The 134718-nt window shown below is 46.6% G+C and overlaps 21 protein-coding genes, 2 long non-coding RNA genes and 1 pseudogene across 36 annotated transcripts; 12 read left to right on the plus strand and 12 right to left on the minus strand.

Annotated features, from left to right (window-relative positions):
• The first annotated feature begins 3564 nt into the window (after positions 1-3564).
• On the plus strand, positions 3565-5325 carry LOC100838001 (premnaspirodiene oxygenase). Its single transcript, XM_010235621.3, has 2 exons — positions 3565-4519; positions 4616-5325. The coding sequence occupies exons 1-2, from the start codon at positions 3611-3613 to the stop codon at positions 5246-5248; spliced, it is 1542 nt and encodes a 513-aa protein (XP_010233923.1). The 5' UTR covers positions 3565-3610; the 3' UTR covers positions 5249-5325.
• A 6149-nt stretch (positions 5326-11474) lies between these two features.
• On the minus strand, positions 11475-13472 carry LOC100838300 (premnaspirodiene oxygenase). The gene is made up of 2 exons (XM_010235622.3): positions 12447-13472; positions 11475-12361 (listed from the first exon to the last, which is right to left on the minus strand). Exons 1-2 carry the CDS (start codon positions 13359-13361, stop codon positions 11726-11728), a joined length of 1551 nt encoding a protein of 516 aa, XP_010233924.1. The 5' UTR covers positions 13362-13472; the 3' UTR covers positions 11475-11725.
• A 1963-nt stretch (positions 13473-15435) lies between these two features.
• Positions 15436-17496, plus strand: LOC100841337 (premnaspirodiene oxygenase). Its single transcript, XM_003570854.4, has 2 exons — positions 15436-16484; positions 16567-17496. The coding sequence occupies exons 1-2, from the start codon at positions 15570-15572 to the stop codon at positions 17200-17202; spliced, it is 1551 nt and encodes a 516-aa protein (XP_003570902.2). The 5' UTR covers positions 15436-15569; the 3' UTR covers positions 17203-17496.
• A 4250-nt stretch (positions 17497-21746) lies between these two features.
• LOC100838596 (premnaspirodiene oxygenase) lies at positions 21747-24084 on the plus strand. The gene is made up of 2 exons (XM_010235623.3): positions 21747-23198; positions 23263-24084. Exons 1-2 carry the CDS (start codon positions 22266-22268, stop codon positions 23902-23904), a joined length of 1575 nt encoding a protein of 524 aa, XP_010233925.1. The 5' UTR covers positions 21747-22265; the 3' UTR covers positions 23905-24084.
• Positions 24085-24588: 504 nt separating this feature from the next.
• Positions 24589-27528, plus strand: LOC100838908 (kynurenine formamidase). Of its 2 annotated transcripts, none has more exons than XM_024461408.1 (6): positions 24589-25197; positions 25425-25469; positions 26078-26144; positions 26256-26353; positions 26535-26605; positions 26949-27528. In XM_024461408.1, the coding sequence occupies exons 1-6, from the start codon at positions 24756-24758 to the stop codon at positions 27072-27074; spliced, it is 849 nt and encodes a 282-aa protein (XP_024317176.1). In that variant the 5' UTR covers positions 24589-24755; the 3' UTR covers positions 27075-27528. The 2 variants fall into 2 exon arrangements, with proteins under 2 accessions (XP_024317176.1, XP_003571035.1); XM_003570987.4 differs by having other exon boundaries at positions 24591-25197; positions 26072-26144.
• Positions 27529-28081: 553 nt separating this feature from the next.
• On the minus strand, positions 28082-31395 carry LOC100839213 (EID1-like F-box protein 2). 2 transcript variants are annotated; one of them, XM_010235627.3, is made up of 2 exons: positions 30041-31395; positions 28082-28544 (listed from the first exon to the last, which is right to left on the minus strand). In XM_010235627.3, exon 1 carries the CDS (start codon positions 30805-30807, stop codon positions 30061-30063), a length of 747 nt encoding a protein of 248 aa, XP_010233929.1. In that variant the 5' UTR covers positions 30808-31395; the 3' UTR covers positions 28082-28544; positions 30041-30060. The 2 variants fall into 2 exon arrangements, with proteins under 2 accessions (XP_010233929.1, XP_010233928.1); XM_010235626.3 differs by having other exon boundaries at positions 28082-28410; positions 30041-31394.
• Positions 31396-33282: 1887 nt separating this feature from the next.
• LOC100824701 (dephospho-CoA kinase) lies at positions 33283-38208 on the plus strand. 2 transcript variants are annotated; one of them, XM_003570880.4, is made up of 4 exons: positions 33284-33749; positions 35095-35202; positions 36735-36880; positions 37315-38208. In XM_003570880.4, exons 2-4 carry the CDS (start codon positions 35095-35097, stop codon positions 37751-37753), a joined length of 693 nt encoding a protein of 230 aa, XP_003570928.1. In that variant the 5' UTR covers positions 33284-33749; the 3' UTR covers positions 37754-38208. The 2 variants fall into 2 exon arrangements, with proteins under 2 accessions (XP_024316764.1, XP_003570928.1); XM_024460996.1 differs by lacking the exon at positions 35095-35202 and having other exon boundaries at positions 33283-33749.
• Positions 38209-38484: 276 nt separating this feature from the next.
• On the plus strand, positions 38485-41444 carry LOC100829303 (kynurenine formamidase). The gene is made up of 6 exons (XM_003570893.3): positions 38485-39080; positions 39623-39667; positions 39994-40066; positions 40177-40274; positions 40503-40573; positions 40989-41444. The coding sequence occupies exons 1-6, from the start codon at positions 38648-38650 to the stop codon at positions 41112-41114; spliced, it is 846 nt and encodes a 281-aa protein (XP_003570941.1). The 5' UTR covers positions 38485-38647; the 3' UTR covers positions 41115-41444.
• Positions 41445-41826: 382 nt separating this feature from the next.
• On the minus strand, positions 41827-44984 carry LOC100831439 (probable glycosyltransferase At5g03795). Its single transcript, XM_003570898.4, has 5 exons — positions 44465-44984; positions 43599-43885; positions 43026-43258; positions 42735-42892; positions 41827-42412 (listed from the first exon to the last, which is right to left on the minus strand). Exons 1-5 carry the CDS (start codon positions 44900-44902, stop codon positions 42311-42313), a joined length of 1218 nt encoding a protein of 405 aa, XP_003570946.1. The 5' UTR covers positions 44903-44984; the 3' UTR covers positions 41827-42310.
• A 980-nt stretch (positions 44985-45964) lies between these two features.
• LOC100833279 lies at positions 45965-49337 on the minus strand. 4 transcript variants are annotated; one of them, XM_024461000.1, is made up of 10 exons: positions 49096-49337; positions 48409-48741; positions 47803-47875; positions 47537-47649; positions 47352-47436; positions 47147-47219; positions 46923-46978; positions 46755-46820; positions 46508-46573; positions 45965-46421 (listed from the first exon to the last, which is right to left on the minus strand). In XM_024461000.1, exons 1-10 carry the CDS (start codon positions 49215-49217, stop codon positions 46329-46331), a joined length of 1080 nt encoding a protein of 359 aa, XP_024316768.1. In that variant the 5' UTR covers positions 49218-49337; the 3' UTR covers positions 45965-46328. The 4 variants fall into 4 exon arrangements, with proteins under 4 accessions (XP_024316768.1, XP_024316767.1, XP_024316766.1 ...); XM_024460999.1 differs by having other exon boundaries at positions 45965-46441; XM_024460998.1 differs by having other exon boundaries at positions 45965-46441; positions 48409-48750.
• Positions 49338-49847: 510 nt separating this feature from the next.
• Positions 49848-55825, minus strand: LOC100827169 (glycerophosphodiester phosphodiesterase GDPDL7). 2 transcript variants are annotated; one of them, XM_010235630.3, is made up of 10 exons: positions 55762-55825; positions 55426-55543; positions 54096-54392; positions 52622-52731; positions 52030-52528; positions 51733-51777; positions 51358-51645; positions 51123-51262; positions 50558-51038; positions 49848-50390 (listed from the first exon to the last, which is right to left on the minus strand). In XM_010235630.3, exons 2-10 carry the CDS (start codon positions 55523-55525, stop codon positions 50098-50100), a joined length of 2253 nt encoding a protein of 750 aa, XP_010233932.1. In that variant the 5' UTR covers positions 55526-55543; positions 55762-55825; the 3' UTR covers positions 49848-50097. The 2 variants fall into 2 exon arrangements, with proteins under 2 accessions (XP_010233932.1, XP_003570935.1); XM_003570887.4 differs by lacking the exon at positions 55762-55825 and adding an exon at positions 55636-55697.
• A 3446-nt stretch (positions 55826-59271) lies between these two features.
• Positions 59272-61112, plus strand: LOC104583446. The gene is made up of 2 exons (XR_731180.3): positions 59272-59651; positions 60705-61112. It is a non-coding gene; the product is annotated as an uncharacterized LOC104583446 (long non-coding RNA).
• Positions 61113-61366: 254 nt separating this feature from the next.
• Positions 61367-63308, minus strand: LOC104583447. 6 transcript variants are annotated; one of them, XR_002964708.1, is made up of 5 exons: positions 62667-63308; positions 62053-62465; positions 61912-61993; positions 61806-61830; positions 61367-61724 (listed from the first exon to the last, which is right to left on the minus strand). XR_002964708.1 is itself a non-coding variant. In XM_024461005.1 (5 exons), the coding sequence occupies exons 2-4, from the start codon at positions 62458-62460 to the stop codon at positions 61825-61827; spliced, it is 480 nt and encodes a 159-aa protein (XP_024316773.1). In that variant the 5' UTR covers positions 62461-62465; positions 62667-63301; the 3' UTR covers positions 61367-61724; positions 61806-61824. The 6 variants fall into 6 exon arrangements, 5 of the variants coding, with proteins under 5 accessions (XP_024316773.1, XP_010233937.1, XP_024316770.1 ...); XM_024461005.1 differs by having other exon boundaries at positions 61912-61977; positions 62667-63301; XM_010235635.3 differs by lacking the exon at positions 61806-61830 and having other exon boundaries at positions 61912-61977; positions 62713-63302.
• Positions 63309-64531: 1223 nt separating this feature from the next.
• On the plus strand, positions 64532-68153 carry LOC100834806 (probable apyrase 3). The gene is made up of 9 exons (XM_003570904.4): positions 64532-64862; positions 65040-65168; positions 65307-65363; positions 65492-65584; positions 65689-65894; positions 66839-66930; positions 67071-67285; positions 67417-67606; positions 67784-68153. Exons 1-9 carry the CDS (start codon positions 64611-64613, stop codon positions 67912-67914), a joined length of 1365 nt encoding a protein of 454 aa, XP_003570952.1. The 5' UTR covers positions 64532-64610; the 3' UTR covers positions 67915-68153.
• Positions 68154-72458: 4305 nt separating this feature from the next.
• Positions 72459-74982, plus strand: LOC100839521 (annotated as a pseudogene).
• LOC100840125 (plastidial lipoyltransferase 2) lies at positions 74825-78373 on the minus strand. 2 transcript variants are annotated; one of them, XM_010235639.3, is made up of 5 exons: positions 77892-78373; positions 77233-77497; positions 76700-76850; positions 76242-76543; positions 74825-75508 (listed from the first exon to the last, which is right to left on the minus strand). In XM_010235639.3, the coding sequence occupies exons 1-4, from the start codon at positions 78080-78082 to the stop codon at positions 76251-76253; spliced, it is 900 nt and encodes a 299-aa protein (XP_010233941.1). In that variant the 5' UTR covers positions 78083-78373; the 3' UTR covers positions 74825-75508; positions 76242-76250. The 2 variants fall into 2 exon arrangements, with proteins under 2 accessions (XP_010233941.1, XP_003571039.1); XM_003570991.4 differs by having other exon boundaries at positions 74949-75511; positions 77892-78372.
• Positions 78374-86927: 8554 nt separating this feature from the next.
• Positions 86928-89280, minus strand: LOC100840430 (helicase protein MOM1-like). Its single transcript, XM_024461001.1, has 5 exons — positions 89226-89280; positions 89069-89157; positions 88020-88124; positions 87158-87920; positions 86928-87047 (listed from the first exon to the last, which is right to left on the minus strand). The coding sequence occupies exons 1-5, from the start codon at positions 89275-89277 to the stop codon at positions 87037-87039; spliced, it is 1020 nt and encodes a 339-aa protein (XP_024316769.1). The 5' UTR covers positions 89278-89280; the 3' UTR covers positions 86928-87036.
• Positions 89281-91065: 1785 nt separating this feature from the next.
• On the minus strand, positions 91066-97679 carry LOC100841039 (CHD3-type chromatin-remodeling factor PICKLE-like). The gene is made up of 13 exons (XM_024460997.1): positions 97643-97679; positions 97157-97374; positions 96686-96777; positions 96508-96565; positions 96233-96381; positions 95385-95557; positions 95176-95306; positions 94760-95047; positions 93082-93222; positions 92018-92263; positions 91714-91854; positions 91327-91642; positions 91066-91205 (listed from the first exon to the last, which is right to left on the minus strand). Exons 2-12 carry the CDS (start codon positions 97337-97339, stop codon positions 91370-91372), a joined length of 1875 nt encoding a protein of 624 aa, XP_024316765.1. The 5' UTR covers positions 97340-97374; positions 97643-97679; the 3' UTR covers positions 91066-91205; positions 91327-91369.
• Positions 97680-100489: 2810 nt separating this feature from the next.
• On the plus strand, positions 100490-104417 carry LOC100821506 (protein TIC 21, chloroplastic). Its single transcript, XM_003570935.4, has 4 exons — positions 100490-100841; positions 102668-102925; positions 103222-103425; positions 104006-104417. Exons 1-4 carry the CDS (start codon positions 100578-100580, stop codon positions 104105-104107), a joined length of 828 nt encoding a protein of 275 aa, XP_003570983.1. The 5' UTR covers positions 100490-100577; the 3' UTR covers positions 104108-104417.
• Positions 100848-102526, plus strand: LOC112271984. Its single transcript, XR_002965588.1, has 2 exons — positions 100848-101687; positions 101934-102526. It is a non-coding gene; the product is annotated as an uncharacterized LOC112271984 (long non-coding RNA).
• A 3098-nt stretch (positions 104418-107515) lies between the features above and the next one.
• Positions 107516-108922, plus strand: LOC100845496 (transcription factor MYB44-like). The gene has a single exon (XM_024462641.1). It carries the CDS (start codon positions 107684-107686, stop codon positions 108596-108598), a length of 915 nt encoding a protein of 304 aa, XP_024318409.1. The 5' UTR covers positions 107516-107683; the 3' UTR covers positions 108599-108922.
• Positions 108923-112617: 3695 nt separating this feature from the next.
• On the minus strand, positions 112618-116518 carry CAD5 (probable cinnamyl alcohol dehydrogenase). The gene is made up of 4 exons (XM_003570926.4): positions 116303-116518; positions 114670-114783; positions 114097-114324; positions 112618-113507 (listed from the first exon to the last, which is right to left on the minus strand). Exons 1-4 carry the CDS (start codon positions 116392-116394, stop codon positions 112859-112861), a joined length of 1083 nt encoding a protein of 360 aa, XP_003570974.1. The 5' UTR covers positions 116395-116518; the 3' UTR covers positions 112618-112858.
• Positions 116519-121255: 4737 nt separating this feature from the next.
• LOC100841338 (putative UDP-glucose glucosyltransferase) lies at positions 121256-123485 on the minus strand. Its single transcript, XM_003570994.4, has one exon. The coding sequence runs from the start codon at positions 123449-123451 to the stop codon at positions 121733-121735; it is 1719 nt and encodes a 572-aa protein (XP_003571042.4). The 5' UTR covers positions 123452-123485; the 3' UTR covers positions 121256-121732.
• Positions 123486-130092: 6607 nt separating this feature from the next.
• On the minus strand, positions 130093-132784 carry LOC100841643. The gene is made up of 5 exons (XM_010235642.3): positions 132493-132784; positions 132254-132353; positions 131538-131637; positions 130769-130848; positions 130093-130647 (listed from the first exon to the last, which is right to left on the minus strand). Exons 1-5 carry the CDS (start codon positions 132692-132694, stop codon positions 130317-130319), a joined length of 813 nt encoding a protein of 270 aa, XP_010233944.1. The 5' UTR covers positions 132695-132784; the 3' UTR covers positions 130093-130316.
• Between the last annotated feature and the right edge of the window lie 1934 nt (positions 132785-134718).

A 134718-nucleotide genomic window follows, 5' to 3' on the forward strand; every position in this document is an offset into this window, starting at 1 on the left:
TTCGGGAGCGGCGCGTGGCGCGTCCTTCTTGGTGATGTCCCCGTCTTCGCCCCGGGAGTATTCTTGCAAGATTCGATAAAGCTCTTCGGTCTTCTTCGGTGGGTTACGACTTAGGGCCCGATTCACTTCTCCTTGGAGAAGACCTTGCATGCATGCGTCGATCACGGTGGTCGACGGTGGGTTGGCAATTTGGCTTCGCACCTTCGCAAAGCGATGGAAGAAGCTTCGGAGGGATTCCCCCGGCTTTTGTTTCACGGCGTATAGCTCGTGAGCCTGCACGGGCTCCTTAAACTTTCCTTGAAAGTTGGCGATGAAGATCTCTTGGAGGCGTTCCCATGAGTGCACGGAGTTCCTCCGCAGATTGTAAAACCAAGTTTGCGCCATTCCGGTAAGCGCGAGCGGAAAGAGGTTGCACATCTCGACGGGACCTCCCTCGGCGGCCCGTATGGCGGTGGAGTAGACATCCAAGAATTGAATCGGATTTGACTCCCCGTCGTACGGCCGTATCGTGGGCGGCTTGAACCTTGGCGGAAAATGCGCGTCTTGGATCTCCCGAGTGAGCGGGTTGCAAGTCGGTCGATTCTTTTGGTTCCTTCGATGGCGAGGTCCTCCCTCGTCGCTTTTGTCGCTAGAGGGGTCGCTTGGAGAATGATCTCGATGTTTTCTTGGAGGGTCGGAGCATCGACGGGAATTCCTTTCACCATCGGCACGGGCTCCGGATTCTGCCACTTGCTCATTTCCATGCACGCTAGGGTCTTGTTCTCCGCGAGGCGCAGCTTGAGGTGGTACCTGGTGGACGCCTTATTCGACCCTGGCGGGGGGAGCAAGGGCTCTCGAGGCCATCGCAAAGCGAGGTTGATGTTGAGGGTGTGTGATTTGGAGAGCGCCTTGCGGCGGAAGCCCCCAATAAGGATGATACCAAGGAGCTCCTTGGGCGATCGCGGCGAGCACTAGTGGAGGTAATCCCGGGTTGGAGGGGTCGTAGGCCGGGACTCCTTGGTTTCTGGCGCGGATCCTCCTGACACCACATTGTTTCCTCTTGTAGGTTCCAAGGGCAGGGTTACCACCGGTCATTGGGAAGGTGGATCGAAGCCCATCGAGCGAGGCATGCCGAGTTCCGTATCCCCTGCGGGGGCGGCAACCGTAAGCAGCTCGCCGATCCTTGCCACTACGTTGGTGAGTGTCGAGGGAGCACCTATGAAAGTTTCGAGCACTTCGGTTCCTTCTGGGACGGCCAGTAGCGGAGGGGCGACCGCGACTTCCGTCGTGGCGACCATGCTTGCGGCGGCGTTCGGATTGGTGATGTTTCCTTCTTCCTCGGGAGCCCCCGAGGCACTTGCTTTCTTCGTTTCAACCGTGTAGACTTCGCGGCAAGTTGGGGACCCGATGAAGTAGGCTTCGTCGGGGCCATTATATCTTCAATTGCGGCGAGGGTTCCCCACGGTCGGCGCCACTGTTGTTGTTCTCGACAACAATTAGAGTAAGGGGTGCCAATGCTCGATGGCACAAGTGCGGGTATAAATGTAGGGCGTGTACGTCGGCCTTATAGCGAAGGTCGCCGTACACTTGGACAAGTTGACACGTCAATATTTTTTTAATAGATTCGGTCGACCCTGCGGGTGCGACTTAATCCTACGTTAGGAAAGGCTTCGAGGGGGTTGTTAGCCGAGGGCTTGGGCCGAGCGGATCTTCCCAAGACATCTTTTGGCGAGAGGTTCGTCGGGGCCGCCTCGTACTTGGACCGAACGCGTCATTCCAAGTATCGAGGTTAGGATACCCTCGGAACTGTAACCCAACCCCTTTCTCCTTCAAGTCCGGGCCAAATGCGTCTTCCCGGATCTCGAAACTAGAACTCTTTGCAAGAGGCTCTAGCTCGCTTCCCTTGAGTTTATTCAAGTTGAGAGTGAGTGATACATGCCCCCATGGGGGGTATTTATAGCCTAGGGGTCCATGACAAATGACCATGGCTACCCTTGAGGGAGAGAGAAAAGTAGGGGCAAAGTGGTAAAAGTAGCTCCTTTGGTCCATAGCTTTTGTGTGCACCATGTGAGAAAGGTAGGGCTTGGTCCATGGTCCACCATGGACTAAGGGCCCCCTACTCTCACCTTTCTTGCCCCCACTCAAGCTCATTTTACCCTTTGACCATGGCATGAGAGGCTTGATTCGTTGACTAGTCTTCCTTTGCCACGTAGGATTGACCGTGCCACGTAGGCGTCTTGACTTGAGCTTGCTACATGTTGACTTGGTCGTCGCCACGTAGGATTTACGGCCCGGCCCATATAAAGGTTTTATTTTACTACAACATGGACTAAAGGTCATCTTTTACCACTTTTCCCTTACTTTTTTCTCCCTCAAGGATAGTCATGGTCTTTGTCATGGAGCCCTATGCTATAAATACATCCATGGGGGCATGTATCATTCACTCTCAACTTGAATAAACTCAAGGAGAGAGGGTTAGAACCTCTTTGAGAAGCTCTAGTTTCGGAATTCCGAAAAGACTAGCTCGGTCCGGACTCGTACGAAGAGGGCTTGAGTTCGAGTCCGAAGGGTATCCTACCCTCACAACTTGGAAAGACCATCTCGGTCCAAGTTCGAGGCGGCCTCTTCAGGACTCGTGCTAGGCGACTTGGGTAGATCGAGTCGCCCAAGCGCTTCAGCTAACGTCTTCCTCGAAGTCTCTCCTAGCATATGACTAAGTCGTACTCGCAGGGTCAATTAAACATATTAAAAAAATATCGATGTGCCAACTTTGTTCAATTGTATTTGTACGGCGACCTTTGTTATAAAGCCGGCGTACACGCCCTTACTTTTATGCACTTGTGGAATCGAGTATTGGCACACCTTACTCTTGTTGTTGTCGAGAACAACAACAGTGTGCATTCTTTCGAGTTTATGTACTAGTAGTGTATTTTACTCATTATTAAAAATTCAATGTTCAACATGATCTAAATCATCTTATATACAAGGAAAGAAAACAGAAAAAAAGGCTATACAACACGCTCAAGGATTACATAACCGATTGCTAACAAGTTATCCATACTTGTTGAATAAATCACGTGACGTTATCTCCAATCGGTTGCACCCAATGCCCATAGAACATTTTAGGTCCGATCTATGTAGCGTGTGCCAAGTCTGAATAACCAGCCAAATATTGAAACAATTCATAATGTTAAAAACCAAGTCATTCCCATAGTTCTAGAGAGATCATATATTGCTGGACCAAAACTTACAGTTTCACACATCATTATATTATTTATATCCACATATTAAAATTCAGAAAGTTTGGAAAATGGAAGACAGAAACACTCGCAAGAAAGCATGTCTGCAAACACATTGCGCTCGCTCGCACTGTATCGGTGGAAATCAATGGAAAAGGAAAAGTGTCAATTGACTTCCCACAGAACAATCACTTCACGGTCGCTGAAAGAGAAAAATAATATAATTATGCACTGATTTGTCATAACTTAATGGACCTAATTCTATGTTTTAGTTTGACCGTTGACTTTGGAGGAGTTGCAAAGAAAGCATACACACTTCAGAAAAAAAAAGGAAAAGCATAAGCATTTTGTACAGAGAATTCGAGCAAGATCGACCCAGGCTGCCCGCTGCCATGGCCGCCGCCCTCCTGCTCTGCATGCTTCTCCTCGCCTTACCGCTCCTCTTCCTCAAGTCCAGGCTCTCATCGCCTCGTCGTGGCCCAGCCCCAGGCGGGACGGAGGCGCGGCTGCCCCCGGAGCCATGGGCGCTGCCGGTCATCGGCCACCTGCACCACCTCGCCGGCGCGCTCCCGCACCGCGCCATGCGAGACCTGGCACGTCGGCACGGCCCGCTCATGATGCTCCGCCTCGGCGAGCTCGACGCCGTGGTGGCCTCGTCCCCGGCCGCGGCCCGCCAGATCATGAAGACCCACGACGCCGCCTTCGCGTCCAGGCCGCTGACCTCGATGCAGCGGCTGGCCTACGGCGACAACGAGGGCCTCATCTTCGCGCCCTACGGCGCCGCGTGGCGGCAGCTCCGCAGGATCTGCACCGCGGAGCTCCTCAGCGCCCGCCGCGTCGCCTCCTTCCGCCCCGCCCGCGAGGAGGAGCTCGGCCGCCTCCTCCGCTCCGTCGCGGCCGTCGCCGCAGCGGCGGCGGCGGCCTCGCAGCCGGTGAACCTGAGCGAGCGCCTGTCGGCGTTCGTGGCGGACTCCACGGTGCGCGTCATCGTCGGCGGCCGGTTCAAGCGGCGGGACGCCTACCTGCGGATGCTGCAGGAAGGGCTGGAGCTCGTGCCCGGGATGACGCTCCCCGACATCTTCCCTTCCTCGCGCCTCGCGCGGCTCGTCAGCGGCGTCCCCCGCCGGATCATGCGCCATAGCCGAGACATGAAGCGGTTCATGGACACCATCATCCAGGAGCACCAGGAGAGCAGAGACTCCGGCGGCGAAGAAGACCTGCTCGACGTGCTCCTCAGACTCCAAAAGGAAGCCGACTCCCAGTACCCACTCACCACGGACAACATCAAGACCGTCATGCTGGTTGGTACCCCGTAGCCTCCCCTTTGTGATACATCCGCAAGACATCAATCCTTGATTAAACAGTTCTTCTGTTTCTTGATTTTTGGTCTTAATTAGGACATGTTCGGGGCGGGGAGTGAGTCGTCGGCGACGACGCTGCAGTGGGCGATGGCGGAGCTGATGCGGAACCCGCGAGTGATGCGCAAAGCGCAACACGAGGTCCGGCAACAACTCGCCGGCCACGGCAACAAGGTGACCGAGGCAGATCTAACAGAACTACGCTACCTGCGGCTGGTCGTCAAGGAGACGCTGAGGCTGCACCCGCCGGCGCCGCTGCTGCTGCCGCGGAGGTGCGGGAGCGCGTGCCGGATCCTGGGCCTGGACGTGCCGGAGGGCGCCATGGTGATCGTGAACGCGTGGGCCATCGGCAGGGACCCGGCCCACTGGGCCGAGCCCGAGGAGTTCGCGCCGGAGCGGTTTGAGGGCTCCGACGGGGGGAGGGATTTCAGGGGGGCGGACTTCGAGTTCCTGCCGTTCGGCGGCGGGCGGCGGATCTGCCCCGGCATGGCGTTCGGGCTGGCGCACGTCGAGCTCGCGCTGGCGGCGCTGCTCTTCCACTTCGACTGGGAGCTTCCCGACGGGGTGGCCGCCGAGGAGCTCGACATGGCGGAGGCGTTCGGGGTCACCGCGCGGCTGTGGTCCGACCTCATGGTGGTCGCCGTCCCCCGTGTCCCGGTTCCCACGGAGTAATTGAATATGCTTTATCTTTGTTCGTTGACTCCGAGCTGTTGAGTCGTGGTTGCAATCCCATGTCAGTACTTTCTCCGTGCAGGCGTGCAAAATTGGCAAAATTTAAGCCTAGTTTTTAGAGCGAAAGCAACGTGGAAGTCTAGCAACACAAGACAGGCACCGATTCTCCAAAACAAAAAACAAGTGCTACGTGCAGTTTTTGTTAGCATCAGTTGCTTCTTCCATCTCACCTCGTTCCGAACCAACTTTCCCCAACCTGCTATTGCTCCTCTTCTTCTATGAGATCTCAGTTCCTCTGCTTCAATCTCTCCTGTCCAGAACTTACTGCCCACGAGATCCCAATTATCCAGCCGGAGGTGAGGCATTTGGCCGCCGGATTCGCGCACGTGGACGACTGCCCACGAGATCCCAATTCCCCAGCCGGAGGTGAGACGTTTGGCCGCCGGACTCGCGCACGTGGACGACGAGGAGGCACTGTGCGCGACGGACAAAGATGCGACGTTGGCGCCCGGATCTGCGCGACGACGAGACGAGACGCGTGACGGACGGAGACGAAACCGCCGTCGGCCGGGAGATGCATTCCCGCGGAAGAAGACAGCCGAGTGTGGGACCGACAGAGTCAACGAGAGTTAGAGCCGGAGCTTCGACTTGATTTGATTCCAGTAAAATTGGTTCTTGACTAACGCTGTGGTTGCTCTTAGTTGCCGGATACTTCTTAATTGAACAAAAAATCACGGCAAGAATTATGGAACGGAGAACTACATTGATAATGTTCGGATCAGTCGGCATTTTGTCAGGTTTATAACAACACTATGTAGCAGGCTAAGCCCTTTAGCGGGGACTTGTCCACAAGCTGAGAAAAGATCTAAGCTGTTTCACGGTTTTGAGAAAATCATGAAACAAAAAAAAATCACCCAATCAAGCATCATAGTCACTTGGTCTCATATTTAGTGACTTCCTATTACATGTATCTAGTCATTTTTTACGCATAGATACATTCATATTTGGACAAATTTTAGTCACTTAACATGGGACGGAAGTATATATTACATATAGTATTACATATAGTGAAGCTATTGCAAAAAGGCTCACCGGCGGCACCTACTTCTCTAAGGGGAGAATATGAACATGGAATAAAGTCTAGGGTTCTCGTGGTGATTTTTGGAAGATAAAAGAGGGAATGGGGAATGGTTCGGGCGAATGATTTTTGGGTCCACGACGAAGATCTAGCACTAAACCATGTCCAATTTTAGTGCTATTTGCAATTTAGCTATGCTATTAGTTTTTTTTCCCATTTAGCGCTAAAGCATTGGATGCTGTAGCGGGACTACTCTGAAACCGCTATAGCATTCTATTTAAAATTTTGGTTTGCTAAGCTCTATTTGAAAATTTCTGGCAACAAGGTAAAGACCACATGTTTTGAAGAAAAAAAAATTAGATTTTTGTTTTGGCATATAGATTTGGAAGCTAGAGGACTTGTAATTACTCGGTGCATATTTGGAATGGTAGTTGATCTCACTTAAGAAGATTTAGAATCCAAGATACTCGTTGTTTGACACGAAGAATACTTTTAGGAATAAAAATATTTCTCTTGCGCGCCAGGGGAAATAAACAATGGGCGTGCCAGTGTACTAAGTACACAAATAAACAGGGAAGCTTGTATTTTATTAATCTCGACTCGGAGAAACAAAATTACATGATTCCTTTACATCAGCGCTTCGTGGCCTGCTAGCGCAGCCAAAACGACTTGGGCGATTGTGTATTCTTGGTTCACGGGGCCTCGGAAGGCTCCCGATTAATTACGTCCGTGGATCGAGTCCACGGACCACCTCCGATTAAGCTACTGCAATGGTCGTCGTCTTCAAGTCCCATCTTCCCCATGCACGGTGTAGACGATAGTGGATGATGAGGTAGTGGAAGGGTGGAGCGGTACGCGCATCGCTCCGACGATGCTTAGCCATATACCTTTGACTTGTCGATGTCCGATGATGAAGATGTCTGGCCTCATCGGCTCAGGCAGATGGGCGGCCTTCGCCTCGTCGATGCCAGGCCTGGCGGTGTCCTCCCTGTGGTGTCGGACGTGATGCATTGCCTTTGCCTCGTCGGTGCCCGACAATGTGGTGTGTGCTGCTTCATCGAAAGAAGACATGTCGTTGGAGTAGCTTCGTCTCGTCATCGCTTGGCCGATGTCGAGGATGTGTGGCGATGTAGATGTTGGAGTAGACGTGAGATTCGCCGCATGGCGACGTTGCTTGATGACGACGGTGTGGCGAGCTTGTCAATGTAGACCTCGTAGCGTCGGTGGCACACACGAGCTTGTCGAGACTCGATCAGGTTGGAGTTGTGTACTTCGACTTGAAGTAGATTGTTGGTGTAGACGTGTAGCGACGTGTCGATGTAGTCGATGTCATTGTTGGGCGAGGAGCCGATGAAGACCCAGCCGCATGTTGGTGTAGATGGCATCCTCGTCGAGTGAGAAGTTGATGTAGTCACCGTTGGCATCGTCTTGGACTGTAGCAACTCCATGGGTGACAACACGTCATAGCGTTGATGTAGACGGCAAGAGGGCCTTGGCGCCGGGCTTGATGGCGCGTATCCCAGGTCTTCGAATGTTGTCGAGTGACGATGTAGTCTTCGTTTTCGTGTGGATCTTGGTGTGTTGCATGCTATAAAAAAAAACAGATTAATCTTTAAATACCTTGGTTATTTTGGAACGCCATGTTCTCGTCGATGCCATGCATGGCTGATGTACTAAGCGCATGAGCATCATATGTGTGATGATGGCGGCACGTCGGCTTGTTAGCGGCCCATGGCGCATCCGCTTCAACTAGGTCGACGAGAAGCATCTCGGTGTTGGCGATGTCAGCCTTGACGAAGGGCGGCGCAGGCTTCTGACTCCTGCATGACGGCTTGCTTGGTGATGATGTCGTATTTGATGTAGAGGTGGCGGCTCGACGGACGTGATGAGGGGCGAGCCGATGGACGGCGCACGTCGAGCTCATGCATGTCGGTGTAGTGCTGCACGTATGCACGGGTGACCTCCGGCGGCGCCGTGTGTGTTGGTGTTGCCGTGCATGTTTGCACCGAAGAACGCACGTACGGCTGCCATGATAGGCCAGATCTCCATGGCCAGCAAAACCTGCTGAAGAGAAGAGAGAAAGAGAGAAAGAGAGAAAGGAAGAGGGAGAGAGAGAGTCACCCGTGGTCCTCCTCACTTAACATTGCAGAAGAACGTCATGGGTGCTAGCTTGTGGTTGATGGCGGGCGTCGAGCTCAGTCTTCTCCACGCCACCGCCTTGGGCGCGCCCAGCCCATCCGCGGCACGGCGTGCTGGCTCCTTGCATAGGACGCCACCGCGGCTCCGCACTCCTTCGCTTTGCAGCTCCTCGTCACCCTGGACGTGAGCGCACTGGTGACGTGCTGGCGTCCTCAGTCCTGGGTTTTGGCCTTCAGTCCCCCGATCTTGTGCTTGATCGAAGTGCCAATTCGCGGACGTGCGAATCGCCGGCTCGGCTTGCGTACGTTGCTGATCTCGTATGTCGCCACAACGGTGGCAGCGACTGACATGGGCTCCTTCTGATCATAGCCCGACGAATATGTTCTGATGTTGGCCTGGTAAGGTGAGCTTGTCGGCCGTGTGTCCGGCACCGTGCGAGTCGTTGCTGTCGACACGGGTGGCTTGCCGCTGCCGCCGCCTTGGGATGCTGGGCGCCCTGGACTCGCCTCTGATCTTGCGCAGCTTGTCGCCGCGGCGCTGGGCGCGTCCATCTTGCTGCCCTCCGTGCAGTTTCTCTGATCATAACCTGGAGAAACAAAAGATAGATAGATGTATGCATTATGTGACCCGGCAGATTCCATCGAGGGCGCCGCTGCACTCCTTGGCTTCTCTTCTTGTGTGGCATGCCGCCGCCGCCTTGGGCACGCTCTGCCCGCTGCTCATGCGTGCTGGCTCCTCGTCCAGGTGGCCGCCGCGCTCCTCCGCGACTTGTGCAGATCCTCGTCGCCCCGGACGTGGGCGCTCCTCCAGCGCCTCGTAGATGAGGCTGCCACGCCCTGCTCCTCGGTGTTGCCATCACCGTGCGCTTGCCGACGTTGGCGCACAGGTGATGTGCCGCCGTCTTCCCCTCTTTTCCTTTGTGATTGAGTTCTCCTTATATAGGCAGGCAGCTACGAGAGCTCTCCAAGATACGAGCTGTTAGCCTGTTCTTATCTACGGATTGAGATGTAGTTTGTTGCGTGCGCCTGCGCCGTCAGGAAGTTGTTTGGCCGCTGCTGATTTCACGGCTGCATTGGATGAGATAAGGATCGTGTACGTTAACCAGCCAGGGCGTACCATGCGTATACAGTTATACACGGCCCTGCAGTACAATACATAGCATGCATCAGCGTGTCGACGGAGTATATACGCTGCTCGCCGGAATAATAATTAATTAGAGGCTAATATATACAATCAGCTCTAGAAACGAGAGTTGTCTTGATACAAATGTACAAATCTATATGAGTTGTGTTTTGGAACGGAAAGAGTAGTAGGAGTTTACCATTAGAAACCTTTTAAAATGATAATAACAAAAATATCATTAGATTTTTTCTAACAAAATGTATATTTGTGTGAGGGACCTCTTTGGTTTGGAGGAAGGGTGGAGAAAAATTAGACCTCTTCTTTTTACGGGGATATATCTCAGGCATATGACTTTTAAGCAAAATGGTTAAATCTAAATTGATGGTATCATAGTAGTCGGATTAATATATGGACACCACTTGTACTCTCTCCTCTCCATCAATAGTCCGGAATCATAAAGAACGATCTAGATCCAACGGCTATCAGCTTATTCCGAACTAAAGATCAGACGTCTTATGTACAACAAAACCGTTTTCTATTCCTTTGCATGACAGAGAAGACAATTTTTTTATGACGCAGTACTAGTGGAATTTCTTTTATGTTCGGTTCGACTTAAGTTGACCATCTTTATTAAAATTCATGTGTTTTACTTATTCTTACGGTCAAGTGATCAAATCTACAAAAATTTCGTCCTTTTCAATCATTTGTTTTTCACATACTCTCCTATCATATTATTGTATTTTTCTATTCCCATGTTTTCAGAGCATTAGATCATTTTAAAAACCACTAGATATTTTACAGTCAGATCCGCCTATCGTCTCGCGACCTTGGACAAGGAGAACGCGGACCAGAGCTGCTCTAGTGCAAACCCAGATGGACATCGCCCTATCTGGAACGTAATTTGGAAAACCAATGTGCCACCTAAAGTCAGGGTCTTTGCTTGGAAACTTGCGACGAACTCCCTCGCAGTTCAGGTACTCCGCTCTAAACGCATCAAGAAGACTAGCCCGTTGTGTTCGATCTGTGGAACTGAACCTGAGACTGCATTTCATGCCATCATGTCCTGCCCCAAAGTTGTGGCTCCCCGGCAGCGCATGCGTTCTGACTGGGAGCTTCCAAGTGAAGTGGACCTTCGCTGCAGTGGAAAGGATTGGATGCTTGTCCTTCTGGATGCTGTCGATGCTCTGACGAGACAAAGATTACTCTTTCTGTGGTGGCGGGCATGGCACCTGAGAAACGATGCTGTCTTCAGCAAGGGCCTCGAGAGTGTGGAGGCCTCGGCTAGATTCATATCCAATTACTCAGTGCTATGGATCATTTGGGTCAGTCTGACGAGGCGCTTATCAGTTGTTTTGGTGATCATACTGAATCTATGGCAGCTGCTCCTCCCGGGGACTCTTCTGTGCCAAAGATACCTGACAATATTCGCACGACATGGAAACCCCCTGATCAGCTTTGGACTAAATTGAACACTGATGCCAGCTACATCTCGTCCACCGGTGAAGCCTGGTGGGGAGCTATCCTCAGATCGAGTGAGGGAGATGTCCTGTCAACCGCCTGGTGCTCAATCCCTCACTGCTCCCTCAGCCATTGAGGCTGAGTGTCTTGCCTGTGTGGAAGGATTGCGATCTCTGTGCTCTTCCGTTGACAGTAATCTAGTTGTGGAAAGCGACAGCAAGACCCTGACCAAGACGATTGCCACTGCTAATTCCGATCGCTCAGACATCTGTTTTAGCCTCCGCTCGATCGCGGCCTCCCTGTCCAGACTCAACAGCTCAAAGGTGAACTGGGTACCGCGGATTGAAAATGAGGCGGCTCACTGTTTAGCTAAGTTTGCTAGGGAAAAGTTTTCTTCAGGTTTTCTAGTTGGTTCGTGCACGTGTCTACTCAACAGACAATGGCTGTAATTCTATCTTTGCCAGTTAATATAGTTTTTCCCTTAAGAAAAAAATGATGACGCCAACAGCTTCGTCTTATACAGGTATGTGTACGCTAGTACATGATCGACACACTGCAAGGCAACAGGCACGTGAACCAGCCCATGCTTACTCGAACCAGCCCATGCTTACTACGCCAGAAAAGGACCAGAGAAGCAACACACAGCGGTACACCACCAGGCACAATACAATAGCCCTTACTTACTCGATCGGCACAGGAGCACGTGGCACCGCGACCAGCAATAGATCAGACCGGCGGCGCGTGGTGAGCCCACCCTCCTCGGTCATGTCCATCTCCTCCGGGACCATCGCCTCCGGCAGCTTCCAGTCAAAGTGGAACAGCAGCGCAGCGAGCGCAAGCTCGACGTGCGCGAGACCGAACGTCATGCCGGGGCATATCCTCCTGCCGGCGCCGAACGGCACGAACTCGAAGTCCGTCCCCTTGAAGTCCCTGCCGCCGCCGCTGCCTTGCTCCTCGAACCTCTCCGGGACGAACTCCTCCGGCGCGTCCCACTGCGCCGGGTCCCGGCCAATCGCCCACGCATTCACGAGCACCATCGCGCCCTGGGGCACGTCGAACCCGAGCACCTGGCACGGGCTGCGGCATTCCCGCGGCAGCAGGAGCGGCGCCGCCGGGTGCAGCCGGAGCGTCTCCTTGATGACGAGCCGTAGGTAGTGCAGGTTCTTCAGACCGTCCTCCGTCACCTTGTCGTGGCCGGCGAGCTCCCTCCGGACTTCCTCTTGCGCCCTTTGCATCACCTTCGGGTTCCGCATCAGCTTGGCCATTGCCCACTGCAGCATCGTCGACGAGGTCTCGCTGCCCGCGACAAACATGTCCTGCATTCAGAAACAGAGGAAGTCAAGGTGGTGACGGATGGCTTTTGATTCTTATGTGACCCTGGCAAGGGTAAACAGAGCTTACGAGGATGACGGCTCTGATGTTCATGGTGGTGAGGGGATACTGGGAGCCCATGTCCTTCTGGAGCCGCAAGAGCACGTCAAGCAAGTCCTCGTGTTCGTCCATGCCAGCGGCAGCGGCAGCGGCGGCTCTGTTCTCCTGGCGCTCCTGGATGGTAGCGTCAAGAAATGCTAGCATGCCGCGACGGCGCTCCTCGGTCTGGCCGGGCACGCGGCTGAGGCGCATGGCGAGTGGCCACGAAGGGAAAAGGTCCGGCAGGCTCATCCCTGGCACGACCTTGAGCCCCTCCTCCAGCAGCCTCAAGAACTCGTCGCGGTTTTTACCCCGGCAGCCGGAGATGGCGCGCACCGAGGAGTCCGCGACGAACGCCGCTATCAGCTCAGACAAGTTAACCGGCCCCGTCGCGGCGGCCGACCCGACGGAGCGGAGCAGCCGGCCGAGCTCCTCCTCGCGGACGGGGCGGAAGGAGCTGACGCGGCGGGCGCTGAGGAGCTCCACGGTGCAGATCTTGCGGAGCTGCCGCCACGCGTCGCCGTAGGGCGCGAAGACGACGCCCTCGGCGCCCTGGAGCACGCGCCGCAGCGTGGGCCCGATGGGCCGCGACGCGAAGGCGAGGTCGTGGGTCTTCATGATCTCCCGGGCCGCGTCGGCGGAGGAGGCGACCGCCACGGGCACCTCGCCGAACCGGAGAAGCATGAGCGGGCCGTGGCGCCGGGCCAGGTCGCGCATGGCCCGGTGAGGGAGCGCGCCGGCGAGGTGGTGCAGGTGGCCGATGACCGGCAGAGCCCATGGCCCCGGAGGCAGCCGCCGGCCGGAGTTGCACGGCCTCCCGCGTGACACCTTCAAGTAGAGGAGTGGTATCATAACTAGGAGAGCTAGGAGGAGGAGGTAAGACGGGAGCTCGGCCGCCATCGCCATGGCCAGTGCCACTGCCACAGCCCACAGTGGCTTAATTAGACTTCGAGCTCGGCTGGGTTTGTCGGGAAGTTGTTGGGAATGGACCAATTAATTAACACTAGTGAAGTGTGAATTGTGATCTGCATTAGGATGTTAGTGGCCTTTATATATACGGAGTACCATAGTTTCTCTTGCGCAGCACGCTGATCGACTTTTTTTTGCAGCGACTTCTGGGCAACTTCTCAAGATGATTGAGTAATTGAGGTGGGGGTGTTCTGTTCTGTTTCCCTTTGTTCTGCGCCGGCGCTCTTCGCTAACATTGATTGTGCGTGCGTCTTGCGCTCCACAGCGACACTCTTCAGAGTAGAATTGCTTTCCCTTAAAGCTCCAAACGATTTCTTTATATAGCAGCCGGCGGTAACCAGTAGACACCGTTGCTGGCCAGATTTTTTTATCGGTGACTCAGATACAATTATCCAAAATAATTTCTTTAAAGGAATGGTGATTTGAGATGATAAGCCATGATAATTAATCCAAAATAGGTCCCCTCTTTTTTGGTACTTCATTAGAGGATGGCATCACCCCTACATTTATGTATTTTTTCCTGGAACTTCAGAGGTGCAAAAAATGAAGAAATCTCTAGCTCAACCTGTAGTCTTTTGGCTTTTGGAATCCACAATGGTGCTTATTTCCTAAAATAAGAGTTAATTATGCACTAGTACAGGTAGATACCGTTGTTTCGTTTGTAGAAAATACAGTTAAGCTCTATTTTACATGATATAAGATGCCTTGGTATGTCACAGGCATTTCATCTTACTGGTTTTCGGGCGATGCCCAAGTCCTCATTATCTGATTTTGTAGCTGAATCTGTGTGGAGTATGTACGAACAATCAGCTCTTTGAAGCTTCTCGATCCAAATCAGTGTCAAAGGCGCCCCCAAATCTGAGACACCTCTGGCAGAAAGAGTTCACGCTGTTCCCACACCACTACTAAGTGACCGAAGGATCAACCACCAAATCTGTTTAGCAGACAACCATAATTGGTTATTGAAAATCATACTATCACAAAAAGTCCAAATGCTCCACATAAGTGCAGCACGAACATTATTTACTGCAGATAACATTTTATTAGCCACCCATAACCTAGCAATGGATTCAAAATTATCGCCTAAAGGCCTGGCAAGAAGAGAGAAATAGTACACCAGATGTTTATTTTTTGCTACAATACATTAAAAAAAATGATGTACATATTCAGCGTCAGAGCAAATGCCACAATTTAGTGGTTTGGAAATATGCCTTTTCAAGATTGTTTCTTGTCATGATTTTATTTTTGCTGATCAGCCAAAGAAAAATGTGTATTTTTGGTGGGACAACCAAATACCAAATAGTAGGAATAAAAACTGAAGTAATCCCTGTGAAATTGATACTCTTATAGAAATAACTAGTTGAATAAATGCTAGAGGAGTTGTATTTTCAGATAACAGCATCAGCATCATTAGATGAATATACCACTGTTCCACAAAGAGGGAAAATTAAACGTAATATTTTTCACAACCATTAACGACGTATTTGTTCGTGAATTGGTATAATGTAATTTTGTTACATCTTTAAGAGATGACGGTAAATCATGCTTCTTTTTTGATGGAAAGACGGTCGAAAACTCTACAACATAATTGTGAACACCAAGATTTAAACTCTGATGGATGAAGTAATGCACTCATAATTGCACCACCACATTAAGAAGTGTTTCTCTATGTGTTGTTTATACTGGACCTTAATCAGGGCAATTCTACTCCTGGATAGTGTCGTCGTGGAGTGCAAGCCAATAGCAAATAGAGCTTGCGCTCTAGTTTCATCAAAAATAAAAAATAAAGGAATAAAAAAAAGAGAACTGCCGCTGGGGAATGACTCAATCATCTTGACTCTTGAGAACTCGGCCAGAAGTTGCTGCAGAAAAGTCGACCAGCGTGCTGCGCAAGAGAACATAGATGTACACTGCAGAAAAGTCGGCCAGAAGATTTTTCTAAAAAAAAGTCGGCCAGAAGTTGCTGCAGAAAAGTCGACCGATGAGATTTCTTTCCGTCTATAAAGGCCACACAGCATCCTCAATTCCTTATGCAGATCACATTTCACAGTACACTGGTGATAAACTGATAATTGGTGCGTTCAGCAACTTCCCGTCAGGCGTCAAACCCACCAGCTGAGCTCGAAGTCAAGGCCATTGGGGCAGATGGCACAGGCAATGGCGATTCCGGCCGAGCTCTCGTGTTACCTGCTCCTCCTAGCTCTCCTAGCCATCGTACCGCTCCTCTACTTGAAAGTTTCCCGCGGGAGGTCCAACTCTGGCCGGCGGCTGCCCCCGGGGCCATGGGCTCTGCCGGTCATCGGCCACCTGCACCACCTCGCCGGCGCGCTCCCGCACCGGGCCATGCGCGACCTGGCCCGGCGCCACGGCCCGCTCATGCTGCTCCGGTTCGGCGAGGTGCCCGTGGTGATCGCCTCCTCCGCGGACGCGACCCGGGAGATCATGAAGACCCACGACCTGGCCTTCGCGTCGCGGCCCATCGGGCCCATGCTGCGCCGCGTGTTCCAGGGCGCCGAGGGCCTCCTCTTCGCGCCCTACGGCGACGCGTGGCGGCAGCTCCGCAAGATCTGCACCGTCGAGCTCCTCAGCGCCCGCCGCGTCAGCTCCTTCCGCCACATCCGGGAGGACGAGGTCGGCCGCCTCCTCCGCTGCGTCGTGTCCGCCGCGACGACGGGGCCGGTTAACCTGTCCGAGCGGATAGCGGCGTTCGTCGCGGACTCCTCCGTGCGGGCCATCTCCGGCTGCCGGGCCGAGAACCGCGACGAGTTCTTGAGGCTGCTGGAGGAGGGGATCAAGGTCGTGCCCGGGATGAGCCTGCCGGACATTTTCCCTTCGTCGCGACTCGCCATGCGCCTCAGCCGCGTGCCGGGCCAGATCGAGGAACGCCGCCGCCGCATGCTCGCCTTTCTGGATACTATCATCCAGGAGCGCCAGGAGAGCAAAGCAGCAGGCATCACAGGAGGCATCATCGAGGACTTGCTTGACGTGCTCTTGAGGCTCCAGAAGGACATGGACTCACAGTATCCCCTCACCACCTTGAACATCAAAGTCGTCATCCTCGTAAGCTCTCCATCTTTCCACATGGCATAAGCATCGCAACTCGCAAGAGACATAATGTTGACTTACTCTGTTTCTGTTGCAGGACTTGTTTGCCGCAGGCAGCGAGACCTCGTCGACGATGCTGCACTGGGCAATGGCCGAGCTGATGCGGAACCCGAAGGCGATGCAGAGGGCGCAAGAGGAGGTCCGGAGGGAGCTCGCCGGCCACGACAAGGTAACAGAGGACAGTCTGACAAACCTGCACTACCTACGGCTAGTCATCAAGGAGACGCTCCGGCTGCACCCGGCGGCGCCGCTCCTGCTGCCGCGGGAATGCGGCAGCCCGTGCCAGGTGCTCGGGTTCGACGTGCCACAAGGCGCGATGGTGCTCGTGAACGCGTGGGCGATCGGCAGGGACCCGGCGCAGTGGGACGCGCCGGAGGAGTTCGTCCCGGAGAGGTTCGAGGAGCAAGGCGGCGGCGGCGGCAGGGACTTCAAGGGGACGGACTTCGAGTTCGTGCCGTTCGGCGCCGGGAGGAGGGTATGCCCCGGCATGACGTTCGGTCTCGCGCACATCGAGCTTGCGCTCGCGGCGCTGCTGTTCCACTTTGACTGGAAGCTGCCGGAGGGGATGGCCCCTGAGAAGATGGACATGACGGAGCAGGCCGGGCTCACCACGCGCCGGCAGTCTGATCTATTGCTGGTCGCGATGCCACGTGCTCCTGTGCCGATCGAGTAAGTAAGGGCTATTGTATTGTGCCTGGTGGTGTACCGCTGTGTGTTGCTTCTCTGGTCCTTTTCTGGCGTAGTGGGTACATATACCTATTAGGCTATTACCTGTATAGTAAGACGTACAAAGTTGTTGGCGTCATTTGTTTTTACATGTATAATAAGACGTACAAAGTTGCTGGAGTATATGCTAGTAAAGTATTTACATAGTCGTAGATTTTGGTAGGAGAAATGTAATGATATTTTTTTGTACTGTATCATTTTATTACTGTATAGCAATTGTCAAATACTGTTACAAAAACTATGATCGGAGATCTTTTATCTGTTTATAAGAAAAGGAGGACCTTTCTTCTTCTTTTTTATCGGAAAAGGAAGACCTTTCATCTGTTAGCAGACGGTATTTTGTTTACCATCCATAACCGCATTTCTCACTCCCCTCTGGAATTGGTTTAACAATTTAACTTCATTGTTTTTTGAATTTAAGCTATAAATGAACAAAACCTCAACTTAGCAGGAACCGCTCTGCAGGAGCGGGCCTGGCTCGAGTCAAATTTATTCATCTGCAGGTTCTCGTTACCGGACCGTATTTTTGTTTACCGTCTTATAACCGCATTTCTCACTACCCTTGGGAAATGGGTTTAACTCGATTTTTTTTTAAATTTAAGCCATAAATGAACATGTGAAACTCAAGTTAGTATGGATCCCTCCGTCCGCTACATACTACTCTTTCCGTTCCATATTAAGTGATTCAAATTTGGTCAAATATGGATGTATCTATGTCTAAAAAGAAGAAAAATTACAGTATTTAAAACCACCACATTTGAGGCAACCTTCTAAGAAAACCACTTTTTTAAAAAAAATTTACAAATCATCACCGTTTTTTGGACGACGGTACTCCCGCGCACTGATCCGTCGTTTGATGGCGTTTTGATGGAAAAACTGACAGTCAGACCCACTTGTCAAGGCCAATGTGGCGCCAGGCTGGACTCCCAGTCCATCTTCACGCCTCTTTACTTCTCGAATACACGCCTCTTTCCTCCTCGAACACAAGGCCATCCACCGCCGCTGCTCCTGTCGCCGGCGCAACTCCTCGGCGGGGTCCTCATCCACGATGCCATCCCCGCAGCAGCAGAAGATGAACTGCCTTGCCATCTTTGGTACAGGTCGGCAGAAAGCAGCAAGGGAGGTCGGAGAAGATGGACGGCATGATTCAACTCCATGGTGGCCGGCGGCAGCCGAAGCGGAGCCTTGACGCGGGCAACGGCATGTTCTTCTCGGTTGACGGGGAAGACCGAGACTCTCCAGTGGAGGAGATCGGTGCGGCGGCGCGATCCCGTCGGACTCAATGTTACGAAATCCGGCAGATGCACGATCAAGAATGACACCGAGGCACGATATTTGTTAACGAGGTTCGGCCGAAGTCTACATTCCCGGGACAGGACTACGGGCGCTCCTCCCCCCATAATACCGCAACACCGGCCACCCTGGATGCCGGCACAAGCCGCCGGCTCCCCTTGCGAGCCTACTGCTATTATATTGTCATGGTTTCTTTGGACTACCCCGCGGTGCCTTTATATATTAGGCCCGGGTTACACGTGTCCGACTCAAACACCTAACCCTCCGCTAATCCAAGTCCAATTGTAACCCTACTCGTACACATATTCGACACATATCTCAACAAACTCCACCTTGGCGAATATGTCCCTCGCCACCTTGAAGCCGTCATGCACGAACCTCCGTGTACCTTGGATTTGAAACATCGATCAATCATGAGCTCCACTGCTATTTCCTTGACATCACATGACTCCACCTGCAACCGTAGTCCCTTCTTTTTCATTAACAGTCAATGCTCCCACGAAAAATAAGTTCCTCCACACTCTTGCCTTGTGTTCCTAACTTTCCGGAGTATCCGCTCAACGCCATCACACACCGATCATAAAGTCACCATATTCGACAACACCGGTGTATCGTCACCCTGGTTCCTCTTCCTTGATCTATGTGAAAATTGAACAACTCACATGCTAGGTGCCACATATAAGAGTTATCTGAACTCATCATCCTCGCCATCGTTGACTATCATCATGAAACTTGAAGGAATTTCACCGTCGCCCTTGAGTCACCTTGAGTCAATTTCACAGTTGTCTCATCCTTTTCGGATAGTCTTCTACATGTCCCACAGCCACAACACTCCGCCTCCTTCTGCATCCCGTCACCTGCACTTTGCCATGTGCATCGAACATCACAGAATATACAGCCATGTGCTCTCTAAGCATTTGACAATCCAGACTTTCCTAAAACACTTTCTCAGATTTCCCATGGTCGACTCTTGTCCATCACTTCAGACGTTCAGGCCATCCCGATAGACCCAGTCACCAACTTGAACCTGGTACTCGTCAACACTGCTTCAGCACCCCTGCACACATGTCAAACCACTATCTAACCGCATACACCCTGGTCTGTTACTGTGTCCCGTGCTTATCGCACACCTCGCCGCTATCACCGCATCGAGCATCCGCAATCTTGGCCAAGATCTACTGGGTAGCATACCCACACCATCTCAGGTCCCACTGCACCACGTGTTGCCACGCCACAGAATTCGGACACCATCAACCCTCACGCTCCTACATCGTTGTCGCTGATCTTCACCGTCTTCTGTTCCGACCGACATCCCCGTCAGACTGTTGTCTGACCCCAGCCGAACTTGTCCGACTACAACTTGCAACCGTGCTCCACCTTGCGCCGTGTCAGCCCAACACCAAGTGTATTGCTCGACGTCTTGTAGACACATGATCCTCACGACTCGCTCCATGCTACTCCAGCCTTATACGCGCGTCGTCTCTCGTCGCTTGAGACACGCTGTATGCACCCAACGTCCTCCCAAATCTCCTGACAAACCACACTAGCCTGTTTTTAGAGAAACTCATAAGATCCTTCACTTCCATATGCAATCACCTCTTTTTATTCTCGCAAAACACTGCCCTAAAAAAAATATGATCCGCAAAAAAAAGAACTTGATCTCTTGTCGTCTCTGGCCCGCAGCTTTCCGTGGTTTTCTTTGCTTTGCCTCGTCGGACGTTCCCTTGGATTAGCTTTATGAGTCCTGCTGTGAACCCGGCCTGCCGTACCCAAGTCCAACGCGTCTCCTTTTCCTTGTTGCCATCCGCGCAGAGCACTGCACCGAAGCTCCGTTCCTGTGCCTCTGCCTTTGCTCTGCCCCCGCTGCAACGTCACGCGCGCCTGCACACCTAGCCACTTTTTCATTTGGAGTCCGATTAGAACATGGTCTTCCTTTCTTCCTTCTAGCCAAGGACAACACCTCCTGACATCCACGTGAGCCTGCATGCACGTTTTCTTTTCTGTAGGAATCCGATTAGTACTAAGCCATGCAATTATTTTTCTCTTCCTTTTCCAATTCCAAATTGAAACCAAACGCGCATGAGCAGTACGGTACGCCCGTACCCTCACGTGGTTCCGTCCGTCGTGCAATTCTTCGCGTGCTGCGCCGCGCCCACGACGCCCTTGCTCATATTTCCAATCCACCGTCGGAGCCGATCTGTTTGAGATAACTCCGGTGTCTGTCACCTGCCGCGGATGCCGGCACTTTGTCAGAGCCGCACCCTTATGCAAATTACATGCACAAACCCATGTTGTACTCTGAACACCTGCATCGTCGACACAACTCGTCCACCGTATCTCATGCGGCCCTGTGCTACACCCGATCCACCGCTATACCACGATGCATCCCGCCCCGATCTATCCGGTCGTCCCTGCGTCTGGTCGCCGGTCTGATCGCGAGCTGAAGCCGTCGTCCGATCCGCGACGTCTTCCCGGCCACTGTGTCGGCCCGATCACCACGCCTGGTCGATCCTTGCCAACCGCAGCCCATCGAACGGTTCATGCCACCTACCTGAAGTGTCCGACTCCGCTGATCGGAATTCTGATCGCCGCCATGCTCCACCTTGCACCGCATTGGACGTTCCGCGGCACCCGTCGAGCATGATCATCACACCTCCCACAAGATCTTCCGCATCCCCTCCACCTTGCTCTGATACCATTTGTTACGAAATCCGGCAGATGCACGATCAAAAATGGTGGTGATTTGTAAAAGATTGAAAAAAAAGGTGGTTTTCTTAGAAGGTTGTCTCAAATGTGGTTGTTCTATGTAATTTTCTCCTCTAAAAAGCGTCTAGATGCATGTAATAGAAAGTCACTTAATATGGTACGGAGGGAGTATGTTTGCATTTACAATACATGATCATCCTAAAAAAATTGAATTCAATTTTGATTCAAAACAATCCGCCCGTAAATGGCAGGGATTTCAGTTCCGGCAAATCCCTGTCCCTCGAGAAAAAAAAAAGGATTCCAGATGCCAAAACCTTTGTTCATCAGTGATGGCAGATGAAAAGCAACGGCCGTTATCAGGCTTAGCATGCTCATGCAGTCATGCTCTGTTCCTCTGAAAATAGAAAACAGAGATGGTTTTACCAAAAAAAATGTATGTATATAATCATTTTAGGTACATGCTAGCACAATCGACTAACAAAAATAATACAGAAATCCAGTGATGAAAATGGCTTTTGATTCATTTGAACGATCCATGGAGGAGTAACAACTTTTGTGAACCTTTGTACCACGTACAAACTAGCACACTCCTCCGTGGCCGTGGACCTTTGTCGTCCTCTTCCTTGACGCTCACCGGTGTACCACAGCAGGATGCAGACCTGCTCATTGTGCTCAAGGCGATTCTCCCCTCCCCTGCAGACACATCTATTGTGAAAAAAAATACAAACAAAACAAAAAATAGCTAGCCATATAAATAATAAAAATGGATAAAAAATAAGATAATAAGGCCCACAGAATTAGAGAGAATTACGAGGATTCACCACAGTACCAAAAAAAAAAACATAGCGGCGAGCTGCGTGCCTGCATGGATCACGGAATGCACAGAAATCGTGTGACAAGCCGGACAGATCGTATAACAATGCTTCATACTGCTACGTTGCAGCCTGCATCTTTCAGACTTGCTACTCCTCCCGCGCCCCCACCACTGGAGCCATCTCCGAACCGTTGATCATGGCCGTCGACCTCCCACTGATATATCTACTGCTGGCACCTCTCCTCGTCCTCCTCCCCTTGCTGCTCTTCGCCTCCAGACGCTCTTCGTCCGGCGTTGCGCGGCCACCGCCGGGGCCGTGGGCGCTTCCGGTCATCGGCCACCTGCACCACCTGGCCGGCGGGCTCCCGCACCGGGCCCTGCGCGACCTGGCCCAGCGCCACGGCCCGCTGATGCTGCTCCGGTTCGGCGAGGTCCCCGTGGTGGTGGCCACCTCCCCGGCCGCGGCCCGCGAGGTGACCAAGACCCACGACCCGGCCTTCGCGTCGCGGCCCGTCGGGCCCATGTCGCGCCTCTGGTTCCAGGGCTCCGAGGGCCTCGTCTTCGCGCCCTACGGCGACGCCTGGCGCCAGCTCCGCCGGATCTGCACCCAGGAGCTCCTCTCCGCCCGCCGCGTCACCTCCTTCCGCCCCGTCCGCCGCCACGAGCTCCAACGCCTTCTCCGCTCCGTCGCGGCCGAATCTTCTTCTTCTTCTTCTCCACGTCCGGCAGTGAACCTGACGGAGCTGATCGCGGCGTACGTGGCGGACTCCACGGTGCGCGCCATCATCGGCAGCCGCCCGTTCCAGGGCCGCGACGCGTGCCTGAAGCTGTTCGAGGACCTGTTCCGGATGATGCCCGGGCTGAGCTTGCCGGACCTGTTCCCGTCCTCGCGCCTCGCGGTGCTCCTCAGCCGCGAGCCCGCCCGGATCAAGCGGTGCCGGCGCGAGATGCTAAGGATCATGGACGCCGTCATCCTGGAGCACAGGGAGCACAAAGCCGCCGCCGCCGCCAAAGCTGCCGGCGGGGACGGGAAAGAAGACGAAGACTTGCTCGACGTGCTCCTCGGGCTCCAGGATGAAGCCGGCTCCCAGCACCCGCTCACCACCGACAACATCAAATTCGTCATCATTGTAAGCTCTGCTCTGTTAATTAGCTGCAGGACAAGTTAATTAGCTGTTGCTCTGTTTCGTGCAGGACATGTTCGCGGCGGGGAGCGAGACGGCGACGACGGCGCTGCAGTGGGTGATGGCGGAGCTGATGCGGAACCCGAGGGTCCGTCACAAGGCGCAGGAGGAGGTCCGGCGAGCGCTGTCGGGCCACCGCGAGGTGAACGAGGACGCCCTGGGCAGCCTCCGGTACGCGCAGATGGTGATCAAGGAGACGCTGAGGCTGCACGTGCCAGGCCCGCTGCTGACGCTGCGGCAGTGCCGGACGCCGTGCCGGGTGCTCGGCTTCGACGTGCCCGTGGGCACCACGGTGCTGGTGAACGCGTGGGCCATCGCCAGGGACCCTGAGCACTGGGAGGACCCCGAGGAGTTCAAGCCGGAGAGGTTCGATCAGGAGAGCGGCGCCGGCGCCGGAGGGAGGGATTTTAAGGGGACGGACTTCGAGTTCGTGCCGTTCGGCGCCGGGAGGAGGATGTGCCCCGGGATGACGTTCGGGCTGGCGCACATCGAGCTCGCGCTCGCGGCGCTGCTGTTCCACTTCGACCTTGAGCTGCCTGCAGGCGTGGACGCGGCGGGGCTGGACATGGCGGAGGAGGCCGGGATAACTACCAGGAGGAGGGACGACCTCCTCGTCGTCGCCAACACTCGTGTTCCGGTGCCGGCAGAGTAGACTAGACCGGCCATTGCTGTGACTCAGCAATGCCGATATGTAAGCGACAAATCTGACGTATCCAGACTGAAATTGCCAAACCGGTGATCACTTTATATTTACAAGATATATATACATTGTAATGCAAGTGTAAACATATCGAAGAGGAATTGCCGATCTGCTAACAAAGAATTGCTGAAAGTACAGACTTGCGACACATAGCAAGCAACTTCTAACTAACAGAGCATAAATCAAGTGAATTGTGATCTTTTTGGTAAAAAGAACAGAAATCACAAAAGGTAATGTTATAAATTGTCTGCCGTCCAACTGAGGTATTGCAATTTCCAAATCTTCTGTGGAGGTAAGCAAAGTTTCCAGGCAAATTTCCAAACCTTATGTCTGAATCAGAATCATTATAGCCACAACACCTATTATCCTGGGAAGGTAGACCACTATCCTCTTGTGGTCAAATTCATGATTGTTCCGGAATGTTTTTGCAGAATTTGGTTCATGTTAATTTCATTGTTTCACATGTGGGTGTGGCACAACTATTCCGAACCTGAAGGTAGTAGACAATTGTTTGCTGCAAACTTGGCGTGTAAATTAGCATATATAAATGCACTGTGTCAACGTCGTGAATTATATTTTATTTTTGCAACTTTTAAATATTGTTTTTTTGACGAGATAATCGCCAGAGACTGTTCGGACACACAAGAAGTTGCGTGGTCTGCAGAGATTGAAAGTTGCACCGTCCATCTTCCACAAGCAGCCACCCAAGGCGAAACCATAATTTCTAGCAACCATCAGTGACAGTCCGCAGAATCCACAGACCCTAGAGCAAGAGCGCTCAGCACGGCAAGCCGGCAACGACCATGGCGGCGGCTGCTCTCTCCCTCTTCCTCCTCTTCCAGCTCCTCCTCCTCCCCGCGCGCCACGCTCTCGCCACGACGACCGCCGGCGACGCGCACCCGGGCTACGCGGGCGCGGAGGCCGAAACCTGCGGGCCGGAGCCCGGAAACGGCGGCCCCATGGGCCGGCGGCGTCACGGCCCGGCGCTGGAGGAGTACGGCGGCGGGCGCATCGTGGACATCACGCACCCTTACCGGGCCGACCTGCCGGCGTTTGCCACGGGCGCGACGATCGGCCCGCTGGTGCGGCTCAAGGACTCCATGCTGAACGGGTCCGAGTACAACTTGTCGGAGCTCCGGATGGAGTGCCACCTGGGCACCCACGTCGACGCGCCGGGCCACATGAACCAGGCCCACTTCGCCGCCGGCCTCGACGTCGACACGCTGGACCTCGCCACCCTCAACGGTGCGCATTATCCAAGCTACAGTAATGTCGTCTGATTCAGGACAGCTCTGAGCATGAGAAACAGATTAACAGAGTATACCCCTTTAAAATTGTTCCGAGTGCAGGCTTCTGTAAGACTGTAACGATCTAGCCGGATGATTTGCGTATATGAGACTTCATTAAAGTTATTAGCATGATGGAGTACGTGGAAATGATTTGACAATTGACCGATTCTTGTTCCTGGACAGGTCCTGCGTTGCTGGTTGATGTTCAGAGACACACGAATATAACAGGTAGGGTACACTGCTGTTTTTTCACAGACGATCATCTGCATTTTATTTCCTCTGATCCTAAAATTCTTGACTCAAATTTGCCCAAATATGGATGTATCTATCTATTCTTAAAAACGTATAGATATATTAATATTTCGACAACAATTTAGGATCGGAGGGAGTGAAGATAAGAAATGCTGAGTTGCTGAAATTCTTTTTTCACGAGAAGTGTTGACATTGCCAGTAAAAATATTCCATTTGCATGCACGGTGTCTAGTATTTGGTATACTACATGACGCCACGCACGTTGTTGTGAAAATTTTTAGTTAACATACGTGAGCCCACGTTGTTGAGAACATACATGAGTGGAAAGTAGCAACAAAAGAGTATCCAGTGAAAATGTATAATGGAATTGTATGATAGATTATAGATTTTTCACTTAGTGAAAATAGCTTGATGAAAAATAGCATGCATGCATGTGCAAAAAATATGAGTGTTCCACTAAATAGGTATGAACAAATTAATGGTGTGATGATGTGGCATGCTTGTATGTTGAGAGAAATCAAGTAGGGGGTTTCTTCTACTTAAATATAAAAGATAAGGCCACCTTTAACACTATGCAGCTGAAGCAATGGAATCCCTTAATATACCGAAAGGCGTTCGCCGCGTTCTCTTCAGGACATTGAACACAGACAAGTATGGCCTATTTTAAGGAGTTATTCAACTACATAATACAGTTTTCACCATGTCATCACTTGACCGTTTTATGGGGTTGTACTGAACCTGTATGCAAGCAAATATATGTAGGGGGCTCATGTGGAAGGCAGGAGGTGATATGAGTTTTGTTGGATTTACAAAGGATGGTGCGGATTGGTTAGTTGACAACACCGACATCAAGCTTGTCGGTAAGTAATTAGGAGCTACATTTGGTATTACAAGACATACCATGCGTATTAATATCCATTCTCTTATGATCTGGTGTAGTGCACATATTTGCCAGAACCCTACTAGTTATAATATGCATTTCCTTATCTTATGTAAATTTGTAAATTTAAAATTTAACATACTGATACGGCAATTCTGCAGGGCTTGATTATCTATCCGTTGCGTCATTTGAGCACTCAGTCCCTGCCCATGTGGTCTTTTTCAAAAATGCGGTAAGATGCTACCCTTCCCTGGTCCTAAAAAGAAGGGAAAATGGAAAGCCGGTCAACACCGTTGCCCTTCTCCTATGCTGCTTATTCCCTTGGTCTACTGCAGCAAATTACCTTCACAAGCTTTACTGACTAAACAGCAACATGAAAACATGTTATTACAGCATTGCATGTAATGACAAGTTGGCCAGTGTCTTGGTACAGCAATGTCCTTACTAATGTGATACTCCTCAACAGAAGATCACAGTTAATGTGTCAACCTGATCAAGATCAGAACGAACTCACCTTTCGAAAGATTGCATTATTAATTGAAACCATAAGTTGATTCCTTACTTTGGTCTGTCAGGATATCATCCTAGTGGAGGCTCTGAAACTAGACAACATCAAGGCTGGATTATACATGCTGCACTGCTTACCTCTAAGACTGGTTGGATCTGAGGGTTCACCAGTCAGGTGCATCCTTATCAAGTGATCACTTCCCTGATGCTCTTTCCGAAGCCTGCGGATGCATGGTGCCCACTGATGCTATATCCTGGCTAATGTCCTGATCCAGTCCATATCAGTAACAATAAAATGCCGTGTGTCATCATGTATATATATACTTATACTATCACCCAGATATTTTCAATCGGCGACCAAAATGTAGCTAGAATTATTACAGATAAGTCACTGGTGCAAGGCAAACTTACAGTAGTCATGGCACTCTGCTCGGTCTGCTGTTACCCTTGTAATCCCACACTGAACCACATGACTACATGAGTCAGAAATTTTCAAGTAGCTTTTGCTTTCACCTTGAAAGTTTCAAGCTATTTATGCAATATTTCAACTCTCCTGTTATGAAGCCGGCTAGTACTATTCTCAGTACTGCTACTTTGAACTCTTTGTAATGCTCTGCTGTCATGTAATATAAAATGGGTTGCATGCTCGTGACGATGGCTGCATATGGATGATACAGCAAGTGGTTTTCTTATTGATTTTTCATGATTAACATAGCAACTATCTTGATACTCGTATTTAAAAAGTTGTGTGCACCCCTAGTGGGTGCAAAGGCCAGCTCTTCTCTCCCAAAATTTTATAGCTAGACAGATATCTGACATCCACCGAAGTAAATGAAATGCAGTCCTAACTTAGGCTTCTGGAACTACTGGATTTCCAAAATGCTCAAACTGGGTACTGCGGAGAAAGTACATAAGAGGACTTCACATGATGCTGCAAATAGATGAACAATGCTGACAAAGTCCACCAAATCACAATAGGAGAATCATGGTGCGACTATTGGCATCTGCATCCCCAAGCTTTCCCCAGCAACTAAAAACAGGGACGATAACCTTGTATGAAACTAGACTAGCATTTAGTAACAGAAACTAGAGAACCATGTAGTCACGTCACCAAATGACATTGATATTTTACCAATACCAATTATGTAAGTTGGAGTATAAACCTGTATGTCCTAGCGGCATGACACAGATCAAGTCAGTATGAACGGAAATAATGCAATCACGAACATCACACAAATAATATGAGCACCAATTTTACACCTCGGTCTCATGATGCCTTCATACATGTCAGCACATGTAGGACAGGACGACAGGTTGTTGTGTCGATTACAATAACGAGAACAACAGGGAATCGACAAATAAAAAGGAGAACATGTAAAAACAACATTTTCATCCGATGCAAAGCACCAGGACGGAGACTGCACATTCTTGTCGCCCTGTAGTTTGGCTGCGCCCTTGCCTTCTCGCTGTTAAACACAACCAACATTCAGCAAAAGGCATTCACAAACCCTGGAATTCCATCTTGCGAACCTGTCACCAGTAAAGGCTATATTCAGAACATATTTCTTCACTTTTGAAGAAACAGATTTCAGTCCAAGATAGGGCCAAGGCCAATTATGGTCCCTGTGGCACAGCCTGCTATGGTTGAACGGCCTCTTGCAATTCTGTTCATTGTCAAAAGATAGATGTCCTGGTTATTTCTAAGTTGCTTTATCATCAAATAAATAAGTTTTACAGTCAGCTACCTTATTCTCTAACCGCCAGTTTACTTGCCAAAGTTTGTTTTATTAACTACAATACGAGTAAAAAAGTGCAATGAAACTCATCACACATTTAAAAAATTACAAAGCGAAACAAAACAAAATGAATAGGAATAACCGCATAAGTGGTGGAAAAACATATAAATAAACACTTGAGCAAAGGAAACACACTTCAGTAATAGTTTTGGCTTCACTTCTAATCTTTGAGGACCACAAACAAGAAATGCAACAGTCAAATTTGAATTTGTTTTACAAGTACTCTACCTTGCTCCAAAAACTTTTGCAGTGACATTCCCATTTCCCAACATGGATGGAGTTATTACTCCTTGATAGATTATTTAGGAATAGTAAAATAGTTCAAATCATGGCTGAACAATATAAACTTGAGCAAAGGAACTTATATCTGAAACTTCCCAGGCATGACAATTTCATGATACAAAATTGCACACTAATCATTCAATGACTATGTTCATTCAAACTGACAGCCCATGGAAATTGGACAGATTGAAGACTAGCTGACAGCATGACTGAACAATAAAAAATGCCTGAGTTTCAGTTTGCATCATCGGAAAGAAATATCAAACATGGGTGGAGTTATTACTCTTTGATAGATTATTAGGAATAGCAAAATAGTTCAAAACTTCAAATCATGGTTGAACAAAAAGGTAGGCAGGGGTTGCATTGTAATTCCCAAAATTGGTTACAGGGCATTATCCATGATTCAGACTTCATTTACGAAAGTAGTCGTAGCATACTAAGATTAGTAAATGATAGCTAGAATCCGTCCAGTGTGCTTTTCTGCTGATATAAACATAGCTGATGCTTGAAGAGTGTGCAGAAAACAATCATGTAAAATTGTGAACAAACAAAAGCAGTTTCAAATATTAACATCTCTGAAACATCTCGGACATGATTTTTTTGTTATGAAATCAAAAGCAGAATATTTCCATGATGTTCCAACAACTATTTGGCATTCGCTATATCTTCTGGAGATTCAGGATTTAAATATTGTGTATTGGACAAACCACAAGTATGCAATATTTAAATACAATGTAGTCAGCTATGTAGCACCTTGGTGCTCACGGTACACAATACAAAATTCCACACCAATCATTCTATGACTATATTCATTCAAACTGTCAGCCTATGGATTAGCATCTGCAAACATATTGAAGAATTAACTGCCAGCGTGACTAAACAATGAAAATTGCCTGCGTTTCAGTTTGCATCTTCGCAAAGAAAAAGTTGCAGTTTGTATAAAATATGGATATTTATCATACAGAAATCTATCTAATTATCTTCACAACTAGCTAATACAAAACTCAAGCTTTAAAATAAAGCTAGGTTGCACTTTGAAATTGAACTAATGAAAGCAATTAAGAGAACATAGTAATGATCACCTGATTCAAGTTCCTGAAGATCATTCCTCTGCTGCCCCATCAGAATCCGAGAGAGGTAGAAGCGTACCCAATCCAATAACATGTCCATTCAGGCATACGAAATACTCCACAGAATCATCGTAAGCACCCAGCCTGGCGGAAGCACTTGCCGGCATCATATCAGCCTGCAGCATGTTCCATAGCTTAGCCTTACAATAGGGGCACACCTCCCTTGGATGGAACCTAGCCCGCTTCTCAATCAAGATCTTCTTGACCCTTGAAGTGGCAAACGACTTGAAGATGCCACGGAAGAAACCCAAGTCGCCTTCTTCCCCCTGGTCAAGATGCTCACACGGATCCGAAACATACAAGACATCCATCCTACACTGCACAGGCAGAAAGCTCTTGCCCGCAGTCCTTGAAAAGCGTGTCCTAAACACAAAGTGTCCTGGGACATGAACGTTGCTGAACAGCCCCCCTTTTGTGCAGCCATTACAATAGATGAGCAGCTTCCCAAGCGCCTTCCAGTTCCCATCGACAATGTGGCTGCCATCTGAATGCAAATCCAGCATCATCTTCGGCGCCCTGGCATGGCAGAACTCCTTCCAAAGCACCTGTTTCGCAACCTCATCGAACCACTTGCATACGCAGGAGAGGATGGCGATTTGCCTGGGGTTCCAGTTCATGTGGCGGAAGACTAGGAACAGCGCATCCTCGCTGAGGTGGCCCTTGATGCAAGCGCAGCTCGCCGAGTGCGTGCAGCGGTGCTGCTTCACTACCAACACCATTTCCAGCAAGCAACGCCTACCTCCTCAGCACAGGTGGAGGATCCAGTAGGGCAAGGTAGGGCGGTCGCCCTACCTTGATTTTTGCCTCGCTTGCGAATTGGAGAAAATTAAGGAGATGAAAGGGGGAGCTAAAAGGCGGAATCGGTTCGTGGGGTGATGGGAGGAGAAACGGTCGGGAGCGAGAGAGTCGAAGGGGAGACCAACCGGCGGTGGCGGCGCTCGCGCGAGGAGGACGACGAGCGAGGGGAGGGGTGTAGGGTGCTCGCGCGAGGGGGCTGGGGCGGCGCTCGACAGCGGGATGCGCCAGAAGGAGGGAGGGCGGCGGCGCTCGCGCGAGGATGAAGAAGCGAGGGGATGGGTCTAGGGTGCTCGCGCGAGGAGGAAGACGAGCGAGTGAGCTGGGGCGGCGCTCGGCAGCGGGATGCGCCAGTAGGACGGAGGAGCGGCGGCGCTCCCGCGAGGAGGAAGACGAGCGAGGGTAGGGATCTAGGGCGCTTGGCAGCGAGATGGGCCAGAAGGAGAGAGGGGTGCGGAACAGGAAGGGAAAGAGGAAAAAGGGAGTGTAGGAATTCATCAAGCTTCAAGAAATTTTCGATCATTAGAATTTGTCTATGTTTTTTCATCCTTTTAAAGCTCTTCTGTACAACGTCGATCTCCACACATGTCCGGTCAACTTAGAAATAGCCGGTTGGTTATACTGTGGTGATGCACTCAAAGAATTTTATAGACGCAACTCTCGTTTAAATGTAGTCCTACATTCACATGAGTTCCCGTCCACACATATTGCATGGATATTGAATGCAAATTAATTATTAAATCATTCTGGACATTGCATGATATCGAATGCAAATCAATTATTAATTAATTTTAATGCCAACTCCATATTCTGTAACGGCTACTGTAGATTTCATGTGAATTATGTAAATTGCCAACCTCTCTCTCATTCTTATTTTAATTTTTATATAAAAAAGATTTGTGTTTTCTCTAACTTCTAGTTTTCATGTAAATTTACTTTTAAAATTTAGCTATTGCGGGTTCATGTGGAACATATGTACAAAAATCAATTTGAGAACTTTTCAACTCTTTGTTTGAATTCTATAAAATAATTATATTATTAATCTCTACTTCTATTTAGGACATAGAATTATTTACAAAAATATAAATTTATGAATTTTATATTGAGTTAAAACCAAACTGCTAATTAAATTCATTTTCCCCTGAAACTCATATATTCATTTTTTCCACATAGCATAATATATCGTATGGTAGTGTTGATCTTCAAGCATAACCATTTTTTTCAACTCCGGTTTTTCATCAAAATTGTTTTTTTTCTCCCTTAAATAATTGTAATCTTGATCATGCTTCTACATGTGAGTTGCATCTCACGTACATACGTGGTGCTAGAGTATGGATCCTTCACAAGAAAATTAAGGATTTGAACCCACATATTTTTTTTTAAAAAATCCCTTCGGAACACATGAAGTCCTCTTATGGATACCCATATATAGCATGTTTTAACTCACAAGAATTTTGAAAAAAGAAAATCTAACATGATCGTGGTGCTCGTGCACACAAAAAAATAATCAATGAGCGTTCCTTTGTTTGAAATTCCTGCGGGATACATGTGGAGCATGCAAGGGCCTCTTTGATTCGCAGGATGACAAAATCACATGATTGCCATGTCATGCCTATTTGAATCCAATAAGATTACGGTTGGACCTTAAAAAAAAGGTTGGAGTGGATACGAGATTTCCTACCAAATCTAGTGCAATGAAATCCGTAGAAGAACTCTCATAGATTCAACACTACAAATAGCAACCCATACCTGAAAAAAACATCTCAAGGAATTCAAATCCCGCAAAATCCCTACAGAAAATTCTTTGAATCAAAGAGGCCCGTGACCTTTTGCAAAATCCCTTCTTTTACCATACTCATATTGAACAGTCTTAGCCATTGGACATCTCCCCAGTAGTATGCTACTGTTGGCATGGGCACTTGAGATTCGGGGAGATACGTACGTGCCCACGCCACGACGACGGGTCGCTCTTGCGATTGACCATATGTGCTGCAGGAGTATATCTGCAGCCAAGTAGCCAAGTGAAGGGCGATCGAGGTGCCCACTTGGGCTCCCCAAGTGGCCAACTCGCGGCAGGATTCGGTCGACTTCGCTGCGTCACCATGTCCACTTGCACGAGACCGTCTAGGACGCGTTGGGTGGGTGGCAGCTTTGCGTTCCTGCTGCGGGAGAGCGCTGGACCCAGACAAGGCCGACAGAGTGCTCGGGCCTCCTCGTCGGGGCACAGGCCCAACGCGCGTGGGCTATCCTCCCAACCTAGGCCTGCAAGAAGGGCCGGCTCGGCCCACTAAACTGCTAAACCGCCCCTCGTTTTGGTACCGTTTGACCCGGACCTTTGGGCCCAGCAAATTCAATAGTGCAGTCCAAAAACCCCTTTGGACCCTGACGTCCGATAGGTTCGGCCCTCCTCTTGTTTCCAGTCCAGGAGAAACCGAGGCCGAGTCTCTCTCTTGTTCTCTCGACAGCTCCGCAGCGGGCAACGCCGCCGGCACGGCCGCCGCAGGTCACCCCGTCGTTCTCCGATGATCCGTTCATAACCTCCACAGGATCGTCCCGCTTCCGCCTCCATCTCGACCGTGCCGCCGGCCGTGACTCCGAGGCGCCGCCGCCCGCTCCTTCGCCGGCGGGGGAAAAGAAGTTGCTGGTGGTGAGGACGGGGGAGATTTTCCTGGGGCTTGTGGCGGTGTTCGTCCACGAGGTTAGGGGGGCGTCTCCGGTTTAGCACGTGGAGGCAGAGGCAGAGGGAGGTGGTGGCGACGGCGAGCCCTCGGTTCAGCTTCTTTGCCGCCGTTTTGGGCATCGTCGACGCCGTTGAGAGAGGAGCCTCGTCGCCTGCCGGTGCTTAAACTCCACCCCTCTCCCACCGGTTAGTATTCTGTTTCCTCTATTGATCTCTTCCCTCTCAGTTCAGTTATGTAATGTATTTATGTCTCATGTGTTGTTCCTGTTCCGGTTTTGTTTGGTGAGGAAACAAATCTTCTACTCCCTTTGATCCTAAATTGTTGTCGAAATATTACATCTATCTAGACGCTTTTTAAGAATAGATACATCCATATTTGGACAAATTTGAGACAAGTAATATGGGTCGGAGGGAGTAGCATATACCAGAGCATGAACAAATCTTCAAACAGTTTCAGTTAGCTGGATTCATTGTTAATGAGAATTAATATCTATGATACAGCCCAGGGTGTACCATAAAAAAGTATAGCACAGTACTTTCAGAGTGATTTTGATGAGAGCATATGCAGTGTATAGTCCTGTCATTTTGCAAACTGTGTGTTGAGCCATTTATGCCATACGCTCCCCAGCGCAAGGTAATTGTTTAACAAAATTCTGCGATGCAATTTATGCTTGGTAATTTTCTGCAATGTATGCTTGGAATGAGATGATGCTTGCAATGTATGTATGAACTGGATGCTTGGTGATACATTGGGTTGTCCGGGGTGGACTCACGCTGATGATTTGGGCCTTGGGTTTTGGGGGTTAGTAATTGGAGATTTGGGGTTGTCCGGTTGGGCCTCAGGATGCCGTTGGGAGGGTATGGCACCCGGCTGCTGCCCTCCCCATACCCATAGAATAAAATCCCTGTGTTTACCCTCCCCTGATTGCCCATTACCTACTTTTAGGCTAAATTAGTTTGGAAGCCTAGCAAAATTTGGGGGTCGGCTTCTTCAGGAAGCTGGGGGAGGACAGCTTCTGTGAGAAGCTCCCCAAAAGAACTGGGCCTAATTATGCTTGTGTATTAGATGGATAAAGCAAAAACGAAATGAGTAATTTGGGATGATATTCATGATGTGAGAGTGCCTTGGTAATTATCTTTGAATTTTAACATTCTGCTCCGCCACCAGCACTATAGCAGTCTCTGTACCTTCTCTGGCCTGTACTCGCTGGTGGGCGGGTGCCTCGGTGATGGGCTCATGCTGAGACAACAGGGGAAATATCACTGGTAACAGAGTTGACTGATCAGGGAATGATAGAAACTTCGGATGGCATATAAGCGAATCGAATGCGAGTGTTTGGCCGACCCATGACACGTCGTGTATTATGCCTATTCAGGCTGGCGCTGAGGAGGATTGTGGTGGAAATGCAGCCACGCGGTGGTTGCAGAGGAGTGGACTGCAGCCTGTGCTCTATGTTTGCTTACGATACCCCTACAGTAAAAGGGCTGATTTCTACACTTCCTAAACTGTCTTGCACAAATCAAATTTCAGATGAGGCTGGTTGGCTTGACTGGTGGGATTGCGTCGGGGAAGAGTACCATATCCAACCTCTTCAAATCCAATGGCATCCCTGTCATTGATGCCGATATAGTTGCTCGGGTAAGCAGCAGCCGTAATCGTCCTACATGATGTTCTATTCGTTATTTTGACCAGTTCATTGTTCTGTTTTAGAGGGCCTGTTTATGCTGCTTTCAATATATGGTGATCTTTTCTAAACAATATTGTTGTTCTTGATTCATCCCACCCAACAGCCTCAAGCTTTGCATCACAACAATTTTCTTGTTTTGATTGATTGCTTATATTTGGTAGATAATGTGCACTTCACTCCAAACAGAACATCTGCAACACAGTTATAAATTGGTTGGTTGTAAGCTGGTTTTCCAGTGACAAGGAAAGGCAACTGTTCAGTTTGTTTTGTCCTATTTAACCATAATTACCTGATGTGATCCAACCTCCTCTGAACCACGAACCCGATCGAGCGATCTAGATCAGGGTTTGAAATTGCTACGGATCACTCATATTTGGGATGTGATTCAGTCAATGCAAGGGGAACAAATACAATACTAAATCAAGAGAGAAATGAGAATAAAAACATGCCGGAATTGTCATTGTGTTACTGTAGTCGCCATCATGCCACTGCTCTCCACCACCGCACGTCACAGTCGTCGCTGTTGTGTGCATTTCTCTGCAGTCATGCCTGCCATCGTGTCTTCAAATTTAGGTGAGCTTGGCTGGGCCAACAGTTCACTGGTCAAATTTAGGATCTTCTACATTTGTTCGCTAATTCCAAAACCATACAATCCTACATTTTGACTTTATTTCCCTCCATGTTACGAACTGAAATATGAATTCATGTACCTAGTCTATAGATCCCATGACTCAATTCGTAGCGGCTGATGACTCATGAACCTCAAATCGAACGAATTTCAGATCTGGTAACTCTTACTTCGCTTAAGCTTCTATCTGGAATTTTATAACCAGTAAGCTAATGTGAAAAGTTTGGAGTCAGTAGGGATTCATGGTTACTGGCAGGCAGAGTAGCAGTAACTTACCTTTTCCCCTCTATAACTAGATCTATCAGTTGAGCCAAGCCTCTGATCTGAAATTTATAACCAGTAAGCTAGTGCGAAAAGTTTGGAGTCAGTAGGCATTCCTGGTTAGTGGCAGAGTAGATCTGCCAGTTGAGCCAACATTATTTTATGCATTAAAATACATTTTTGGTTGTCTTCATGAAAATTATAAATGTGTACGAACTACTGGATCCTACAAAATATAAATGATTCCACCACAATGCTTGGTATGAGGCAGTAATTTGTCAATACTCTGGGGCTTTGTACTTGTTAGGCATTTGGAATATTTTGGTGCTTGCAAACCACACTTGACAGCAGCTAGCATGTTTGTGTTTTGGTACTGATAAGCATTTGCATTACTTGCAGACCACAATTGGTAGTTGCTACTTGATAGTATTGTATGTACAAAGCATTTAAATTCTGTTGCGTTCTGAGACTGTGGAATCCAGAGCTTGACTTGCAAACTTAGTACTTGACTTTCAGATCTCAAAGTATGTTTAATACACTTTTGGACTTATGTGTTACGAACTTTGTGCTGATTGTATTTTCATGCATTTACAGAATGTAGTGCAGAAAGGCACCAGAGGTTGGAAGAAGATTATAAATGCTTTTGGGAATGATATCTTGTTGGAAAATGGAGAAATTGACAGAGCTCGCCTAGGCCAGATGGTTTTCTCTGACCCAGTGAAACGCCAAATTCTAAACCGGTACAATCTCTAAGAAAAAATGCATTTTGTTTTGTTTTGCTATAATTATAGATATTTGGTTCAATTTTTTTTAACATGATAACTGCTACATCCTCAACAGGGAATAATAATTCCACCTATTTCTGTTCTCACATCTCATGTTGTTGTGGTTCCCATGAAAATACAATTGTTTAGTTGGATATTTTGCTCATATTAGCAATCTTGGGCGTATTTTTTTTTGAGTAATCTCTTGTGTGTATTTCATACAGTGAAGATGTAATTTGACAAACCATTAATATCATAAATGCTACATTTAGTGTTTTGTAATTCTGATACTGATCTATACTTAGTGGCATGCACATTGTCATGATTAGTCCTTTAGATGTCAAGGATTATTTTTTTGGTGGCATTTTCTGATATGTTTTGTTCGTGATTACTTCTTGGTAACCTTTCAGTCTTCTGGCCCCACATATTTCATCGGGTATACTTTGGGAGATAATAAAACTGTGGATGAAGGGATGCAAGGTTATAATCCTTGACATTCCGCTGCTGTTCGAGACAAAAATGGACCGATGGACAAACCCAGTCATTGTTGTATGGGTGGATCCCCAAACACAGATTGAGAGGCTCATGTCGAGAGATGGATGCAGCCAGGAACAAGCGCAGAACAGGATCAATGCACAGCTTGCGCTGGACTGGAAGAAGTCGGAAGCTGACATAGTTATCAACAACTCTGGCCTTCTAGACGACACAAAAGAACAGTTCCGAGAAGTATTGAAGCAAGTGTCTGAGCCCTTGACATGGAAGGAGCGCATGATATCCCGGGATGGCCTTCTCTCCATTGTTCTGTGCACAGCAGTGGGAATTTTACTAGCTCAGAAGAATCTGCTATGACCTTTACATATTTAGGATTGAACGAAGAGGTTGAAAACTGCAAACTACCATTGCACTAGCACGCTTATGGTTCTGTGATGTTTTATACTCCTACGTCGACTGCCGAACTTTTAGTAACAAGATGGTCATGAACAAGCTGAATCTGGCAATCATTTGTTCGTAGCTACACCTGTGTTGTCTTATGAGCTTGTGGTATACGGAGTCCTATTTGGTTATCACTTCGGAATGGATTACTTGAGCAAGTCTAAAACTAGGATGCCAGGTTGATACACCAATGTTTTACAGAGATAATCATTCAATATCACCGCTTCAGGTGCTGTCTTGAAGCGGTGATTTTGATTACTTCGGAACTGAACGGAGTTCTCGAACGTGGATTAGTATTTACTTCAGGTTCAAACTTGAAATATTTGAAAACTCAAAGTTATGTTGAAGTGTAGCAAGGCGCCTTGAAATTTTGGTTTTGAGTGATCTCTCCTTTTCGAACTTATTTAGTAGTCATAATAAGTGTAGTGATGATTTAGTACAGTAGTACAACTTACTATGGCTCGGGGGGAGGGAGTACTGTGCTGTGACTGCTTTTTGTCTTTTTGGTTATTTCAAATATCGGATGGTTAAACCGAATTACCTAAGCTAACAGATGCTCGAAAAACAAAAGAAAAAGATGGCTACATGTTCCGTGGTTCCTGTGACCACACGTATTGTACTACTCCGTTCTTTATGGAACGGAGTGAGTACTGTCCATCTTCCCAAAGCATCTTCGCTTGCAACTCGGTCAACTCGGTGACACGATAGCCTGATAGGAGAGTTTCAGTTTCCAGTTAACATCACTCCCCAGAGTCCACAGCACCCCAGACCCCGAGCGAGAGCGCTCGGCACGGCAAGTCGGCGGCGATCATGGCGGCGGCTGTTCTCATCACCCTTCTCCTCCTCCTCCTTCTCCCGGCGCGCCACGCTCTCGCCACGGCGGCCGGCGACGCGCACCCGGGCTACGCGGGCGCGGAGGCCGACACCTGCGGGCCGGAGCTCGGAGACGGCGGCTCCGTGGGCCGGCGGAGTCACGGCCCGGCGCTGGAGGAGTACGGCGGGGGGCGCATCGTGGACATCACCCACGCGTACCGGCCCGACATGCCGGCGTTCGCGCCGGGCGCGACCGTGGGCCCCGTGGTGCGGCTCAAGGAGTCCATGGAGAACGGGTCCGAGTACAACCTGTCGGAGCTCCGGATCGAGTGCCACATGGGCACCCACGTCGACGCGCCGGGCCACATGAACCAGGCCCACTTCGCCGCCGGCCTCGACATCGACACGCTCGACCTCGACGTCCTCAACGGTGCGCGTCCAAAAGCTTTTCTCCTACCAAAAACTAACCAAGCTTCGATTATCTTGTTTATTCTGGAACCATGAAGCTTCGATTATTCTGTCATCTCCGGCTCGCCATATGCACATACACTACGATCATGTTGGTTAGATGATTATATGATGCACGGAATGAGGGGAATCAATTTGGAAACGAGATGACAAGAACCTAGAGACGAGGAGGAAGATGATGCGGGGAATTCTAGTTCTAGATACCAATTTATAACAAGCAACAGTCTAGACTAGGCTCTGTGTTCATTTTCTTCTAGCTGATGTCTTCAATTCAGAAGCTGTGAGCATGTGAAACAGAGTATCCATTAGAATTGCTTGAAGTGCATCTCAATTCCGCGTCTTGCTTCTGACCGAAATATTTGTGTGTGCTTCTTAAGCTTTCTAATAAAGCTGGGCCAAAAGTCTTTTCTCTACAATTTTGTTGTTGTTGCATGTGAGCCTTAATTAAATCTGCATTGTATTTGGGAATTATTTGACCATTGACTTACTATTGTACCTTTACAGGTCCTGCGTTACTGGTCGATGTTCCGAGACACACAAATATAACAGGTATCCCATGTGTGTTTTTTGCTTCCAGGAGCTCCAGCTCATCTGCCACTCCTTCAATTAATCACTTTGCTGTCGCAAGATTAATTTAACAAGAGATATACATATATCACTGGTATGCTGTTGTTGTATTTAGATATCTGTTTCTCCATCAAATTCATGTCTTCGGCGAGGGTTTGATAAGAATTAATTTCTCACAGACCAATGTCTGCATTTTTAAAAGATAAGAAGAACGCGAGAAGTGTTGACATTCTCAATAAAAATATACGATTTGTGTGCATGGTGGCTAGCATTATTTGGTACATGATGCTCCCATTAACTCTATGCAGCTGAAGCAATGGAATCCCTTAACATACCGAAAGGTGTCCGTCGTGTTCTCTTCAGGACATTGAACACAGACAGGTATGCCCTATTTTCAGGAGATATTCAACTAGAAATACATTTTTGACCATATTATTAGTTGATTATGTTATGGATTGTATTGAACATATATGTAACCAAATGATATGTAGGGGGCTCATGTGGAAGGCATCAGGCGATCTCAGTTATGTTGGTTTTACAAAGGATGGTGCACAATGGTTAGTTGACAACACCGACATCAAGCTTGTTGGTGAGTACTTAGGAGCTAGAGAATATTGGAATTACAAAACATGGCATTTGTCTTTATATCCATCTTCATGATGATCTGGTGTTGTGGACTTACACATATTTGTCAGAACCTTGTTAATTGTGAATTGTCTAGGCTCAGTTAGTTCTATAACCTTTTTGCTTGGGAGATCAATATATGCATATCCTTATCTTATGTAAAATTAACATAATGATATTGGCAATTCTGTAGGGGTTGACTATCTATCGGTTGCAGCATTTGATCACTTAATCTCTGCCCATGTGGTCTTTTTCAAAAATGCGGTAAGATGCTACCCTTTCCTGGGCCTAAAGAAGTGAAAAAGCAAAGCTACCAGATAACATTGTTGCCTTATACTAAATTACTAATCTCTAATCCTATTCTGCTTATTCCCTTAGTCTACCACAGAAAATTACCTTCACAAGTGTTTCCTGACTAAATAACCAACTCTGGAAACATTTTACTACAGCATTGCATGTGACAGGTTGACCAAAATATTAGTTCAGCATTGGCATTGCTAATTAACCTCTTCTCGAGGGACAATGCTTGCTTATTTACTACTCCTCTTAAGAAGATTACACTTCATCTGTTGGTGATCCAGAAAGAATAGAATGAACTCACCTTGCAATATCTCACCTTCCAAGCGATTGCATTATTGATTGAAACCATCAGTTGATGTGCTTACTTTGTTTCTGTCAGGATATCATCCTAGTCGAAGCTCTGAAACTAGACAATGTCAAGACTGGTTTATACATGCTGCACTGCTTACCTCTAAGACTGGTTGGATCTGAGGGTTCACCAATCAGGTGCATCCTTATCAAGTGATCACTTCGCTGCCGCTCTTGCCAGAGGCTGCAATGCATTGTGCCCACTGATGTTACATCCTGGCTAATGTCTTGGTGCACAGTCCATCCATGTAACAATAAATTCCATGTGTCATGTATTATATGTTTTTTTCCCTTGAAGAATGACGGGGGCAGAAGACCTCCCCACAGGATGTTATATATTGCTCGAAAGGGAGTGGGCAGTCCAACAAATATTGTCACAAATAGCGTCATGTAATATACTATGTTTGTACCGTCAAATATTTTCAATCAACAAGAATGTACCTTTACTACAGATAAGTCACTTGTGCAAGACAAATTTACCTGAGAATCACATGAGTCAGCAATTTTCAAGTACTTTTTGTTATTTTTTCAATATTTTGACTCCTATTGCGAAGCCTGCTGTCCCAGTACTGTTATTTTGAACTCTTTGAAATGATAGCCTGTCAAACTGCTATATCTGCAATTTTCGTTTCATGCAGCATAAAATGAGTCGCATGCTCCTGAAGATAACAACACTTGATGAAACAGGAAGAGATGCATGAGTTATCATTCTTTTGTGGCTGCATATGGATGATCCAACAAGTGCCTGACCAGTTTCCGTTTGATTTTTTCTAATTAACTGGGCAACTATTAAATTATAGAGTTCTGCCCTCTTCGAGGTTTATAGCATTGTACTAATCCTTAGAACAAATGTCATGACTCACGGTTCATTTCTTTTGTAATGCTAGCTTGTCAATCTGCTATATCTCTGGATCCTTACCAGTCTCATCAGTGATATCGTACATTACTATACAAGAGCAGGTGCAAAATTTATAGCATCAGAATACAAGCGGTCGCTCAGGCAGATCCGTTAAATTTGAGTATATCAAAGCAAACAAGAAAAACAAAGCTACAAGGAAAAACCAGCTAATCTTGAAAGAATGAAACAATAGATCCAACAACTAGAACTCCAGTTTGACGATATTGATGAGGGCCTGCTGCTTTCACCCAGATGCTTTCTGTTGCACCTTACATAGCTGCACCTTATGGATGATGGTCTGCTTCTTTCCCGCAGATCCTTTTGACCCATCCAGCTGCTAATTACAAGGCGAAGAGCATGGGTCCTATTCAGTATAGCTAAGCAGGTAGACTTCACAATATCACTCTGGTGGATCAGGTAGTTATGTTGGAGTCAGCCTGTGTGTAGCCTTGAACTTAGTATTTGATAACATGATGCCGCAACCAAAGTTCATACATAACCATGTGGAATGCATCATAGGGAATAGGAGGTGAATGCCACACAAAGTGTTTCTGTATCTGCAATGCCAACTTAACATGTTAGTTTAGTACTACACCAGAATTTAGGTTGGTATCAAGTTTTTGGTGCACTATAGAAAAACAATTGCCAGATCAAAGGATTCACTACCCAGTTCTTCCAATAAACTTTAGAGCAGGTGATATTCTAATGATAAGGCAGGTGACATGTTAGAATCCAACCAAAAAACACAGATGTTGCTTTACTTTCCATCCTGATCTTGTAGATTAATTTCTATAACAATTAGATTCAATTACATAACCATAGTCTAATACAGAAGGGAAGGTGAATGCAAACTGAAACTACCCACCAAGAGCTGCATACCTGAACTAGAGAGTTGTGCAATGCAACAAACTCTTCCTGTGATATAGATTTCAGGATACTCTTTAGTTCATATACATCACGCTCCTTAAGTACAATCGCAAACTTTTTCCAGTCAAGGACATCATTGAAAGGCAAGTCATAGTAGTCCGACAAAATAACTAAAAGAACAGAATAAAATGGATCAGAACATATAAATAACGAGAGTACTAAAAAGTGAATTCCCATGAAAGGGGAGTACAAACAAGAACGAGCGCTCATGGGTGGCATGCGTTTCATGTCAAAAATACTAACCAGGGACACAACCATAGTGTATTGAATCAGATATACGAGCACTGTTAACTTGAGAGCCACCAGGACAGATACAGAACTTAGTACGATAGAACTGCTTCTGATAAACTAGCTCTCCGATAGCTCTACTAATCCGATTATTACTGATAGCAAGCTCTGTATCATTCTCCCAGACTCGTGCTAAAATAACTCTTATTTTTGAGTTGCGGTGGCCAGCCCAAAATCCAAGATTTGTCCTGTTTTCATTCCAAAAGCAACAAATTAAGATTACAGATTTTGCAGGAGGGAAAAAGAATGTTAGATTAGCAAAGAGCTGAAGACCAGTGGTCATGAGGAACTTGCAATTTGCTATACCACAGTGCTTCTTTGCAGTAGAAGAAAGCATTGAACTTGGTGTAAAGCCATGTATACTTCTGAATTAATCATATGCAAAGACTATGAACTTTAAGGAATAAATAAGGAGAGTAACTGGGTAAATAAGCGCCTATATTTCACATAAATTCTGACATGAATCAGATTTTCACCTTGCGAGACATTATCAGGTTAGTCAGAACAAATAGAAAGTGCCATTCCAACCTGTTTTCAACATCATTTCCTCCTTTAGGTAGAGCAAATGGCTGCAATACTTGAGGAAGAGCAACATCCTTATGCGGTATAAAGTCAACATTATAGCTCGGTGAACAGACAACTCTAATAGAGTTCTTCACCATGAATGGAAGTCCTTCAAACGCCCTCACACCTACATCATGGCATGTCACAAAGAAGTGATCTGCTCCTAGTGTCCGGTTCCAATAAGGATACTTGTTTATCAAACCCTCGACATAATCCTTAACTATTATTGTCATATTCTCATATGAAGTACCCTGCAAGACTAAAAATGATGCATGTAAATAAAGTATAAGAAGAATCAAGTATGCAGAGTTGCAGGCATTGATGACACAAGAATAAGTGGCGTATCAATCGAAGCAACTTTGGGCCATACAACTGTTTCCATAATTTTTTAAAGGAAAGTTATATGATGTCTCCTATGAAACAGTTGGTTTGCAATTCGGTGAGCAAGCAAGTTGAGAAACCAAACATCTATTTGGATCTCTACAGTATCTTTTCTTCTACTTTTGCCGCAACAGTGACATGCACATATTAAACCATCATACATTACAAATTTGACAGACCAACCTATTTTAGCAAGAACTAAAACCTCGAGAATGCAGTGAACTTAAACCATCATACATTACAAAGTGACATACCCTATCTATTGTAGCAATTAGTAAACAAGATCACAATGCAGTGAACGAGCTATAACCTCGAGAAAGGAATCCTATATCACTCTGCACATTGACAATATTCGCATCCCCCAACCAAACAACACTAGTGAAGACAGCATTACAAAGTTATAATGCGACAAAACGAGCAGTATAGGGTTAAAAGAGATAGCTGGGGACCTTGCCGCGCATCTTGTGGGGCGAGATGGGGACGAAGAAGAGGTCGGCGCTGTCAGGGTCTTCGGTGCGGAAGCGGCTCTCGCGGATGTTCTGGAAGAAGTATCCCTCGCTGGCGTACTTGCCCGTGAGCTTCCGCGGCGTCTGATAGAAGGTCTTGGGGTCGCCGTCCGGGTAGATGTAGACCTTGAAGCTCCGCTCCATCTCCGCGTACCCCGCAGAGAACGCCTCGGGGGAGTGGTACACCGAAGGCCGCGGCGGCGCCGGCGAGAAGGGGGGCGCGAGGAGGCGTGATTCGTCGAGGGAGATAGAGGGGACTGCCGCGGGGCGGAGCGATCGAAGGGTGAGGAAGGAGAGCGAGAAGAGGGCGGCCGCGGCGAGGAGGAGGAGCGCCCGCGGCAGGGGCGAAGATGAGCCGGCGCCGCCGAGGCGGCCGGCCATCGCCGGAGGTGAGGAAAGGAGTGGAGCGACGAGAGCGAGGGAGTGACGTCGGGTGCGGATTGGAAGGGAGCATGGAATCGAGGGTGTTCTCGGTAAAACGAGACCGTCTATGAGAATTGAGAACTTCTGAGTTCTGAGCTCATTTCTTTTCAAATCTCAAGTGTCTGTATCGGCTATTGATTTGAGTTTAAAAAAATAACGAAAAAGGGTAAACGAACTCACAAATCCCGTCGCGGGACAGACCAAAGTTGTCACGGTCACAAAACTAAAGTTTTCACCATTGCGGGCTAAAGTTTTCACAGTTACAATACTAAAATTGACACTTAGTGTCATACCTCTGGCTTCGCAAATTTTATGACATGATTTTACTTAATGATAACTATTTCACTGTTACAGTACTAAAATTGGCACTTAGTGTCATACCTCCGGCTTCGCAATTTTTATGATATGATTTTACTTAATGATAACAACTATTCCAGCTTACTGTTATATCTCCGGCTTCGCAATTTTTATTGTGTGTAGCACCTTTTATTTAATGATAATCTTTATAAATGAAATTTTTTTATAGCATCTTTACAAATGAAGTTAACTGTGCTTTATATTGGTAAGGTACCTCATGTATTTTTTATAAAATCATCCCAAAAGTTCAAAGTGATGGAGAAAAGAGAGCGATCCGCTTATATAGTTATACTTCACAACTTTCCCTCATGTATGACAAGACCTCTTGATTCTAGTATCATGAAAAGTTTCATGCACCGCATCAGTTCACCCAAAGTTCAACCTCATGGGAAAAAAAATAGACAATACACTTATACTTCAACACTCTTACGTAAGGATAGCATATCGATAAATGTATACTTATTACACAACAGATGGGATCATGGAACAAATTTGCTTATCGCTATATCAATTTTAGGTCCGCTTAGTGACTTGCTAATTTACTGAGCCCAGCTCCACTCACCCAGCCAATCAGCCATGCCTAACCGTGTAAAAAAAAAGAGAGGGGGGGGGGGGGGGGGCATGTCTATGCTGGATCCGTATCGTGCCAAAGGGGTAACCGGGTAAGAGTGCACGTCGGCACGTGCATCCAAAATCACTTTGGCACTTTAAGATTCTAGTTAAGTAAAAATACAAGAGAGAGAACTGAAGACTAGTACCGTGGAGCTTGTAATCTAGTGAAAGCACAAGAATGACAGGTCTTCATACGCTAGAATGGAAAATTGGAAATGCCAGTGCACAGCAGTAAAGAATCTACTGTACAATAATTCCTACGCCTATACAGTAATCGAAAAGTTTTCTGAAAATTTACAGGCCTAGTATATCCGAGAGCCCAAGTGAAGTTCTCTAGGAGTCTGTCGGGTGAGTTGGCAGGCACCATGCATGGGGTGTGGGGTGTGAAAAGGAACCGTTCTGGATGCAGAATGGATCACTGCATTCGCCCGCCGGATTTGCGTTGCCGGAGGTAGAGGAACAACGCCGTGCACGCCGCCGCTGCGTAAGGGAACACGGTCCAGATGCCCTGGTTGCAAAGGGAGCATGCTTGGTTGGATCAGAGGGGGGAAGAGGGAATTTGTGGGGGGTGGGATCGGGGGATGGAATATGTACCACGGCAGCTGCAACGCTTGCGAGCGCGACCACCGGGCGTTCTCTGAGGAGAAATCCGAGTGCTAGCTGCAGTGAAACATATTGAATGTCACGAGTAACAATTGACAGGTTCTCGCTCGTAAGTATGAGGTAAGTTTTGTGTTGTAAAATCAAAATTGCTGAAGCATGGTGGTCACTAGGTAACTTGATAAGCAGCAAAAAAAAAGGGGGGGTCTTGTGGAAAATATGGTGACAAGGTCATTTTTACCTGGATAGGTAGAGTAAATAGACAGCCACAGCAAACTCCAGCGAAATAGCAGTCTGCTGATACACCCTGTTTATAGTTATCAATAATGTCAATGACAACCAAAAGGATTCATGAGCAGTATATTTGTTGAAATTTGTAATGAAGAGCTAAGTCTGAAAAAGGACTGACCACTGCGCCTGCTAAAAATGATGTCGGATTGCGTACGCCGATCGAAAATCGCTCAACTACAGTAGATGGAACAGATACCAATGACTAAAAATGCTCACGAGATCGTTTCTGTGTGGTTTGTGTATCAATTCATAAGGTGCATTTTGTGGAATTTCCAACACATGCTGTTTACCCAGAGCTTTACAAATTATTGAGAAACTGCTATTTCATTTTCAGATGCATACCAAAGCCAATTAGGTTCCCGTACTTTTGTACCGCATGGGATACGCTTAGGGCTTTCTCCTTGCCAATTCCAAGCTACAAAGAGAAATGCAATTAGACCCCCTATAAAGCACAACGCATGATTTTACAAAAATAGAAAATATTATTGCAATGTTAACAATTCATCTTAAAGTAAGAAACTTCCATCTTAATAAATCCTTGCCTAACCTTGCTATATATGTCTTCAGATGCTCTTGTTTGCCTAAAAAGCTTCCCTAGATAGAATGGAACCATATCACTGATACAAACACCCCTGCAAGAAAGGATGGTTTATGGTACTGTCCACGTTAGCCTGTGGTGTAGTATCATCTGAGATAAAGGATTAATAAAAAGAGGACACAGGACGGGCATACCAGTAAACCCACAATACTGTAGAAATTATATAGGATGCATTCATCGAGAATGAGTTAACAAGAGATTGCCAAGTTCCGTCCAAACAAAGGGTGCGTGACAAGGAAATCCCAACCTATGTTGTGAAGAAAAAAGTCATTACGCATAAAAAAATCAAACCACGATAACTGATACAAAATTGTATACGGAGTCCAAGCATATGGAAAATCAAGCACAAATCTTAGTTGAGCATAGTCTGAGGTACCAGTACAGACTACAGAGGACAGACCCAAACGTTTAAAGCTTCTTCACTAATAAACAGTCCAAATCCAGCAGCCATGAGCAACCAGAAGTAGACCCACCTGAAGAAAAAAGAAAATATAAATCCAATGTATCTAAAGAAGTTTCAATTAAAAAACTACTCCCTCTGATCCATATTAATTGTCTCAAATTTGCCCAAATTTGGACGTATCGATGCCTAAAAAACGTCTAGATACATGTAATATTTCGACAATTAATATGGATCGGGGGAATAATATTTAGCTGTCAAATAATTTTTGCAGTGACAAATGGTAATGTTTTTGAAACCTTACAATGGAGAAAGGTCAAAATGAAGCTAGTTGTTATAACGATGGACAAGAGCTCTATATAGGGAATGACGCCTGCAAGTTACAAAATCATTCCCAAAAGCAATTGTATCCATACATGATACATTGCACACGGTATGTAGTCAATCACAGTTCACGGAGGAATAGATTTGACATTTCACGGTGGTTTTTGGATAGGTGTCAAGAATATAAATATCATACTTCAGTGTCTGTCTCTATAGTATAGCACAATATTTAGCATGAGTATAACAGAAGAAAAAAACACAAAAAATGTCAAATGCACATACCCTGGTGTATATTCCGGAATTATGACCTTCTTCCCAAATAGAGAAAATGTATACCCAATTGTCGCTGTGGCTGCATCTGACTGTGCGTAAGCATCAACAATTTGTGGCATGCTGAAAGATGGAACAGATGAAGGCTGCTTCATGAAGATTGATATCGCGGTAACCGTCGCTGCAACACCCAGAGCAACTGCCACTTTCGCAAGGAAAGAAGCACCAGGATTGCTAGGTTCCACTTCCAGCACATCGACAACCTCACTCGCATCATCGCCACCAGCAGAAGGCTCCGCGCCAGACATTGACGCCTTTGTGGTCCATGAATCCAAACGGGAGAACCTGCGCGACCTGTTAAGAAAATGAATTTCCAACGGAGCACCTTTCTACGGAGTATTATTTAAGCAAGTGAGACCCTGAATCGGCAGAAGATGGCTCACAACAATCCAGATATTGTTTAAATTCAGCAATAAATGTAAGGAATCTTAGGAAGAACTACACTACACGGTCTTCGCGGATGCGCTAGCTATTCACCACAAATTGCCGTTCCTCTAGCAGAGCGTACTCTAAAAAAACCTAATACTGGGGCAACCGAAATTTTAGGCCACCTGCACAAAAACACCTACCGAGCGAGGAACGCATCGCTCTCATACCCTGATCCTGTCAGAAGCAGCTCCAATAGAAGGAAACCCCAACCTCGTAATGCGACAGCGGCCGGTGGCGGAACGGCGAGCTCCGGTGGAGAAGGTGGCGCGGCGGCCGGGGAGTCGAAGAGGAGGCGGTGGAGGGGAGCCGAGATGCGCGGCGACCGTCGCCATGAGGGGAGGCGTACCAGACTAGGAGCGCACGTTTGTGTGGCGCCAAAGCAGGCTGGTGGTTGCTCCAGCCTCCAGGGCGAGGGGAAGACGGTCGACTGGAAATGGAATATGCCATGGTTCTGAAACTCTTTCTCTTTCTTTTCCCAACAGGAACCCTGAAAATTTTATACTCTTTCCGAGAACGATGTCTCAATTGTGACTAAATTTAAATGCATCTATACACTAAGTGATGTCTAGATACATACAGATTTTGGCAAACTTGATACTCCCTCCGATCCTAAATTATTGTCGAAATATTACATGTATCTAGACACTTTTTAAGAATAGATACATTCATATTTGGACAAATTCGAGTCAAGAATTTAGGATCAGAGGAGTACATCTTTTGTTGGACGGAGGGGGTAATTGATTATTCCGTCCAGTTTTCTAGTTTTACCTTTTTTTGCTTCCTGATTATCGTTCTATTACTACTTCAGATGGCAAATTATAGTGCCTCGAAAAAAGGGAGGAAAAGAAGTTCAAGAGTAATTTTGAAGAGCCAAGTGGAAATGTAAATAGAACCCCAAAGTACAGTTGGATCCATACAGTTTCCTGAGCTGTCTAACAGCTTATTATCCAAACATGCATGTGAGCAGGTAAGAATTTCTGATATGTATTTTATGTGCAGGTTTCAAGAGAATATATCTATTTTAAATAACAATATGTTACAGAAGATCCTAAATTCTTGACTCAAATTTGTCCAAATATAGATATATCTATACTTAAAAAGTGTCTAGATACATGTAATATTTCGACAACAATTTAGGATCGGGGGGAGTATGTTCAAGAGGAGGAAACATAAAGAACATGTGGTAGTACAATGCCAGTCAAGGAGAAAGGATCAATGGAAACTCAAGGACAAGAAGGCAGCAATGCCAACCACCAGAAGGTAATTGCTGACATTGGAGCTCGCTGCAGAGGCGCTGTCATCAGCTGCTTTCGGTGTCGCTTCTGGAGGGCTGCTCACGGAGACTGGCGGCAGCGGCGGATCAAGAACATCGGCGGGTTCCAACACGGGTGCTGGCGGGAGTGCGGGAGGCAGCGCACCAGGGGGCACCTGGCTGACCAGAGAACCAGGTTCTGCGGGCAGGATTGTGTAGCTCAGGTTCAGGGTCAGATCACTGCATGGGCTCTCTGCAATTCATTCAGAGAAGAGATCAAAACTGTTGTTACTCTGGCAATTGTTGATGTTCCCAACCGACTTTCACAATGAATTGTGGGGAGTGCTTGAGCTGAAAAACTCTTCCGTATTGCTGCAATTTAAAAGTGTTCAATGTTCATAGTGTCAAACAGGTACTTACTGAAGTATGCAATTGCAGTGGCTGGGAACTCAGTCACAAGCCCATCGACCGCCAGTGATGCAGAGTATGTAGCGATCTCCATCATTGGGTCAGCCCAATAGTCGAACCCAAGGTTCATGAACTCATTCTTGAGCACACCAGCATACACGCTGATGTTTGCAGCATGCAGCCTTTCCACCAAATTGGTGAACCCTGTCAGGAAAAAGCCATTGACCTCAACAAGAGAAGTGCGGGTCACGCTCACTGCATGCGCAAACTCCTTGATCTCATCGATTGAAGGCTTAGAAGCATCACTTATTACGGAGTGAACAACCAAGACCCGCTGGAAAGTTGGGAAGTTCTTGAACGCTGAAAGCACCGAGGAGTCATCCGACTGGATGAGCACATGCTGCTTGTCCTCCTTGTCGTAGCTCGCATTAACCAGTGACTTGGTGACTGCATCTACCACGCCAAGACCTCTGGTAGCAAGGTATGAAGCATGCTGCTCTCAGCAAAGAATATTTGGTTCAGCAGATTGACGGAGATAACAGGAGCAAACGATAATTTCAGGTGAAATGGATGTTACCTCTATCTCGATCATTATACCAGAGACATTGCTGGTCTTGGCGAAGTCAAGGAATTCGGTCAAAGTCAAGAATTTGCCAGCATTCTTCACTGCAGGATTTCTTTTCAGGCCTACCGGAGCATATGGACCAATAAGATCGGCTGATCAGATGGAAAAAAGAAAGATGTTAGTGCATGCATATATATGACATTTTGGAAGAAAGAATATATGAAGAAGCAATTTAGTTGTTCTTTACGCTTCACGCTTTGGATCTCGCTCCATGAGAGATCAAATGAGAAAATGCCAGATTTATTCTGTATTTCATTGATAGTAACAACTTTTGTCATGAAAGTGGTTGCCGCAGTCGTGCTGCTGGTGAGATCTGCAGATGCCAAGCAAAAGGCCACACCATCTTTTGACATCCGAACCGGGCAATCAATTATGTCTGCACCATCTTTCACTGCTTGTTGGTAGGCAAGGTCCGTGCAGCCTGGGAAGACACCACTTGCACCATTGTGTGTTATAATGAATGGCCTCTCTCCGTCTAAGTGTTAAATAGAAATTAGCAGATCGTAGGATGATGATGAGTTAGCAAAGTGAATACTGTGACGTAAAAAGAGAGACAGCTTACCATCAGTAGGGCGAAGAACATTTCCCTTGGTATGTGCCAAGCACGCTGCAAAGATCCTCAAAGATGTCATCAAGGAATAGATAAAATATGATACTCCCTCCGATCCATAATAAGTATATTGGATTTAGTACAAAGTTGTACTAAATCCAAGACACTTGTTATGGATCGGAGGGAGAAACTAATACATATGTTCCTAACATGTGTAACTTTTTGTGGCAGCCCCAATTTGCCTAATGTTAGTTGTGGCAATGTTAGACATCAACCAGATATGCCCTTAGCACATGGAATAGTTCTTACCGATAGCTCCTGATGCAGTGGGCGGGAAGTCTGTTAGCACACCGTCTACACAGAAGTCTGAATTGTCTATGAACTGCAAGTATTCTGTGGCAGGATCATAGCTGTAGTTGTAACTCGTAAATACATCATTGGCAAACCCTGCTGCATACACTTCCAGCCCTAGGGCATGTGCATCTTTGACTAAACTAGTAGGTGGCAGCAAGTACTGTTCATGATTCAATGGCCAAATATAATTCCTGGGGACCATAATTCCTGATGCAAAGGCCTTAATGGATTTCAGATCTTTCACAATTTCTCCATATTTTTTCTTAACAGTAGTCTCAGTAACATTTTCATAGAGACACCGCAAAATTATCTTAGTCTTGCCCTTAAGCTTTCCACTGATACTTTCCAAGAATGAAATATCTGGTGAGGATATGTAAGTGATAGGATATTCTTTTGGTAATCCTAATAGGTAATCTTCGGTACTTAATTTGTGGTCCTTAAAAAAACTGTCGAACTGCAAAAAAACATGAAGTTGTAGTAGATAGAAGACATGGTTTAGTAAGAAGGGAGCCTTGGAGAACTTGAGTGTTAGTGAAATCCTATTTACCTCTACATTAACCCAAATCTGCTGGGGGCGGAGTTCGGCCACATCATCAAGCGTATACATTCCCATGCTGCCATCAAATGTGCTTGGGCGAGAAAATATACTCTGCATCACTGAGAGATGATCAAACAACATGACACGTCAATATTTCACAACAACATTCGTTTCAGAAGCTAAATGGCAAGAGGAATTTTAAGATAAGCCAAAACTAATATAAACTGTTAACTATGTGTGATCTGGTGACTCATACCTACTATTACATCATAGTAGGTAAAAGTCTATGAATGAGTGCATAAGATTAAAATGGACTTTGCACCTTGTACCAATTAGGAAGTAAATAATAGTAAAGCATGTATAAATAAGGGAAGAATGAGCCTAATCAGTCATATTGATTCTATTCTATTTTGGAATAATTATTAGCAAGCTCCCGTGTATAAACATGTGTCACTCTTTCTTTAGACTATGTAACAAAATAGTTTTCATGTCATTAGTAGTAACACATCGATTAGTACTTTTGGAACTTACAAACAATAATTTGTGTCGTCAATCAGACAAATAGGTAGTACGTTGTTGAGGAACATGAAAGCGAATAGATTAATGTGCTTAACACGGATCATCCGACCATCCTCCACGTTATCGATATATTGAGCTAGCTTTCCAGATGGTGCATGTGCTAAGATAGTGCTTCGAGTGCACGCCTTGGTCTAGATGTATGTCATAGGAGATTGGAAACATAATCAAACACATTATCTCTAGTAAATATTAATTTTGAAATAGAACTAATATGACATTTTTCATTACTTTATTTGTTCTACAAGAGAAGGTATATAGATATATATAATATATATAATTCATGTAAACCGTCCGTCCATGCGGTACAATCAAAAACTTTGGTGTCTTTACTACTACCTCCATTCCTAAATATAAAGATGTTCTAGCTTTGTCCTAAGTCAAACCTAATATCAAATAAGTATACAATGGCAATATATATCATGGCAGATTTAATATAACTAATTTAGAGTTGTGGACGTTAGAAGAATTTTCTAGAAACTTGGGACTTAGGACAAAGCTAGAACATCTTATATTTAGGAACAGAGGGAGTAGTATATATCAAAGATCTTTGAAATATTGGAAAGGGATAACTAAGTCCAAAAGAAACCATCCGTTTTTAACGCCCAAAAAACTTAACTAAGCCAGTGGAATTCTCACATAGCCAAAGTTATCCTGCCTTGATCAATGGTGTCTAAGATTAAATACTACTCTTACCTCCTATAAGAGGTTAGTTGGAGTGTCTTAAAAGAGCTCACCTCCAAGGAGACCAGGATATGTTTCAACCTTATGTATGCCAAATATGGAAGAAACTTAGGTGTTTACCACTCTTCATAATATAAAATTTCTAATCTTCATGGAACACGGATAAAAGTGCATAACTTTTCGCTTTGGAGTTTTAAAAGATTCAAGAGTTTTGCCTGCTTACATGTGACGTTGTGAGACAGCTCGTCGGCGGTGAAATCCACAGAAAACCATCCATGCACATCTTCTGCACCCACCTTGTATGTTTTGTCCCTCTTAGGGAAAATTTCGGCAATTAGTGTTGACTTGTCAAGCCTCAAGCCAGTTTTGCAGAAGCCTATAGCATCACTGGACAATTGCAGATCGCAGTGCAGAATGACATCATGCAAGCTAGTTGCCATTGCAACCTGGTAAGCTAGCTGGCTTGAGTCAGGAAATAAGCCAGAGAACCCAGCATGAGCAATGACTAGAGGAGGACGACCTGGTGGGACAATGATAGAATGATTAGCAGCATTCAGAGCAGTGGAAAATCAAAATACTAGATAGAGCGCAGGGGCAGCGCCACTGCGGTGCAAGGGTAACCGTTACTGTGTACAAAAAAAAAGTGTATATGTAATGTCAGTTTATGTATAGGAGTTTGGTAATAACTTTGGGCACATGTTCACATGTAATAATCCTCTACCAGCCTGTCCCACACCTCCTGTAAGTCCTGGGCATGGGCATCAGACACTCCTAACAGACCAGAGAGCCCACTCGGTGTAAAACTTTGTCTCTCTATCCTTCCTGTACTATCAGGCAGCAGCAGCATATGCACAGAGCAGAGAGAGCAAAATGTGCCGCTGCCACGCTCAGCTGATTCAAGGGGCGCCGCTGCCCTCGGATAGAGGGGACCTCTTTACCTCTCGATTCAATAGCTCCCTAAACGGGCTTTTGTTTAAACTTGCTCAGTTTCACATTAAGGATATCTAAAAAGATCATTGTTGAAAGCTCCCAATCCACTATTAGTGTTTATTGTCACTTGCCTATATGCATATGGAAGAATTGTTTTGAATGGTGAGAAGTATTGTCCAACTTTCTATTACACTTGTTGAAACAAAGAAGCACATTCAGTATGAATTTGTTTACAAGCTTTCAAATTTTGTGCTAACTATCCCTGTATGAAGTGCAAATGTTAGTCTTTTCTTTCAATGACAATGGAAAATAAGTTAAGAAACACGGGGAGCCACATATGAATGATTGCTCGGTTAGATTTATTAAGGGAATATGTGCACTAAAACAGCGACAAGTATTTAGGAACGGAGGGAGTATATATTTTTCTTATATATTTTAACTTTTAAATTATTCAACTTGTACTTTAATTGGCACTATTTTGTACGTTTTCTAGTGAGTTGGGACAAAAGAAATTCTAACTTTTGACTACCCAGCCCAGAAATCTTGGCTCCAAACTGGTTGAGTGAAAGAACAGACTTTACAATTGAAACTTCAGAAAGCAAACAAAAGGTTAAGATGTTTACCTTCCAGAGTCTGCCATTTCGGTACTGGAGCATCTAGAGCAGCATTGGTTCCATGAAGAAATAAGAGGATCAAAAGCATGTGAGGATATCTTCCTCCCATTTACCCAGGAGGAGCACCCTGCATTACATAACATTTCTTTCAGCTCCAGACAAACAATTATAACACACGGACGGAGGACCCAGTAGGGCAAGGTAGGGCGGCCGCCCTACCTTGATTTTCGCCTCAGTTACGAATTGGGGAAGATTATGAAACGGGGGATCTAAAGAGCGGAATCCGTTCGTGTGGTGATGGGAGGAGAAACGGTCGGGAGCGAGAGAATCGAAGGGGAGATGAACCTGCGGTGGAGGCTCTCGAGCGAGGAGGAAGACCGTCCATCAGGAGGAGAAACGGTCGGGTGCGAGAGAGGAGGAGAGGGGGTATAGGAATAGGTGGCCATCACGCCGGACAGGTCTAAGGTTAAACGGGCCTGGCCCGGATGCGACCTCATGAAACCCGACTCTTCCAGATTCAGTCACGGCACCGTATAACTGGGCTAACTATCCAAAGAGTAAAATGAGAATAACATGAATACTCGTAATGTTTAAGAATACATAGATGAAATAAGGACAAAGTCGTGTTAGATGACGTAACCGTTGCATCAAGTTAAGACAAATTATTAAATTGTTGTTAGATGCACACTTGTTTGGTCTTTTAGAATTTGTATTTGCGCTTTTGTATAAAATAAATCTGCAAAATTCAACTAATTTAACTCTTAATCATTAGAAGCAATGATGGCGATGACTTGCCAAGCTATGCATTTGGACAGGGTCTGAGAAAGACGTTGTAGGAGGCAGTGACGACGAGTCAGTTGTTGCCTACATTGGCAGCCAGCCTTCTGAGGTGGTGTGCGTAGCGTTCCAACGTGATTTTGCGCAATCGACGACGATATAGCCTGCAAAGACTGGTTCTCTGAGAGACGCAACTTCTGCACTCTTAGTTATTTCGGCTATCTACTGTTGATGTCCATGTATGATTGCTCATTGATGTCTTAATTGTCCTAACTTTAATCATATTTCTTGCTTAATGAAAGTCGATAGGGAATTATATTACTTAATGACAGTAGATATTATGTTTCAGAGCGTTGTTTATTAGCCAAATATTTACTTGATATTTTTAGGTCGGTAAGTATGAAGATATCTTTGGAAGCAAAATATAACTATATTTTTACTCTTATAAAGATTTGAGTTGTTGACAACTAGGGATGGCAATGGGTACCCATCCCGGCAGGTAAATCCCCGTTAGGGCACGGGTTTGGGCCAAAAACTTTACCCACAGGTACGTAAATGGAAAAAATTCCATACGCAGCAGGTAGAGCGGGTATGGGTATGGGAATGCGTAACCCATATCCATGTACCCGTTTACCCATATACTAGATAGCTAGTGTATGGGTGCAATCTTCACGGAGAAGATAGGCTCACAATGTGCTGCAGTTTTTGTCATTATGTGTTGCTATTTTTAACGACACATTGTCTTTTATGTGTTGTTGTTGTTGTTGTTGTTGTTGTTAATATTATGCTAATGTAGTGTTGTTTGTGACATGATAATTGCGGTTTTTAAGAAGTATATTGTTGCTTCTAATAAATATGTTGTTGTTTACGACTATGTGATTAAATATTAACATTTTACCTGCGGGTACCCGTCTACCCTAACGGGTAACGGGTATGGGGAAAAACAGTACCCGTTGCCGGGTATGGGTACGGATAACGGGTAAGATCAAACGGAGGGGGTAAGGGTATGGGAAGGCACCACTCGTACCCATACCCTGCGGGTGCCATTCCTAGTTGTTGATCGTCTACTCACCCCACTGAATATTTTTTTGCAAATCATTATAACTGTCATATATTCTATGTTATAGATATTAATATTTACGATTTTTATATTATGGTTGATTTGACATATAGTATTACTAGAAGATATATCATAAGATGTACCAACCAAAAAAATGCATCCTAAAAAATCCAAAAAAAACAAATTTATTGAAATATATTTTGCAGACCTAGAAAAATATCTATTTTAACTCATAGTGTTAGGATATGAATTCGCCGTACCTCAAAAAATTTCTGTCCTCCGCCAATGGTTATAAGAATTATGCATTTGCAGCAAAAAGAACACACATATATATATATATATCTCTGGCATTGAATAATTCAGAAAATAATTAAAGACGAACAATGAACATACAAAAAGGTAAGGAATTTGAGAAATAGAACAAATAATATTGCATGAAAGGATCCTCTATAACAAACAAATGGGACCAGAAAATGAACGTAGGAAGGGGAAACATGATCTCTCACCAAACATAAAAATTCCAGGTTTGAAAATTTAACCCCAAACTAAAATGCAATAGAACTGGATTTGAGGAAGAAAAATGCGGTACCTCACATGAAACAACCGGAAATAAAATTTTAGAGGAGGCGGTGATCTATCTCCAGCCCCACCCAGCCAACGCCTGCAAGGTCCCTATATCAGAATTGTGGAGAGGAGACAAAAGAGAAAAGGCTTCTAAAATTAGGGGGCTCCCAAACGATGGACACCTTTTAACATGCTTAATTTAGAGATCCCAGCCTCATGTGTATCTCTCGCGAGTTTCTGCTTCATCCGCTTCAGCAAGAAAACATAACTCCTCGTTTTGCCTTAAAATACCATGGGAAAAGGGGGATTGGTTCACATGAACAGCTCGTAACTGCTCTCACTCGTAACTCCTCCAACGGGCGCGCGGCTGTGGCACCGCACATGACCACAAGTCCACAATGATATCGAGGAGCGCGAGGACCGTGTTCATTGGGCGGGGGAGCACGGTGCGGCATGTTACGGGGAGGGCGCGTCCGACTGGCATCCGCGCCCCGAGCACCCGACTACCCGAGTAGAGGTAGTCGGAGGAGGAGGCGCGACGGTGACGAAGGCTAACGGGGGAGCAGGAGGAACCCCGCGTCTAGCGTGAAGAGGGCAAGGTGCCCCACCCCCGAGACGATGTCCACCGCCCATGCCGTCGGCGAGGGTCGGCGGTGACAAGGATGAACGCCGTCGCCACCCGTCATGGCTTCTCCGAGTGGAGTCGGATTTGGGGGCTGGACTCGCACGCCGGCGACGACGAGGATGAACACCGTCCGCCACCCGTCATGCCTTCTCCGAGTGGAGTCAGATTTGGGGGCTGGACTCACATTCTTCCCGTGCATTTCGCATCGATTTTTGTCATTCTCGTGATGCTCGTGGGCTCGTGGCCTTCGCGGATGAGCCGGTGCGGCTGTCTTTGTGACTTTGTCCCACTGAAAAAAATTCTTCCCCAGTCCCAAAATAAATAACGTATATTTGTACAGATTTTTATACAAATCCACGTCACTTATTTCCGGACGGAGGGAATATGTAAGATATGAGTTATTGGTATATGATAGAATTTTTATACTCGCTCCGTCCGGAAATAAGTGACTTGGATTTGTATAAAGTAGATGTTATTTTTTTATACTCGCTCCGTCCGAAAATAAGTGACTTGGAGGACTTTTTCTTAATCTTCTTTCGTCTGATTAATTATCCCACGAAGCCAGGCTCCCAACTTGAGAAGGTGAAAAAATTAAGAGGAATCGTGTATGCACCATTTGTCGCCTATTCCGCTGGCTCCCAATCAATACCAAATATCCCGGTGATGCGTATGTCATCTACACCTACCGCATCTATCAACCACCTGATCAATCCTTTTTTCGAGCTCTTTTACGGTGATTGGCGAGTACTTTTCAGTATTGCGCGAGAATTATTTGTGGTCGTTGATCTGTGTTTTTAATTATTGCTCAATTTACGGGTAGAGTCTGCCCCACGACCGGCCGCTACCTGTCCCCTCCTCGCGATCTCGTCTCCCCTCCTCGCGATCTCCTCTCCGCTCTCTCCTCACCCGTCCTTGTTATTGCCTGCCCCAAACCCTAGCTAGGCGGCGGCTGCCCGAGCCCGAGCCCGAGGCGGCGGCGGCCCGCGCCCGAGGTGTCAGCGGCGGCGCTTGCGCGGAGGGGGCGGCCGCGCCCGAGGCCGGGCCTCGCGCCTGAGGCATCAGCGGCTGCGGCCCGCGCTCGAGGCGTCCGCGGCGACGCTTGCGCGGAGGTGGTGGCCGGCGCCCGATCGGCTACAGACTCCAGAGCTGGCCAAGCGAGCTCGATCTACACACTCGATCGCCGAGCGCTTTTGATGTTTCTGGCCAGAGGTACGTACGCGTATGCTAGCTTTGCTGTCTATGCCTTATGTTTCTGCTTGGATTCAGTTTCTATTCGTATAAGATCGTATATACTGTATATAATACTCCATCCGTTCCTAAATACTAGGAACGGAGGGAGTATATCTGTTGCACGTACGTTCGTTCTTGCTTTTGCAAGAGACGGAGCATTGGATGAAAACTCGATCGATCGTAGGCCCTGGCGCCTAACTAAATGTCTTTGAGAGTTTCAGGCATGATTTGCTGAGTTGATCGACAGTTATACCGATCTCGAGTTCTCGACGATCGACATGCCTAAATGTACTGACGTTCCAAGTAGAGTATGTGATTGCTAATTAGTATACGTGTAACCACTAGCCGATCAAGCAAGTGCAGGTCAGACTGCATTGTTTGTGTTTTGTCCCTCAAAGATCTTATACAAGTCGATAAGGTAACCTCATGATTAATCACATCTTTAGTGACTACATACAACACATAATGAAAAGAGAGTAAAACCAATAAGTTTAGTAATTATACAGAGCAGAAATATTAGTTAACAAAAATTCTGAAAAGGAATAGAAACTTTTGACTGGAAGTGCACATTAGAGTGAGCAGTGCTACATGATCTTTACCAGTTTTTTTTATAAGAAATAGATGCATGTTAGTCGCAAGATGCAACTTGTAAGCAAGTGAGAACTGATTATAATTTCCCCAAAAGAACTGATTATAATTTCCCCAAGAGAGAAATTACTGCCAATTACAACAGAAATGTGCCCAGAATTGAGTACAACATCTGCAGCCGAGCCCCAAAAAAAGAGAGTGCCAACAACCTTTTTAGTTTTTTGGGTTCCTCATCGCTGATTCTTTAGTTCTTAATCTGATCATTGTTATTTTTAGTTCTCATACTAGACTTTCTTACTGTTTATGAGAATCCATTCTCTATTTACTTACTGTTTGTTTTCAGATAAAACAGAGAATCCATTCTCTTTTTTACTGAATGATTTTTTTGTAGTTAATTTGTATATTTTTGTTCGTCAACTGATACATGTTTGCCAATATTTTCAGCTCTGACTAGGAAAGAAAATATTTTAAGCGGTACTTCCTGAATCCTGCGGTGGTGAAAAGATCCTACATAGAAAACTAGCTTCATTCCTATTTTCAATTTGTCTGGAGCTCATTTCGATGGAGATGCTGATGTAAGAGTTGCTGCTAGTACTACTTGTATGCAGTTTTGTATGCACTTATTGCTGATGTAAGAGGCTTGACTCTAGTGTTACTGACCTGTAGTCTAGTTGCCGGTCATGTACAATAGCTGTTTGGTTATAACTATGTTGCTTTAGGTAGCTATAGCCCTGACTGTAATGTGCAGAATATTTTTTGCTGTTTGTTCCTTCCATTTATCCATGTAAACCAGTGTATTCTTCTGAGTTCTCTTGTATGCATTTCATGTCTACCTGGCTATAGATTTCATCAGCGGAGCATGACCCTTCAGGTGATTCATTAAACAGATGTCTGCTGCTGTAGTTTGTCTCGGTGGCAGATAAAGCTTCACTGTACTGTTCGTTGATTCTCTAATTCACTTTGAGATCTTTGTGTACGTTTCCTGACAACTTTTCGTGTGAACATTTCCATTTTTGTACTGATGTATAACAGCAGAGGAACCATGTACTACTCAAATTGCTAAAGAAGCTTTATTACCTGTTTCACTAGAGTTCACTGGCTGAAAATAGCCCATAAAAGCAATCGCATAAAGTGAAGCAATTACTTCCGATCTTACTGCGTGTTAACGCTACATATTTTGGGAAAACAAAAGCTGAAGTAAATGTCATTAAGGATATAGGCCCGAGGTATTACAGTAGTCCAAAACTCAGATTGTGCTAAAAACCCATTCAAACATCATCTAGTTCTCTCTCAATGCGGCGCGCATTCTGCGTCCATGTACTCGTTGCCATTGCTAAAAGTCAATGCCTTGTTATGAGAGTTCGATGCAGGTTGCTCCGTTCGTTGCGATGATCCATGTTCGTGCGTGTGCCCTTCGTCCCATCTATCGATGGGCTCCCATGAAGTAAAATGGTCGAATTGGCCCTGTCCAGAAACATAAAAAGTATTACGATCAACATAGAAGTAAGGTAGCAGAAAATGTAGAACATTTGCAAGATAAGCAACCTCTTCATTCATGCCATCTTCATTCCTACATATAACATTTATTCATCCCATTACATAATGTTTACCACAATATAAAAATGTCCATACATGATTTCGACATACTTACCGGGAGAAAATATGAAACCGGTTCTTCAGGTGGAGGGATATGCAACTGTATTTGGTCAGTGGTAGCCTACAATGGTTATAAACTGATTTTGGTATCACTTCTGGTGACACGATGAAGGAAGTATTAAAAATAGAAATATACCTTTGGAGCTATCCTCGCACGGTCCAGCATCATCTTGGCTTCCATGCGGTCCATGCGGAGTTGCTCTGGCAAAGATTTGGAATCCATCTCCTGACGATCGTGCTGCAACTTCTGATCCATGTCCTTACGGATCTTCTTTATCTCCTTGACCATTTTATCACAGTCTAGCTTCAATGCTTGATCCAGGGCTGCGTGTTCTTGCTTTACCTTAATGTCCATTTCTTGAAGCTCCAACATCAACTTCTTATCCGTCTCTGCATCCACATGCTTCATCTTGAGGTCCATCTTCTCACGCTCATGCTTTATCACCGGGTTTACGGCTGCACGTTCTTTGTTTCGTTTCTTGTCCATCTCCTCCCGCTCCAGGTGCACCTTGTCCATCTCATCGAGCGCGTGATGCACATCCATGGTCCCTACAACGTTAGATGAGATGTAAAAGAACACTCAAAACCATATAAGTTGACAGATAATGATAAAGTCTTATGCTATTGTAAGCGATCCGATCAGATATTATACAAATGAAAAAAAATATTGTTCCAGCATGTTTTCAATCAAAATCAGAAATCAATTTGACGAGAGAGTCAGCAGCTAAACACAGATGCTCTTAGACTCACTTAAGTCATAACCGTCTCATATTTGCAGTGCGAGGTTAAACAGTTCCTTGTCTGGACGCCGGGCACGGCCGCCCATTGCTGCGACGGCACGGATCCGGTCAACCGGCCTGGTCTTCGGTGGCGGCGCATGGGGAGAGGGAGGAGACGACGAGCTGTTGGCTTGCGGGGGGACGCGAGCTTGCCGACACGGACGAACTAGAGCGCGCGGCTGGCCATAGGATCTTGGGGCGCCGCCGGAAGGACGAGCGGCGGGCGCGGCGGACCGAAGAGCTAGGGGTGCGGCGGACAGAGGAGCTGGGGCGCGGCGGCGGGACGGGGGAGGCCGGGGGTGGGCCCGGAGGCGGGACGGAGGAGGCCTGGGGTGGGGGCGACGGTGGGGCACGCTAGCGGTGGCAGGACGGGCTAGGGGTTGGGCGGAGTTGGGGCGCGCCGGCGGGAAGGGGGAGGCCGAGGGTGGGCGGAGCTGCAGTGGCCATGGGAACTGCGAGCGGCGGCTGCATCGAGAGACGAGGATGGATACCGGTGTGACCGTGTGAGAGACTGGGAGAGGAAGGGGACCAGGGGTAGTTGGATGTGTGCACCGCGAAACGGCAACGGAGTGATCGCACACAAAATAAATCAGACGATTCTTTAATTCTTTTTAGTTAAAAAAATAATTCGCTAATTTTGGTACTTTCCAGTACTTCCTATTGCTCCATCGTTAGATCAATTAGCTTGGACGGTCCGTAAAATCGTCAATCATTATAAAACTTGTTTTGATTGATACGGTCGGTGTGGATTACATAGGCATCACGAAGGTTTAGCATTGATTGAGAGTCAGTGGAATTGGCCACAAATGGTATATACGCTCTTCTTAATTTTTTCACCAACCCAAGCTTTCCTTCTTCTCTTCCTTTCTCGACCGTTTCACATCTCGTCGTTGCGCTATCTCCTCTTCTCTCTCCTCACGTGTCTTTTCTCATCCCCATCTTCTCTCTTTGTTGGAAAAGGACATGTCAGATTAATTGCTGCACAAACAAAAGGGACATTGACGCAATACCAAGGAGGAACAAAACACAGTGCTAGAAGGAAAGAAGAAAAAAAATTGTAGACCGCGTGCCACAGAAAATGTAATTGAAAATAAGCAAACAAAAAGAGAATCTACCCTCAAAAAACTAAACGGAAGGAATCCTCCAAGATGGCCCGCAAGACTAATCTGAAAGCAGAAGGCATGGGAGTTTTCATGGAGGTGTTGGCCAATTGATTTTCTTTGGTCTTCCTTGCGGTGTCTTGCCGAAAAGAAACGTTGCCGGTTTTCCGTGGCCTTTGCCATGAGTCCGCATCGCACCGGTCAAATTAAACTATTTTCTATTTTCCTAAGAACTTTACAGGCCCACGCACCGTCCAGCCCCGTTAGAATATATAAACACGGGGCGTGTTAAGCGTGGAGAGCGATTGATCGAGTATGATGATAAGCCAACTCTTGTCAGATCATTGCACATACGGAGCATAATTTCCGAGTTTAGAATATACCATTAGCACCGGTAAACTCTCGTTAGATCATTCAGATCTTAACTTACTCCCTCCGTCTTAAATTAACTGACGATTCTTATACAAATCCACGTCAGTTAATTTGGAACGGAGGGAGTAGATCAAACATCCCCATCAACAATCTTTTCTTGACACAGCAATAATAACACAGCGTGCAAAAAAATAATCGTATCGTCAAAAACATTGTTGGTTACGAAGTCAATCAATTTTGGATAGCTCAGTTCAGAGTTAAAGACTCTGTTGCATTGAAATCATGCCAGAGACCCAAAAAGAAAAAAAAAATTGCCCGCCGGCTTGGTGGTCCGTCTCAGGCCCTTTAAAACCTGCCCCTGCAGTCCACTCTAATAAGCAATCAGGAATTCAGGATTCAGGCAGATCGCAGTAGTGCACCAGCGCAGCGGCATCGATCTCGCAATGGCTCCTGCCGTAGTCGGCATGATGGCGTGCCTAGCGCTCTTCCTCCTCGTGCTGGCCTCGAGCGCCGAGGCAGCGGCGCTTGGCCGGAAGGCCAGCACCGTCGAGCTGGCGGCGGCTGCGGCTGCTGCAGGAGGGAAGTACGCGGTGATCTTCGACGCCGGCAGCACGGGCACGCGCGTGCACGTCTTCAGGTTCGACACGGAGATGGAGCTCGTCGAGATCGGCCATGACATCGAGGTCTTCGCCAAGGTACGCACTTACAGTCTTACAGATGACGCGAGCGCATTCATGGATTATATGCACTCCCGTTCCGTAATTCTTGTCATTGTTTTTAGTTCAGATTTACAAAAATAGCGACAAGTATGGTACAGAGCGAATATATGTCAGCCATCTTTATTCATCAGTTTGGCTCGTTTATGCGTGCAGGTGGAACCGGGGCTGAGCTCGTACGCCGGACGGCCCCAGGAAGCTGCCGACTCCATACTTCCTCTGCTCCAGAAGGCCAAGAGCGTCGTGCCCCGGTGGCTCATGAGAAGAACGGCCGTCAAACTAGGGGTCCGTAACAAACAAATTAATAACGGAAATACTTGTGTCTGAACATGGTTCATACTTTATATATGTGAGATCATCGATCACGACAAAACTGAAACTCAGATAGTATATGAAACCAAAATCCTCTGCATAAATGTGCAGGCAACGGCTGGACTCAGACTTATCGGAGATGAGAAAGCAGAGCAAATCCTTGAAGCGGTAAAACTTTCAACTTAAGCTAACCACACATGTTCTACTCCCATTTTAAATAAAGATGGCAGCTGCCATGGCATCTACGATGCTTGAAGCAACAAGGGAACAAAAAGGTGACTTGTTTTCTAAAACAGGTCAGGGGTGTTATCCACACCAAGAGCAAGTTTCAGTACGATCCTAGCTGGATCAATGTTCTTGAGGGATCTCAAGAAGGATCTTATCTATGGGTACTACACTACTACCCGACCGTATCTTACAATATTTACAGCCGTACATAATCACATTCAGATGAACTGATCTGAATTATCTTCTGATACATTGTACCATATAGGTTGCTCTGAATTATCTGTTGGATAAACTGGGAGGAGACTACGGGAAGACGGTAGGCGTGATTGATCTTGGAGGCGGGTCTGTGCAAATGGCTTATGCCATTTCTGAAGATGCTGCTGCTGCCGCGCCAGTGGTGCCCGACGGGAAGGATCCCTACGTTACCAAAGAGTATCTTAAAGGAAGGGATTATAATATCTACGCTCACAGGTTTGGCCGAACCCCCCTCTGTGTTGTCGATAACCTTAATTTCTTTCCGATCACTAGTGCGATGATGCATGGCCCTATGATTTCTAAGTTAGTATAAGTGTTCATGGATAAAGTCCATTTTTCTCGCTTAAACTATATATGTATTTGCTTTTCAATTCTTTCCTGGAGTACATCATTTTTTTTGGTTCATGTCACTCACTGTCTAAACTATCATACCTCGAAGCACTTCAATCCCGGGCGGTTTTTTAGAAGGACAAAATCATACGTACCTAGATTTTTTAAAGTCTGAGGAAATAACATACATGTATATGTGAAATTTGGTTATAAAATATGCTTATTTGGCAAACGTAAGGGTTAATTATTTTATTTCATTTTTTTGCACAGGTCATGGATGGGCATACTAGCTTTTATTTTATTTATTTTTGCAGAAAATACTTGTATATATACTTTAACACGACAACTTAGATATTTTTTCGCATTTTCTGAAGAATTTTAGGAGCGGTTTTGCCGTTCCACAAACTGTCAAAGAGGTTGGTCTCCCGGATAAGATATTTTAGAGGTTCGGTGTCAGTCTTTTTTTCAGAAAGCCAAGCCAATACTAGTTTAGAGTGGCCAAGTGGAGTTCTTTAATGTTCAATTAAGCACCGTACGTGTACATGGGTTCTAAATGCCCATTAAATAATATATTTTTTGCGAAAAGGGTGCCCATTGATTTTGGACATGATGATATTCTTGCACGAGAAATGTACCAACAAATCTAAAAATAATTATAGTGGCACTAAATCATGATATGCAGAGAACCCAGAGGTGGTTGCGGTGGTCTTGAACGAAATATATGTATAGTTCATCCCAAAGAATGCTTGAACGAAAAATATTGGTTAAACAAATATTTATAGAAAAGCAGAAATATAGACAGGCCTTAAATCAATCTATCCGTGTTGCAGTTACTTGCACTACGGTGCGATGGCTTCTCGCGCAGAGATCTTCAAGGCGAAGAACGGACCGGTCAGCTACTGCATGCTGCGCGGTTTCGTTGGTAATGAATGTTAATTGCACGCAGCCATATCCTCCTTTTGTTAAGGCTGGTCATTTTGTTAAGGCTGGTCATTTTGTCAGAGTGAAGAGTAACTTAGAGCAGTAACATGAATATTTTTTTCCATTTATATGTTCTCCAAGGTGAATACAGCTACAACGGAGAGCAATTCGACGCAACGGCGTCGCTGCAGGGAGCAGCGTACGACAAGTGCAGGGAGGACGTGACCAAGGCGCTGAAACTGGGCGCGGCCTGCGAGCACAAGAACTGCACCTTCAACGGCGCCTGGAACGGCGGCGGCGGCGCCGGCCAGACCGACCTCTACGTCACCTCCACCTTCTACTACGTGGCCTCGGAGGTACTACTACTACTGGCATCGATCCATTTAATTTGGCCAATGAATTGCTTGGTTTGGATCCGAAATTAATTCAGTAACCTGAACTTGTCGATCTTTTGTCTCCGTCGGCCGGCGGCCGGAAATTATATAAGGTTGGCCTCATCGACGGCGAGGCTGCCAGCGGGAAGACCACCCCTGCGGCGTTCGGGGCCGCCGCCGAGAAGATCTGCGCGATGAGCTTCGAGGAGACCAAGGCTGCTTACACGCGTGTCCGAGCCTCGGACGCGCCTTACATTTGCATGGACCTCGTCTACCAGTACTCCTTGCTCGTCGATGGATTCGGTGAGCACCACCTGGAAAGACACACTCAACATATCATGCATCTTCATCTTCGGTCTTCACTTTTAAAAGTTTCTGTTTTTCATCAGTGAATTAAGAAGATTTGAGGCTAATTAATCGATCAATTGATTTTGGACCGGGGTTAACAAGTGAATCAATTTAATTACTTGCTGGATGCAGGTTTGGAGCCGGCGAAGGAGATCACGGTGGCGCAGAAGGTGAAGCACGGGGAATACTTCCTGGAGGCTGCGTGGCCGCTTGGAGAAGCTATAGAGGCCGTGTCGCCCAAAAAGCTGCTCCGGGATGCATAATTTATTAGCTAGCTAGCTAGCTAGTCGATCCCTTCGAACAGGCGTGTGTATTGGTCGATCGGGGAATTATAAACGTGCATGCATGCATGGTCGCCATCTTTGTCATTCCATCTGTCAAGCTGTGCTTTCAGAAAATACAAGAGGTCATGCATTTTATTTTCTTAATTTGGTCCAAGTTTTAATTAAACGTTACTCTATGCATATTACAAATATTAATATGTCAAGTAAATTAATGGATTGATTACCGGTCAAAATTTGTCTTGGCCCAAGAAAACATAGTACAGCTCTTGTGTATATATTGACATGTAGGCACTACCACAAACAGGAATATCCCCGTCACAAACAGAAATATCCCCGTCGGCTGAGAACCGACGGGAATAGCACCCCTGTGTGCCAGCCGACAGGAATAGCCGACAGTGATATCTATACAGGGATATTTCAATGTGCATGTGTGTTCACCGACAAAAGATATATATATATATATATTCCTGTTGGCTACTCCGTCAGTTACCGACAGGGATATAATCCGTCGTCAGGTCAGAGGGTAATAGTTCCGGATGACAAACCTATACGTGCTGGGCTATTGTCTTCTTATACTCCCTTCATTTGGGTTTATAAGAGCCAAGTGGAATTTTATGCCAAACTTCGATCAAAAATTGCATTGGTAATATGAGATTATTGCGGCACAAAAGATATACTGTTAGATTCATATTGAAAACTCTTTCTGATGAGGACATGACACCTACAGATACAACGGCAGCCCCTACAGCACCTACACCTCAAGCACCGGAGAGACACGCACAAATTACAAGAGCTCGTGCCCGTCAATTAAACTGTCAGGTACTTTCGTTCCTTCATGCTACGGGTAATCTAAATGAGAATATGATGATGCATAAATCAAATTACAAGAACTCGTGTCCGTCAAATAAACATTATCTTTCATCCTTTGCGTCCATGCTAGATCCAATGGCTCTCAACGTAATTAAGTGGAAAATGTCACATCTGGCTTCACTTAAAGTTTCGCGCCATGTCATTTAGGGTGTCTTTGTTGTCCTAACAGCCATTGCTTGCTTCACATGGGGATCTAGCAGCTGGGATGAAAACCCGAGTTGCGGCCCATTGTTTGGTGTACCTTGCACACCGGAGATGCATTCGGGAGGAGAGGTTGAGCAGGGAGGGCCTTATCACGGGCGGCAACATGAGCGCGTAAGTGGGTATCGGCGTCACTGCCGCCAACGCTGGGACTGCGGCAAAGGAGGAACTTCGACGGAATGGAGAGGAGAAGGAGGACAGCCGGCAATGCACAGACGAGGAAAGGGCGACATGCGGGGAGAGGCTCGACGGGAGAGATGGATGCTTGAGAGATGAGTTTGCATTAAAAAAAAAGTTTGATTCTGCGCTAGCTCACGTGCAGGCTAGGAGGTCTAAAATTGCAACTCAGGTATCAAAGAGTCCCATATCTGCATCACCCTATTCACGAAAGTCAATGAAAATTGAAGATCAACACCTTTACCTCTGCTTTTTAGTAGGCTGAGAGAGGGAGAGACGCTTGACATATGAGTTTTCATTAAAAAAAAGGGTTGATTATGCGCTAGCTCACGTGAAGACTAGGAGGCCCAAAATTGCAACTCAGGTATATCAAATAGTCCCACATAGGCATCTCCTTAGTCACGAAAGTCAATGAGCATCAAAGATCAACACCTTTAGCTCTACTTTTTATTAGGCTGAACCCTAACTACCATGTTTCTCGTGGGATTTGACGTACTGTAAAATCCTACTCACTCCGGTCCACAATAAATGTGGTTGATTTAGTGCTTCTTCCGTTTCTCAAAGAATGACATATTAGTTTTCATTAAGATAAGGTTTTGACCACAAATTAATATGTTAAAGTGTGGTTTATATGACATGAAACCACAAGCATCATGAAGTACTTTTGATAATGAATCTAGCGATACTAATTTCATGTCATATAAACCACACCTTAACATAATAATTTGTGATTAAAATCTTGTCTTAATGAAATCTAATACGTTCGGTAAAAAAAAACATTATATGCCATTCTTCGAGAAAACGAGGGAGTATAAATTACCCATGCCTCTGCAACTTGCACACACGTCTTGCCCTGGCGGCCTGGCGCTCCATATCTTGTGACGGGACGGCACTGATTTGTCGGAGATAAGGTTTCTCTTCTGGCCGACCGGAGGAATCGAGTTTTTCTACACGCGATGCACGAGATGTGCATCCATCACATGGATAGTACAGAGCAGTTCTGCTCTTAATTTCTGATGAAAATCGCTCCGAATCAATATTTGTCAGAATCAGCACATTTAGATATGCGTGCTACTGCTAACTATGTTTTTTTCTTCTTCTGAAAAGACAGCTATGTATAAGTAATAATACGGAGTACTTGATCTTATAACCTTGCTAACCGTTTTTTATTGTGATTTGATCCGGTTCCGTATTATTGGCATGGCCGATGTATGACCCGGTGCTTAATTTGCTCATAGTTGTCTTTTGTGCCCTTAATGTGCACATGCAACAGGGATTTATCGTACTATAAACCCGCGTGATAATATTAGAAGAATCGGCTGTGCAGGAAGAGATTTAATTTGAACTTCGAAGGAAGAGAGACCTAACAGTAGGCACTCCATGTGCACCGGACCTAAACATTGGTAGCGGGTCAGACAAATTTTCTTTATGCTAAATGCGTTTCTCTCCTTTTTCCTCGCCAATCTTAACCTCGCGTGTCGCGTGGATGCGCTGTGAACTTGCACCAGGTGCAAAGAGACATTTCCCCTTATTTATACTCCCTTTTAATAAGGATCAGATTACATTCCAAAATACCCAGAATAAGTTTAGCAGGTGGCATAAACTTTATTTCTGACTACCGAAGTGGCAAATTTGACAGCTGGGGCACACATATTCTACATCACAAAACTAACTACACACTTGAGAGTCCAAAAATAGAGGTTTTACACTCTTGATATTTTCCCTCTAGTCCTGTCCTTAAGACGATGCTCATCAAAGTTGTAACATCAGAATCCACAGAAGTGGACACACACACACACAAGAAAGAAAGAACCGAAGATTCCCTTTTCTTACCAGCTCTAGCAAGCACACTAATAAAAAAAAAGGAATCATTATTTGACTAGCTAATTCCTTATTCTAGTATTGCATGAGGCCTAGCAACCCGAAAACTCCATTGAGCCGGCTTTTTAAAAATATGAAGAACAATAGGATCGGGAGGATATTTGAGGACCTCCGAATACCAACACATGCGGATTAAATATATGATCTTTGTGTAACTTTTTCCATATTGACACTGAACGTTTAACAACAGCCCCATCTAAATTTATATCAAATAGCACAGGCTAGATAATTTCTCGAGACATAAATATATGGCTTTTCATTATGCTAGGAATCGCAGTGCCACAGTCCTCCCCTTAACATTAATTTTCGGCGAGTCCTAAATGGGCCAGGTAGTTGTTGTCAATTTAAACCACCAACCCCGTAGATTCCGCTGCAATTTACATAGAACTAGGAGTTTTATAGTTTTTTTCTTCGAAAAGTTTTATAGTGAGCGTCATCTATGCATCTTTGGTGGGATTAGTGGTTGTTGGTTTCGGCATAAAAATGTTGAAAGCTAAAAATACCCTTAAAGATCAAACGAATTGTATGTTACCTCTGCAAAGGGCCTATCCTTATGAAAGATAAGGAGATAAACTGTGGGTCTTTTGCTATGAGAATGAATCAATTGAACATCTGTTCTTCGAATGTCCTTTTGTCCGGTGAGCACAGCGGGCTATTTTTGTCACTTTCCAATCTACAGTTCACTACTAGTATCTTGAATATGTTTGTGAACTGGCTCGGAGGTTTGCATAAATTTTTAAGAACGCTTATTTTGGTTGGCGAATGTGGTGTATGTTGGTCAATATGACACTACCGTAATGATATTGTTTTTAACAAGTGTATTGTTTCTAGTTTTTCCAGGTTATTTATCTCACCACCCACGGGATTTATACTTGGAGTCCCCAGAAGATAGTTCGAGGCTTGTTTAGCCGGTTTGAATGGCCAATGCACAATAGGTTATGATAATGAGTTCCATCTGTGAATTGAGTGTAGCTCAGGTGGTTGGTTCCTTGTGGTGGAACCAGCCCACTTAGCTTCAAGTCCCAGACTTGGCATGGGTGCTCGTATTTCCTGGATTTATTTTAGGCTTTAACCGGCGTGAGTGCTTGCGTCTGTACTGTGTTTCCTAAAAAAAAGTTCCATCAGATCGATGCCCTATGTTTTAGTCTTTGTTAGGTTATGCCGTCCATGAGTCGTTGTACCGAGTGTCCTATTTGATTCATTTTGTAACAACATTATATTTGGTACTAATAAATTGTTATGTATATCAATTATGCTAGCTTGTCAGAAAAAAAAAGCCTTTCGAAGAAAAGAAAACAACCATTATTATGCGAATAATTGTACCACCTCCATGTACCAAGGCAAATAATTTCGGACGGTTCAGTTAGGCTTTGGTCCGGTTTCGACTCAAGCAATCAGGCTCCTGCCCACGCACACTGCACTAGCCCACTAGCCTAGCTCGGGATGGCGCCTCATCCCGTCGGCATCGTCTTCCTCCTCCTCCTGGTGGCCTCGTCGTACCCGAGAGCCACCATTGCCGCAGACTCCGTGCTCGGCCGGAAGGTGGCCGGCACCGGCATCGACGTCGAGGATGATCCCAAGCTTGCGGCGGCGGGGCGTGCAGGAGGGAAGTACGCCGTGATCTTCGACGCCGGAAGCACGGGCACCCGCGTCAACGTCTTCAGGTTCGACAAGAAGATGGAGCTCGTCGGCATCGGCGACGGCGAAATCGAGGTCTTCGCAAAGGTATAATATTGTTCATCTGTTATCCGTTTTTGAAACCATGCATCTTTTGGATGTTATATTGTTATTGGTGTGCAGGTGAATCCGGGGCTGAGCGCGTACGCCAGACGGCCCCAGGAGGCTGCGACGTCCATGCTCCCTCTGCTTGACAAGGCTAAGAGCACTGTGCCTAAGTGGCTCGCAAGAAGAACGCCTGTTAAGCTAGGGGTTCGTAAATTAATTAATTAACAAACGTATCTTCAATAATTTCACCTGAACGTAGTTTAATTTAATTTATAGTATAGTCTAGATTGCAGCACAACTGAACTGTAGATCTGGGAACAATTTGAATACTAGTATGTAACTATACCATTTACCAAACAAACGTGTGCAGGCGACGGCTGGACTCAGACTTATCGGAGACGAGGACGCAGAGCAAATTCTCCACGCAGTAATTTTCGTCTTAACCTTAATTAGTATTTAGCTCTACTCTCGTTTTAAATCATGCACCACGATGCATGAAGGACTAGAGAGTAGTGACTTGTTGTTGGATTGATTCCCTGACACTACTACAGGTCAGGGATGTGATCCACACCAAGAGCAAATTCCAGTACAATCCTAGCTGGATCAACGTTCTTCAGGGATCCCAAGAAGGAACCTACCTATGGGTACGTACTACACGAGCTGATGCTCTTAAGGGATCCCAAGAAAAACTGTCTTTGCACTTACTCTGTTTTGAGGATCAGTATTTTTCACGCATTTTTCTTACGTGTAGGTTGCTCTGAATTACCTGCTGGATAAACTGGGAGGAGACTACACGGAGACGGTAGGCGTGATTGATCTCGGAGGCGGGTCTGTGCAGATGGCCTATGCCATTTCTGCAGACGCCGCTGCCACTGCTTCCATAGCGCAGGATCCCTACGTTACCAAAGAGCATCTCAAAGACGTCCACAGGTTGTCCTTGGACCCTCAGTTTACTAGTTCAGCTATTTTCTCCGGTCGAAATTATTTGTCGAAATATTACACATATATTTAGACACTTTTTGCACATAGATATATCCGTCTTTGGACAAATTTGAGACGAAGGAGTACTGGAATTAATGATCTTTCTATTGCAGCTACCTGCACTACGGCACGATGGCCTCCTGCATGCTGCGGGGTTTCACGGGCAAATACAGCTACAACGGAGAGCAATTCGACGCGACGGCGCCGCCACAGGGGGCAGCATACGGCAAGTGCAGAGACGAAGTGATCAAGGCCCTGAAACTGGACGCAGCCTGCAAAGCCCAGAACTGCACCTTCAACGGCGCCTGGAACGGCGGCGGCGGAGCCGGCATGGACGACCTCTACGTCAGGTCCAGCTTCTGCTACATGGCCCTCGAGGTAATTAATAACGTTGGTTGAGAACTTCACTTCATTTTGATGATGGGGATTTGGAAGCTTTTCGAGGGATGATTCTGAACTCTGTTTTGTTGTTGTTCAGGTTGGGTTCATCCACAGCGGGGCTCCCAGCGGGAAGACCACCCCGGCGGCGTTCGGGGCCACCGCCCAGAAGATCTGCGCCATGGGCTGCGTACCCGCTGGTCCGGCCCGCGGACGCGCCATATATCTGCATGGACATCGTCTACGAGTACTCCTTGCTCGTCGATGGATTCGGTAAGTTAACCATTAATTCATGGAATTTTAGTGCCGTTTGTAGTTATTTTAGTTGATACATTGATTGGTCTGCGGGATGTGCAGGTTTGGAGCCGACGAAGGAGATCACGGTTGTACAGAAGGTGAAGCACGGGGAATACTTCCTGGAGGCTGCGTGGCCGCTTGGAGAAGCCATAGAGGCCGTGGCGCCCACAAAGATGACGCTCCAAGATCAAGATGCGTGATTTAGCTAGTACCTTGCAAATAGGGTGTGCGTTAGTGTAACCTTTTGGACACCTTCATCGTTCCATGGTTTGTTTGTGTTTTTAGTTTTTCTGCGGGAGATCGTTCCATGGTTGCTGTAATGCCGGTTTGGAATAAAATAAAAATCGCAATTGAGCAAATCCGAGAAAGAACCAGCCTATTTGTTTAGAGAAGAAAAATAGAATTTCTTATCCTCAGTAAACTATATTTCAAGAATTAATGCAGATTTTGCGCAGCCCTCTCCGTCCCTTCTTCCGTTTGTAGCTGCATATGCTTGAACAAAGTTAAATGGAAACCATTAGATAGAATTACTTGATACTCCTACATCAGTAGGAAGCGTAACTGGTCCCCAACTCTGGGTCTGAACTCTGAAGCCTGAACAAAGGGTACGAGGCACTGTAGCTGCATATGCTTGAACAAAGTTGTCAGCGTAAACAAGAGGTGATAGGCAGAAACTTTTTCTTTATCCAGCATGCATCTGATTGATAATAACCGGGGAACCAGAGATCCGGCAGCTCGATGCAGATTTATCTTGTGCACTGTATCTTCAACATGTATGCGCAGAAAAATTGTTTCGAGGGCCATACGACATAATGAAAATTATGAATGCTCCATACAGATGCACATCTAGCGCACTGTTGCTGCTCCATGGAGTATGATGATTGAGTACTTGCTACCGTAGAACGAACCACCAGCTGGCAAGTTCTGCGTGTTAATCTATCTGATCCTCGTTTGCACTCTTACTTCTTCTGAAAAGTGCATGCCCATCTTTGACGAGGATGCCCCAAGTTTTCCGTTCTTACTTTGTAGTGCTCGATTACATAGGAGAGGAAGCATACATGTTCTGCTGCAAGTTATAGCACATGTATAACGGATCATTGACATTTCAACTGAAGAAACTGTAAGAAAGAAGAAGGAAGTGCATAGCTCACTAATTGACCTGACTACCAATCCCTTGTTCCATCAATGGATGATAAAAAAAGAGAGCTCGTGTGTCTATTCAATTTAGTTTTGTCACTATGAATTTCCATAGCTCACTAGCCTCTAAGTAATTATACATGAGAAAACGAAATCTAGCAAAAATACATTGTACGGACAAACTGCTTGTGCCTTCAGCACTCCTATGGCATGAAGCACATGGCAAATATAGAAGTGAAATTCTGTAGATTTTATTTGTCAGAAGCTTTAATACACAGCATTTGTATGAATATACTGGAAATTATAACGAATTAAATAGCACAATATTTCAAGTGAAAACATATGATTAATTGGTGTTTGGTAATGTCAGCATAGAAGAGAAAGCTTAATTTGATCTATTCAAAACGAAAATGTGTATCAACACTTTAGTATTAGAAGCAACTGAGCATTAGAAGTGTGCGACTATTTTTCCACACAGAAAGTTACACTCAATTTTTGTGTAATACCAGGTCTCATAATGTGCATCGACTTACAAATAGTTTAATCTCCTAAATGTAGCATATTCACTGCAATAATAATTCTTAAAAGAACCGGCTAATGATACTTGACTATTTCTAAGATCATTCTAAATATTTATGGACAGGCACGGCAACACATACCTCTACAATCTAGTTTTCTTGCAGATTCCAATCTGGTCTGAGGTCTAGGGAAAGCTGGAAAACTTCAGCAAACTCCTTGATCAACGATTTATAAGCTAAATCCATCAGTACCGCTTCATCAATGTCTCTTCCACTGGAAGCCTTTTGCAATATCTCCTTAATGCTCCCGACGCCACGATCCTTTATGCCACAGGGAACAATGAGTTGAAATGGGGTTAAATCAGTAGTGACATTTAGTGCTAGACCATGATAAGCTATCCATCGTGAGACATGAATTCCTATTGCTGCAACTTTCTGATCACCTAGAGGTGAAGTAGAGAGGACATATGTAAGAAACGGAACAAAGAAGAATCAATACTTTTAGACATCAGAAATATCAATATATAAGGAACAAAGAAGAAGTGGTAACTGATAACATAATAAAACACTTGGCAGTAACCAAAAGGAGAGCAACATACCAACCCAAACACCAGTGAGACCTTCTATCCTTGATGCCTTGATAGAAAAAGCATATTGCAGGGCACGGATTATCACTTCTTCAAGTGATCTAAGGTACCAATGAAGATCCATTTTGTGATGCCGCAAATTGAGAATCGGATACATAACAAGCTGAGGAAGCAAAATAAACAATTACAAGAAGCATGGATTTTCATTGGCAACATCTAGAAAAGAATTATGTGAAGAACAAAAAAATTGTGTATGCAATTAGTCAAGATCTTAATTCTACAAAACTTTCAATGCTGGTTCTACAGAAGTAGAAAAAAAAGGACAATATTGTTGGCTGCTTCTTTACTTTACTTTGAGAATTTTTATTTAAGCTAGCTAGAACCATAAAACTAAATTGATGAGAAAGTAATCAAGAAACACAACGCCAGAGCACATATACAAATATGTGAACTATACTATCGGATACAAAATACTGCAAATTTGACTGATACATGATACTACAAATTTAATGAAACATAATACTAAGAATTTAATTGAAAAATACCTGTCCAGGGCCATGATATGTCACCTCCCCACCACGGTCAATACGATGAATCTCAATAGGAGCATCCTTTACATTGAAATGTAGGTACTCCTCCCTGCTGTCGGTGCCCAATGTATAAACTGGCGGATGTTGCAGCGTGACTAGAGTGTCCGAGTCATCTGCATCTCTGCCTGCAAACCCTTTCCTCCTCGTAACAACAGACTTCTGCCAAGCCCATGATTTCGCAAAAGGAACCAAGTCCTGATGGAGATCAAAGCATTCACACCTGTTGAATATAGAGTGCCATAACCATGGTCAATGCCATACAAAATTTGTGCAGAACGAAAATTGCTAGTGTCATGACCATATGTTATATTGGCATTGCACTGCTAGTATCAACAATTCGGTTGGCGCTTGGCGCAGAAAAAAGAAGCCCCACTAAAATGGCAAAAAATGTGTTCAATTATCTCTTAAATACAGCAGAACAACTATCCTGACGATGATGATTGGCAGATGATTCTTTCAACCTCATGACTAAAACAATTGTGTTAAACAAATAAAAGGTACATCAATGCTAGGTATCACCGCATCTCTCCATCTTAGAGACGAGTTGCATTTGACTGAAACTAAGAACATAAGCAGATGACCCCATTGCAAATGAAGATGCGCGAAAGGGGTACCTCCTCTTGTCGACGGCAGCGGCATCGCGCAGAAAAGCCGCGTCAGTTGTGACAGCGGTAGGACCCGAGCGGCGGCCGGCAGGCAGGCCCAGACTTGTACTCCGGGAGCTCGCCGAGGAGCCTTTGGTGGTGGCGGCGGGGAAGGATAAGGTGTGGTGGTAGAGAGAGAAGCAGGGGCCAGAGCTCACCATGTCGCCGCCGAATCTTGCTCTGCGGATCGAGTCGCTCGCTGGTTGAGGGAGACCGGATTCGGGTGCTCCGATGGACCGGCGCGCGGCAACGGACGCACCGAGGGGGAAGACGGGTGGGAGGGTTTGAGGGGAAGACGGGTGGGAGTATGGATGGCACCCGCCGGGTTCGGGGCCGGGTCGGGTCTCGGGTACCCGCGGGTAAACCCGACCCGTGTGGCTGAGGGACGGCGCACGCGCGAGGCAGAGCGACGGCGGCGGCGGGCGCGCGAGGTGAGGGCGGCAGCGGCCGGCGCGCGAGGCGGAGCGACGGCGGCGATGGGCGCGCGAGGCGGAGCGATGGCCGCAGCGGGGGCGCGAGGCGGAGCGACGGGCGGCTGGGGCGCGGGGCGGCGTGGCCCGTGGCGGCGTGGGAGGAGCCGAGGAGGAGTGCCGAGTGGAGGAGACGAGGAGTTCGGTTCGGTGGCGTACAGTGCCGAGTGGAGGAGACGAGGAGTTCGTGCCGAGTGGAGTTAGGTCAGGGTTTTCACACGAATTGGGGATTTGACTGGCCGGATGCATATACTGACATGTGGGGTCTTTATTACGAACCGGGTTTACGGGTTTCCGGGTTCGGGTTCTGCTCTCCCAGACCCAGACCCGCCAGACCCAATGGGTCCAGGATTTCTCCTGTTTGCAGACCCGTGGGTTTTAATTTTTTCCAGACCCGCATCTAATCGGGTCTAGACCCGTCAGGTAATCAGGTTTCGGGTACCCATTGCCATCCATAGGTGGGAGTTTTTCGTGAATTTTGTCGACTCGTTGCTTTCATCCGTCCTTTTGGTGGTGCGGACCGGGCCAAGCCCATCTCCTTCACGCTCTTCTCCGAATCCAAATACCAGGCGAGCTCTTCTCCGACTCGAAATCTTCTCGCTTTGCCCCTTCTAAAAAGCTCCGCCCGCGAGCTGCCGTCTCGCAAGATCCATCCAGGCGTTGGGGCACGGTGGATAGCGCATTGGCGTGGCAGCCGATTGGAAGAACGGCGGTCACGACGGCCGTCGCTCCGAGACACCAATGGTGACCAGCGACGCGACTCTAAAGAAGGTAGGATAAGAGTGGCGTGCCAGTGGAAAGCGCGAGGAGAGCAGCGAGGTGAGAGGAGATGATGAGAGGCTGAGAGCGTGCGGCGGCGAGCGCGTTGCCAGTAGCCGGCGGGAGGAGAGCAGCAGCGAGCGGCCAGAGGTAGAAGACAGTGGGCGGCGGCCACCAGAAGCAGGCCGAGCCAGCATACGAGGAACGAGAAGGTTGGGGATGAATCGGGATCATGGCTGAACGGGAGTTGCCTAATCCCAGCCAGCTGAGCTTTTTCTTATTGGTTGTTTAGTCACTAAAGTAACCCAAGAAACCATGTATACAAATTAAAAAAAACAGAAAATTTATTTGTCAAGTATTTAACTGGGACACTCCGCAAGAACATACAATTCAGACCAATTAGCCAAAAAAAGCAGCGTATATAATCAAATATAAATCAATACGTATCAAGGTGAGTTTCTTTGGCTAAAAACGCAGCGTATATCTTGGAAAGCAGTCTTGATTCTGAATCTTCACCTCCCTTATGCGTGGCGTAGATCATGCGAGGCCATGATGGCGGCGTCCAGCCCGGAGACCCCTTTCGACTACGGTATCGTCGTTGGAACTTGGGTGTCCTTGAGCAGGATAAAATGTCAACAAAACGTAAGGCCCATCGAAAGAGCAGATCTGGAGGGCCATCAAACGGCGACAAGGGGTGCAGCTCACCGGCGAAGCGCACTTGGGCGGACCTTATGTCGATGACGGCGTTTATGTGGCTTATTGTTTAAGTGAATATGTGCATTGCAACTTTATACTATGCATTGAGTAACCAATTACTATTTGACCTGCTTTCATACAAAACAACGCACGCGAAATCAACATTTATGTCCTGCACATGAGTTTGTCAATCCGTAGCAACGCAGCCCACGAAAATAAACATATCATAAACACATCAACATTTAATTTGACGTTTTGATACAATTTTCCGTTGTTCCGTAGCAACGCACGGGTTCTTTTGCTAGTAGTTCACATATTTGTATCTGTGCTCAAACTTACCGGCGAAGGGGAGGAGCTGCGGTGGCAGGCGGAGGGTGAACGGATCCGTTGGTGGCAGGCCCGAGGCCGGCCGGATCCGACGCATTCCATGGCTGCGGTGGCAGGCCGGAGGGTGACCGGATCCGTCGGTGCCAGGCCCGAGGGCGGCCGGATCCGGGGCTTTCCATGGCGCAGGGAGGAGGACGGCCGGCTCGGGCAGAGGAGATGGGTGGCCTTCGTCAACGTGCTCGCGGCTGTCGGCTTAGTAGAGATCGGACGTGGCCGAGATCTCATCTCCGCGGCGACGCTCAGATCTGCAAGAGTGAAAGAGAGTGAGGGAGGAGAAACCAGGAGAGGGAGAGAGAGGGTGAGAGAGAGTACCGGCGGTTGGAACCGACGTCGAGGCCCGTGATGGCCGGTTCAGGCGAGGACGAGCACGGGATGGTCGGATCTGAAGAGCTTCATGCGCTAGCCAACGCAACCAAAAGACCGATCTGATGGAAGGGGCTAGGCAATCCACTTATACTTCAACACTCCCCCTCCCGTGTGGCTCCCTCGAGCCTAAACGTGGATCGAAAGTGCGTCGCGATTTAATTGCGGCAACCGGGTCTCGAACTCAAGACCCCATGGCTCTGATACCATGAAGAGCTTCATGCGCTAGCCAACGCAACCAAAAGACCGATCTTATGGAAGGGGCTAGGCAATCCACTTATACTTCAACAGGATCCGGCGGGGATGAGCGCGGGATGGCCGGATCCGGTGGCGACGAGGGCCGGGAAGGACGGATCTGGTGGCGATGAGGCCCGGAGGGAGGCCGGCTGGTCGGAGGGGGCCAGGACGCTGTCGCGCGTTGGGTGGTGGGGAGGGGGTAGGGAATAGGCTGCACGAGCATGGGAGGGGAGGAGGAAGGAGGACGGAGACAGCGGGCTTGCTGGGAGGAGAAGGAGCAGAGTGGAGAGCTCGGGGCAGAGAGATGAGGAGAAAGGGGGCTCGGGGAGAAAAATGTGACGGCTGAGAGGGAGAGAGGAGTTGGGGATGGGACTTTTATACCACCCCTGAAAACCCTAGGCCTATTGGGCCGGCCCAGTTAAATGGTAGCCCCAGGAATTCTATCAGTGGCGTGCACACGCTTACAGATCGCCACTGATACTAGGAGATTCTCCAAGTCTTCTGTTTATCTATCAACGGCGATTCCTAACCTAAAAATCGTCACTAATAACATTTTTAGAAATGAATAAAATATTCATATTATATTTGGTGGATGCAAAACAAATTAAACACTTCTGCTTTTCAATGTGTTACTACGTGTTTGTATTACATCAGCCATTTCAATCCAAAATTCAAAAAATTTGTGAATAAAGTTGTAGGATTATATGAACCTTTTGTACTAATTTTAAATTATAAAATTCAATTTCAATCAGAATAGGCTGAAATTTGACATGGACTCTTAGTTAGTGATAATGAGCATGCATAATTAAATTCAAGAAGAAATAAGAAACTTCTACCTAGAAAATGTTGATTTTGGCAAGTTTGGGTAAAAGCTATACTTGAGGTTTACTCAAATGGACCGAAACAAAAGAAATTATATGACTAATTTCATATTTTCACACAATTTTTTTTGTAGAGGTATATTATGGTAGTATTACTCTCCATGCCAATTCTCAGACTTTTTTGAATTTAAATGAATTTAATAAATTTAAATAACTACAAAATGTCCAAATAATCATTGAAATTTGGGCATAGATATTTTGAATCTTGAATTTAAATGCTTGGTGTAATACAAAAATATTGTAACTCATTCAAAAGTACATGCGTTTAATTTTTTTTCACAATCACATAATATAGTATGAATATTTTACTCATTTAAGAAAACAAGCATTAGTGGGGATTCTTTGAAAGATCGCCACTAATACTTGGTTTTTTTATTTTTGGAACCAAGTATTAGTGGCGGGTTTTGGGAGGCTCGCCACTAATACTTGGTTTTTGGATTTTTGAGATTTCTGGACCCGAGCATTAGTGGCGATTCGTGGGAGAATCGCCACTAATACTCGGGTTTTGGATTTTTGGGTTTCTGGAACCGAGCATTTGGGTTTCCCCTTCATGTGTGCTCTTAGCACACTTTGAAAGTGCACGCATGCAAATCACAGCTGCTGCATCATAAAACAGCCCGTGATGATTGAAGGTACCCACTGGCCGGCTATCGTGCAAGGAAGCAACAGCATGCAGCACGGAGCTTTGCTCCTTTGGTTGCACGGAGCCGTACGCGCTAGCTCACTATCGCGCGTACGTCGCGCTGTAGTGCAGCCCTAATTAGACAAGAACTTTGCCGGCATTTAGCAGGAAACCACGGTCCGCGGTAAGCCGGCCACAGCAAGGAGACCAGTGCTTATTTGGCTTTTAAGGCTACAAGCCAACGAGCTAAACAAACACCTCGCTTGCACTAGCTAGACAAAAGAGACTCCAGCCGAAATTGCACAAGCATATATTTCGGTGCTTCTCTTTCCGACCGGAGCTTGTACAAATTCCCACGTCCAATACCCTTCTCACGCCCACGACGCCCAGCGCCCCGTGCTCCTCTGCTCCCCTTCCCGGTGCGCCAGATTCCGAAGAGATGGCGCGGCGGCAGCCAGTCCAGCGAGAGGTGGCAGGCCGCGACTCCTCCTCTTCCCCAGCCACGGCCCTCCCTTCCTCTTCCTCTTCCTCCTCGGTTCGCTCTGACGGACGGACCCAGACCCAGTGCCGCCGGGACCAAGATCCAATTCCCGAAGAGATGACGCGGCCTGCCACCCAAAACCCTCAAAGTGATTACAAATTACCAGAACTATGGAAATAGATGCGCTTCTTAATGTGTTGTCTTTTTCTCTCGTTTTGTTTTCTTGAAAACACAACGATTGGTTGCCGCGATTCAATTAGAAGAAAGAATTGACCCGTTTATAAGAAAAACTAGGCCTAAAAAATAGAAAAGCCGTACAAAAACCTTGACGAACACAAACTACCTGACAAAGCTAGGTGCAGGGCAAAACCTGACAAAGCTAGGTACAGGACAAAACCGACGCACCAACCACACCTGCAAAAGCAAAACCTCCTCCCACCCCAACAATGCCGAACAAGGAGCAAATCCTTGTCCATAGGTAGGTAGAACTAAGCTTTTTCATGACCGGAGCAAAAAAGATGCCGCCAGAATGGAATACTCCATTATGACAAGGATGGTGTTAGGCCCTATTTGGTACTAGAGTTTTTGGAGTGTTTTCTAGGGTATAAACCACTCCAAATTAGAAAACACTACAAACATCAAATGGTTGTTTGGTAGGAAAGGTTTGGAAAGGATTATCCTAGTTTCCCAACAAAACACTCCATTTTTTAATCAAATTAAATCACTTCTCAAACTAGCGTTTTTAGAAAGGACACTATTGTTTTGGTATTTTAGGGTTTTGGGTGGTGTTTTGGGTTTTTGAGTGTTTTGGCCGAACACCCAAAACCCTCGAGACAAAAAAATACACTACACCAAACAAGGCCATATGGTGAGACTATGCATCATGAGGTGACCGGAATGGGCGTGAGTACATTGTCCTGCTACAGACAAGTCAGTACTATACAACTCCAGTCTTAGTCATGTTACGAACAACAGAAAAAAGAAACACCACCATTGCCATACACCTACATTAAACATCCGCTGGTTTGCAATCCATCGACATTGTGTGTGGCCAGGAATTCCGAAACGGTGTCACAGTAGCACAAACAGCATGACAACGTACCATTATCGATCTAACGGTAGGATGCATTCCGGGTCAGATTCCCCACGGATCAAGGGGGTTCACTCAGGTTGTTCGCCTACTCCCTCCAGTTATGCTGCTACCTTCATTCATCATCGTCAGACAAGCATACCAGATCAGTGCCAGCCGTTGCGCCCGGGGGCTCACTGCTCAAGCCAAGGTTTTTGTTAAGCCATTTATCCAAAGATACTGAATCAGAATCAGACTGCCGCGTGCCTGAAACAGAAGGCCCTACACACCCACTTGGCAGCACATTCGATGCGACTGAGGACACGATGCTGGACGATGTATTGAAACCTGGTGGTGGTGTTAGTTGCGCAGATGCACATGAAATTGAAGATAATGGCGGTAGCAGGCGAGTTGGATTTGAACTTGACGACTGAGGTGGTGGTCCCTGGTGGGTTTGATGTGGACTCGATGGTCTCACGGCTGCTGGTGTAATCGGGTGTGAACTTGAGAGCGAACTTGACAGTGATGGGTTGCCTTGGGAAAGTGCATGTGAAGGTGATTGTCTTACTGGAGTCGCAGGAGTCAGTCGCAGGAGTCGACTGTGTCCTTGCAGATGCGCCCTCCAGCCTAGTTGGAAGCTGCTGCTGATGCGCCCCTGGAGGCAACCTGCGCTAAAGATGAGGAGCAGGTGCTCGTGCTAGTTCACCCTGGACTCCATAGCTTCCACGCAACGCAGCTGGTGTTTGACTAAAAGGAGCTGATGCAGATCTGACAAGGTTGGCTGGTATGGACGGACCCGGTCGGACTGTGTGTGAAGATGGCGATGATGTACGAGACACCTGTAATAATGAGGATGGTCGATCGACCTGTAATGGTGATCGACCAGGTGACGATGACACAATTGGTGGTGCAGTCAATGTCACCCCAGGCCTTGTCAGAATTTGCTGAGAAGCCTGAGGTGCCTGGCCAATTGGAGGGCTATGGGCTCTAGCTGCAGAACAAAGAAAGAAATGAGCATTAGCTATAGAGTATAGACAATAGAAATTTAGTCGACTTAACTAACAACTACAAGCTTTTTTTTCAGTACAAGCCTATCGAAAAACTGCAACAACTGGGCATTTCGGATAGACTAGCTGAAAATGAAAAATCATATAGATAAATACCTTGTGCTCCAGAAGAAGATATGAATTTGGCCCGAAAATCGTCAGCTAGTGACTGGTTGAGGAGAACTTTCTCACATAAATCATCAAGAGTCTTCTTTTGCTGAAGATGAGTGGAATCTTCTTCTTGAAGTAACAAATCATACTTTTGTTGTACCTTCTCCATTTCTTGGTTACACTCCGTCTGAAGTTGTGATTGCTGCCAATAGTTTGAAAAAATGAAAACATGATGAACCCCCAACTAACATAAGCAATTCACAATCAAGATGTGTTGAGCAAGAAGTTTCAAACCTTCAGTTCGTGGGTTTTGTTAAGTGAGTCAATGTATAACCGCAACCTGTGCACCTCATTTTTCAGTGGTTCGTCGCCAACTGGTGGATGACTAAACATCATCGATGCCACCGGAAAGAGTTGTGCCGACTGCACAGAACCAGGTGCAACCTCTGGTCGATGACTGGGTTCACTCAGATCAGGGCGTGTTCTTTCAAGCAGAATATTGGACACCTCAGTCGATGGCTGCATTCCAGTTGGCATGCACGGAGCTGATGCTACATGAGATAGGCCTGCTTGTTCGGCTTCTCTTCGTGGAAGTTGTGCTGGTGTCATACTTGGTTGGGCAGATTGAATTATCAGATTTGCCTGAGTTTCAATTTCCCTAGATGATGATGGTTGTGTTTCAGATTGCAAAGTCTCAGCTGATGCTGAACCACACAGACCTGCTTGTTCTGCCTCTTCTTGCAGAGGTTGTGCTAGCGCTACACTTGATTGGTCTGACTGCATTGCAATTGCATCAACTTCCTTAGACATTTGCAAGGAAGCCTGTCCGGGTACAGGGGCCATAGTTTGTGGTGGTTCAATGTGAGGGGTATCTGCAAGAGTGCTGTCTCCATTGCTGGTGTTGACTTCCATTCCAGCACCTCCTATTTGTTGATTCGTACCTCCAAGTAATGGCTGCAAACCCACACCACTCTCTCCCTCAACATGTTCAGTCCCTCTATGCTCACCACCTGAAGATGCCTGAGATATGTTACAGGTACATATGATTAGTTGTTCTAGAACCAAATAAAAAGTGGCCAAAAGGAATATTTGTGTAATGGTATGTAATGGACAGCACAGGACTCCAATGAAGTACGGAATAATAAATTACCATCAGTTGAAACATGAACACTATTGTCTTAGAACTGACCCTAATTTAAAGATGGGTAAGATGCAGCAACTGGGTTATCCACTATCTCAATTGAAGCAAATGGGTAAAGCGACACTCAAATGAGTGTTTCCGTGTGAAAGGAACCGTACCACAAACAGTTCTACCTTTGCTGCCCAGTACGTTGTACACTAGTGAGCAAGTAACCATACATCCATTGCTATGTGGAAAGAGGTAAGAGTAAAAGGAGGAATCCTAGATAAGCCTAATAAACATCTCTTTCTCCTTTTGCTATATCATAAAGAATAAGAACTTGAATGAGTAATCTACCAATCATTAAAAAAAAGCACAACTCCTGAAAATTGATTTGAAGCTTCAATGCATTATAGTCCTACAAATGAACATTTGCTGCGAAATATGTTGACAATTCCCTGCTAAAAAGTTAGTTACAGGACAGGTCCTGCATGGATAAGCTTATAAGACTGACACAAGCTCCAAAGAAATAAAATTTAACACATTGTGTATCGGAATAAGAAAACCGAAGAAGCAAGCAAAGAGCATTTTGCAGGTATGTGAAAGAATAATCCATGCTATACCTGATTAATGGAATTGTGAAATACAGAACTAGAACTGAATTGGTGTTGAACAGTCAAAGAAGCCCCTCCTTGTGAGTCAATGACATCAGAATTACTCTGGATCCTGTTCTCCGTCAGACCAGAACCTTCTGATGCTGGCCTTCCTTCAGTGTGGATAAGAACTTCAGCAGACCCATTTCTCGCTACTTCTGCATTGGTAACTTCAGATGGAATCACACTTCGAACCAACGTAATTTCCATTGCTGAGATATCATCCAAAGACTGCGAACAGTTTGCCAAAGTAAATGTATCAACACAGCAACTAAAGTGGCTGAATTCCTCCATAGAAAAGCCTGAATCTGGTAAAGGAATGTGTTGATCAAAAGTACCACCTAATTGGCCAAATTTTGCTTCCTGGAGGAAATTTTCCTTCAACTGTAACTCCTTGGTCCACACACTAGATTGCAGCAAGTAAAGCTTCTCATGCTGGTATCTGATGTGCTCCAGATACGCATATAGCAGCATAGTGAACCATTCAATAATTAGCTTTATTTGACAATCCCTGCCTGGATCAGCGTGACTCTTGCGAAGGTGTTCAACAACTATTTTACATGCTTCTCTCAGTTTAATCACTCTGTTATGCCTGTGCATGTCTAACATTGCTACCTCGTTTGCTTGTGTTTCACGGATATTCTTTTCTCTTAAGGTAAAAACCATATTAACTAAATGAATTCTTTTCTCCGTGATTCTGCCAAGAAGTACATCCTTGGATAGATGTTGATTTTTATGAGCCTCTGGAACAAATAGCATTTCCTTCTCTCCTGGTACGATCGCTTCTATCAATAAATCATGTGTATCCTCCTGATGTGATCCATTTTCTAAATTACCCTCGACAGTTGCCACCGTTGGTTCGTCATATCCCGATTTAGGTGAGATCTCCTCCTGGTATGGTGGTATGTTCATTACTGAAGTCGATTGATTGTGCTTGCTTGTTCCACCTGCTCTATGTGAGAACTTCTTCTTTAGGATTCTTAGCTTGTCATAAACATAGGAAGCGAGATCTTCACTGCACTCATAGTTCAAATGCTTTGCAGCTAAGACCAATGATTCTCGACGATTAACCTTGTGCTTCAAGAGAGAAGCAGCACGCCAGCACTGAAGTAAAGAATGAAAGAAGGGAACATTCATGAGAAAGAACATAAAATTTAACATGGCACATGTAGAAAAAAACTTATAGAAAGGTTCTTTACTGACCAGCGCAATGTTGAATGCATGCAGTATGCCCTTTGGCTCCTGAGTGACTTGGTGATTCTTCAAAATATACTCAAGAAATTCCTCACATAAGCATTTAACACTCTCCTACAAAATGCATTATTATCCAAGAATCTAATCAGGTCAAATAGATAAATGATCATCCGTCTTCATGAAATTTAACACATGCAATGATATTGTAGTGTAAAACAATGCTTTTGAATAACTTATGTCTGTTTAATTGCTAAACATAATGTATTGCCATTAAAATGATGCATTTGCTGATCAGTTCCAAACAACTGAACAATTTACTTTTCTGAGGATGCATTTGGTTGTAGCAGTTTCAATGCTACCAAATTAGATCAGTACTTTTCACCAAAAGAAGTAAGGAAGTAGATACTTTTTTTTGACAAAGAAGTAGTATATACTTGACACTTCCAAAAGGTAGAGTAGAACTTTTTTTTGCCTTCCGAGGTTTCTAAAAGGTAGAATCTAATACAGTAAACCGAAACTGCAGTTCAATGCTGCCAAATAAAACCTCGTGTGAAAATAAAACTCTCAACTAACGATATCGATCAGGTGGGCATTGCCAGCAGCCCAGCAGCAACACTGCAGATGCCAACCAGGGTCATAACAAGGTACTAAGTATACTTTCCCTAAAAAAAAAAAGGTACTAAGTATACTTGAACAAAATTATCTAGTAGCAACCACTAAAGATTAATGGACTGGAGATGAAACAGCAAGCTAATAATTTTTTTATCCAGTAGAAACTACTAAAGATTAATGAACTAGAGATGATACGGCAAGAAAAAGCAAGCGTTTCAGTTATAAAGAGTTGTGCAATAGTGTTCCTCTAAAATTTTTTTGTAAAGAATTATAACTGCGAGATATCCATGACTCCATAGAAATTAAAAGAGTGCTTCAGTTATACAGAGCAAAAGTTATCATGATCCTACTTGGTAAAGAACTCTCATGAGAACTACTTTATCAAAATTAGTGAATTAAGAAGAATAACATCAATAGAGCAATGAAGCCATTATGTTTAGCAATACCGGTAGTTCCAACAATTTATGTAACTTTGAGAGCTCTGGCCTCAATTGGACATGGAGACCTTTTTGTGTGCCATGTTGGTTTTCCACCCCTACAAAATGCACTGCATTAGAACAATGCATATTCACATTAAAAGAAGAACTGTTAATTAAGTGATACCTAGTTCCTGCCATGTGTCACCAACTGATATTTGCTGAGAACTAGATGCCATATAGTTTTCAGGCAACATTGATCTTGTCTTTGCCAGCTAGAACATTTGGAGATGGATCCACGATTTCAGCAATTTTTCTACGCTTTGTACTTGCTTCATCAGTTTCATTGGCAGGAACTTTCCCTTGTTCTTCCATGTTTTGTATCTTCCTACGGCATCTATGCGCTGGCTCAGTTATATATTGCCAACGAGGAAACTTCCCATTTAGCAAATTAAACCAGAAGGTCCAGAACTTTGGCAGATCACCATCCAGTGCAGAGATTCCCTCCCTCTCACCTGATAGAACAATATCTCTAGAATAAAAGGTTCCACTGAGATCAGCTTGTGATATGGCTGCATTGCTCACCTTAGTGCTGGTATCAACTTTAGTGGATAATTTTGTTAAGGACTCCAAAAGCACATCATCCATGAACAGTTTCTCAGCATCAGAATCTTTACTAGAGTAGGTATTGTTTTTGAGCTCCTCGAGTCTAGTGAAGAGAAATGATGCACCCCAACTAAGCAGAGAATGGCTCAAGATGGGTGTTATATTCTGGATGTTGCTATCAAGAACATGATCATGCTTTGCAAGTATAAGAGCCTTTTCCTCCACCGTACAAGATGAATACAGACGAAAAATGGGCACACGTTCAGACTGTGACTCTATGCTGATCCTCTGGAGGATTCTCAAGTCATTTGCTGGATTCCAATCACTACAATAGATGATGATGGCATCCACTGATGATAATTTAATGCTTGAGAGACAGGCACGACTATCGATCAAGAAAATAAAACGCCCCTTAGTCTTGTCATTGAACATACTCATTGCAATATGTTTCTTCTGCGCAGGCAAATTACGCTCTACACGTTCATATGACTCAAAACCGAATCTTTGACGGACAAAATCGTCCAAAATATCACCCATTGGGTTGCCAGCACCAGCACCGGGCTGAACCTGAAAAAAGTAACATCGTTTTGCACTGATCATCCATTTAATTCTAACAATAACAAATCAGAGAATATCTAAACAATAAACTAAATAAGGGATATAGACATCCACAATTCAAAATTGTGAACATGGGACAACCATGTTGGAAAAGTGACACTTCTGCATTTCAGAAAAGGATAAAACGTTGGACTACACAACATTAGTAGTAGTCATTTTCCTTTTTTTACAGTGTGCATGCAATCAAAATTTTGCATCTGCACAAGTTCTTTGTTCTAACATGTTGTATATCTATGATTCTTTTTAATGAAGTGCAGAAGTGCAAGTTTTCAAAATGCAAGTGCAACCATGTCCACAATATCTATACATTCAGATGGACATGTACTTGGAAAGGAACACATGGTGAAGCAAGCATATTTCATTTTCATTGTAGAACACTACATAAAATTCTAGTGTGCAACTGTTAAAGGGAAATATCACCTAATAAATCTTTATGGACGTGCACCTCTTGATATTGAAAATGAGGCAAGTTAAGATACCCAAATGTTATTACTAACAATTTGACATAATGTGCACACTAAAGAGCAAACGCAGATAGAAACCTTTCCTCATTTGAGCAGTTGATCATGCTTGTGCATAACATTTGGCAAATTGGGAAATGAAGGAGATCATCAATGCATGCTTGAGGAAGCAAAAAATATGAATGATTGCCAACTCTTTGGATGGAAAAAATTACCCTTAACAGGAATCAACATGCATGAATTCTGCCAAAATTCAAATAGCGGAAGGAAGAAATCTTATTTGAAGCATAGTAGCATGAATAACTCACATGGGAAAGAATAACAACTCTCATCCCTTTTCCCCTGATCTCTTGCAGCATTTTGTCAAGAAGCAGTAGCTTGCCACTTGCATGAACTCCAATATCTAGGATATCAGTTGCTGGGCGGTCCTTGGTAAGAGAGGCTTGCAGCATCTGATCTGCTAGATAAGGGTGGTCACAGCACTGTTGCATGATAAGATCAGTAAGACAGTCAGTAGCTGTGCACAATGAGTACCATTGCAGAATCCATCTAACTGCCTACTGCAGAAAAAAAGTATGCATACTCAGTAATTTAAGAGCAAACCTTCCGGAGGGACAAAAGCATGTCACGAAGAGCGCCAACACTATCAGTTTTCGAATGTGATCGGAGTGCTGAGGAGTTTGAATGTAAGGTATAACAGTAGATTTCTAGCTGCACTCGAGAGCCGAGCAGGGACCCAATACTCCAAAAATTTCGAAGAGTCTGCTTTCCGCTCAAATGCAACGTGAAGCGCGAGTTTTGATTTCAGCATCGCTATGGTGCCAGGTGTGTCAATAGAATTAACATTTGAAATGCTAGACATATCATTTCCTTCAGAGTTGACAAAAGATAGCAAGTTGATGTAATCAACAATATTTTCCTGCAAAAAAACATGAGTTAACATGGCCTCTGTACCAATGAAATTTTATAGGGTAAAATTAGCGACAGCACCTTAAGTGGGGAACTCAACAGAACCATCCTAAAATCGGCGAGGAGATGCTTAAGTTGTTCAAGGCATTTTGAAACTCTTGAGATTTGACAATCATCAACTATAACCGCCTCCCAAACAATGCATTTCATGGTTTCGATGTCCTGTTTAAAAGTGGAACAAACAAAGAAAAGTAAAAGATCTATCTATATATTTGATAGCTAAATTCCAGGATTGCATAATGTTGAACAAATAAGAAACAGGAGGCATCTTTTGCATGCCATTAAATTGTAAGTTACAGAGCTGAGACTAACAGAATACTATTACCTCCAGGATAGCATCAGGGTGGGCCAAGAGAACTTGCAACATCATAGAACCATTATCATAAAACTCCAAATCACGAATTGTTTTACGCACGTCTTTCTCCCCATTGTACACAACTACATTGATGTATGGTGCCAAGAGATTGAACTTAGCCTCCCACAATGAGACAGAAGTAGAGACAATAAGAAGTGGGCAGCTGACATCAGGCAATATGGACATCGCGAAAAGAACGGTCTTAATTATACGCTCCTGTATAATAGATGAGTTTAATAATTAAACCTTGAGGCAGAAAAGGAAAACAACAAAACTGAACTCTGGCAGCAGCTTCAACTCTGAACTCTGGCAAAAGCCCACTTAACTCTAAAACCGTCCGAATTACGTCCTTAAACTATTAAAACAGTCTGCTTTTCACTCTAGGGTGCTTTCACAAGTGGTTTGGTGCATGGATCACACGTGTCCACCATGCACTGCCACTGCCATGTCATAAAATTACTTTTGTTATCTATTTCTACCAATTATTCTTCCATGTCTAGCACTTTTTATGGCAGTTTTTATCTGAAATAGTGAAGTTTGTTCTTGCAGTGTTTGTGTTCGATTATCCATGTCAGTGACGTGGACACAAGGCATCCATGTTACCCAACCAACTGGTAAAACTACCTGAGGGTGAAAAATGGACTATTTTAATAGTTAGAGCCTACAATTCAAACCGTTTTGTATTTCAGGGTTGAATAGGCAAATCACCCCACTGTAACTTCCAGTCTACCACAATACTACATGAATAATAGTCTTACTGGTGAAATAAAAGATTTAGACATGCCTATGGCTATAAGCAACTACCGGTATACTCCCTACCGTTCCTAAATACTTGTCACTGTTCTAGTGCAAGTTTGCACTAGAACAGCGACAAGTATTTAGGAACGGAGGGTGTAGCATCCAGCAAGAAGAAATGAGTAGGAAAAATAAAATTGAAGCAAAATCCGATATCAGTGAGAACTTAAGGTTTTTTTCCAAGTGAGAATTTAAGTACAAGGAGGAAACAGAACATATTTTTCGGGGCTAGGTCATACCTGATCATCCACTAAGATAGCGCCACGAGAATTGTGCCAGAACTCACAGAGCTGATTAAGCGAACTCAAGTGAACGTTATCTAAACCAGGAGGACACCCGTCTGGCAACCTCCGAAGTTTCTGAAATGGACTTTGCTTAGCCTGTAAGACAACAGATGGTATTACTGCCACTCGAAATTGTCACATTTTTAAGCTATACATGGTTTCATTTCAGAAAAAAAATTGAAAATGTCCTTATTAAGTTCATATAGAGTGAGAAAAGTTCTCTAAGCCTCACTGCCATGACAGGGATTAGGCCCTGCAGCGACTATGTAATTATGAGCCCATTTCGAAAAACAAAAAAGTGCCAGTAAATCAGAATGGTACTAGTGAACGTACAAGCATGAAAATTTGAATTGCAGCTACGTTACCCTGATGCTCCACCGAGGTGCCATACAGGGTATCGCATTAGTTTTTTATACTCCTCGATACTGTATCCGTAAGCGTCAACGGCTTCTAATTTATAAAATAATTAACTAAATTTTCAATATTCTAAGGATAGTGTCCAGTATTAAGTAACTTAGACCAAGTAAAAACCCAATCCTAATACAATACTACTAAACCCTAGAACTCATCTGTCTTGAACTGTTGTCGTCGCCTGTTCTCGCGCTTCCATTTGCTGCTGCCCCTCACCCTCCCCCCTGCCTCTTCATTCTAAATGTCTCTGCTGCTAGTATAAGCTGTAATTTAGTCATTTATTGTGGCATGTAAAGTACCCTGTGATTTGGGTATTTGCATTTAGGTTTACAGCATGGTAACTAGGAGGCTAGAAGCTCTCTGCATTCCTTTCTATGCTTGGATGGTGCCAAACTCTACCGTTCTAATTCCTCTAGTCACGGTCAAAGATATTTTTTTGGATGGATGCCCATTTTTTGGCATGACAATGCCTCTTTGCCCACTCTAGTTCATTTTGCTTGCCAACATTGCAAGTCATGGGCAAGCACAACCTTGACTTAAATTATGCTAGCCAAATACTTCGTGGGGCAAGGTTGGTTTCAAAACAAACCTACACTAAGTACACATAAACTCATTGTATCCAACAGTCCATGTAGTGTAGTTTTTGACAACATTGTACCTCTATAATTATGTATCCATATCAACACACATGTATGCCTCATCAAGGTAACTTAAAGTGCAAGTAGACAACAAAATTGCAGAAACTCAGGCTGATACTGGGTGTGATGTATGGAGTCGCAAAATGTAAAGGTTGTAAAGAACTAACACAAAATGCATTCGGAATTAAACCTCATGTTTAATATGTGAAAGATAAATTGTACCTAGTGAAGGTGAAGTGACACCATAGAAAGAGAAAGATAAGTTGAACATGCAGACATCCTTGTACAGAAAATTAAATGGTGTGGATTTCAACAATGAATCAGAAAACTAGTTGTTAAAGCTTCTGAATTTCCATAATAGCTCGTCTTGACAAAATAAAATCAGGTGAACAAAGAAATATTAAGTTGTAAGGGTTAGATATTATAAGGTTCAGTATTTATGTAAAGTGGACTAGAATAAGCTATGTGCAATTGTGGATATATATAGATAGCAAATCAAAATATATAGGCTATGTACTGGTTGTCCAAACCGTTATGGCATGTCAGTCAAAATGTAAAATTATTCTCTAAACTCTAATGGATACCTTCTTTATCTTTGCAGTGTCAGAAGTTTTTCTTGCAGCTTCATGGCGGTTTTCATAGTTCCTCTTGAGCTCCTCAGCCTCTCCCGTACATAAAAATGATGAAGTATCAAGTTCCCATGTAGCATGCTCATAGCCGAGATCCTTCCATTTGACTAACCATTCGACATTACAAAATGCCAATTTATCGCCAGTTGAATGAAAAAATTCTTCAGCTTCTTTTGGAGGCATAAGTGATCTTTTCATCAATAAGCGGTGTGGTTCAGCCCATTCCTGCCTCCACATTATTGTCTAAGAAATAACATTAAAAAAGGAACACATCAGTCATCAGCAGACGCGATTTTGCTCTTCTGCAGAGTGCACAGCTAGCAGCTTCCTCTTACAAACACAAATAAATAAATATATCAAATAGTAACAACCTTTTCTTTTTTATTTTTCTTACTAAATTTGGAGACAAGATCATGACCTATATCACTTTCTGGAGTCCAACGATTATGTACATGAGCTAGATTCTTGTACTTCACAAAATATTGCTTGCAGTTCTGCACTCCTATAGTGGAAAAGCAATGGTGTTAACAGATGGATGGAGAAGATTCAAGATGAGTTGATATGTGTTTGTTAAGCATACCCTCCTTGACATCCCACAAAGATTCAACTCCCCCACTGGCTGTATACACACCAGACAGGAGTCTTTCTTTAGAGCATATACTGCACAACCAGATACCAAGAGAGAAACATTCCAAGGGAAAACCCAGACAAGAAATATGGAACTTTCTTTTGCAGCCATTTCCATCACAAGACCTGTTACCAAATTGTAAATAATAATGAAATACAGCTTTACATATTGAGAATAACTGAATTGGGTCATTAATTGTCAGGGTGACTAACTGAATTAGCACAAAAGCTGCCAAAAGAAAATGTTTCATTTCAAATTTGCATGATCATGTTCCTTTTTGATGCTAGGGCCACTATTTACATTATTTTGTTACTCCTGCCGTTTCAAATTAGTTGTACATATAGGATTTGCAGGTTTTCTCAAAATACTTGTACTCCCTCCGTCCTGTAGTTCTTGTCGAAATAATATTACATGTATCTAGAAGCTTTTTAGGAATAGATACATCCATTTTTGGGCTAATTTGAGACAATAATTATGGGACGGAGGGAGTACATTAAGATTTAAGATTTCCAAAGCCTATAAACCATTGTGTTCTTACTTTCCCTAGGCAAACAATTTTAATGCAATAATTCTATTGGATGAAAGGAGGTGGGGCTTAGTAGAGATTGGAGGACGATTAAATGCATGGTGCAATAAATTGCATGGGAATACGAAAAGAGAAATCAAGTGGTAATTTGTCCCTTTGGCTTATTTTTATCTCTAAAAGACTGCATGTACAACTATTTTGAAACAGAGGGAGTATTAAGGAACTGAGGACAAAAACGGACAGCTCAGATACATTATAGTGTAAATTGATTTACTTAAGAATTCCTGGAGTTTCCGCACTTCCGCAAACAACACAGATGTGTTCGTCGCAATCTGTTTCATCAAATTGGGTAACTTCAGTCTGCTTCAAAGCACAAGCCTCTTGAATCCTAATGGAATAATCTTCTTCAATTGACTTCTTGGCCTATAGTAGGATACAAAGAACATTTTGTTCCAATTACTAATTCCATCCACAAAAACAAAAACAAATGAAACGAAACATGCGTGGCATGAAGTTGCTATAAGACTTATTTAAGTACTACACAACTACCTCGTTAGAATCAATATTGGAGTTAGGACTATTTGGTGATTCTGGTACCAAGCTTTTGCTGCAAAGCGGGAGGTAATGACGGAATCAGTTGTGCTACCAAATAAATGTCCAGTGACATGAAGGTAGCATCTATGTAGCTAAATGGAAATAAACATTTTTGCAAGGGTGAGTGGAGTACTTCGAATAGCCATCAGTTTGCTCTTTAGCTTCCATTGCAAGACTGCTGTCAGCCACATTAACTTCTGAGCACAGATCAGTAGGCATAAGCGCCTGCACAAGAATGATGATGCAACTTCAAGTCCTTTGATATTTGATACACATGCAAGGATGATAAGAGAGAAAAACAGAGGATTGCAAAAACAATCCAACATCATAATTGAAGGAACCAACATGTTACAGGATAAAAAGATATCAAACATAATACTTAAAAAAGGAACTCAGGGACCTAAGTTGGTAAAAACAAAGCATAAGATGTATCTTCATCTGTTGAATAATGTGTCTAGCAGTCTATTTTGTTAGTCAGGACTCAGAGTTAAGACAAACAGTGGATGAAGGAAGACAACACTGCTACTTTCAGCAATGCCTTGATTTCATGAAGGCTGCAATCATAAAACCGGCAACTCGGGGAATAGAAGATGGTTGAACAAACCTCTGAAACAGGAGCAGAATTCCAATCTGTCTCCAATGTCATGTTGGGAGCTTCACACAAGTCAGAAGTAGAACCTTCCGAAATTTTATTGACGGCTTGACTTAAACGCGCCTGGTTATCTTGTTCTTGCGCCTCACTTTCTTCATACACCGAAACAGAGACATTATCTTCTGTGTGCGCCATGGAAATATTTCCCTCATCCACTTTGGGAGCAGAAACTACATCGGTAAAAAGATTGATAAAGTGACCATGGCATTTGGATTAACCCCCCCCCCCCCCTTCCCGACCAAAATGAACAAACAAACAAACAACGCAATGTCATCATAAATTGTCATGCCTAACATTTTGGTGAGAATAAGCTGTAAGCCCCAATGAAGCATACAGTTCATTAATTAGTTCAACAGGTGTGCTTTGCATGGAAAGCCATAATGCATTGGTTTTGGAGCATTCAGCAAGCTAAAAAAGAGTAGTAATATAGCTTATTACCTGCCAAGTGCCCATATTGAGACGTCCATCGGTTATAGGGATCCTGAGAAAATGCAGAGAAGAATACTCCTCCTTAATTTTTGAATGAAGTGGACGAAATGAGAAATAGGAGAAAAAGAAAGGCAGGAAACACATACGTAAGGGCACAACCAAACATTGATGATTTAATATGAGCTGGCATATCATCAGGTCCTGGAATTAGAATTGAAATATTGTCATCTGATCATCTGAATTTTACAAGGATACTTCTATATACTCTATCTATAAATCAGAGAACCACATGCCACTGTACTAAATATATGGTAGGCATTAGGCCCCATAAGGTATTAGTTTAGCTCAACCCAGCCAAATACCAATAGTACAAACTGAACTAACCTTCTAAAGTGTGCTTCCAAGGAGCAGATCGGCCCTGACCATAATAAACACACAGTGAAGCAACACATATTCACTCTTTGAAACAAGACAATAAACTTTCAGAGCACATCTCTCAAAAAAAAATCAGAGCACTGACCTCTGGGACGATCCTGTTAAGGAAAGTTTCAGTGTCAGCCTGTACATCAGAATCATAATTCTCATTGATGGTCAGGGAAGCGCTTGTGTGCTGCACTACAGGTTGAAGAAATTTCAGTACTACCAAAATTCCTCAAGCAGGTGTTTTCACTATTCAGCATGGTTATCAACTTATGAACATGCATGCAGTAAACAAATCATTATTCTATTATATTATACTTATACATGCTTAGTGATAGTTATATTATACAATTTTACATTCCTGATTTCTCGGTCCTGTGCTAGATTTCTAAAAGTGATCATGATCATTTTCTTGAGGTGCTATTTATTTTATATTTTGAACTTTCTTATGGCCATCGACATTAAAGGAGCCAACTGTCACAAACAATGTAAGAGCTATAACTTGTCAAATATGAAGTCTCTGCAAGGCATCATACATATATTATACTAGTATATTATACTGTACTTTCTATATTCCTCAGCAAACACAATTAGCTAAGTCATGAGATCGTTGTAGGCAGCAAATATTTTTATAAATACTGTGTTGGCTGGGTCTTCAACTCAAGAGCTCTTGGCTTTGATACCATATTGAATTGCATGCACCGAACTAGTGCACTAAAAAGCTTAAGCTGATGGCGAAAGGAGGGCAATATGTGTGTGTTTGGTTTTAGCCCAACTTCACCCTAGCCAAAATTTTGGTCATGGTTTTGCTTGCCCAAAAGTTGGCCAACTATAGTAAGAAAAATGAACTAGATTTGGCAAAGAGGCAGTGGTTTGCCAAATGTTTGGCAACAAACCAAACAAAGACCAATATTTTAGCCATGACCAAAAAATTTGTAAGGTATAATTTGGCCACCATCTAAACACACAGTAGATTTCAATAAAATCCCTCTATCGCTAAAAGAGTGCAACTAAAAAATCATTTAACCATACTATACAAGTCAGCATAAATTTTTAGCATTTGAAATAAACCTTGAGCATAGTAAATTCTGACCAAGCTACTGAAGCCCAATTCAGCTAAATTCCATCACATCCATTTGTATTTATTAAAGAGAGGCCTCAGATTTTACTTATAAGCTTAACATAGCTGCTGATATGACAAGAAATTATCTGAGAATGAAAGCCGACTATGGAATAGGATAATGTAATGCTTTGATATATAAATTGTCAAGATAACACATAAGGCTGACGTGTTGACCAATCTTACAAATTGTAGACACAAATACATGATAGGGATGTGTAGTTAGGTGTTGGAGTGCTACGCACTTAGGAGTGACGGCATGTTACACTTGCGGCATTCTATTATCGTTGGAAATGGTCAAGTTGCGAGAAAAAGGACCGTAGCAAAAAATAAATAGAAGAGGTTCTTTTTAAAAAAAAAAGGGATAGAAGGGGTTCTTCGCAATTTAGCAATTCTTCTGGTTGACCGGTTCTACCCTCTAACCAAAGGAAAATTATGCCCATTTGTTCTCACTTGAGTAAGTTCACACAAGCGAACCTAAAGGCGTCTACAATGAGATGATGTCAGCATTTTTTTTAAGGCTGCACGTAGGATAATTACTGATGTGGAAGAGTGAACACATGAGCAATTATACACGCACTAAGAGATGATCTCTTAAAAAAAAGATAAGGCAAAGAAAAATGCAAATTTCCTATTATATTAGATTTCACTTTTTAAAAACATTTATAAAATTAACTTTATTTATTTAGACATTGATTGTAAGATATAACACTAGATATAACTTATTGTACTTCCTCTGTCCGAAAAAATAAGTGACGTGGTCTTACACAAATCCACGTCACAAGACCACGTCACTTATTTCGGGACGGAGTGAGTATAACATATTTTGATTTCTTGTCTAAATTGCGTGGAACACGAGCAATTGATCTGACCCACAAACCTAAGGGTGCCAATGGGATCCCGCAAAAATCCCGCTTCTAGTTCAATTCTCAAATTTCCTATTCAAATTTTGAACTTTCGTGGGATCCCGTCTGCACCCCTGCACAAACGAGACACGAGATTTTATGGTAACAGACACTCGTGTGCCCGCGAACTCGATCCAAGAATGACATCCGGTTAAACATATTGCACGACGACAAGCCATACCAACCAATCAACGCGGCTCAATTCACAAATCAACCGTTCTCCGTTGAAACCGTCGGAGATTAAAGTTTTACACGTGTGCACAAATGCAACCGCCCCAGCTAGGCTTACTCGGACTAGAAGACGAACAAATGGGCGGGCCGGGCCTAATTCTGCGGAAACGTGGGGACCGTTGCGCCCACTGGAAATAACGAAATAAGAGGGCGTTTCACGTTTCGCTCAAAAAAAAAGTGGGTGTTTCACGTGAAACTCCGGAGGAAAAGACACCGGCGTGCCAGCTGCACAACGGGAGTCGTGAGAGCAGCATCGCCATCACAAAAAATGCAGGCGCTCCTGCTCCCATCGCGGCTGCCGCCAACTCCGCCGCCGCTTCTCCGGCGGCGGCCGCTTTCCGCGGCTACGTATCTCGCCAGCCCTCCCCTCCACGGAGCTACCCTCCCTACTGGCCGCCTCTGCTGCGGAGGCGGCGAAGGCGCTCCGCGGCGCCTCACGGTGGCGGCTGCGTCTTCCTCCTCCTCGTCGGGCCCTCTCTACCCGACGCCTCCTCCCTCTGAGCAGACAATTGAGCGCGCGAAGCTCGAGCAGGTGCGTCACTAATTTTACCCCCTTTGATCTATCGACCTCCGGAACTGCGTTGGTCCGTGCGTGAAGTAGGGTTCTTATCTCGGTTTTCTCGAGAAATTTGATGTTCTTGAAATTCTGTGTGAGAATTTTAGGATTAGATAATTAGGAGATGCACATGTGGCGTATGTAGTGTGGGGCTGTGATGGTTGCTTTGTCTTAGAAAATGCACTTGGGCATGATGATGTTTAGGGTTTAGGGCACTGAGCGATTGATATCTGATATCTGATATGTTCCTGATACAGGGGAATTTTTAGGATGTACCCCCTCTGTTCCAAATTATAAGGTGTTCTAACTTTGTCCTATGTCAAATTTCTTAAAGTTTGACCAAGTTTATAGAAAAAATCTACCAACATTACAACACTAAATTAGTTTTATTAAATCCGTCATGATATATTCTTCTGTCTTCATGGTATACTTATTTAAATTTTTTACTTAGGACAAAACTAGAACATCTTATAATTTGAAACGGAGGGAGTATGAGAAATGAACGCTAAAGCAAGTGTAGATAGTTAGTTCTGGTTTGGATTCTTGTCAATACAACCACTCTCACTAAGCATCTCACGGTTTGCTTGCTGATAACGTTATGTTGTGGTAGTTTGATTGGCAACAAATTGTTTATCGGTGACTTGTCTGCTGTGGTGTCCTTAATTTACGGCGTAAATTTACCTTATCACGTGCTCTCTGTTACACTGATTGAAAATCTCTATGAAGCATAGGGTCAAGAAATAAAATGCTGATTCTATCAAGATTTGTTCATCATTAGGATTCCGTGCCTTTTGGGAAAACTCTTGTCTTGAAAAAAGGAAGGTAACAACACGTTTGAATTTTGATGTGATTTCTTCCTAGCTCGTAATTAAAGAACATACCACCATTCAGGGCTGTCTTGAGAAATTTGGGGGCCCGGGACAAAATGCAAAGTAAAATCCTAGACGAGCTACAGTGGCAATTACATAAACAATTTAACAGCCAATTGATGGATTGATCTATCGAGTATTGATTTACTGGTTATGAGTTAACTTCCGGCTTCCGTGACGGCATGATGGTGAATTTCAGAATCGGTGATCGATGGCGTCATGCGGCGATAGCTTAGGTCTTCAGGAGTCAGATAGGACGACACGTCGGGCCGGGTCAATTGGTGGAGCAACACACAGGCAGAGGGCAGGCGAGACTAACGCATTCAGTCTCACGTCATGGATATCAGGATTCGAGATGATTAGATGAACAGGGTAAGTAGGAGCCCTTAGGAGGGAGACTAACATGCACAGCCGAACAGGGAACAGATCGATCGAGGTTTGTGAGTCTCTCGTATGACGGTAATCATGGTACGATGCTGGGAAACAGATAGATTGATCCTATGTGGCTATTGACTGGATCGATGGACAATGGAGTCTTGTATCTACGGGACTGGGCTGTGGTGGTGCACACCTAACAAGAGAAGTGGAGGGCGGCCTGGACAGGACACGGATGTCTAGCCTTTTATTTTATTTTATCTAATTAAGCTTGTACTTAATGAAACTTAAATGTATTTTTGGGGCCCTCCCCAATTTATTTGGGGCCCTGTTCTGTTGCACAGCTCGCACAAGGCCATCGGTGGCCCTGACCATTCCTGATACCTGACGGAAATTTGTGGTGGTTTTCTTTTCTCAGCTGTGTGCGTACATATATTAACCATGTTTTGTCAAAACATGCTGGTTAACAGGAGCGATGTTATTAATTTTGAAATTAGGCAGTTCTCTGAAATGGTTGAAATGACACAGTCATTCTTTTTCTATGGACTGAATTGACAGGTTATCAAGAGACTAGAGAAAACAGCAAGGTATTTCAAGAATTTGGGTACTCTAGGATTCTGGTCCCAGTTGGTGTGCACATTTGTTTCTGCTGGAATATTGTCGTTCTCTACGGTTGTTACTGGGCAAGTGACATCCCCCTTTACATTCTACGCAACTTCTGCTGGTGTTGCTGCGGCATTTATTTCAGTGTTCTGGTCATTTGGTTACATCCGTCTTTCTGAAAGACTTCGAAAAACAGCAAGTGCACCCGCAAAGGTACTCTCTCGACCACACCACCCATTTCACATAGTTACCAGCAAAATAAATAATTTAATTTCAAATTGGGGAAACAAATTGTTGCTCCTTGCCTGCTGCCTTCAACTCATCTTTGTTTAACTTATCTGTCTGTGCACCATCTGACAGTTGAACTGGTATTTTCACATTTATTATACCGTGGCAAAGACTATTGGCACCTGAACTTGTAAATTTTGTATTGTTATTTTGGCAAGATATATTTCTCCAGATATGCTCTGTTTCCAATTTAGAATTCAAAATGTTTCATTCTTTTCCAGGCTCCTCCCCGTGCTGATGTAATTAAAAGTCTAAAAAATGGCATCCTGCTCAATGTGCTTGGGATGGGCGCTGCTGTTCTTGGCATGCAAGCAACTGTTGGTGCTTTGGTAGCAAAAGCACTTACGACCTCTGCAGTCCCTTATTATCAGGCAACTTCCTCTGGCCAAAGTCCTGTTTTGGCTCTAGATGTATTCCTAGTTCAGGTATTTGATTTCTTATTTCGTAATGTTCATGTTTCAAAATATTTGTGAGTGCATTCTTTTCAAGTAGTATGAATTTAGACACCATGCAGTATACTACAATCAAGATCATATACTTCTAATGTTTGTATAAAAACAAAACGATTGCACCATAATTTGCTAGTTTTGTTGGGCCAATGGGTAGTGAGGTACATGATCTACATCATCATCTTATTCGGGTCATTCGTGTGGGTCCAAAATGTTATTGTAGTAGTAGGCCAAGGCTGTGTGAACCGTAAAGAAGGTGCTCTCCCATCTAGGAGTAACCAAGAAACAGCTTCCTTTTATAGTACTACCGAGTTGAAAGTTTCAGTATTTACTGAAATATTCACAAGCTAGCTTCGATTTGTTCATGTAAAGTGAGAAGTTTCAAATAGGAAGTAAAATTGCTGTAAATGCAAATTTGTATGCCGAAAGTTTATCTTCACTCATTGCTTTGGAGTCTTTGGAATACTTGCTTTGGAGTCTTTGGAATACTTTACTACAGCATAAACATTCAGTACCTCAAAAGGATCCGACAGTCATTCATCCTCACTATCCGCAGGCTTCAGCCAACACCATCCTGTCGCATTTCCTTGGGCTGGCAAGCTCCCTGGAGCTGCTCCGTTCCGTGTCGATCCCTCCGACGGAAGCTGCACCGGCATGAGCCCTTCTACTTCCAGCAGGCCAAGCTAAGACCGGCGGCATGAACACCGCCGCGCTCCTTCATTTCCTTATCAGACTGTGCCAGCCCAGGAACAACAGCACCGCGCGGGCACCTGTATGTTTCGCTTTCCGGCTTAAATCAGCAACGACGTGGCCTCGTGATCCTTCGCCGCTTTTATTATTCCTTTCAGCTTTTGATCGGACCGTAATTCCTAGTGAGCAGCAGGCAGCAGCCCTGATCTGCACGTGCTGTATGTACGTGGATGCAAACAGTCTCGTTTTGAACACAGGATTACAACTTGCGATTGCGAGCGTAGGATGCAGGACCCGGCTAAAGGAGCCTTGGGCCGAACTGGTGATGGGCAAACGGGGAACAGCGGACACCGGGCTGTGGGCCCAGGCAGGACTGGAACCAAATGTGCGTGCGTGCTGGATCGCCAGTGCATGCCTCCGTAGTCCATGACCTGCGCAATGCAGTTGGGCACGATCGGCCGTTTTTTTACAGCTGGGCTTCATCAGTGGCCTCGCTCGAAGTTTCGCAGGCGCCCGTTTGTCCGGTTGCGGGGAGCGCTGGAATCCGCGCACAGTCCGTCACACGCACATTTTGATTCGAGCCTGACTGCCTACCTGTCTCTTCACGGCCTCGCTCACCGGTCACCTCACCCACCGCCCGGAGACAGACAAAAAAGCATCGGCTCGGCCCCCGACCGCGCGCCCAACACTTTCACTCGCACCGCAGTTGCCGTGGCAGATAGGCAGGCACAGAGTATTCAGTATTTCAGTCATCCATCCATCCACACGCGCGCGCGCAACCGAGCCGAACCGAGTCTCGTCCGTCCCCCGCAGAGAATTAGATAAAAAATACTCCCGAATCCCGCACGTCGGCAGGGTTAGGATTGATGGGATCATGGGCAGGAGGGACACCAGGCGGGTTTGGGGACGGTACGGACCACGGAGGTCGACCACTGGCAACCCCCAGGGATTAAAAAAAGGGAGGAGGAGATCGATCTATATAGATGGACGGATGATTCCCCGCGGCGGGCAGGCAGGTTGGTTACAAGCGAGCGATAAACAAAACGGTCCCAGGAAGCTACGAGGAAGCTGCCTGGCGCAACTGAAACGGGGTGGTGGGGTTGTTGGTTGGATCGGATGGCATGGCACCCGTGGGATAGATAGATGGATGGATCTCCCCGCCGATCTCGGCTCCCCATGGGCTGCGGTGTGGATGGATCTCTGCAAATCTCGGCTGTGCGGTACAGTACCGGCCAGTGTCGGTGGGGTGGGAGGCCGTTAAAGGCCTCGCCAGCCTGTCCTGGCTCCAGATCCACGTCCTCCCCCTTTCGCCGATCCATGATAGACCTCTGACTTCAACGGGGCCCCCACCCAACCTTTTGCCCCCGCCTCGTCGTTTTCTGCTGCTGCTACTCCTACCTCCCGTAGTACGATCGCTACGTGGACGCGCCACTCCATGCACCCCGCGACGTGGAGCCAGACAGTTCGCTCGGTCTATCCTCCCGTCGCCCCGCTCTTTTATTTCTGGACCCAAACTTTTATTGTCTCCGCGTGCTCGCGAGCGGCGACGACTCATCATCGCCGCGCGGGGGAGCGGAGGGGATGTGTTCTGTGTGTGCGCGCGCGCTGCTGCTGCTTTGCGTCTAGCCCTGTGGGGCCACTTCGGCCGGTGGGTCTCCCTCCCTCGGCTTTCGCGTCGCTTCCGGTGGTTGTTGCAGGTAAGTTTAATCAAGTCGTCCATTCAGAACGTTCAAACGAAAAAAGTCGAAATTCCACCCAAACTGTTGGGGCCTCGGAGAGCAGCAAGCAGTAACCAACTGACGAGGAAGGTTAGGATCAGTTTAAGTGTAACAAGTCAAACTTTTTGAGATGGAGTAGATATTTAGCCGTGCCAGCAAACTCAACCCGGGCCGTATACCCGTACGAGCACGACCCATGAGACGTGAGGCAGGCAGCTGTGGAGCGCAGAGGTGAGCGACGACGCGGAGACACCTGGGCCGGGGCGGGGGCGCTGAGCTGTGCCCATAACTGCCATGCCTCCCACGAAATCGCGCCGGTTTTTATTGCCCCGCCCCGAGAGATTGCGCTCCAGCCTGGCTGCCCACCCCGCAAACCGCCGCGCCATCCTCCCCCCTACCACCAGTCTACTGCCCTATCGCCTCCCCTCCCCCCATGTCTGTCGTTTTCCCCACAACCCAAGCACCACACGCTTCCACCCCGGCCCCACTAAACTCTGACCCCGCTCGCCAGTGACCGAGCACTCCCCGTGGGCGCGGTACGAGAGCATGCGAGGCACGCACGAACCCGTCGTACAGTCCGGTTTGTACGCACATGTACGGGCGGGCCCCGCGCCCGGCTGGACGGTTGCGACTCGGGTCGGGGATGGGCTCCGGCCCGGTTACACGCCACTGTGCCGCACCGCTGCTGTGCTCCCGCGCATGTCGCCATCCCCCGGCCGCATTGCAACTTCCGACTCCACGCACAAGCCACAGGGGGGATGGACTCACAGCTGGACGGATCATGGGTGGATGGACGGATTCATGAATCTATCTCATCGCTTCCTCCTCCCTGAGTCCCGTCCCGTCCTGTGTCCGTGTTAGCTTTCCTGCGCCTTTTCGCCAAACCATACTCCACCACGATCCAAAATCTACCGCTACCACCATCCGACAATATCCCGTGCGTGTTAGCCTTTTGATCTTGACCACAAATTACTCTAATGATATATAATTATATGACATAAATTCATAACCGTCATATTTCTGGTCAAGTATATTTGCTTATGGTTATGATTTTGATCACATTAGTTTCATATTCATGAAGTAATTTGTGGTCTAAGTCTTGGTCAACCAAACCTTAATATGTCCTGTATTGTCCGACTGAGCGAGTACTGCTCGTGTTCAAGTGAGATTCCGCGCCCCCACCGTCCGATACGCATTGGCCGGTGAGATGAGAGAGGATTTGTTTTGCTTGTAGCAGACCAAAAGCCGCTGGCGCAGTCGTACACGGGACACGGCATCAAAACGGCCGGTAGCCCGTTCCGCGAGCAGTCCAGCTAATTTCCTCGGTTTTTAACGGGCCCTCCTTCGCGTGTGCCGTGGGGGGTTTGACGGTACGGAAACAAACAACAATTCAAAATTCAAAACCATGCGGCTTTGGCTCCCCCGGGGGACCGCGGCGGGATTATAACAACCAAACAACGGCCTTCTCACATCACGCGCTTCACGACCCGTGCTACGAGTCTCTGTTGGGTGGGCCCGGGAAACGGGAGGACCCCACATGCCATTCGGGGGATCGAAAACGACACGGGCCCCGGCCCCCCCAGCGTGAGGTGGCCACTTTGCCAGCTGTATCCCGGTGACCAGCCACCGGCCGCTCCCCCGGCTATATAAGCTCCCGCTTCGTCTTCCCCTTCCTCTCGCCATCGGAATCCACACGTCCTAATCACCAATCAGTTAGTAGTAGTATCATCACTCGTAGCCATCCGACTAGCGGTGAGGAATCATCTGCTGGCCCGTGAGGGAAGGAAGGAATCGGAGAGGTCAGATTTGTGGTTGTGCGGCCGGCGATGGGGGCGGAGGCGGAGTGCGACAGGATAAAGGGCCCGTGGAGCCCCGAGGAGGACGAGGCGCTGCGGCGCCTGGTGGAGCGGCACGGGGCGCGGAACTGGACCGCGATCGGGAGAGGGATCCCCGGGCGGTCGGGCAAGTCGTGCCGGCTGCGGTGGTGCAACCAGCTGTCGCCGCAGGTGGAGCGCCGCCCGTTCACGGCGGAGGAGGACGCGTCCATCCTGCGCGCGCACGCGCGGCTCGGCAACCGCTGGGCCGCCATCGCGCGGCTGCTGCCCGGGCGCACCGACAACGCCGTCAAGAACCACTGGAACTCGTCGCTCAAGCGCAAGCTCGCCACCGCCACGGCGGCGTGGGAGGGGGACGCTGTTAGCGGCGACGGCAGCGGCAGCGGCGGCGAGTCCGAGCCGCCGCGGCCGTGCAAGCGCGCCAGCCCCGGCCCTGGCCCCGAGAGCCCGACCGGATCGGACCGCAGCGAGCTCAGCCACGGCAGCGGCCAGGTCTTCCGGCCCGTGCCGCGCGCGGGCGGGTTCGACGCCATCATCAGCGCGGACGTCGTCAGGCCGCCGCCTCCGCGGCCAGAGGAGGACCCGCTGACGTCCCTCTCCCTCTCGCTCCCGGGATTGGACCAGGGCTTCCACCACGACAGCGCCCGGAGCCACTTCCAAGAGCTCTCCCCCTCGCCGCGCTCGCCTTCCCCGCCGCCGGCTCAGCCGGCCTACCCTTTCAGCGGCGATCTGGTGGCGGCCATGCAGGAGATGATCCGCGCGGAGGTGCGCAAGTACATGTCAGGCGTGGGCCTCCCCGCCGGCTGCGGCACCGGCGCCGTGGGCGAGGCGTGCATCCCGCAGCTCGTCGAGGGCGTCATGCGCGCCGCCGCGGAGAGGGTCGGCGGCGTCGTGGCCCGCCAGTAAAAAAACAACCGACCGTACGCCGGCTCGGCAAAAGCTGTCGCGAACGCGGGCGCCGCATCTCGTCGCCGCCGTGGCTCGCACTGAGATCTCGTGTGGTGGTAGCGTTTAGTCGTTTTCAGGTCCTCTGTTGGCGTTCAACATCGGTAGTTTGTTTATTCTTCGTCTGCTCTGAAACAGAGCAGTGATGAAGTCGGGATGGGGTAAAGCAAGAAAAAAAGGGCAAGAGAAAACGGAAATGTTTAATTAGCGATGCCCGAGGCTGTCGTTTCTGTACAGGAATGAGATGATGGGGACTGGTGATGAGAAATTTGGGCAATCATGTTTCGCCTCTCTTCTCCGTTGAGACGTTGACGATCTAGGTCCCAAAATCGCAAAGCTCCGTGGATCGGAACCGCGTGTTGAGCCTACCAAATCACCCAACCGAAAACCTTTTCTATATCCTGCTATAATAATCATCCCTCAGCGTTCCAAAAATATCTAGGGTTCGTCTAAAATAAAATCTGGTTTCCTTTGCTGATCCAACTGAATTACTACTACAACACCATCGTGGAATCGGAACGCACGCCCAAATCAGTGCGCAACGGAACGAGCAGACCGTGGACGTAAGAAGGGAAACCGACAAATTCGGGGAGCGGTTGTGTGGTGATGCAATGCAGCGTAAATGTACGTACCACACGAACGACCCCATTCGAAACGGAGCGGTACAGATTGTAGTACAAAGTCGTGGCGGCAGCGACAGTTATGGACTACTGGCTCGTAGTTATACGCTGCTGCAGGACGAGCGGTAGTGGTGAGTAGCTGTGGCGGCGAATTGGTGGTGACGGGTCAGGAGCGACAGCCCTGACAGTTGGCGATATTTATAGCGGCAGCAGGGGGAGGAGGAATGCGAGTAGCTCGCTGTTCCCCCTTCACATTTCGTGCAGAACAGTCAAGGAGCTGCGTCCTACTGTACGTTACCTTCAAGTCGATCGCTAATGACAAAGCCTCGCGACACGCATGTCCAACGCAACACGCTACGGACCATGGGCGAATTACCTTTGATCGGCCAGGAAGAACGAGTTCCCGCTGTTCTCAAAACTGTCGTGAAACGGAAACCAGCGGGCCGGTCAGCAGGTCCACCTCCCTCGGTAGCCCGTTGTGCGAGCAAGTGCGCGTAGCCGAACCCAAACTGAACCTGGCCGAACTACAAACACGATTTGCATCTAGGAGAACGTCGTTCTTTGCGCAAAAAGAAGAAGAAAAAACTTCGTCATTCCAATATTCTACTTATTTGAGCCTCCTTCCACTTTGAACTTTCTTACTATTTCTTTTCGAAACGACTTGTGCGCACGCGTTGTGTGTTCTCGCATTGTTTTAGGGGAAGGTAATAATTCATTGATCTTGTTGAGATATGTGTCGAATATGTGTACGAGTAGGATTACAGTTGGACTTGAATTAGCGGAGGCTTTGGTGTTGGAGTCGAACACGTATAACCCAGTGTAGCCCAAAGAGACAATTACAACATAATAACAATATGCTCGTAGGGAGCCGGCGGCTTGTGCCGGCGCCTAGGGTGGCCAGTGTTGCGGTATTATGGGGGAGGAGCGCCCGTAGTCATGCCTCGGGGATGTAGGATTCAGCCAAACCTTGTTAATAAATATCGTGTCTCAGTGTCATCCTTGATCGTGCATTCGTCGGATTTCGTAACAGGTCCGAAAACGCTCGGCGTCCTGCTACAATTAACCGCTATGTGTTGTCGTGCTATTTTCAGGACATGTGCCATACGAGATGGCTTTCGAGAGCAGTCGCGCAGCGTGAGCTCTACCTGGGGTAGGAGACAGTGACAGAGATTTACGCATGGAGATAAAGACCTACGTCATGCCTTCGTTTGTACGAAGATGCGGCTTCTCCAGAAAACTATAGGTGAGGACGGCTCTAGGAGAAGCCGGTTCTAGAAACCGAAAAGATCGCAGCCATATTAGTTACAATGTGTCTTGCCCCCTTAGGGCCGATTATAGCCGGGCTTCATATAGACAGCCGATTAGGAATTTAAGTCCTATAGTGATGTAGCCAAGCTTCCTTCCCCATAAGGAGGCTTGTAAGTCTCCAACATGGACTCTCGTAGACTCAGGATTCGGTTTGTGTTCTGGCCTAGCACCGTCCGTTCAGCAAGCTTGTTCGTGAGCATACCCGGTTGGTCCCTCATCACCGTCTTTGAAGAATTATGAGCATATAGAATCCCTCCTTTCATGGCCACACCCTGAAGCCTTTCGGCTGGATTCTTGCGGGCGGCTCGGGCAAAGTGACCTAAACGTTGCCAACAGTGGTGGCAAGGCTTTTCCTTTTGTCTTGGCTCGGTGGGCTCGTGGTTTGACAGTTGGGCTTGCGCAACACCTCTAGGGGCTCTCCTCTTTCCACAGTCACAAATCCGGCACGGATCTTCTCTTTGCAGGCGTGGGTGCAGTGTTCCCCTCGCGCGGTAGGGTGGGCTGTGGTGCTCCTAGGGCAATGGCTGGCAGCGGGCTCCATGGCGATAGCCAAAGTTGGTCCTATCTGTTCCCACAGGCTCGTGTCACAGTTTCTGGTTGCCCGACGGTGGTTCCTTAGAGTCTTGGTGTTAGGTGGGCTGAGGAAAGTGGCGGTTGGCCTTGCTTGTGGGGAATTTCGCATTTGTGGTTTGGACAGTGCGGACCCGTGATTGTGGTTATGTTGGCACCACTCCTCTGTCGGTGTGCGTGGGGGTGGCGAAACTTGTCGCTGCGAGAGTTGTGCTCTCACTTTGGCCATAGCCAATGATGGCGGCATCCGCGGGCGTTGTTCACCTCCTTGGAGGCATTGTTGTGGACTTGTGCTCCTCTCATCTTCGTGTTGTCCGAGCTCCGAGGGAAACCTCAAGATGTAGGCCCCCTTGGATCGAGTGGTGATGGTGTACTTGGGTACCGCAATGACATGTTCAATTGCTACCGGTCTCGGGGGGTTGGTGGTGGTGGGGGGGGGGGGGGCAATGGTTCATTGGCTGGCGCGACGTCTTGTGTTGCAATGATCATGGTGTTGAGTGATGCTAGGTCGTGTTGGGTTTCGGTAGTCAGCCCTCCCGCGTGTCTAATTATTTTTTTCTCCAGCGTAGTTCGTCGTCAAAGTTGGAGTTGTCTTGCCGCTCACGTGTTTGGCATGGACCAATGTGAGCTTCGATGCAGCTGTTTCCAGTAGATGGTCGTCTTCGTCAAAGTAGGAGTATGTATTGGTAGCCATGATGTATGATGACAATTGCGAGCAAAATCGACGGTTATCTTCTTCGTGGTGTCATGTGTGGAGTATATATATTGATAGTCAGATTGGCCAGTGATTTCGGATGTGCGGTCGTGCTTTACGACGGTATTTTGTTAAACATGATGTAACTATTTTCGCATGATTTCTCACTAATTAACTGGACAGTTCTCTGCATGTGAGTTACTCCTAATAGACAGAGGACCCCGGGACTTCGTTTTTGAAAGCAGCATGGATGGTGGAAAAAAAGAGAGTCATTTCTCCCAAATCTCAGTCAATCCCGCTACATGCACACACCATATTCTTTTACGGAGTAGTTTATGTTCTTGGTCACTTGCTGACAGTCCGAATCCACCTGAACCTCGGGGATATTGGGTCGAAGGCGAATGAGAGGGCTTCTCTACACGCAACCGCAACCGCCTCCAGTGTCGAGGATATTGTGTTGTGTCTCCCTTCTGGAGGCATCGTTCTGGTATGCTCGGCCTGACGTTAAATCAAGGCCTGGCCAGGACAGGCCCAGAGGACCTGGTTGTCAGGTTGAGCAGAACTGCAAGGCCCAGTTAATTTGGAGCGCTATGCCCGTGACTCCTGACATATCATCAAATTCATTGTTCTAGTTTCTCAAAAAAAAATCAAATTCATTGTTCTAAAAAAAATCACCACATCAGTGCGTTGCGTGCGCGACGTAGAAGCACAATTGCAAATGTGCATACCCTCAGTTTCTCAAACAATTCTACTCCAGTATGCTTTTCCCCCCTGAATCCAACACAAGATGAAAGCAAGGTTGACAACCCAATATCGTTATTAAGGCCCAGTTTACATCGAACATCCATTTGAAAGGAAACAAAAGACAGGCACACGCAGAAATACGCGTCAATTTTCACAGCTCACAAGCTTGCCCACGGCCCACGCACTGCATCAAAGTTCAGGAACCCGTGACAGGTACACTCTCATAGCACGCACGCACGCACTCTACCTAGCTCCGTCCGCCGGCTCGTCAAGACGACCGATCGATCAGGCGGCATCCTCGATCTTGCTCCCGGCGACGTCGACGACGAAGCGGTAGCGCACGTCGTTGCGCTCGAGCCTCTCGAGCGCCTCGTTGAGGTAGTCCATCTTGACGACCTCGATCTGAGAAGTAAGCCCTTTCTCGACGCAGAACTTGAGCACCTCCTCCGTCTCCTCCATGCTCCCGATGAAGCTCCCCGTGATGGACTTCCTCCCGAGCATCACCATGGGGGACACGAAGCTGAGCGGCTCCCCGATGACGCCCATCAGGACAAGCTTCCCGTCCATCTTGAGCAGCGACAGGTAAGGCTCCAGCGGGTGCTTCACGGGGACGGTGTCGATGACGTAGTCCAGCGAGTCGGCGGCCGCCGCCATCTGGTCGGCGTCGGAGCTGACGAGGTACGCGTCGGCGCCCAGGTCGTCCATGGCCTCGGCCCGCTTCTTGCCCGACGAGGAGATGACGGTCACGTGGTGGCCCATGGACTTGGCCACCTTCACGCCCATGTGGCCCACGCCGCCCAGGCCCAGGATGCCGCCCCGGAGGCCCGGGGACATCAGCCCGAAGTGCTTCAGCGGGCTGTACACCGTCACCCCCGCGCACAGCAGCGGCGCCGCCTGCTCCGGCGCCAGCCCCGCCGGGATCCTCACCACGAACCTGCAAGCACGCAAAATTGACCACGGTCTCAACTTTACCTTTCACACAACCAATACTTTGCTTACTCCTTCCGACCAATAAATGATGTCTCGAGTTTGTTAAAATTTAGATGTATTTAAACGTGACTTGTTGCATGAAGCATTCAAGTTTAATCAAAATTGAGAGATCTTTTGTTAGATGAAGGAAGTGCTGGCTCCAAATTGCACACGGTCAAGTTAACCTTTCGTACGTACAACCAATCTTTTACCAGCTCCAATAGTCCAGTTGCCCATTTCCGTGTCATGGCAACGTAAGTTTACCAACCAACTCACCAACTAAGACGTCAAGTGCCATATATCATACTCATCGTGTCATCGATGTGGAAAACAAACTGCATGCGCACAAGCAGAGTCCTCCCAACAGACATCAGCCAGTGGACAGTGGAGTAGGTGAAGAATTCTTCCGCGGCAGCTTTTCTAGATGGATTGGACTTCGAAAAAGTCCGGCCAACTCTCGTCCGTTCAAACTTGCACGTCTGAGACCGACGTTGTGCAACACAGTGATTTTTCGCTAGCAAGTCAGGACAAGAGTGTATAGTGAGTGGACTCACTTCTGGTCGACGACCATGGCGGAGGAGAAGCCGCCCTGCGTGGGGCGGCCGTCGGTGTAGACGTCGTTGTAGGACCAGATCCTCTTGTTGCAGTACTGCTCCACGCTGGCCTTGCACGGCCGGCACTCGCGGCAGCAACCCACGATCACACCGACGCCCACCACGTCGCCGGCCGAGTACTTGCTCACCTCGCCGCCGACCTCCACCACCTCGCCCACCACTTCATGCCTGAAATTTTCCAGCAAGAATTGCTAATCCTACTGATTGTGCCTTGACATGAATTAGGTTAACTTTTGATGGAGTCTTCTTTACACGTGTTGTTAAAACTGATGATGGCAAGTTCTCTGAGTAAAGTAGTATTCTCTACCTACCGTGGCAGGAAAAGGGACAAGAGAAAAGCTGACAAAAGTGGTGCGTTATCTTGTTCTGTCCCAGAGGCAACAATGAGTATTGCGATCGACTAACAGGTCGTACATATATATCTCCAGTTTTACCCAGCAATTAATTAAGAGGTTTGTTTATGTTGAGCGGGAAATGGTCTGATTTGATCTCGATTCGCGTCGATGTGCTTACCCGGGAACCATGGGGTACTTGGAAGCGCCAAGGTGGTTCTTGGCCTGGTGGATGTCCGTGTGGCAGATGCCGCAGTACAGAACTTTCACCAGCACATCTTCAGGGCCTGTCTTCCTGTTGCGATCACCACACGGCAAAAAATGAAATGAAACGAGATTAGTTCTTGTTCAATATGCTTGTTAAAAATTTCCTTGCATAGAATACATGCAAGCGTTCTACAGCTAGTAAAAAAAGATTACTTCCTTCGTGTCATATTAAATTAAATGATTCAAATTTGTCAAATATGAATATAGCTATATCAAAAAACGTATATATATATATGTAATTGGATAGGGAGAAAAAAAGCACAAATAATTTTCGCTTTGGAAATGGTTTGCGCTGCAGTGCTGCACCAGATACCGTTCACACGCATGCGCAAGCCACTTGAGAGGAACGAGCAGAGGATGCATCATGCACGCGTACCATGCATGCACACAACAAACAACTGGTACACGGCGATGAAAGACACATCCTCCAAAGAATAAAGGCCTTATCGTAGTACTGTTGCTAAGGTGTCTTTAAGTCTTTTCTGTTGTGTTGGAAAGCAACTTTGCGACAATAATTTCGAGTGCCATGCATAATTTCTGGGTACGACGCTACGCAGGGGCCCTTCTTACCGCGAGTCTCTACAACATCTCATCACATGGCGCGACTTTACGGTCAATAATTTCTGAGTACCTCGCAAGTAAAGACTCTGATCTTTCTGCCCATTGCATGCTGCGAAAAGCAGAGCAGGGCAAAAAACGGAAGCGAAGCGCGAAGCCAATTTTACAAGACATGTTATTCTTTTTTTTTTATTCTGCCGATTCCGTGTATCAGTTATGATAGGCTCTGCCTGCAGACTCGACAATCGTGGAACGATGTCTCTGTTTGGAGACGTAGTTAGCAGCCACGAGAAATAGACGCTGCCAGGCTAATTTTTCACCTACCGTGTGGTTTTTACGGCGGTGTCACGTACACGACTTCAATGTGTTTTCCTATAGGAAAATAATTTTATTTTCTAGAATAAACACAAAGAAAACGCGGTGAATTAATTAGGTGCGAGCAAAAAGCCTGATTCATGAGTAGTACCATCTCCTCTGGTGCTCTTTGCGTCTCGAGTACTCCCGACGGGGTGCGCTGTCTTTTTTTAATTCTTGTAATCATTACCAGTAAAAGCTTACCATACTTAAATTTGACCGTGTATACGTTTTCTTCTTCTTCTACTACTTCTAGTTTTGAGCTGTACTTAAGCGCAGCTGTATCATTACCCTGCGAACGTCCGAAAATTGGTGTACTAGCGTACATCTGTGCAGCCGGCCGGCGTGCGTTACCGCTCAGTACTACTACCCCACACCACGGCTAAAGTGCTGCTGCGCCGTTCGTCGTGCGGCTATTGGGCAGGACAATGGAAATTAAAGCAAACTCGACAGTTTTTGTCCCCAGAGAGACCCATATTGGCCAATCGAGTTTTTACGCATATACCGCACCAGATTATGGTCGAAAATAAACGACACAAGCATGCATGCAACCGGCCGGGCCGGCAAGAACACGACCGGCGTGAGATCGGTTACGAAAAGCGGGAGCGGGCGAGGGGATTAAGATTAAGATTAACCTGAGGGTGTAGGTGTAGGGGGAGAGGTGGCCGTCGGCGTCCCTGGCGGCCCAGCCGGTGACCGTCCGCTCCTCGGAGGCGATGCTGCCCATTCTATCCTCTCCTCTGTCAACCGAGCGGAGAACGGCGAGAGAACCGAGAGATGAGAGTAGAAAGCGCTGGATTTGGGAGTAGGCGATCTCTCTCGGCTCTCTTGGGTGCTCGTACTGTGGTGGGCTGGGGAGAGCAATATATAGGGAAAGTTCCGGAGGGGATCAAGCCGTGACGGTGCGCCAAAACTGACTGCCAGCGGCAGCCGTGATCAGGTGGGGCGCGTTTTCTATCATTGTGCGGCTGGATCTTCTGTGGCTAGCTTAAGCTTTTCTTTTTTAGTGCAGAGGATGAAAAAAAAATATCATCTCAGCCTGTGTGTGGAAGTTGTCGTGGGATCAGATATTCACATCTCGCTCGATTGCCCGGAGGTGGAAATTGATCCCGCGAATTATGTTGTTGTATTCATGTCCTTCTTATTAGTAGCAGATTTGATTTTCAAACAGTTTGGATGCGCAATTTATATTCGAGAATTAATTTGGCCCTCTCCTCTTGTGTACAAGAGAGGCCAAGCTAAGGGAGGATATGTTAACAAGTGGAAATATGAAATGCGAGCACGTAACCGAAGGTGTGTTAAGCTCTTTCATCGGCCCCGCTCGTTGGTATATGCTAATTGCTACGTCAAGTCAAGATGATCATCGTCGAATGGGAGCAGGTGATGTATTTGTTTGGTAGAAGGACTAGGACATGATCTAACGAGGTCATCGCAACCAACCATGGGCGCCAATAGGAGTGCATCGTCCGATGTGACATCTAATCATCGTCAAACTAGTTGCGGATATTGAAAGGACCAAACATAAATGTAAGGATGGGAATGTAGCACTATTTTTCTTCCTTCCGAGAGTAGATAAGAGTGCGATTTGTTAAGAATATCGTGTGCTGCCCATCTATGTAAACTTATTGATGCATCGTAACATGTAGTGTCTTTGTTGTTAAAGTACACCTTTAGCATGATGTACTTGCAATAGGAACAAAAATGTCTTAATGCGTGAACTTTTGTTAAAGCAAGAGTCTAGAAAGCAGCTCAATCTACAAAATAAAATGACTATTTTTTCTGCCCAATCCGCTAGAGAAAAATTGGATAAAACCGTTACAACGCTTGTTCGAGACCGCAAGCCATTAAACATTTTTGCTACGCGACCCGCAACCTCCGACGAGATTACCTCTTTTGCTGCCGGCCAACCTATTACTCTGCCTGCAACCACGATTATGACAACTTAGCATGCACTGTCCATACAATCAGGCCAGAGACATGCGTACGTACATCCGCCAAAACTACTCAGCATCACTCCACTCATTCCGGACAACATCAACACGCAACAACTGTAGAATCTTCAGAAGTCAGCGATTCTCGCTCGGGAGCAGCTAGAGCTAGACAGCGGCCCCCAGCCACAAAATAAACTCAGCCCGGGGTCACCGTCGTCGGGTAGAAGATCCCCGGCCGCGGGAGGAAGGAAAAAAGGGCGCCCGCACGAAAGTAACCTGGCACTTGGGAAGTGGATTAGAAAAGGACGTGGGGGTTGTTGGAGGGCGCGGGGTAGGTGGCGATGGGGAATTTCCTGGGTTTGGGGTTTTTCTGGGGTTTTCCATGTCAAGGCACGCCAAAACTCACCTACCGCTGCTGCGGACACATTTGTTCGGCAAAGACAAAAATGAAGCGTCCTTCTTTCTGTTCAGACAACGGGAGAAACGAAACCCCAGCATGCACCGTATCTGCAGGTTGCTTGCCTACTCCCGAAAGAGAGAGCTTCTACTTTCAACGGGAAAAAAAATCGTAAGTAAAGTGCGTATCGGTTTCTGATGGTCTCTATCGGTAGGTGAAAACATCACAATTTCTTTCTTGCCGGTCTGATTTTGATCGCTGCTACAGTACCAACCAGCATGGCGCTGCGCGTCCAATTACAATGCAGCAATGACGCCGGGAAATTTGAGTACTAGGCCCATTAGTTTTCAGGCCCAGTGCAATTCCCGCGGGTGGTGTGATCGGTGCTGGTGGTCTGGTATCTTTCTCCAAGGCCATGTTTGACACTAGAATTTTTATGGGTTTTTTATCTAGTGTTTTGGGTGAAAACATCCTTATCACCAAAAACACTTATATTCAACCCCTGCTAAAAAACACACTTCTTTCCACCCAATTCCCTTCTCCGCCATAATTCTCAGCGTTTGGCACAAGTGTTTTATTTACAGCAAAATACACGGCCTCCAGAATCCACTATCCATATCGAGAGACAGAGAGAGGGAGAAAGCCATTACTTCTGGGATCCGGCTGACAACCACGGAAGAAACGGCCTCCGTCGCCTGGAGCATTGGTGCCGTCACAGGAGGGAAGTAATGCAGCAGACAGGAGATGGGACAACCATGGAGGCATGGAGGCTTGACGGAGCCCCGTTCCTGCCGTCGCTGAAACAGATCTCGACCACGCCAATGCCGCCGCCGCCGCCGCCGCGTCATCTCCTTTCTCATCCTCTTGATCTTCCATCCCCATGCCCCTGCCAGCCGGCGGCTTCCGGAACGACACCTGCCCCATGACCTGAACTTGTGCTTCTCCTCGCCGCCACTGCTAGTGCCGCAGGACGCCGCGACCGCCTGATCCGGCGCTCCCGCTCGATGAGGTTGCACACGCGGCCGATGGCCGAGGAGGATGGGGAGAACGCCGCGGCGCAGGAGCAGGGCAGAGGCGGAGGACTTTTGTTGGTTTTTTAGGGTTTTTGCTCGCCGAAACCGGCCTGCCAAACGGCCCGAACGTGGTCTCTCGTGTTTTCGGTTTGGGCCGGGCTAAAACACGAGACATGACTAGAAAAACCTGGCTGCCAAACAGGCCCTTAAAGTTGAATCGAATGCACGAGCAATCGAGCATTAGTGAAGGCGATCCGAAGCTATGCGTATAACTAGCCGGTTGTGGCCTCGTGGGCGGATGTGAGTTGGGTGGTAAGGAGTGAGGTGGAGAAGGAAGCATGGCAAAATGTTTCTGAAATCAAATGGTAAGACATCAATGCAATCTGATCTGCGCATTCAATGTAATGAATCGGAACATAACTTTTTTTTTGAAACTCTATTGCTACCCCTCCACGCTTATTATGTACTGACTCCGTTCCAAAACACAACTCATATAGATTTTTCTTATTTGTTTCAAAGCACACCTCATTTTTCTCATGGTACCTGCACCCGGCCAATAACTACTCACATCCATTTATTATTAATTCAATATGAGTGGTCAGGCACTAGAAACGAGAGCTGCATTGGTCCAAGTACACAAATCTATATGAGTTGTGTTTTGGAATGTAGGGAATATCGGAAGGAGACAAGTTTGTACTCCCTTCGATCCATAATAAATGTATTGTATTTAGTACAAAGTTGTATTAACGTTCTACTAAATTCTAGACACTTTTTATGGATCAGAGAGTAAGTGTTAAACCCAACACTTGGATCCGAAGGAGTGCATAAGTTTGGTTGTTTAGTTTTTTTTTTAGACAACAATTAATAATTCGCTCTGGCTAGCTTTCTCTCTCCCTCATCGATTGGGCCGAGCCCTTCCAAACGGGCCAACCAGGGGCCATGTCAGTGCCCACGAGGAGATCATGAGGGGGGCCCTGGATTTTTTTCTGTTGAGGTCAGGGGACCTAGAATTAACGTGGATGATTTTTTTTCTGTTCACGCTTCCAGACTTCATTTCAATTTTGTAGTACCCGATCGTCCAGCAACACTCTGGAGCGATGGCACACTAGTCGCCAGTCGGCCAGGAAAAACAGTGCAGCTCCGTGCGACGAACGAGACGACCAGGAACATGCCACTTCCGGGTCGAGCCATACTTCCGTCTACGATCTGATTTCCGATCTGGAATAACAGTACTGAGCCAATCCCGTTGATCTTTCTCATGAGAAATGAGAAACGTTGTGACTCTCATCACTCACGTGAGTCACGTCTCTTGCTACAAGGTTTCGCCTGTCTGGTCTCATGGGTGTGTGGGCACGTTGAGAAGCTACTGTACGGCCTACGGTCCTGCTCGGGCCTCCGGCTCGCGGCGCGCCAAAAGACACGTATTATCATCTGTCTCGTACTAGTGGCAGCAGCAGCGTCTGCAGCCACTGCATTGAACGCCGCGGATCACCCAACCACCAAGCCACCACACAAGCACACAACCCCGTGCGCTCCCGAGCCTGCCAACTTCAGCCGGGCGACTTGCGTGATTGCGTCCGTCCATGCGGCAGGCTTTGGCTCGCCAACCCTCTGCTCCGCCCTCACGCACGAGAACCCCGTACCATCGGGCACGCCGCGGGTATCTTTCTTCTTCTGCTGCTCCTATTTGTTTGTTTTTTTGGCTCAATCAGGTCAGGTTTCAGCGAGTACCACGTGAACGCTTGACACTAGTGAGCTCGACGGCAGCACTTGTCTTTTTTTTTTCTTTTTTTTTTGCGAGGAACGGCAGCAGTTGTCTTTGCTCTCTATACGGATCTACCGATGCCGATTCCCATCCGCTGTCTCGATCGCATGGCTGGATCGGCGATACACTAGTACTAGGCAGGCAGCATCACGGATCGGATTCGCATGGACCGCCGGCGCCTACGGTGGATCTGCCTGGCGTTGTGCCTTTTTTTTTTTTCGGGGAACCTTGGCGTCGTGACATTGACGTCGCACATGAGTGCTCTGAACCTACGGTGGATCGGCATCCACATCTCTGACAGCATCAATAAATTATTACACGTACGAGCGCTATGGACCCGATCCCCCGAGCAACTGAGCACGCATGTGGAATTTACTCAACTGAACCATCGCAATGCCAATGCTTGCCCGCAGTGGACTTGGATATCGACCCATCGTGTCTCAGACGTTATTGACCTGGGAACCGGAAAGAGGCGTTCGTTGAATTCCAACACAAAACAACACATTTGCTTAACTGAATCTCTTGACATTTAGTATGTGGCCACGGTTGACAAATGTGGACTCTGCCTGGCTCTCTGTATGCCCGACGCGAAAAATAACAAGATGATCAAGCAAAGAATGCCGTCCTATACAACCACCCCTAGTAATTATTCCTTGTTTACCTAGCGCTGACGCTTAGTACATCGTAATTATTGTACTCCAATATCTTTATTTACCTGCTGATTGCTTTATTACGGGGGATCGCTCGCGAGTTCGTGTGTGCACGAAGATGATGGCCTGATGAGTGCGACAAACAGACAGAGCTGCTGAGGTTGCGTGGTCTTCTGATCTTCTCTCGCTTATGAACTTCAGAAATCTCTCAACAATTTCCTCCACCGATGATGATAACAAACCTAATTAATCCTTAACCCTCACTTCACAGCAGCTAATTAAGGGCGCAAATTAATGGAAAGAACCTCATTACTGTTCCCCAGCAGCAGCAGCAGCAGCCACGGGGTCCTTATCTGCACGCGCGCCACACACTCCCGCCACAACCTCGTCCACGAACGCCTGCACGTGCCGGTCCGACGACCCGCCGGCCGCCACGGCCTTCTTCGCCGCCGCGCTCCATGCGCCCGCGTTCTCGCGCATCGCGGCGGCGCCCGGCCCGGCCACGGCGGCCTCCACGGCTTCTCGCACGACGTCCTTGCTCAGGGGCCTGCCGATGCGGACGCCCATCTTGAACTCCTCCGTCAGGTACTTGGCGTCCGTGCACTGGTCGCCCCACTGCGGGAACGCCACCACGGGCACCCCCGCGGCGACCGTCTCCAGCGTGGAGTTCCATCCGCAGTGCGTGAGGAAGCACGCCGTGGCCGGGTGCGCCAGCACCACGTCCTGCGGGCTCCATGGCACCACGAGCCCGCGCCCGGCCACGGCGTCCACGAACCCGTCCGGCAGCATCGCGCTGCAGTCGGGCCGCACCACCCACAGGAACGGCCGCCCCGTGGACGCCAGCCCGTGCGCCATCTCGGCCACCTCCTCCGCCGACAGCACCACCACGCTGCCCAGCGAGGCGTACACCACGGAGCGCGGCGGGTGCGCGTCAAGCCACCCGGCGCAGTCCTCGGCCGCCCTGATCATGTCGCCGCGCACGGCATCGGCATCCTCGAGTTCCACGAGAGGACCCACGGGGATGAGCGGCGGCGGGGCCGGGATCACGCCAGGGAGCGCGTCCACCGCGGCGCGCTCCAGCTCCGTGAAGGAGTTGACGAACACCCAGGACGCCTTGTGGATGGTGCGGAACTGGTTGAGGATCGCGTCGGTCAGGAGCTTGTAAGGGTTCGACGGCAGGAGGAACGACGGCACGTCAGCGACCGACATGGCCGGCAGCCCCGGGAGCTCGACGCGTGCTTCCATGTCGTCCTCCGCGGGGAACTCGACGAGCCCGTGCACGTGGTGGTAGTAGAGCGAGAAGACGGCGCACGACTGCACCCAGAGCACGGCGGCCGGGATGCCGGCGTCGTGGGCCACGTCGAGGGCCCAGGGGAGGAACGGGTTGCCCACGACGCACGCCACGGGCCGCCCCGCGTCGGCCTGGCGCGCGATCAGGGCGGCGAAGGCCGGGGGCCCGGTCGTCTCCAGGTGCCGCATCAGGTCGTCCAGATCCTTCCCGTCGAAATGGTCGTCCAGGAACTCGAACCGGATGCGGCCCAGGCCCAGGGCCACGCCGTCGCCGCCGGCTTCGACGCCGGAGGACGCCGTGATCTTGGCCCCCACGTCGGAGGTCGAGGAGAAGGTGACCAGGAGGCCCTTGGCCGCGAACCGCTTCGCCAGCCGGAGCATCGGGTTCACGTGGCCCTGCCCCGGGAAGCATATCAGCAGCAAGTGAGGCGGCGCCGTCGTCGTCGCGGGCTTCACCGCCGCGGCTTCCTCGCCCATGGCTGCTGGCGATCCCTGCTGCAAACGCAAGAAAACTAAAGGGAAGACTTCCTGTGGTTCTTCGATTCTGAGCTGGCCCGACTCAAACGGTACCCCGGAGCAAATGGGAGACGACGACAACCGGGATTGGTACCACGTTTGTACTCTCCTCTTTAGCTGCCGCAAATTTATACGGAAAATGGTTGCGGCGATGACGTGTGCGATGCCGTGTCCGACGTGCCGTGATACAGAGACGCCGATCGGCAAGGCGTGTGCAGGCATTTTCTGCCGTCTGGGCGAGAGCTGGAGGGCTCAACTTGGCCTCTCCATAGTAAATTTCACCGTTGTGAAATGCTGGAGGTACACGCGCGTAATGCTGATTCACTGTAACTGCACAACTTTGACCTGGGAGTGAATAGGATATTAACCCGGGAAACAGCTGGGTGCTAAATTGTGGTTTAGCAGGAGTACTAATTTAAAGAAGTTTCGCGCAAGCAAGGTGCGCAATCTTGATACAAATGAGGAAAATTAAGAAGTCGATCTAACGAACCTGCACCTCATCTAGAGATGGATTGGATCTCAGTATTAGTTTACGATCTACTACTGCGTATTTGTTAAGATCTTGATACGATCATGTAGCCAGTGACGTACAAGATCCAAACACAGCCATGCTAAAAAAAACATGCTCCCTCCGTAACAAATTAAGTGACGTGGGTTTGTAGTATAAAAATTACACAATTTCACGTCATTTATTTTGGGACGGAGGGAGGACCTCCTCTGATCCCTGGGTCGAGTAATTGAAAGCAGCGGTGCACAGGAGTACACTCTCTCGGCTGAAAAAGCAACTAACGTTCTGGGTGTCAAAAAGTTTCAAAACAATTAAGTATGCATTTGTCTGTTTTCTATATGCACGTGAATTTTCATCAGAAGCGAAGATTTGTGTCTTGTAAAGTAAGACAAATTTATTACTCCCTCCGATACGTAACGAGTGTAGGTGATTAGTACAAAGTTGAGTATCGGAGGGACCGAGGGAGTACATTAAAATTAGTAAAAAAAATTGAAGTATTGGATTTGACTTTTTTATACAGACGAAAAATATCGATAAAAAATTTTACAGGCATCAAAGTTCAAATTTCGTTTTGTATTTTTACGGTACCCTGAAATTAACGTGCCTATATACTTGTGGTTCCTTTTTTGTAGCGAGGGGACAGTTGGCTTTGTGGGCAAGGTGCCGACACCCAGCAGCTTTCGTTGCGACCGGCAACTTTTGGCACGGGTTCTGTTTAGCTAGCTACTAGTAGTTCCCAACATATGCACGAGTGTCCACGTCGGTGCTTCTTAGCCAGAATAAATGTCCCACGAAATGCATGAACCATGTTCTACTAGTACTCACGCCAAAGATAAAAATAAAAGGGTGCTCGCACTTGTCTCATGGATGATGTACAGAAACTGATTTTTGTTTGATTTGGACACGAATCTATGCGCCTATGAAATATTTGGACAGAAAATAAAACAGATATGACTGAAATTTCGAAATATCTGGCGAAACTTCGTTACAAACAAGAGTCTGCACGTGCTCTCCATATTAGCACCTGTCATACAATACCGTTGTGGTGTACTTCCTCGCGGCAAGAGGCGAGCCCCCGAAAAAAAAAAGAACACGGCACTTATCCTAAAAGAACAGGAGATTACTCGTCCCCTTTTGGCCGGGCTCGACCCAACTCTGCATGCCCTCAAAACCCCTGTGTCTGTGTGGCTCCGCCGCTGCCCGCTGGTGGTCACGTTGCACACGCACACGCCATTCCGGAGAGAGGCCAGCCGGCGGGACGCCTTTTTGCGGCTGCAGGCGCCCGGGTCCGTGTCGTGGTGAGCCGAGCACTGACGCACGGGTTTTGGCCGTTAGCTCAGTTAGTAGCAGCTTCCTTGCCCGATCCGAAGACACCTCGCCCGCCGACTTGTCCGTTTCGGCGGCGACAGAGGACTACGAGACTAGTACGAGTTGGCTTGTTGATTCTGGAACCTAGAGTGAAAGCTTTTCTCGGGCTGTTTGGGTGACGTCGGGCGCACCAGCGTCTCGAGCCGGAACTCATTTTGGGGATCGATAATTGGCTCGTCAAATAGCGACCTTCTGGAAGGGGATGGATTCCCGGTACGTATAGTATCAAAAGGGGGATATCCTCGATGGTTGGGACTTGGGACGGCGGCCTTGTTTGTTTATAGACGAGAGCTTAGCTGCTGCCTCGCGAATTTCAGGCGGTTGGCACGAAGAAAGCAATGCTTCGCAGGCTCCCATACGACCCATAGGGCCGGAAACGTCAGTATACGTGAAGCTTTTCTCTTTGGGTTTTCGCGGTTCACAATGACAGGACGATGTATCCAACTATCAGCTATCCACGTGGGGTCCGGATCCGCCTGAGGTCTCGGCGATTCACACTTTCACGGGATGGGTCCGTCTGATCCACGTGGTGCCCGGCCTCAGCAAACGTACGGGAACTCGTCAAATGGGAGTACTTGGTATGCGAAACACTTGCGGCCGTGCAGCGACACAGCGGTGGGCACGAATCGATATTTGGCTAATGTTTACTTGCTGCCATGGAGGCTCGTGGCGTGGGGCGTGGAGGATATGATTGTCGGTTAGGCAATCGAGCTCAGATGCAATATATATCAACGTGGATGCCAGACCAATCAGCTCGGGCTTCTCGGTCGGAGCAGGTAAGCATCCGAGATTCCGAGACACTTTTGTCAGTTTTACACAAGCTTTTTTTTTATGTGGAAGACGTGGACACCTTTTCCGATGACTGAGCTCAGCAGTAGCGTCGACTGGCAAAAATCAAGTCGTCTCCTATATATTGGAGAATGATCAACCCGTTCCTTGTGCACTGGGCACCATGCAAGGGTTGTACTCCATCCGTCTCAATTCAAATTTATTCAAATATGGATATATTTATGTCTAAAACAATTTAGAAAATATATGTAATTAGAAAGTTAATTGAAGTGTGGGAGAGAGGTACTCTACGTTTCTCTGTCAGGTTACGGAGATACTTATTCAGGATACCGAAAACGTGCAGCAGTTTTCTTTTCCATGACCGAGCTCTCGCGGAGGTCGCGGAGCTGACGGCAGAAGATGGATCGATCCGTGTGCCCACCATGAGCAGATGGAGATAGCAAACTTCAAGCTTTATTATACACGAACGTGCTGCTGTGCAGTGGCAGCAGCAGCGAAGGCCTGAATCCTGACACTGACAAGCAATTAATGGTGAACACCCAGACCAAATAGTGATGTTACTTCATGGTCCTGGGCGTACGTTAGTAAAGCTCGGGTTGGGCGCATTTTGCGGCTGAACCAAATATAGACTCGGTCACGCCAGAAAATGTCTCTAGAGTCTTCATTTAATTTACTGGTGTTTCCGATCGATTGTACGTACACGCGACACGCCTGGTCCAATAGGTGTTTATACAGTGTCATGGTGATTCCAGCTTCGGTCAAATCAGCCATCGAAGCTATGCTAGATTCACGTTCTTGCCGATGCCAGCCATCGAAGCTATGGCCCAACGGACTCTCCTTCTCTATTTCGCCATCGAAGCAAGCCTCGTGCCTTTTTCTTTATGGGCCTTTTCTACTTTTTTGTTTAGTGGGCCTCAAATCTTTCGTGTAGCTAATTAAATCTTGATGGCCCTTTTCTACTTTTTTGTTTAGTGGGCCTTAAATCTGGAGTAGCTAGTTAGGAGTGGGGCAGGCCCCTAATATTTGGTGGCCTGAACAATTGCATGTACACGTACGGCCCTGGGCAGGGCCAAAGGTGTCTGATTTCAGAAGATGAGGGAAGAAAAAGTAGCACGAAGTACAAAATTTTGTTAGGCGACCATTAGTGAGCTGGGACAAGTTAAGCGACGAAAAAAAACCTTTTCTCTATTGTACATCGAGATTAGAGGAGTGAACACGGAAAGAGAACCGACATGTCGAACTTAGCCTCACGCTTTTTGAAGGACTAGATATGCGGAATTGCGGATGCTTTCCGGGACTTCGTTGTTTGTTCGTTTTTCAATATATTTTGGAGGCGTTTTGTTGTAGCTTTCGAGGCACGTAGTGATTTTCGACTCCGTATATTGCAATGTCCTTGCACAACGGGAGCAATCGTAACTGAATCGGCCCCTCTGATCCTAGCGAAGGCCTCATTTTTGCTTTCAAATTTCCGGAATTTTAATCGCGGAAGCTGGGAAGCAGCACCATCTACGAACTACGAACCATCACGCTCAACAAGCACTAAACCATGACAGGTGCCTACGTAGGCGCAGGAGGTCAACCGGTCACTCGTACCGTACGTACTTGGCCGGACAAGTGGACAGCCAAAAGTCACGGCGTCTTTTTTTTTTCCGAAAAGGAAGAAAACCACCGGTCACGGCGCCTAGTCAAACGCCACGCCGGAAGAATTTTGCGACACGACGCGCGAGGAAAAAGCAGAGCACGGCGGCCTGCACGCACCTTCCTCGACCGCGGCGCGCGCTTCCTGAGTCCTGAGTCCTGACCAGCATCATACCGGTTTTCCTTCCCACCGGGAAAGCCATTCTTTTCTTCTTCTTTTTTTTCGGGCGGAAAGCCATTCGGCCGCTCCCGTCGATAAAGCTAGGACGCTTTCCCCCGTCACCCAAAGCCTCCTACGAATGAAAATACGCTGGAAAAAGGCTTGGAACGAACAAAAAACTGCCGCCCCAGCTCGCTGGGCGCGCCGGTGGCACGAGTATACTGCGCGCCAGGGCGTGTGTGAAGCGTAGCTGCGAATGAAGGAAACGAGCCGCCGTGCGGACGGACGCGGTGCGGAGTCCTGCATTTGCAAAGCGGCCGGCCGAATCGTACGTACTGTCCGTCGGTAGCAGCTGTCGCGAGGCGATTTCCGGACATTCTTCGCCGGCCAGGTACTGCTTTGTGTGCTACGTGGTCCGTGGGAACATCCCCCAATTTACCTGCTGTGAAAAAAGGCCATAAAAATTCCTTGCTTCTAATGACCGGCAAATAAATGCATGGTCGTTTCTCTTCATGGGAAATGCACAAACAACTCGTAAGTCGCAAGTCTATATTAATTTATACTGACATTCAGTCAGTGATTCCTACTTGCAGAAAGAAACAGAGCATAAGGAAGGAAGGAGGTTCCTTGCATTGGTGAATGAATCGTGGTAATTAACTAACTTGAGATGCAAAGGATATTTCGCACTTCTTTTTTTATCTCAAGAAAGGAATATAACAAGAACAAGGGGTCAGTCTCGGATTCTAAAAGGTTTGCCATGACTGAAATATGTAGTGGAGAATGACTACGTGATCAAGTACGTACTCCACCGACCACCGTGCCGTTTGGAGCAAAGCATTAGAAAAAGCGAGCTAGCCACGACGGACGCTTTGGGTAAAAGATTGGGCATTCAACGGTATGAACGGGCTGAATTTCAGATCATACAAAGTGTTCGAAATTAAAGCGTGCTCTACATACTTGTGCATGCTAATAATCGGAATTACCGGTGCATGCTTTGCTACACGGCGAAGGAAACGCACTTCCGGCCGGATTTACTTTGAGTAGGTGGTACTCCAAACTGACTTCGCAATTTTGGAGCAAAGCAAGCACTCATGCGTTCATTTCACCGTACGTGTATTTATCCTAGCATTAACCAATTTCTTCTCGAAATTGCACATATACACACACCAATGGTTCACTCCTGTGGGACATCACTTATGAGTCATGACAGAGAACCCGTGTTTCAGATAGAAAGAGATACTCCTGATAGTACATTGGACCAAACTAGCATTGCGCTTTGCAGCGTCAACTACTCAACTGTCATATTTTAAAACTGTCGATCACGCACCTGACCATCCTTCCTTAAACAAATACACTACACATACCAATTTAGTATGCTAGCTCAGGTTCAACCTTAAACAACCCTCTCCCCAAGCAAAGACACACACAGTGGTCAAACTTAACGTGTAAATGCAACACGGAAAAGGCAAAGATTTGGTTCAGGATTTAGTGGTGGTTGCAGCCTAACGAGATCAAACCTACCTCCTCACCTGGCACCGGCCTCCGTTATTTGTCAACTCCCCAGCTGATTCAAAGTCCTTGCCGCGCACGCCTCGTCTCATCATCTATCCCCCCCCCAGCATGCTACGTCTCTCCATTTAAGCACCTCCAATTCCTCCTCCAGGTCGGCCATATTACGACCACTCCCACCAAACACCTTACGTCCGTGCATGCGCATCATCTCCTGATCTCCTCCTGCTTCTGAAACCCAGACATTCTTCTTCTCTGCCGACGGTCACACACAAAGGCGCCATGGCTAATTTAGGATCGATGGCGGCGTTCCGCACGGTGGTTACAGTGGTGATCTTGCTCCTGTGCGCGTTTGCTCTGGCGGCGGAGTGCTCCAGGCCTTTGCGCGGCCATGGCGGCGGCGGCGGGGGGCTACCGACGGCGGAATTGTTCGTCGTGGCGAGGGCTGGGCCGAGCCGACGAGGCGCGGGTCACTAGTGGTTGTGTAGAATCTCAAGCCATGGAGTACTCCATGGAACGTATCATCATGTCAATTTTTCTTCTTTTTTCAGTCTTTTTGCTCTTTGTTTCTTCTTGTTCTCCGGCTGTTTCATTTGTTCTTTCTGGTAGGTGTAATTTTTTTTTGTTGTATAGGCGATGTATATAGCTCATGATGTTGTGACAAAGTACTGTTAATATTCTTCCTTGGTGGCTAGCAACCTAGCCTCCTTTTCCCTCGGTTTCTTGGGTTCTTTTCCCCCCGGCAATAATATACTGTACAAGAGATTTAGCCAAGATTGTAAGCATGATGGTTTTGACCATATTTGCAGCTTTATTTTACTGGTTTTAATGATCATGATTGTCTGGCCTTGGATGCCTGCTCGTTGCATGTTACTCGGAAGACCACGAAAGTGTTTCCAAACTTCTTTTGTCAAGCATCAGTTATTGTCTTTTATGCAAAACATAGTTCCAGAGGTTAAATGTGTGAAAAACACATATATACATTGAAATTTAAGGTCACCTAGCTAATGGCCTATTCTAAGTCGTGTGCACGTAGTCATCTGTCATCTGATGCTTTTCAGAACCCCATTTCAGAAAATAAATTAGCAAATGCCAGATAGGCAGCATTTTGGGCATCATTTCCTCTGGGCCTTCGATTTTTTGGAAGACAGCCATTTCCCCAGTTTTGGCCGATTGGCTTTCTTTTCGCAAGAGGATTGGGCGGCATCCTCTGAGTGTGTCCTCCTGTTACCCCTCAACCTAGAGTAGGAGAACCAATTGCTAAAGAAACTTCCTTTCTTGCCGCCTTCCTCCATGTACTCATATTGCTGATAAACACCAAAACCTTCTTCTAGAGCACTCGTAGAATGCCTAGTAGTAGTAAGTTTCTCAGCCTCGTCTTCTTCGATGAGATCGTCCAACAAAGTCCTTGATCTGACACCGAAATCGTCCACTGAAGTCCTTGACCTAACAGATGAATTATTTGTGCTGTTATCAGTTGTGAGCACATACAAAATCCAAAAGAGTTCTAGGAAGATGCACATCAAGTAGACTAAGGACCCTATATAAACACTAGGATCTCACATACCTTCTGTGAGATGCTGACCTTTGGCTTTTGGATCTCTTGCATGGGCTGTAGTCCACAGATAGATGCTGCGAGAAATGAAGCTGCATGGCAGGAGATAATACAAGAGAAGGCATGTCAATGAAAGTGCGTTACAATGTGATGTATTAAACCAGATTCGATTACTTAGCAATGGCATAAAAGAAGTAACTCAATTGACAAATGGCCTTAAACATAAAAAACGAACGGTCCAAGAAATGCACGCATTTTATCAGACAGACTTGTAAGAATGGACAGTCTTTATTTATTCAGGCATTTTAAATATTGCAAACAGGCACATTGAAGATTATGGTGACAATCTAATTCACCAGTTCCCAGTCCATTCAAACAGAAGAGACTAAGAGTAGTACAAGGTTGTGCAAAAATATTAGCTCTAACACCACTAGATAATAAAACCTATAACAACATTTGACACGAGAGGATCAGAAACAGACCAAATAAGGAACTGGTATTGAGTTATTGTTCTGCTCAGCCAGAGAATAGTACTGTGTGGTTGGCAAAAGTGCTTATCAAAAAATGCAATAAATTTATCCTGTAAATTGACTAACATTAGGGGCATATCTTGTGCATGAATGAGTAAATGGAACAATAAACTGCACATTATGATGCCACAACTGCATAAATAGGATATCAACTGACAACCATCCCTGCTGATCTCATGAAACAGAGCAGAATTAATCTGCACTAAAATGCACATCCAGGAAGCAACCACAGAGTAGGAAAGTGCACAGACCTCATCACCATCTTTGATACCAAATGCACGCAATGTTGCCCTGTCATCCGTTAGTTTCTCGTCCTTGAAGCATAAGCAGAAATGACTCCACACGTGCTGCCTACATCAAGCAAAGCCAAAACCTTAAATGTTAAGTTCCCACTATAAAAGTTGAATTTAAACCCTATAAATGTTTCTCAGCTTCATAGAGAGATAGTTCCAGCACATATCAGCTTCAGATGCTTCATCGGGATAATGGGATTTGTGTCACTATACACATAAAAAAATTATAGGGAGACAGAGGTTACTAATCATTGCAATGATAGTACACTAAAATATTGTAGGGAAGAAGTTTATATAGCTAGTTTACTAATTATTTTGCACATGCACACAAGAATCTAGGTAAAACACTATTGAAAACATGATTATACAACAAAAATAATAATAAATACTTGCATCTCTATCTGGAGCAATCTGCGTCTAAAGTTACTAGAGGATGGTGGAGGCATGGCTCCATGGAACTAAATCTCCCTAATTTGTAAATCGAAAATGACATTTCATTCTAAATTGCCCATTCCTTCATTATATATAGAGGATTAACTTCATCCAATCATTTAAATTCTCCACACAGCAGCACAGACTGCACAGTACGATTAAAAAAAGCAACCGAATTGATAAATTACAAATCATATAATCGCATACTAGTCTAGAATATCTCAGCTGAGTGTGCACCTTACCAAGTGATAGCATTGTCCATGTCATAAAAGAGAGCGATGAACACGGCTTCGATGGCCGCCTTGAGCTCCCACACCGCGGCCGATCTCGCGATCTGCACATCTACACAAGCAGCCAGGAGCAAAGCGCACAATGTCACATACTCGAAATCCTCCAGGTCGCTTCGGGAATTTCCTCTAGGGCAGAACCAAACCACCCAAACAAATTCAGGGGAAACGGAAGAGGGGACGAGATTTGGTACCGAAGTAGGAATCGTCTAGCTTGCGGATGGTGAGGCGGAGGCGCGGCTCGGGGAGGCGGTGGTAGGAGAAGCTGGCGGGGCCGCAGGCGAGCGCGCCGATGCAGTCCGCGTCGGCCGCGCGGGCGATGTCCTCGAGGTCGAGAGCGCCGAACGCAATGTCGCCGCGGCCGGGGGTCGCCGATCCCATGGTGGCCGCCGTCATTGCGGAGCGTCGAGGGAGCCCTAGCGAGGCGGTTGCGGAGTGACTGCGTCTGCGGGCGGCGCGGTGCGTCGGGAGTAGCGCAACGGTAGCCGTTGGAGGCGTTCGGGATCTGGGTTGGGTTGGGCCGTCAGAGCAAGATTAATAGGTTAGCGGCAGCTGAAACTGCTGCCATGTCATCAATAGTTTGTGCAATAGTTATCATGTATAATAGTTAGCTATAAGGTTGTGCTACTTTATTAACATATGGCCCACACTGCATTGTCACATGGTTCTTAGAAGCACGCGATGCAGCTGCCTATTAGCTAATAGCCCACTTCTTTTCTCTCTCCTATTCTCTTCCCTCCAACTAAGCAAAAATAACATATTTAAATCCTTATATCCTGCGTGCATCCCTTATAATTCTTGCTCTTAGACGGGGAGGAGGAGCCCAAAGACAAGTAGGAGCATTCGGGCTAAACTAATTGGCGGAGCTCCGCCAAATCCAATTTCGGCAGACCATTTCCGACCAGGATCCGGGTGGTCCACGCACTCGTTCCCGCTCGTCCCGATCAGGCAGTTCCCACACTCGTCCCGCGTCGTTTCCTCAGTTCCCGTTTTTCGTTTCCGTCCAGCGCTACGCCTGGTCTCCGTGCTCGCGCTTCGTTTTATCCTCGTGCCGGGCCTCAATCCAAAGCCCAACGACTACAAGCCATCTTCAGGCTTTTTCTCTTTTCCCTTTTTTCTGTATTTTGGACGGTGCAGAGTCAACCTGAGAGCCTACCCGTCCTTGGCTTTTTGCCCTTTCCCTTTTCTAAACCTACAATATGTACGTGAAAATGTTGCCTGGTGGGTTCCTTTCCTCTCTCCCCATTTTCCGTCTTCTACGTGCGGAAAAAACTTGTCCGTTGGACTTTCATTTTTCCCTTTTTGGGAGAGTGGTTTTTAGGGAGTAAATTGGGTGGGGAATAGCACTTTCAATCACATTTGCTAGACACTTTCAATCGGGTGGAGCTAATTGGCGGAGCTCAGCCTAGTTTTTGGCGGACGATTCTGACAAAGTGTAGTTGTCCGTACTGGCGCTCGTCGTCCCTCGAGTAGCCTCTTCTGTCTCGGGCTCGTTCCTCAGTTCCTCTTTTGGCGGCGGCCCACGCTAGGCTACAGAAAAGTGCAATCGTTAAAAGCTCGTGATGCAATCGTTAAAAGCTCATGATGAGATCGTTTCAAGTTCAGCATGAACTTAGAAAAATAATTGAAAGCATGTCTCAAGGATATTCAAAAATTAAAAGCACATGATGCGTTCGTTAAAAGCTCGTCATTAGAATGCTAAAAAGCTCATTATAAGATGGTTAAAAGATCTAGGTGTTTTGAAAAAAAAATGAAATGTACAAGACTTATTCGTTAAAAAACTAATAATGGGATCCTAATTTTTTTTATCAGAATATTAAAATCTCATCACGCGATCTTTAAAAAGCTCATCATTATAAAGTTAAAAGGCCCAATGGATTTTGGAAAAATAAAATGCTCATGATGAGAACCTTGAAAGTTCATGGCGTGATTGTTAAAAGCTCATGTAGAGTTGTTAAAGTTATGATGGTATCGTTAAAAAGGTCATGATGAGATCGTCAAAACTTCATGACGTGACCATCTAAAGCTCAGGATGAGACCGTTAAAAGCTCATCGTGAACTTAGAAAAAAAATTGAAAACATGTCTCAAGTATTTTTAAAAATTAAAAACGCATGATGCTTTCATTAAAAATCTCATCATGGCATGGGATCCTTAAAGCTCATCGTTAGAATGCTAAAACGCTCATAATAAGATCTTCAAAAGCTCAAGGGTTTTCGAAAAAAAAGGAAATGTACAAGACTTGTTCGTTAAAAAACTCATCATGGGATTATCAAAAAAGCTCATCATTAGAATATTAAAAGCTCTTCACGCGGTCTTTAAAACGCTCATCATTAGGAAGTTAAAAGGCTCAATGACTTTTGGAAAAATTAAATGTGCATGATGAGAACCTTTAAAGCTCATGTTGAGATCGTTAAAAGCT

The sequence above is a fragment of the Brachypodium distachyon genome, chromosome 3 (genome assembly GCF_000005505.3).
Source record: "Brachypodium distachyon strain Bd21 chromosome 3, Brachypodium_distachyon_v3.0, whole genome shotgun sequence".
Classification (NCBI taxonomy): Eukaryota; Viridiplantae; Streptophyta; class Magnoliopsida; order Poales; family Poaceae; genus Brachypodium; species Brachypodium distachyon.

Bases quoted from the DNA above. Each gene is read 5' to 3' on its own strand.
- LOC100838001 (XM_010235621.3), top strand. From the start codon at position 3,611: ATGGCCGCCGCCCTCCTGCTCTGCATGCTTCTCCTCGCCTTACCGCTC. The intron at 4,520-4,615 runs GTTGGTACCCCG...GGTCTTAATTAG, and splicing joins ACATCAAGACCGTCATGCTG to GACATGTTCGGGGCGGGGAG.
- LOC100838300 (XM_010235622.3), bottom strand. From the start codon at position 13,361: ATGGCGATGGCGGCCGAGCTCCCGTCTTACCTCCTCCTCCTAGCTCTC. The intron at 12,362-12,446 runs GTAAGCTCTGTT...TTCTGAATGCAG, and splicing joins ACATCAGAGCCGTCATCCTC to GACATGTTTGTCGCGGGCAG.
- LOC100841337 (XM_003570854.4), top strand. From the start codon at position 15,570: ATGGCACAGGCAATGGCGATTCCGGCCGAGCTCTCGTGTTACCTGCTC. The intron at 16,485-16,566 runs GTAAGCTCTCCA...TTTCTGTTGCAG, and splicing joins ACATCAAAGTCGTCATCCTC to GACTTGTTTGCCGCAGGCAG.
- LOC100838596 (XM_010235623.3), top strand. From the start codon at position 22,266: ATGGCCGTCGACCTCCCACTGATATATCTACTGCTGGCACCTCTCCTC. The intron at 23,199-23,262 runs GTAAGCTCTGCT...TGTTTCGTGCAG, and splicing joins ACATCAAATTCGTCATCATT to GACATGTTCGCGGCGGGGAG.
- LOC100838908 (XM_003570987.4), top strand. From the start codon at position 24,756: ATGGCGGCGGCTGCTCTCTCCCTCTTCCTCCTCTTCCAGCTCCTCCTC. The intron at 25,198-25,424 runs GTGCGCATTATC...GTTCCTGGACAG, and splicing joins GGACCTCGCCACCCTCAACG to GTCCTGCGTTGCTGGTTGAT. The intron at 26,145-26,255 runs GTATGGCCTATT...AAATATATGTAG, and splicing joins AGGACATTGAACACAGACAA to GGGGCTCATGTGGAAGGCAG.
- LOC100839213 (XM_010235627.3), bottom strand. From the start codon at position 30,807: ATGGTGTTGGTAGTGAAGCAGCACCGCTGCACGCACTCGGCGAGCTGC.
- LOC100824701 (XM_003570880.4), top strand. From the start codon at position 35,095: ATGAGGCTGGTTGGCTTGACTGGTGGGATTGCGTCGGGGAAGAGTACC. The intron at 35,203-36,734 runs GTAAGCAGCAGC...ATGCATTTACAG, and splicing joins ATGCCGATATAGTTGCTCGG to AATGTAGTGCAGAAAGGCAC. The intron at 36,881-37,314 runs GTACAATCTCTA...GTAACCTTTCAG, and splicing joins AAACGCCAAATTCTAAACCG to TCTTCTGGCCCCACATATTT.
- LOC100829303 (XM_003570893.3), top strand. From the start codon at position 38,648: ATGGCGGCGGCTGTTCTCATCACCCTTCTCCTCCTCCTCCTTCTCCCG. The intron at 39,668-39,993 runs GTATCCCATGTG...AACTCTATGCAG, and splicing joins GAGACACACAAATATAACAG to CTGAAGCAATGGAATCCCTT. The intron at 40,574-40,988 runs GTAAGATGCTAC...TGTTTCTGTCAG, and splicing joins TGGTCTTTTTCAAAAATGCG to GATATCATCCTAGTCGAAGC.
- LOC100831439 (XM_003570898.4), bottom strand. From the start codon at position 44,902: ATGGCCGGCCGCCTCGGCGGCGCCGGCTCATCTTCGCCCCTGCCGCGG. The intron at 42,893-43,025 runs GTTAGTATTTTT...CTGTTCTTTTAG, and splicing joins ACACTATGGTTGTGTCCCTG to TTATTTTGTCGGACTACTAT. The intron at 42,413-42,734 runs GTATGCAGCTCT...TTGGCATTGCAG, and splicing joins TGCACAACTCTCTAGTTCAG to ATACAGAAACACTTTGTGTG.
- LOC100833279 (XM_024460998.1), bottom strand. From the start codon at position 49,217: ATGGCGACGGTCGCCGCGCATCTCGGCTCCCCTCCACCGCCTCCTCTT. The intron at 48,751-49,095 runs GTTGGGGTTTCC...TTTTCTTAACAG, and splicing joins GGCCGCTGTCGCATTACGAG to GTCGCGCAGGTTCTCCCGTT. The intron at 46,574-46,754 runs GTAAAAATGACC...GTTTCACTGCAG, and splicing joins TATTTACTCTACCTATCCAG to CTAGCACTCGGATTTCTCCT.
- LOC100827169 (XM_010235630.3), bottom strand. From the start codon at position 55,525: ATGGGAGGAAGATATCCTCACATGCTTTTGATCCTCTTATTTCTTCAT. The intron at 52,732-54,095 runs GTAAGCAGGCAA...ATCATCTCTCAG, and splicing joins GCTGTCTCACAACGTCACAT to TGATGCAGAGTATATTTTCT. The intron at 50,391-50,557 runs GTAAGTACCTGT...AATGAATTGCAG, and splicing joins CACTGCAATTGCATACTTCA to AGAGCCCATGCAGTGATCTG.
- LOC104583447 (XM_010235635.3), bottom strand. From the start codon at position 62,460: ATGGATGTGCATCACGCGCTCGATGAGATGGACAAGGTGCACCTGGAG. The intron at 61,978-62,052 runs GTATATTTCTAT...TAACCATTGTAG, and splicing joins GTGCGAGGATAGCTCCAAAG to GCTACCACTGACCAAATACA. The intron at 61,725-61,911 runs GTAAGTATGTCG...GTTTCTGGACAG, and splicing joins CGGTTTCATATTTTCTCCCG to GGCCAATTCGACCATTTTAC.
- LOC100834806 (XM_003570904.4), top strand. From the start codon at position 64,611: ATGGCTCCTGCCGTAGTCGGCATGATGGCGTGCCTAGCGCTCTTCCTC. The intron at 65,364-65,491 runs GTAAAACTTTCA...TTTCTAAAACAG, and splicing joins CAGAGCAAATCCTTGAAGCG to GTCAGGGGTGTTATCCACAC. The intron at 67,286-67,416 runs GTACTACTACTA...AAATTATATAAG, and splicing joins TCTACTACGTGGCCTCGGAG to GTTGGCCTCATCGACGGCGA.
- LOC100840125 (XM_010235639.3), bottom strand. From the start codon at position 78,082: ATGGTGAGCTCTGGCCCCTGCTTCTCTCTCTACCACCACACCTTATCC. The intron at 76,851-77,232 runs GTATTTTTCAAT...TTGCTTCCTCAG, and splicing joins CATATCATGGCCCTGGACAG to CTTGTTATGTATCCGATTCT. The intron at 76,544-76,699 runs GTATGTTGCTCT...CTTCACCTCTAG, and splicing joins TCTCACTGGTGTTTGGGTTG to GTGATCAGAAAGTTGCAGCA.
- LOC100840430 (XM_024461001.1), bottom strand. From the start codon at position 89,277: ATGGCATCTAGTTCTCAGCAAATATCAGTTGGTGACACATGGCAGGAA. The intron at 88,125-89,068 runs GTATTGCTAAAC...TGCATTTTGTAG, and splicing joins ATAAATTGTTGGAACTACCG to GAGAGTGTTAAATGCTTATG. The intron at 87,921-88,019 runs GTCAGTAAAGAA...TCTTTACTTCAG, and splicing joins ATGCATTCAACATTGCGCTG to TGCTGGCGTGCTGCTTCTCT.
- LOC100841039 (XM_024460997.1), bottom strand. From the start codon at position 97,339: ATGGCGCACACAGAAGATAATGTCTCTGTTTCGGTGTATGAAGAAAGT. The intron at 96,778-97,156 runs GTTTGTTCAACC...ATTCTTGTGCAG, and splicing joins ATTCTGCTCCTGTTTCAGAG to GCGCTTATGCCTACTGATCT. The intron at 95,048-95,175 runs GTTGTTACTATT...GTTATTTCTTAG, and splicing joins AGAAAAATAAAAAAGAAAAG to ACAATAATGTGGAGGCAGGA.
- LOC100821506 (XM_003570935.4), top strand. From the start codon at position 100,578: ATGCAGGCGCTCCTGCTCCCATCGCGGCTGCCGCCAACTCCGCCGCCG. The intron at 100,842-102,667 runs GTGCGTCACTAA...CTGAATTGACAG, and splicing joins AGCGCGCGAAGCTCGAGCAG to GTTATCAAGAGACTAGAGAA. The intron at 102,926-103,221 runs GTACTCTCTCGA...ATTCTTTTCCAG, and splicing joins CAGCAAGTGCACCCGCAAAG to GCTCCTCCCCGTGCTGATGT.
- LOC100845496 (XM_024462641.1), top strand. From the start codon at position 107,684: ATGGGGGCGGAGGCGGAGTGCGACAGGATAAAGGGCCCGTGGAGCCCC.
- CAD5 (XM_003570926.4), bottom strand. From the start codon at position 116,394: ATGGGCAGCATCGCCTCCGAGGAGCGGACGGTCACCGGCTGGGCCGCC. The intron at 114,784-116,302 runs GTTAATCTTAAT...TGATCGCAACAG, and splicing joins CCCTACACCTACACCCTCAG to GAAGACAGGCCCTGAAGATG. The intron at 114,325-114,669 runs GTAAGCACATCG...GGAAAATTTCAG, and splicing joins AAGTACCCCATGGTTCCCGG to GCATGAAGTGGTGGGCGAGG.
- LOC100841338 (XM_003570994.4), bottom strand. From the start codon at position 123,451: ATGCCTGCACACGCCTTGCCGATCGGCGTCTCTGTATCACGGCACGTC.
- LOC100841643 (XM_010235642.3), bottom strand. From the start codon at position 132,694: ATGACGGCGGCCACCATGGGATCGGCGACCCCCGGCCGCGGCGACATT. The intron at 131,638-132,253 runs GTAAGGTGCACA...TGCTTGATGTAG, and splicing joins ATGGACAATGCTATCACTTG to GCAGCACGTGTGGAGTCATT. The intron at 130,648-130,768 runs GTATGTGAGATC...TTCATCTGTTAG, and splicing joins AGGTCAGCATCTCACAGAAG to GTCAAGGACTTCAGTGGACG.